The sequence below is a fragment of the Amblyomma mixtum genome, chromosome 7 (genome assembly GCF_055824585.1).
Source record: "Amblyomma mixtum isolate Tamu chromosome 7, ASM5582458v1, whole genome shotgun sequence".
NCBI classification, from domain to species: domain Eukaryota; kingdom Metazoa; phylum Arthropoda; class Arachnida; order Ixodida; family Ixodidae; genus Amblyomma; species Amblyomma mixtum.
Genome location: NC_143018.1, coordinates 114,812,739 through 114,956,917, shown reverse-complemented (window position 1 = coordinate 114,956,917; position 144,179 = coordinate 114,812,739). Strand labels below are relative to the sequence as shown.

Here is a 144,179-nt window from a genome sequence, read left to right as displayed (position 1 = left end):
CCGGCGCTTTATAGCGTCGCCGGGCGCTACAGGGCCCCCCGCCTAGACGGAACGGCGAAATGTACGCGCCGACGGGGTACGGATGGAGGTCACGCGATGGAGGGAGGGTCCGGTAAGTTCATGTCGGGGGCCGGGAAGAGCTGTCGGGTGGAGTGCACGGGCTCAGGTGGACGAGCCTGGCTGCTGCGCAACCGGCGAATGAGGCAGAGTGCCGAGCTGACAAAGCATATTAGGGCAATGGAGGCCATGGTGGGGCCGTCACCGACTGTAGTGCTGCCCGCTGGCACAAGTGTCATTGGTGCTGGACCGTTGCAGCTGATGTCGGCGGGAAGCTGGCACACAGAGTACGCCGTCACAAGCAAGGGAGCGGTCGAAACGGCTCGGTGGACAGATGTGGTCTTTAGCGTGGTGTCGTGTCGCTGCTGTAGCGCCAGCTTGAAGTCGTCCAAATAGGTGGAAATGGCTGGCTTACATGGCTCAGGTGCCCCTGATGTAGGGCGCGAGCAGTGCGGTCCGGCCACTAGGGTTGGCACAGGTGTGACCGACGAGACAACGGTGACAGCTGTGGTGATGACGGAGGAAGTTGCTGGGTTCAATTCCAGGTGCTGGGGTAAAGCGGGAGTGGCCGTCCGGAGCGACTGGCCAGTGCTGATGCGCGTGTGGGCATGGTCGGGCGTGAGAGCAAGCGCTGACACTGGGTCAGGAACTGTTTCAGGCAAAGTGGGGCTGGAGGCGATCGCCGTGCTTGTTACTGCTGTCATCGGGTTGGCTTTCTCATCCTGCTCCTGATGACGAGTAGTGCTCTGCGGACCTTCTGAGGGGCTGAGAGTGTGACAAGCAGGCTTGGTCGTTGTCGAGGGCTCTTTAGCATCAGCGGGCGACGGCTTCAACCTCACAGAAGAGGCCTGCAGAGCTGTTGGCGGTAGTGACGAGGTAGATGGAGATGCCGGAAGCCTCGGCACGGCTGCTGCCGCAGAGTCGTCCTTGGCTGCAGGAGGCTCTGGCGACAACGCCACTGAAGCGCAAAGAGGCAGAGCCAGAGACGCGGGTCGGATAGTAGTGGGAGCAGGGCGCGAGCCGGAGCTCGTGCGGATCCCACCTGGTGTGGCGTCGAGAGAGACAGCCGGGCTGGAGACGCTGGACGGGAGTGGCGGCGAGGCGGCGAGGGGCTGCTGAGGCGGGCCGGGTTCTGATGAAGGCTGCGTGGGCGCGAGCGAGGCCGGTGCAGGGCCAGAGGCTGGCGGCGGCGGAAACGGGTCCGCTGCGTCGTAGAGCGGCGGCGGAACGTAGTAGGCGCCGAAGTACGCCAAGACGGCCGCAAGCAGCTCATCGTATGGCCGGCCGCCGAAAGCAGAGTAGGTGAGCCGACGCAGGAGGTCGGCCGGGAGGATGTCACAAAGGACTTCGTGTTTGAACGGCTGGATGGTGATGCCGTTCAGGTACATCGAAGCCTCCAGTTGGGCGAACCACCCGCCGACGCCTGCAGACCGAAACGCCGGGAGCGGCGGGTCGAAACTTGGGTGCTGCCAGTACGCCATGCTGGAACGCCGCTGCGATAGAAGGCACGGTTCGCCAGGTCACCACTGTTGAGGATTTTGCGGGGTCGCAGCGGAGCACCAGACAGAGATGACCAGCGTGGCAGGCTTCTAGTTCCGGACTGCCCGTGCCGGGCGTGCGCCACGAGCACGCGCTGTCCGTCTTTATTTTCCTCTAGCGCGCGCTGTAACGCCGATCTCAGCGCCGGCGCTTTATAGCGTCGCCGGGCGCTACACGCTTTTTGCGTAAACCATGTTAGCCTCTGGATGCGTGAGAGGCATGGATGCTGGGGCAGGCGGCACGGTAACTGGAGGACCGTAGCTCAACAGGGCAGCAGCAGCGGTGGGCTGGATCGTAAGAAGACCGACCTGGGGAGTCAAGGGAGCTGGTTGCCGAAGACTAGGAGGTGCATCGGCGACCTCCTGCGTGATGGCGAGCCGGGTCTCAGGACTGAGGACAGACGGTAATGGGTGTTGGCTAGATAGGAGCGAGGGCTGCCGGGTGACCTCGTCCCGCACGAAGTCTTTGATGGTAGCGAGTAAGTCGTGGTTGATGGCCAGGCTGGAGATGGAGTGGGCAGGCGTGGAGGTCGACGAGCGCAAAGACATTGTTTGCGCAACTCTTCAAAATTTTGGCACGGGGTATACCTACACCGAGGCACCGATGGTGGGACTCTTCGCTAACAACATTTAAAAAGCGTTGTCCTCGAAACCTTTCCTGATATGCTTGATATTGTCAGCCTCAGACAAAGCCGGATCAACACGCTTGCAGAGGTCAACTACATCTTCCGCCCCCGGTGGCTCAGCGGTTATGGTGCTCGGCTGCTGACCCGAACGACGCGGGTTCGATCCCGGCCGTGGCGGCCGAATTTCGATAGAGGCAAAATTCTAGAGGCCCGTGTACTGTGCGATGTCCGTGAACGTCAAAGAACCCCAGGAGCACGAAATTTCCCGAGGCCTCCACTGCGGCGTCCCTCATAGCCTGATTCACTTTGGGATGTTAAACCCAATAAGCCAATAAACTAATCAACTACATATTCAATTTAGATGGTGAAAGTCTCTTCCGTGTGCTGAGCTCGTACACGCAGACTTTGCTCAGAGCGCAGTTTACGCACGGCAGGATGGCCGAAAACCTCGGCAACAGTGCTCTTTAGAACGGCCGAGATGGTAATGTCCGCCTCGTGATTTCGTAACCACAGGTTCGCTACACCGCTCAGGTAGAGTATAATATTGGTGAACTTAACGCGGTCGTCCCAGTTGTTATGGCGGCTCACCCGTTTGTACGATTCGAGCCAATCTTCGACATTTTGGTCCCTGTGGCCGCTGAAAACAGCGGGGTGTCGTTGCCGGCATCGGAGCAGGTGAGGGGCTTCGGCGGGGAGGCGGGCTGTTGACAGGCCTTGGCCGCAGACATCGGAGATGGTGCGGCTGCGAGGGTCCACGGTGATGAGGGAAAGGTGGACGCAGCAACCTCCGCCAAATGTAGAGCGGTTTATTGGCACGTTGAAGGCACCGCCGACGAAGACACTAGCGCAGGTAGTCTAAGAACCGACGAGGCGAGCAACCGGAACACAATGGGCAGTTCTCCAGCACAGTATATATGTAAATCACGAACTCGCACGCACATGAAAGATTGAATCAGGTAATTTTGTCACTGCATTAAGGATTATCAAAATCAACACATAGGAAGCGCCAAGAAATATTACCTAAGCTCAATGGCCAAATTTCTGCTACCATAATTTAACAAAAATTCTGTTTGGGCTAGGTGGTGAATAGAATTTTCTTAAAGGGGCACCGCGATGATTTCTTCAGTACCCGTTAATATCATTAAATAGATTCATCACGCTTTCCAGAGACCAGAGCAAAAAGAATTATTGAAATCGGAGCATGCAAACGAAAGTTATTCCACTATGAAAATTCGAAATGAAATGCTCAGACGAAAACGCATTTCACTCACCCATTTCACTCACCCAGTACCGAGATTGGGCGCTACCAATCAGAGCCGCGCCTAGCGCACACGCAGCGGAAGCGTGCATGCAGTTGTTGCTTTGTCGGGGCATGGCCGGGCTAGAGGGGTGACGCGCGCTCTGAGCGCGCGCGTCACCCCTCTAGCCCGGCCATGGTCGGGGCTGTAGACAGCCGCGCATTTTGACGGCGTCTTCCCCCCGTGTACGCGACGCCGTTGTCAGGGCAGGGGGACTAACGACAAAGGAAGCTCCCCGAAGTTTCTTTTTTAGTCGGGCTGGAAGGCTGTTAGCGGTAGCCCCCCCCCCCCCCCCCCCCCCCCCCCCCCAAACTCGACTCCCGTCTCCTGTACGGCCTTTCTCTTCACAATTTCGGGCAAGGTGTGTCGACTGGCTTTTTTTTCGCTGCCGTCTTGTTATGGTCACGGCCGGTCTCGACGCGCGCGCTTTCTGGCCTGAGCCAACGTTTTTTGAACAGCGCTGGCCGCCACGAAGGTTTGAAGCGGAATGGAAAGTGTCGCCCCTAGCTGAATTCTTGTTAGTTTTCGTTCGCTTTCCCTGCTTCTTTCCAGTTTTTTGTGGCATGCGAAAAGCTTTCAGTACTCAGACACATAATATTTTCGATCAATTTCGTAAGTATAAAGGAACAATATGCAAACTGGACGCCCAACCAATGAGAAAGGCAGCGCCCTATCTGGATGCCACCTCATTTCCGCTGCCGCAAATGGCCGCCGCGTTGCGACACCATCGGCTCGAAACAAGCATTTCTAGCGAAGATTAAAATATCAAATATTATTATTTAGGCGATCTCATTGCGCGTTCAGGACTCACAATATCCCTTACTCTGCATACAAATAATAAAGAACCCATGCATTATGTACGTCGCAGGGCACCTTTAAATGAATTTAAGCGCACAAGAACATGCACGCAAGAAGAGGGAACGCACAGGACAGGCGCAAACTTCATCTGATTTATTCGCAGGCAGAGAGGAAGTATATACATAAAAGGAGACATGCGCGGTAATGAACCACATCGTCACTTCACAATATATGCTCAACATACCTGTACTCTGCCTGCAAAAGATTAACAGACGTGTCACTCACACAGTCATGCCCCCTCTTCCTGATGTTAAAGGCTTCTAGTAGTTCACGTGCCGTCTTATCACCGCCCCTGCCAAGTACCTTTATCTCCTTCAGCCGCGGCTCGCACGCTCTGCAGTTCGCCCAATTCTCTGCTAAATGTGTGCCTCCATCCCTTAATAGCGCCTGTCCTGTGTGTTTCTTCTTCTTGTGTGCGTGTTCTTGCGCGCTTCAATTCATAAGAAAAAGAAATTGTGCTAAGATATTGCTTTTATGCGCGGCGGTGCTGCTAAGTGGGTCGTAAGGCCACCTACCCAACTAATCGCACGTACACCAAGACTTGCCTTGACTTCCTACGAAAAACTGAGCCAAATCACAGAAATCGCAATGGTGTCATTCTAAGCAGAACGTGCCACATGCTTTCGCGAATACTTCAGGTAGTCTTCAGAACGGCGGTTTTTCTTGCACTTTTTGCTGAGTCTCCATGAACCCCAGGTGCACCTATCTATTCCTGGAACTAATAAGAAATCTGATTTATCATTGCCTGCTCACAAGCAACTGACACTGCATCATTTGCATTTTAACCATAAACACCGCATACATGTCTACACAGATGGCTCAGTGACTTCAACAAGCTCTGCTGGGTCTGTGGTGATACCAACCAGGTCTATTTTAATGAAGGTGAGGACTACCTATCTCACCTCTTGAATTGGTGCAGAACTAGCTGCCCTACGGGCTGCAGTTCAGTTCATTAGTCAGGAATCTGCACATGACTGGACAGTTTTCACCGACTCTAAAGCAGCCCTTCAAGGCCTGCAAAGTGCACTACGCCGTGGGTCACACGAACAACTCGTTGCCGAAATCCGCAAGCTGTACCATGACGCCAAACCGAAAGGACATGACATAATTTTCCAGTGGCTGCCGGGCCACTGCGGCATTCATGGCAATCACCAGGCTCACGAAGCTGCCCGTTCTGCCCACAATGACGGAATCCCCGTTAATATCCCCGTAACGAGAGCCGACGCAGCGTGTGGGCTTCGTTCCTTGAGGCTGAAACTCACACTTTCAGCGTGCAACTCTGGAGAGTTGTGCAACCGTCGCCTCAGGACATTGGACCCTGGACTGCGCCTCCGTCTTCCGTGTAATGTAGCGCGTCGTGAAGCAATACTACTGTGTCGTCGTCTATGGCTCGGTGTTGCCTTCACGAATAAGTATGCTTTCCGGATCGCGATGGCCGACAGCCCTTCTTATGTGAACTGCGCCTGTGATGAGACAATCACCCATATCTTGTGTGAGTGCCCTGCCTTTGTAGCCGAAAGACATAAGCTGCGACGTGCTTTGGACCGCCTGGACCGTCGCCCTTTCACAGAGGCCAAGATCCTAGGTCCGTGGCCACAACAGTCAACTGCCATCAAGGCTTACAAGGCGCTCTTTCGCTTTTTGAGAGAGACTGCCTTGATTGACAGACTGTGATTATTTCCCTTTACTTCTCTCTTTCCTCTTTAATTCCCCTCATTCCCTTCCCCTGTGCAGGGTAGCCAGCCGGAATCCTTTCTGGTTAACATCCCTGCCTTTCCCTCTCTCTCTCTCTCTCTCTTTGCTGAGCCTTACCGAGGTGTTCAACATGAATAACAAACTGTAATCTGGCTATGCTTTGTATCTCCAAGGTGGTCATCCAAACAATGTCTGCTTAAAAACAAATTGATGGTGTTCATTTGTATTACGATAGGCTTTGGACTTGGGAGCTATGCACCCGACTTCAACTATGCAGTTCTAGTTGGAGAGTTGCCGCCGAGGTAGCCTGACGCTCAAGAGGAGAAGTACTTGTTTTCAACTAAAATCGTACAATTGGCGGAATGGTCTAAGACACACGCCAGAAGTTATCACGCGCACTCCGCCGCTTCTGCCTGAAATCGAGCTCATAGCGCTGTCAAACTTTCCCTTCTAAGCGTATGTCCTGACAGAAATTTTACCGCTATTTTTTATATTAGTTGTGGCTTTCGTTCTGGCTCGAGTGCCGCCTTTTTCTTTCAGTGTTAGAAAAACGAGAATTTTGCAGGAATTTTTAGATGGTATAAAAAGTAGGCTTCTGAGGATTTAACATACTTTCGATATGCTTCATTTATGTAACACTCGAGTGATTCGAAGGCGGCGGTGTTTTATGGACGGATTTTATTGGCACTCCTTTGAATCAGGGCAGGGGTGAGAATTGCCTTGACTAACAAATTGAAGTGCTTTGTGAAAGTGCTCGAATTTTGATCAGTTTTTAGACTTGTCCTGATTATTTGGAATTATAAGCTTTATTTTTCTCGTATTCTGTTCTAATAAATAACGGCTCCTCTGCTGATTTGAACAATGATTCAGTTTTGAATTTGCATCACCAGTTTTATTATCTTCTATTGCTCCTTTGTAGTACTAATGTGTTGTTCTGCTTTCACTATACTTAAAACCCAGAGCTTCTGGAAAGCTGACCATGACGACCTCCACATCCTTATATGTACTATCAGCGTCAATTGAAACGCGAACAAGCCAATTGAAACGCGAACAGTACAACTCGCAGATATTATACTAGGGAGGCAAAATGCATCAGCAGTTCATTTTCCCATCGAAGCCGGAAAGACCGCTCTTCTGAAATAATATTACCCCACGCCTGTATTTCATCTCCAGCCTCTAATATGCTTGATTTTTTTTGTGCTCGCGTTCCAGTTGTTTTGTTCGCGTTTCATTTGACGCTGATAGTACCTTTAGAGTCTAACAGGATGTGCGTAACGTTTTCTGCACTACTCTTACAACCTCCACAGACATCATTTCCCTACTAGTTCTTACTTCCACTTTGTCTCATTCTAAGAAAGCATTAACTCATCTCAAAAAGGGGGCAGTGCATGTTTAATTATCATGGAGCGCTTTGCAAATTTTTCTTTTTTCCGCCTTCGATTTCACGCAGTAACTTTTTATTCCTAGTTTACCCACACATTAGTTCGGTTTCGCGATTTTCGTTATAACAACTGGGCCGACACCGTCTTACACTCTGCCGTAACCTTCTCTCTGGCGGATCTTTCATTCCAGTGATTCTGGAACCATGAAGCGTTCCTTCCTATCTGATCGTAGTTCGAAACGAGTTTCGCGGCAGCATTTGGCCAAGCTGCTGTTCGCTAGCTTCGCGAGGAACAGAGTCCGTGATTGCGCTCAGCAAATCAGCAAGAGAATCACTCGTTACATCGAGAACGTTTGGGACCTTAGCAACTTCTCAACCCATCAATGTCCAAAGCCGACAAAATTCCCCGCAATATGAAGGTTATCGAGAACAACGCCTTCCAGATGCGGATGGACAAGAATCCTAAGACTGTTGCCCGGCGTGTTACTAACGCCAAGGACTAACTAGGTAATCTCTGGCATGTCGGTTGGTGGCCTCGACCAGACCTCTTTGCCCAATGAGCTCCCTGACATCATTCGCACAGAGGCTGCCCGCTAGTGACCTTTCTTGCGGTTCCCGTTCAGCGATCCACTGTTATGCCCAGTGCAGGCTTGCGCCGACTATGATGAGGGCAGTAATTCAGAATGCACAAGATCTGCCTACAGGACCACAGCTCGAATTATCTCGACGTCGTGATGCCACCGCCTTGAAGAATACCTTGCCGCTGCCTTTCAAGTCTTAACATAGTGCTTCTCAATACCCCTACAACCACTTCGCACGAAGCGCCGCTAAAGCGTTCATGCTTTGATTGCCGCACAGAAACTTTTGCGAAATATTTGTGGCCAAGCTTGAGAGCCTGTGCTACAACAATGTTTGTTAATGACATAAAGTTTGCTTTCCACTCAACGCCGGCTTGTGGTGCAGTAACCAGAGGCAGCCGTTGCTCCTGTTGCGTTTTCTAGCCGGAGCTAACCGTCCAGGCTTGGGGAACCGGCTTGCTGGAGGATCCAGATGCTGGTAGTTGTCGGCAATGCACATAAGTTCAAGGACATAGGTAGAACTCTAAGCTGGCAGAAATTTCACTGCTGAGCTCGGAGGCGTCCTTCGGGACAGGGGCACCTTGTTCGGCGGCATTCCAATGCGTCACCCTGCCCCTGTTTCTTCCCTCATGAGAAACCACTTTTACCCTCAAGAACGGTTCATTGCATAAATATGCGCCAACCCCTCCCGTTACCAGCTTCAGAACCACCTATGCACACTGCACACGGTGCGGACTTGACTCCTGATCTCTGCTCTATCACATCCTTTTCTATCACTAGAACTTGTCGGGCTAGTGGTCGGGGCCAGCTCAGTTTACGATTATTAACTTTTACGCGGTAGTTTTCCAGACAGGGAGAACATTTGCCTGGCCACTTGTTCACGTGCCCGCGTTTTTTCTCTTTGTTTGAAAGTGTCATGTTTAGACCCCTCGCATAAAAACCTTGCATTCCTTCATTTGGTAAAGTTGTTAGCGTGCGTCTGTGTGCGCATTTCCCTCATTGCTGCCCGTGTCTCATCCACGCGGTTGTTCGCATCTTTTTGAACACCTATAGCCTCTGCGGTGGCTCTGTGGTTATGGCGCTTGACTGCTGACCTGAAAGACGCTGGTTTAATCTCTGCCGGAATTCTAGTGGCTAGTATATTGTCAGATGTTACTTCAACTCTACAAACCCCGGGTGGTGGAAATTTCCGAAGCCCTTCACAACGGAGTCCATCATAGCCTGGGTTGCTTTGGGGTGTTATACGAAACTAAAACATTTTCTACACATGCTAACGTACACATCTCGGACCGCTGAATTTAACGGTTGCAGCGTGTTTGCCTCGAGCCGCAGTCATCGTTGTTCCTGCACTTCATGTCTCTCGAAACACAGTTCCCACGGCCTGAATGAGATCCGCCCTAAGAGCACTGAGCTAGTGCTGTGCGTGATGTATTGATACCTTGAGAACAGTTATGAGCTTTCGTTCGCACTTCTCTGATTTGTCAATCCAGTGTAAGCATATCACTTGTAGAAAGAAAAAAAATAGCTGCACGAGGCAAACTCGGCCTGCATGGTCTGCCCAGCCTCTTCCTAGGCTGTGCTGCGAGTTTGGCGTAGCGCAGCCCAACTCGCGACAGTTAATTTAAGTCCGCTGTCCGAAATAAGCGCTGCACTGTTGGTTTGACTGACTAAAGATTTTACGTTGTTAGCGCACAAGTGCATTTCGGAAAATTAGCAGCATCTAATACATCCGAAAACGAGCAGCAGCTACTTGTCAGCACTGCTTTAGAAAGCAAAGGCAGCATCGGCTAGCAGTGCGTTCACTCGCAACAGCCACTGCTTGCTTCGGTACAGGAACAAGGTGCGCTCGCAGTGAGCGCGGTACAGGTGGCACGGGCTTATCTGACTTTCGTCGCAGCTGTCGTCGTCGCTTCAGTGCAGGTGTCGGCGGCACAGATCCGTTGTGTGTCTCTGACCTGTTGGATCTTTCTACTCTCTTCTAACCGCGCCAGGTCCTGACAGCGGCCACTTTGATACCCGTTGACGGCTCATGCACTTTACACACGCCCTGTGCAACACACACACACACACACACACACACACACACACACACGCAGCCGCGCATTCATGCTGCAACACTGGCAGAATTACCACGTTGAAAAGAAGGAAATCGCGAGCATCGGAGCACTGCAGTTCCCCGTATCCTACGTCAGTACGCACAAAACTGTTGAAACCTGTCGAGCAAACGCTCCCGCCCGCCGGAGCGTGCAGCTATATATCACCTCTCCGGGTCGGAGGCGATGCATTGACCTCTACCGATACAAAGCAATCCGCGGCCTCGACGTCGCGCGCCGTACTACCCGCACTTTTTAATATCTGTGGCCGCTTTCCCTGGAATATGTTTTTATAGTATATTTGAGGCTTTAATATTGCGTTGGAGATTTCTGAAAACTGTAGGTTTTGTATCAAAAGGATCTTTTAGTTGTGTCAGAAACACCCCGTGCAATTCAGGCCAAGACAAGACTCAAGGTATAATTCAAGAAATGCGAAAAAAATCACTATGGCAGGTTTTACGAGCTGCAATGCCATCGGGACAGAATTGATCTGGGGGCTCGCACTTAGAAAATAAAGCTTCCTACTATAGAGGGCAACAGTCAGCAGCGAGCTGCTGGTTAATGGAATTATCAAGCGATTCCTCTGATGTTGTATTGAGATTGAGATGCTTTCTCAGTTTTTCTGCGGTTACAAGCTTGGTAAAATTGTGGGCATTTTTTCTCTCTCGTTTGTGCTAACTGTTGATCGCGGGGGAATAGCAAGTACTCGGGTCAAAATGAGATCTGAATTACGCTAGAGTCTAAACGCCCCGTAACCTTAACCAACATTATGTAAAAAAATACCGCTTTAGGAAGGGAAAAAATCAAGCCGTGTTGCGCATATCCACCTCAATTGCAATCGGGCCAACGACCAGTAAATGCACCGGTTTTATTCCCCAGTGACGGGATACGTGTCTTGGCACGGGAATCGACACGTCCTGCATCCTTTTGAAACAAGGATTTCAGTGTGTTAGCTTTTAGTATGTAGCGTGATTCAGTCAGTCAGCCATTTATTCAACAAAACATAAACTATACATCAGAATCTGTTGGGCCCATAGCCATAGGTAGTTTGGTCCCATAGTTACGCACACTTGACATCACAAGTACAAATAGTGGAAATGCATCCCAGACATAGTAGAAAAAGAAAAATAAACAAATATAAATTTGGAAACACTACATGTAATTACTACATACTGCTAAGAACAAATCGTTTTACTGAGTATTCAAAGTTCGTGGATATATTCGCCTCCAGCGAGTTATCATTCCAAATTTTTGCACCATAAAAGTACAGTAGTCGCTTGCCATAAATGTTGTGTGTTACAGGGAGATTGAAGTTGAGATGGCTAGCATTCCTGGTGTTACTGGTAGGCATAGTAAAAATATTGATTGTGAGTATGTAGTTGTTCGATATAATGTTGTGCACTGTACATAACACCTTAACCTGAAACACAAGCAGGAACGGAAGTATTTTATATCCTTGATAAAGCGGACGGCTTGGCTGGTGTAGGTAGGAGAGTGTCAAAATACGTATCGCCCGTTTTTGAAGGCGTATAACGGGATCCAAGTAGATTTTAAAGGTAGAGCCCCATGACATGCAACAATAAGCGTGGTGAGAATGAAATATGGAGTAGTAATGATTTTCAGGACAGTTTTGTCAAAGTGCACTCTACTTCAGAGCAGAGCATAACATGATGATGCTAATTTGGAACACACATGTGCAATGTGTGGCTTACAGTTCAGGTTGTAATCCAAAACGATGCCTACATTATTTATAGAGCCAACTTCTTCCAACAGAGAATTGTCGAAAGAAATTTTTAGCAAATGCGTGTCAATATGCCTGTAGGCAGAGCGAAACACTATGTACTTTGTTTTGGAGGTGTTTAGTGTTAAGATGTTTGCCCTTAGCCACACTGACAAGTTTACTAGCTCTTCGTTCACGAGGTTGCCTTTCTGTTCCAGTGTTTTCCCAGAAAAAACGAGTGCAGTATCATCAGCATACATGACTGTTTTAGATTCCCGTACAATTGAGGGTAACTCATTAACATAAATATATAACATGATTGGCCCTAGAATGGAACCCTGAGGTACTCCTGTTAGAACTGTTTGGTGTGAAGATGTAATTTTGTTTATACGAACGTACGGTTGACGGTTCTTTAAATAGCTAGTGAAAAAACCAACAGTTCTTCTTCTAAACTCGTACTGCTGTAATTTGTTTAAAAAAATTGAATGCGCTATGGTGTCAAAAGCCTTCTTAAGGTCCAAAAATATAACTACTGCTATGTTACCGTTGTGTAATGAAGAGCAAATAGCCTGTGTAAGTTCCATCACTGCAGTCGCCGTTGACCTTTGAGCTCTGAACCGATGTTGTGAAAACGTAATTATATTATTTTCATGTAGAAATTTTTGAAGCAGCACTGATATTACTTTCTCAATTACAGTGTTGACAATGCTGAACACCGATATGGGTCGGTAGCTGCATGGGTCGTTATGAACTCCATCTTTATAAAATGAGGTAACTTTTGCTAATTTTAAAACATCCTGGTATTCACCCTGTTGCATAGCGAAATTGATCAACTCCGCCACTATCGGGTCCAGAACGTCAACACTGTCTTTGAGAGCCTTTACGCTTATGCCATGAGATTCTGGAGCTTTATGATTCGCCAAGCCAGAAACTATTGTGGTGATCTCCACGGAACCTGTGGGCTCAAGCTCAAAATTTTATGTTACTGTATCAGTAAATGGGACTCCCCTATCTAAGACTAGAGGGCTAGCTAGTTGAGTTCCGATATTCACAAAGTAGCTGTTAAAATGCTCTACTGAACTAGCATTTCCCAAATCAGGAGCTAGGGTTTTCTGAACTGGTTTTCTTATTACTTTATTAACAACTTCCCACATTTTTTTTTTGTATATCCTTGGGCCTTCATTTTGGGCTTCCTTGGGACTCAGCACTCTTCAGGCGAAATCACGAGGTAATAAAACGCAGGAACCAATAGAGTCTCGCACAGCGCTGCCACAACCGTAAGCGTTCCTCTTAAAAAGTGCAGCACAGGCAGTGGGCGAACGCGAGGCATGTGGAGTTGTGTGAAGTGCCGCCATTGATTACTACGAGTTTGTTTGGTCAGCCCCGACACACATACGTGACTAAACCGCACGCATGTCGATATGGTTTGTTATGTAATAAAGCCCGTTAGAAATCGTTGCCTTTTCGACCTCATCAAACGACCATGTGACGCCGTCGGCTTACATAAGCCTATTAAACACGTCATTTTACGGCGCTTAGAAACTTAGTTTTATCTGAGTTTCAATTATCCCAAAATAATATGTTTGTATTAAAGTCAGAAAGCAAAGAAAGGTGTGGGAATTATTTGCACACGAAATTGTACTAAGTAAGATGCAGCACGTGATCATCGATAGGTCATTGGCCTGAGATCAGTTTCGGTCGCACTTCTCCGTCCAGTGTGGAGTATTTTCAGTTTCAGTTTCAGTTTTATTTCCAGAAAAAAAATCTGGTGGGACACCTGGGCTAAACGCTGCTTTTGTCAGCTTGACGAGGCCCAGGGCCCAGCCTATTACAAGGCAGGGCAAGTCATACCGATATTGAAAACAGCAAAATAAAGAAACATTAGCATATCAATACTTACATGGTTTCGTTTATATGAAGCCCACAACGCCGGATTAAGTCAGGGGAGCGAGTAAAGAAAGGTCAGCTAAACTCGACGCCTCTCCACTTACATGAGCTAGATACGAGTGACTCAACTCTCATGGCGCGCAGTGCGCACCTAGTGAACCAGTTCCCGCTTAGGTCCTTTCCTGCAAAAAATGCTTTCGAAAACCTGTGTGTGAATGATTATGTGTTATTTGCCCCTTGAGTGGAGTTGAGAGGTCGAGTCCAGTCCGACCCGACTTGCGGCATTTACACGAACTAGAGTAACCGGTTTTCAACCCGACAATTCGATTCAACCCGGACTTCCGGTTGCTCGCAACAGCACGCCGCTCTTTCTGTGTCGTGGCATCACTAAGCTGTGGTTTTCAGCGTGTTCTCCGCGTTTGCGTGCACGCCATGCCAACCATGTGCGTTGTGAGACAGTGCCGCATGACTTACCAGAGTGGAAGCAATGTTAGATTCCCCAAGCTGCCCGGGGACCCACAGCGAAGAGCGTGTGGCAATTAGCCGCGATGGTCCAAACGATATGGGTAGTCAGACCAGGTTCGTGTGCTCCGATCACTTTCTACCGGGCGACTGTGAAACGAACCTGGATGTCCTCCGAAGCCTCGGTATGGACATGAAGAGCGCTCACCTCAAGCGAGACGCCGTACCGACGCAAAACCTCTGGCCCGGCGCACCGCCAAAAAAGCAAAGAACATCCGAGGAAAGTAGGCGTGCTGATAATTATCAATTTTGTTGCAATTTTTTTGTCATTTCTCTCAGTTGCTAACAGCTTTGCATTTTTTTAGGACATACCCGAACCGCAGGATGTGGAGGTTGTCATGACAGCAGAAGAGACGCAAATTTCGCCTCGAATGGTTCACAGCTGCACAAAGACATCAAGGAATACCGGTACTGCTGCCTGCCAGACTGACGGCGTTGATGTGCAAACAAAATGTAAGATTTTTCACGCAGCAGCGGTGTGTTCGTTTTCCTCCAACATTCCACAAAAATAAATTGTGTTGCAATATTTTTGCCGTGTCTTAGAAAGGTGGAGAGGGAATTAAGGGGCACCACTTGGTTTTTTATTCAATGGTATCACTCAATGCTAGAGAAATTCTGGAGGAGGCATTCGTGTTGTGTCCGTTCCAATCTGGGGAATTGCTGGGAAGGTGTGTGTAAATCACTTTCTGGTCCTCCAAAGAAGGCCATCACGTATTTTACAGGCAGGTAGTGATAAGATAGCTGATATTGTTTGGTAGTCATGGCTATTAGGTGGTAATGAGGCGTCCATTACTATGCGATATTAATGTTGCATAAACAAAGAACACTTTTCATGGGAGGAGTTTTATTTTCTTCATTAATTTTGAAATACACACGTGAACGTTCACATTTCCCTGAGAAAGGATACGCACGTGCAGACAGATGCCGGTCAGTCGATGGCACATACTGCGAAACTGGAACCACTGCAAGTGCTGCTCCAGCCTACAAAGCACCACCCCGTCGTTCTCTACCACGTTCTCCCTCCCGAACAGTCCCCTCACTACCAACTGATGGTTCAGCACCGTCTCCTATACCCTTCAAGCACGACAGTCATCCAGTCCGATAGAATCTGATGCCTCAAACTGCGAAGAAGAGGATAACACTCGGCAGAGCTCGGAGGTTTTCCCATCACTTAACGAGACCTTCTTTGGGTAATAACTACAACTTAATGTGCACCCCTTTAGCATGTGCATTGCTTGTCATTTCATTATGGCGGCGTGACTAAAAATCAGATCAGTCATTTAGGAGATGGCAGAGTACCGTAAAGATGTCCTCCCTTTTCTTGGGTAGGGGCAAGAATGAGTATCATATTGTCTGCACTAGCATAATTGCCTTGCAGTGATGCACATGTCCCCTCAGCAGCTGGCCAACTTCACACTGTATGAATATTCATAAAGCAGATCTTGATCCTTCGAAATGTTTTTATAATATTCAGTGGCGCAAGGAGCTGCTCATGCTGCATCAATGAGACAAAAAAATTTGGAGCTTTTGAAATTTGACATTACTCACAAGGAAAAAAATGCGCAGCATGCGAAATTGCGCCCTAAAACACTCAGAACACAGTGTCAGTGTGGGCTGCCGTTACATTTACTGCTTTTTGTTGCTGTTAAATTGTAGCCTCCAGTTATCTCAGCAGCATGAGATGAGAATTTAACCGTTACAACTCACTTTATATTGTTTCGGACTTGACTCCATCACTGAAGAAGTCCTCCCGCAGGATGTAAGAAAATTCATCATATTTGAAAGTAGTCACACCGAACTATTTCAAGTGTGCCGCAAGTGCTTTGCCGCGTACAAAAGTGCGAGTCGTGTGTTTGCCACCTGGCTTGAAATACAGACACTTTGTTCAAAGCACCACACCCTAACCTGAACAAGCCAGCCCATGATAACGGCAAAGCAGCAGGCAACGTGCTGATGTCAGCAGCTATGTTGTTTGCTGGAACCAGCCTCACCTCAGTTCTCCGAATGGTCAAGTATGTAAACGTGCAGGTGTTCACGCCACGAACATTTTATAAGTACCAGCGAGGCTACCTGCTTCCTGCAATCTACAAGGTAGGAGAAAGGTTGTGCATTGTCAAACGAAGAATTACTGAACCAATATCTCATGGTCCGCACACATAAAAGGTTCATGAAATGATTTTCTGACGGCAGCTAGACTGACCTCAAAGGATTTTTAATTTCCACGAGACACAGCAATCATTTCTGATCCGAAAAGAGCTTCCGAAAAAAGTTCTCAAAATCGTTTAATGGTACACATTAAGGAAAAAAGCAAACGGGCAGTGTATTAGTGTTCTGCGTTTGATATGGTGTTTAAAGGCTGCAACTCTGTTGTACCAGCTCGGGCAGCAGCAACAGGAAGAGCTGTTTCGGCAGTTGAGAGGCTGCACTGTGGACCTGGCTGGTGATGGACGCTGCGATTCCTCAGGGTTTTTGGCAAAATTTTAACTTACTCTCTGCGCGTCGCCCAGCTCAACAAAATTCTTCATTTCGAGCAAGTGCAAGTTGGGGAGGTAGGTTAGAGCTTTTGAATAAAGTGTCTTTGTGATGTAACTTAGCTTTTTTTTTTCTCACAAGTGTGCAGATGTAAAATCAAGCGCCTCCATGGAAAAGCATGCACTTATGAAGAGCCTCAAAATGGTGAAGGAGCGGGGGCTCAAGGTGAAGACAGTGACAACTGACGAGCTCGTCGAAGTCACCAAGTACATGGGGATACATGAGCCCACCATCCAGCACTACTTTGGTTGTTGGCACATTTCAAAAGGTAGAGCCGAATGAAAATATCTGATTCTGACTGCCACGCTTCACAGATAAGACCGCTTCCTCCATGATGTTTTGCAGAATGCGGTTAAATTTTAGACTAAATTTCATTGGATCAAGCAGAGTTTACTACAAGGGGGCCGGACAGCAAAATTGTAACAAATAGTGAAGCAGTGGGAATGGTTGCTGAAGTTGAAGCGGCACAAAAAGGGGGGAAGGTTTTATCTGTTTTCTTTTCTTCCTGGCTGTTTTGATGTGAATGATGATGAGGGAAGGGCCTGCCATGCTTGTAGGCATTGCAGATACGCATTGTGGTGCGAAACCAGATTCCTCGGGTTCTGGAGGTGAGGGGAGAGAAAGCGGGTGTTTCGGCTCAAAAGTCAGATTAGCATAATATGAAGGCTTAATATTCATTAATAAACTATTACACCTGCTTTCGATGCATCAAGAAGAAGCTGGCTGAGCATGAAAAACTAGCTGGATGTAGTCTGCTAGAACTGTGAATCCCGCCAGCCAGCAATCACCCATATTGGTGCGCTGCCTTTAACGATGGCAACGTCGAGCACCTAACCGACATGTGGAAGAGCATGGAGCGACATGTTGCAAATACGAACATGGCACTTCCGGGGCTCTACACACATTGTGCACATGAGGACCTCGGAGCGGGGCAATGGCTAGTTCCTGGTGAGTAATGTAACTGTTTGAAAGCAAGATATGCATTCTGCAGAACCCTCTATTTACTTCCTGCATATTTATTTGCTTTCAAAGCTGGAATCATGTCCTTGTGATGAAGCATGGTTTGCGACATGTTGAAACTACAATGCTTCGTCAAACAGCCTAGCTGCAGGTATCCAGCTAGTTGCCAGCCTTTCCAATAAACAGTTTGTCGTTGTCAATGAATATAAGAGTTGCTTAGTCACCATTTTAAAAACATATCACACTACTCCCTAATGCCATTTGAAGAAGGCTTCTCTGAGAAATTGCTTTCTCAACGCAGGGACAACTGCACACAAGAAGTTTGTAGAGGGGCTGAAGTCACCTCGCCTCCTGAAAGACATCAGCCAACTGGCCCCGTGCGCACACACCTTCAGCTTGGAGGCCTTCCACATCGTACTCATAGTCTTTTCACCGAAGTATGTATGCTTATCACCTGATGGCATTCGTGCAAGGCAAACAGTGAATGAGATCAGGCGAAAATTTACACTTGATGAGCTGCTTGAATTGTTTGTCTGGTTTTTCAGAACACAACTGACAATACTGCATTTCAATGAGAATTCCAGCAAAGGAGAGGCCACCACTGCTGAAGGACTTTTCCGATAGAAAATAAAGCACCTAAAAGCAAGGAAAGGCAAATCTATTGCTTGTCCCGTGAAAGCAGATCATACATATGGTGAGTAGTTTAGTTAGCATTACAAAAACAATGTTTTGTAACCTTTTTAAGGTCAGAGGCCTCGAAGAGATTCAAAAAGCAATTTGGGCTATGAAAAGAAAATCACAAAAAACGAGTATAACTTGTCATACCTGCAACAAATTATTTTGTTTTCTTTTTCAGTCTATACACTCCAAATCAATGTGAAACTGATGTGAATAAGCACAGTGTGCCTCAGGATATCCATCATATCTGGGCATGAACGTTCTAAGCCACATGGTTGTGTCAGCGCAATGCAATATTGCAGGTAGATGTAGCCTAAGACCAGGCAGCCCACATTGCCATCAACCGTGACAATAGCCATTGGCCATGGCACTATGTGCGGTACATATCTACATTAGAATTTTGCTACAATATTTCACATGTGCACCAGCATCTTTCAATTTTTGTGTTTAGAAAGTGGGCTTCACTAGCATTTGGGTGGCATATTCAACCCAGCTATCAAAATATTCAATTTCATCTGCAAGTTATATTGTGGATATTTCCATGGCAATTAAAGCTATGGATGTGTATGGTCGTCAGCAAAGGAGTATTTTATACCTCTTTAGTATGCTCTTTTCTATCACTGGTTAGTGTCCCAAATGTTTGCAATGATAATGCTCATATTATATGCACGCCCATTGTTTTCCAGGTTATGTTGGCCTGCTTCTGAAGGAGACAATCCGCTGCTGTTAAGAGTGGTCATCATTCAAGTTGGCTTTTGCTGCAAACCTTTCGACTGTCGCACCCCCATGAGTCACTATTTCTCGAGACCCTCTACGGATGAACTCGTGGCAGCCTAGGTTTGCTAACCACCCCCATGAGTCACTCTTTCTCGAGACCCTCTATGGATGAACTCGTGGCAGCCTAGGTTTGCCAACAGCATGGAGTGAGCACCACTGATGAAGATGATCCGCATTTATTGAACGAGGCCCGGACTGTCCCACCCCCATGAGTCACTCTTTCTCGAGACCCTCTATGGATGAACTCGTGGCAGCCTAGGTTTGCCAACAGCATGGAGTGAGCACCACTGATGAAGATGATCCGCATTTATTGAACGAGGCCCGGTAGCCACTGCTGGTGAGCCAGCGGAGCGGGTGGTCGACGCTGCTGGTCAGGCCGGTGGCTGGATGTGTGGTTGGTTGGTTGGTTGGCCTCAAGTACAATGGCACATACCCACTACGGGGGAGTGGCCAAGACACAGGAGGTGAACTGTTGGAATGATTAGGAGCTTTAGAGGAAAAGGAGAATTAATAGGGTATAGGCTGACAGATTGGACGACGCAACGAAAGGGGTCCTGTTAGCTGGGAGATCGAAGATGGGACGACGGCTTTATGTGCAAATTTGAATGCATCATATGGAATGGTTCAATGTTGTATTGACTGAAAGAGAGACAGAAAAAAAATGAAATAAAATAAAAAATAAAAATATAATAATAATAATAAATGAACTGTTTGATAATCAGGAAAATGAAAACAAATAGAAAAATAAATAAGTAAAATTTACATTATCATGGGAGTCGCTGTGTTTCTAGAAGAAATTTTTGAACTGCACAGCGCGCACTCCTGTTGCTTCGTCCAAGCGAAGTAGCGCCAAAGGAAAAAACAACCTCAGTGGTCACAGGCAGACCCAGCTGGTGAAACGGAATTTCTAATAGGCGCCTCCTCAAAGAAGAGAATCGGCGGCAGAACAGCATGTAGTGATCCACTGTCTCAGGCTCGGCACAAAATGGGCACAGTGGAGAAACCGCCAAACCAGATCTGTGAAGGTAGAAATTTAGCAGAGGAACTCGGCATCGCAAACGCGTGAAAGAGACCTCCAGTCTGCGCGAACTCCAGTCTTTGCTGCTCCAAGGGTGCAGAAGGTGCTTATATTCGGGAGATGAAGTAAGCGCCGAGGCTGAAAATTCCTGAAATATTGTGTAACTGCGAAACCTCACCGCAGCTGTAAATGCGCAGGTTGGCAGGACAGCAAATATTGGGCCACAGAGAGAGGCCCTTGCTAATGAATCAGCAACGTCATTTAACTGAATGCCCACATGACCCGGTACCCAAAGCAACCTCACCGAATTTAGATGGAGCGGGATCAGCTGCTTAAAGAGGCGTAATGCCCGAGACTCAGAGGGTGATGATAATGAAAAGCAAATAGATAGAGAGCCCATCATAACCATGACTTGGGAAACGGCAGGATCTAATTTACGTAAGGCTAGAATGACAGCTAATAATTCGGCCAGATAAATTGGAGTGAAGTCAGGGAGACGGAGAGAAAAAGGACCATCCCAATGCAGGTGAAAAAATGCCCACACCTGCCTTTTCACTATCCTGCGAGGCATCGGTAGCAATGAGAATATGAAAAGGAAAGGACCTTAGGTGGTCCTGTATCAAACCGTGAAGGAGAGGAAAGGGCTGGAGCTTGGCATGCGATGGGAAAATGTTATCAAATGCAATCTCGACTGAAGGTGAGATGTTATGCAGTGGATGGGTATCTGTGAGCTTAATGTTTAAGGGATCAAGGAGAGACTGCACGAAACATATCTGCGGAGTATGCAAAGGAGACCAGGTGGCATTTAAAAAGACTGCGGGTTGACTAAGAAATATTACATTGGATGTGTGGAGAGGAGAGTCGCACAATTTTAAAAAGGTTTGGACTGTTAAAAGGCGAAATCTGGCTAATAAAGATGGAATTCGCGCCTCAAGGTGCAGGACAACATTAGCTACATACTTTGGAAGTCCCAAGCAGAGGCGCAACGCCTCACGCTCCAAGAGCACAAGCGGTCGAAGTTTATAGGCAGGAGCTCCTGAGAACAAAACACATCCGAACTCCAAAATTGGGCGGACATACATTTTATAGATCAGCAGAAGTGTGTGCCTTCTCATCCCTGACCTAGCGCTGCAAAGCCGACGCAGGATGCCAATGGCCCGAACTCCTTCTACAGAAACTTGCTCAATGTGAGCCCGCCAGGAAAGAGTAGAGTCATATATCACTCCAAGATACTTCACTGTTTGAAGCTGAGGAATTATATGATTTCTATAAGCAACGCAGATATGTACAGGATGAGAAACCGGGAAGACCAACAAGGCGCATTTGTTCCCATTGAGGGACAGATGAATACTTCCTAACCAGTTGTCAAGAATATTGAGGTAATCCTGCAAGATCTGATACAGAGAGTGAATATCTTTTGCAGAAGCAAAAACTGCGATGTCGTCAGCGTACCCGTAAGTTCTCACATTATGGATGCATGGAATGGAGTTTAGAAAAATGTTAAAAAGAACAGGGGAAAGAACTGAGCCTTGCGGTACACCTCTTGGCTGTCGAAATTTCCTTCAAGAAACGCCATTTCGGCAGCAATAAAATTCTCTGTTTTCCAGGAAAGCAAAGATCCAGGCTACGAAATAGTTTGGGAAATTAAGGACCTGTAATCTGTGTAACAGCATCGAGTACTCGACGCTGTCGTAGGCTTTACCGATATCCAGAGTGACAAGCACGGCAAACTGTTTAGTGCTGCGAGCTAATTTAATACGGCTCTCAAGGTCAGTATGAGCACACCAAATCGAACAGCCCGGCCTGAAACCAATTTGACAAGGATTCAAGATATCATTTGCAGAATTGAAATACATGATACGACGAAGCCGGACCCGTTCCACCAATTTCACTAAATTCGATGTTAATGAAATCGGGCGTATGTTGTCAGAAGTGAAACCCTCTCCTTGTTTTTTAAGTAGTGGAACTATTTCCGCAAGACGCCACTCATGGGGTTTTCATGGACCTTTAAGGGAATGGTTAACCGGAGCCAATAGATCTTCAGGAGATTCGGTAAACAAAATTTTAATCATAGATGTAGTGACCTTATCGGGGCCAGGAGCCGCTGGTGATAAGCGGAGAACGATTTGCGAAAGCTCAGGCATAGTGACCTCAATGAAATCACTTGAAATGTATGAGAATGTAGGTGGAGAATGAAGTGCAGATGTGAATCGACGTTCTAGGCCACCCGCAATTCCCTCTAAGGCCTTAGCGATGTCAGCAGGGGATTGAACGAGGGATTCAATATTGACAGCCGGTGGAATCACTTTCCTTCTCCTCATAAAATTAAACAAGGCCCGTTTATCCCTGACTGAGCAAGAAAATCATAATGACTTGTAATATACTCCTCCTCCCCGCGCGGGAGATAGTGCGCTTAAATGTTGCTGCGACATACTTATAATCTAACCAATGTTTTGGGCATTGATTTAGGAGGAGTTTCTTCCAGGCTGCTTTCCGCCGTCTATAGGCACGCGTGCACTCTGCATTCAACCAATTATTGGTGAATGCATCCTTGGATCCTGTGACAATGAATTGAGACTGTTGTCTTGCGCGTTCCAACACTGTGCATATATGTGTAGCTTTACATTCGGAATTTGTAGGGGTGTTTCGGTCCGAATCGATTGTGAGAGCTGATTTGAGAGTGTCTTTAAAGCGACTGTAATTTATGAAGGTGCGCTGTTGTCGTTCGGGAAGAGTTAAGTTACACGCAACCCTGAAACTAATCGGTAGATGATCACTGTTTGTCGCGCAGTCAACAGGCGCCCAAGACGTGACAGAGACTCCTGGGGAGGAAAAAGTTAAGTCTAACACAGACCGGCACAGACCACGTACAAATGTAGGCATTCCCGAGTTGTTGCAGACTATGTTGTTGTCGCAAACCCAATCAAATAGTCTAGAGCCGAAACAATCTGTTTTAAATCCCCACGTCACGTGGTGCGAATTAAAATCCCCAACTAATAAAACCAGAGATCTGCTGCTAGACATCAATGAGTCAAGGGGACGAGTGTCATGCACACCTGAAGGGAAATATGTGTTAGCTACAGTAAAGGGCTGTTGACCTGGGATATTGAGGTCAACCGCAAGTATTTCGCACTGACTGTCCACATACTGAAAAGAAATCAAGGCCCTGTGACAAAACTTTAAGGAAATCAGCAACAACAACCCTCCCCCTCGTGAAGACCTGTCTAGCCGGAACGAACGGTAATGTTTAAGATGATAATTAATATCTGTAGTAAGCCATGTTTCCTGTAACGCAATTACATCCGGTTGAAGTTGACTGCATAGGCATATTAAATCTGTTGAAGCTGAGGATATAGATCGGCAATTCCATTGGAGAACACTTAACGACCCTATCTTGGCGGGAGTGCTGCAGCGGAAACTGCCGTTTCGAGAATCCTGGTCTTAGGATTTTGATTTGCATGACTTTTCTTGGACTTGGACTGGTGACAAGATGGATCCGGGACACTCAAAGGAGACCCACTTCGTTTTTGGGCGCGGGTATCGAATTCCATCTCAACACATTCATCAGAGGATGCGTCCTTAACGCTGTTCGGGAGAGATTTTTCAGGAGTGATTTGTCGCTCATGCTGACTTTGGCCCTGTAGAGCGCTATTGATGTCCACAGATGGTGGAGGAGCAGCCGAAACCATAGAGGACAAGAGCGGAGCGGCGTGCGCTTGCAGCAGATTAGTCATCTGGGTAGCTACTACCTGTGAAATGCACGTGGATACAGTTTCCACTGCTTTTTCAACCGCAGCGGTAATGGCTTGTGTCCAAGAGGCGTCCATTGCAGGTGTGTTCTGCGTGAGCCAGGTCGCGCTCCAAGCTTCAACTTCTTCAGCGCCACTGGCGATGCCAGAACAGCTACAGGTCACCCCCCATAGCACGATGCGCTATCAGGAAAAAAACGAAGATAGTTATGTACACAGCCCGTGACGGGCCTGGAAATTTAGTAGAGCACAAAATGTCCAGGGAGAGGCAAAACCTGGGAACCAGGTGGGGACGCCGGCGTTGCGTTCACGCCTCAGGAGGGCTGACAAGGCTGAAGGGCAGTGGCCGAGCAATGGCCACGCGGCAGTAGGGCAAAATCAGAATGGGGGTGTCCCAGTAGGCAGGGGTGAAGGAAGCACTGCTCACGAAGAAAATGGCTCACTGGGTTGTGACACGAAATGAATCACTGCTGAGAACCGAAGGGTCTGAGTGGTAGGAGATGCTCGGAGACTGAAAGTAGACACTGTCGAGCGCGAAAGGTGCAGGTGAAAGTGGCAGCGCTGAGCTGGATGGTGGGCACAGGACGCGTGTGATGAGAGGCAGAGCGCGGATGATAACGTGGAAGTGTCTGGGCCTGCAGGAGCCTAAAGTGCGGAACAGTGCAACTGCTGCCGTTGAGGTGTCCAAGCGCAGGGAAGGTGGATGTGGGTCCAAGGGCGAAGGCACGCTGGGTGCCAAGTTCCGAAGGGGGCGGCAGTTCCTATCTTTCGCAGTGGTCCAAAGTGTGTACGACGCCTACGATTCCTTGCGTCGTGTCCTCAATGCAGAGCCGATACTGCGCCATTTCGACCCGACTGCACCTACCGATGTCTATACTGACGCCCGTGGTGTAGGCCTCGGCACCGACTCTCATAACGCAAATCTGGCTTCGTTTAATACGTCATTGCCTATGCCAGCCGCGCGATCACAAAGACTGAATCGAACTGCTCGGTCACTGAAAAAGAGTGTCCGGCGATACTTTGGGCCCTTACCAAGTTGTGTCCTTACCTCTACGGCCGCCCGTTTGAAGTCGTTACCGACCACCGCGTGCTTTTCTGGCTTCCCTCTCTTATAGACCCAACCGGTCACCTAGCCAGCGGGGCCCCTCGCCTACAGGAATACGATATCCTCGTCGTGTATCGTAGTGGCCGCCAACATCAAGACGCCGACGCTCTCTCCTGCTGCCCACTTCCAGCCAATATTTTCAGCCTTTCTACCTTCGACGCCTCCTCAGCGCTGCTTCACATCAACGCCATTGCTTCGGCATAGCGTGCCGACCCGAGGATCTCTTCTGTTATTGAATTACTCACGAACCCTACGGCTCCTTCCCTTTCGCGTGCTCTTCGCTGCCATGCTTCCCCTTTCTCAATTCTTGATAACCTCCTTTATTGCCGGAACTACAGCACAAATGCTTACTAGTTATCCCCGGTCATCTTCGCACGGAAGTCTGTGCCAATTTTCACGCTGACCCGGACTGTGGTCATGTCGGAGAGTTCAAAACCTACCATCGCGTGTGCCTACAATATTATTGGCGGGGCATGTACACGTTCATCCTCAAATACGTGCGGTCATGCCTTCCTTGCCAACATCGCAAGCCACCTCCTCATCATCTGCTGGAAAATTGCAGCCGCTACCTTCCCCGCCATACTCATTTGACCACTTCGGCATTTATCCGGCCCCCTTCTATACACTCCAACCGGCAACCGTAGGAATATTGTCGTGGTTGACCAGTTGGCAAGGTATGCCGAAACCGCCGCCCTTCCGACTGCCACAGCCTCAGAAGTTGCCTCGTTCATTTTAAAGAGATTCATGCTTCATCATGGCGCCCCTCACAAATTGCTGAGCGACAGAGACGGTGTCTTCTTGTCCGATATTGTGAAAGCACTGCTCGTCAAGTGCAATGTAATTAATCGCGCCACCTCCGCATATCATCCGCAAATCAATGGTCTCACAGAGGGCTTTAACCGTACCCTCGGTGGGATGTTGTAGTTTCCGTACTGTCTCCATTGCCGAACTTACCGTCATCCAACAGGATTTGGATAAGATGCCAGGCGAGGACATTATTGAGGCCTCCTTAGGTCCGTGGGCCTCTCCTATGTTCTTAGTTAAAAAGAAAAATCGTACCTAGCTTTTTTGCGCCTATTACACCCACCTCAACCGGATTACAAAAAAAAAACAAGTCTATCCATTACCCCGTATAGGCGATGCACTTGACTGCCTTCAAGGAGCCAATTAATTCTCATCTATCAATATTCGTTCCGGATATTGGGCGATCGCTGTGGACGACACGAACTGTGCAAAATGGCCTTCATAACTCCCGCTGGTCTGTATCAGTTTAAATAAATGTCGTTCGGTCTGCGTAGTGCACTGGCCACTTTCGGGAGGATGATAGACTCACTTCTTGGAGGATTGAAAGGGTCAATATGTCTGTGTTACCTCGACGATATTGTAGTCGTCTTGCCGTTCTTTGAAACTCATCCTGAGAGGCTTTCAGCGATCCTTGCCCTTTTCTTGACTTCAGGTCAACTCCTTGAAGTGCCATTTCAGCCTCCGCCAGCTCACAATCATCGGCTGTCTCGTCGATGCGTCGTGAATACGCCCGGACCCGACAAAGATCCGCGCCGTCAAATATTTCCCTTTTCCTCATTCTACAAACAATGTCCGCAGTTTTATATGCCTTTTTTTTATACTTCCGACGATTTGTTCGAAATTTCGCAGCTATTGCTCACAAACTCAGAGGCCTCCTGAAGAAGAACGTTCCGTTTACCTTGTGCCCCGTCGAAGAAGAAGCCTTTTCAACGGTCATCACCTTGAAGACAGCACCACCTATTTTAGCCCACTTTTGTTTCGTCAGGCCCTACTGAAGTTCACACCGATACCAGTGGACACGTAATCACTGCTCTGTTAGCACAGCGGCAGCAGGGCCACGACCTCGTCATTGCATACACCAGCTGTCTTCTTTCTGCCGCCGAGAGCAGCTACTCCATCACTGAGCGTGGAAGCCTGGCTCTCATTTTGGCAGTTGCTAAATTTCGCCCCTACCTCTTTGGCCATCTTTTCTCGGTCGTTACCGACCACCACGCCCTTTGTTGGCTATCTTTTCTTAAGGACCTCCCGGTACGCCCTGGTCGCTAGGCCTTCAGACTACAGGAGTACTCGTTCAGCGCAGTGTACAAGTATGGATCCCTGCACCAAAACGATCACTGCCCATCTCGTCACCCTGTGGATCCTCCTCACTCCCATGAAAACGACATTGCACCTTCTCTCTTCGCCATTTCCGACTTTCTGTACCTCGCTGCCGAACAGCAACGGGATCCTTGGTTACGCACGATCATTGAAGTACTCGGAAGTGACCGCCCCTATTCCTCTCTGCGGCTTTTCGTGCTTGAAGATGCCGGCGTAATCTCCACCTTGACGGGCCTGACCTGCAGCATAACGTGCCGCACCGCCTGCTCTCACCTGCCTTGTCCGAACTTCATGACCTGCCAACCACCGGACGTCTACGTGTGTCTCGAACATACGACCGCGTCCGCCACCATTTCTTTTGGCTCAAAATATATCATGCCGTCCGACGCTATGTCGCCACCCACGACGCGTGTCAACGCCGAAAACACCATGTGTTCTGCCTGCTGGTCACCTCCAGCCTATTGACGTACAGTCTTTGTCAAAAGTAACTAGGCTGCATGGTTTGATTATAGCTCGTACAGTGGAGCCCTTAAAGCTTCCCTGAAGCTGAAATGGTCGTTCAAGGTAAGAACTGGTGGTCTTCTTACCTTCCAACAACATTTGGTCTTTAGGAAAGCCACAAGGCCCCCACTATACAAGCTAGAAGCAATCCATGCAGCCTGGTTACTTTTGACTCAGACTGCACCTCCCGCTCCTTTCTATCACGTCGGTTTTCGATCTTCTTCGCCCTTTCGCGCTGACCCGATCTGGCAATAAGTAGATGGCTGTCGCCACCGACTATGCCGCAAGATATGCCAGCACGCGTCTGTTGCCAACGAATTGCGCTACAGCTGTTGAGGACTTTCTTCTGCACGGCATCATCCTTCACCATGGTGGACCACGTCAACTCCTTACCGATCACGGCCGCTATTTCTTGTATAAAGTCGTGGACGACATCCTTCGATCCTGTTCTACCCAACACAACCTCTCCACAGCCTACCAAACTCAGACTAATGATCGAACGCCTGAATCGGACACTCACAGATATGTTATCTATGTACGGCTCTCCCGATCATGGCGACTGGGACGAAGTTTTGCCTTACATCACATTCGCTTTTAATTCGTCCCGCCATGACACTTCAGGCTTTTGTCCCTTCTATCTGTCTCAAGTCAAGCAGAAGGCCATTTATGACCATCGACATCGGGCTGTCCAATTCACCCCGGAGCACGTCGCCCTCGTGTGGTGTCCCTCTCGCCGCGTTGGACTGTCTTAAAAGCTGCTGCCCCGCTACATCGGCCCTAATCCAGCCCTCCGCCAGGTGACCGACGTCACGTTCGAAATTAGTCCTGTCTCTTCTGCGACGATATCCATCCGCCCTGTGACTGATGTCGTTCAAGTGGCTCGGCTTAAACCATACCATGCCGCTGATACGTCTTTTCCTTAGCACCAGGACGGGGATTTTGCCGACTGAAATTATGTGACGCCCATAGGCTTGGACGAAGTAATCTGGTTGTGTGTGGCCTACGAGGAGGACGAAGTGCGTTCGGGCGCTGGCACTTAGTGCAGGCTGCACGGATGTCTCTCCCTGCGTATATCTGCAACCGCCTTTTGTGAATATGTATTTCTGCCGGTTACATTATGTATCACAAAACAACATTTGTGGACGTTCTAATGAGAGGGAGTTCTGTCCTGTGCAGACGAAATTATTTTAAGCAGCTTCTCCGCTTTTAAGAAAATGTGAAATACATGTCGCAAAAGTGATACAAAAGCAAGCATTCCTGTATAAATTCTAAATTCCGATAATTTGTCTTCCACATGCATATTTATTTTGGTAAACATGTTAAAGACATTTCAGGTGAGCACATTTTCAGCGCGATATTAGGCAGCACCGTAATACTCTTTTATAGTGACATGAAAAACTACATTTTTGCTATATCTCTGGGAACAGATCGTTTTGTTTCACCTGCGTTGTTAATATCGCGCTCAAGGTACGTTATAACTGATTACTCTATCACAAGCAGGAATTCGATCAGTTTGCCACAATGATAAAATTCATCAGAATAAGAGAAAAGCTGACGATAACCCTTACAAAAATTTTTAGTAACATTCTTTAGAAAGTCTTTCGACAATTGTTAATAGAACCTATCAACATTGAATAGAAAGTCTTTTAAACGCCTTTGTACATTGTAGTAACAACCTATCAACCGTCTTCCGACAATTGGCCACCGATATCCAAAAGACTCAAGTACATAGAAAGTCTTTATACTTCCTATCATCCCCTTATCGAGTTTGTATACACTTCCTACTGACCCCTTACCGACAATGTCTACCAACACCCTATTAACTGTCTTCCGACAATTGGCCACCGTTATCCAAAAGACTCAAGTACATAGAAAGTCTTTATACTTCCTATCATCCCCTTATCGAGTTTATATACACTTCCTACTGACCCCTTACCGACAATGTCTACCAACACCCTATTAACGGTCTTCCGACAATTGGCCACCGTTATCCAAAAGACTCAAGTACATAGAAAGTCTTTACACTTCTTATCAACCACATACAGACAATGTCTACCAACACCCTATTAACGGTCTTCCGACAATTGGCCACCGTTATCCGAAAGACTCAAGTACATAGAAAGTCTTTACACTTCTTATCAACCACATACCGACAATGTCTACCAACACCCTATCAACGGTCTTCCGACAATTGGCCACCGTTATTCAAAAGACTCAAGTACGAAGAAAGTATAATTCCTACATCAACTTTTGGAAAAGTGTATGTTAACTACACAGTACAACACTTTTACCAACATAGTTTTATCACTTCAAAATCATTTTGTGAACACTATCCTGGAGTGCTTAAAGAATAATAGAAGCAAAATGCAAATTATTACATTTATTGTGCACAAGTGTACATACGCGCTACAACACATGCACGATGCATCAAAATATTTTATGGAGAACAATAGAGGAACAGAATATTGCCTTCGGCACGCTTCCCCTCAGTTCCCTCTGAGTAACAATGACTGACACACAGCAATTGAAAAACATAACAGGTTTTAATTCACGATGTTTCGGCTGGAGGACCAGCCTTTTTCGAGTATAGTATAGCATTCGAAACAAAAGCTGTGCGCTTCAAATGCTGTAGTACACTTGAAAACGACTCGACCTCCAACCAAAACATCGTCAATTAAATCCCGTTAGGTTTTTCTTACATATATACGAGGTGTTTCAGGGAAGACTAAGTAATTTTCAAAAAACAGGTATTTTGAGATGAATGTATGGCTTTTTCAGCATAGTATTACCAGTGTTGGCAGGCACCAGAAAACTTGTGAAGAGTCTTACGTAATAAGCTGGTTAGCTAATTTTTATTAATGAACCTTTTCACTATCAGAAACTTTGTTAAAACATTAAGTTGGGCTAGTTGGTAACGGTTTGAAGGAATCATACTCTTAGCGGTAAGAACACACACAACACCAAGACACACACACACAGGACACCCGCTAGACTTCAACTATATTTACTGGACACTTGTACGACATAAATATGTATCACTGAGCACACGCAGGTGCCTCGTCATCGGCATCAGGTCTAACTACGCCCTCCCCTCTCCTCCAAGGCATACGGTTGCGCCGATAAACAATCCCTTTTTCTGCCAATGCCAGGGAGGGAGTGCTTACACACATGTCACCCGCCTCTTGAATACGAAAGGCCTGGGAGCCGAGAAAAAAGAAAGAAAAATTATCGAAGTCTTTCGTATTCAAGAGGCGGGTGACGTGTAAGCACTCCCTCCCTGGTGTTGGCAGAAAAAGAGATTGTTTATCGGCGCAACCGTATGCCTTGCAGGAGAGGGCAGGGAGTAGTTAGACCTGTTGCGGATGACGAGGCACCTGCGTGTGCTCAGTGATACATATTTATGTTGTACAAGTGTCCAGTAAAGATAGTTGAAGTCTAGCGGGTGTCCTGTGTGTGTGTGTGTCTTGGTGTTGTGTGTGTTTCTTACTGCTAAGAATATGATTCCTTCACTATCAGAGTTAGGCGTCTAGTTGCCATTAGAGATTTGTAGCAGTTACATGCACTGGAGGGGTTTCTTTCCCTGTGTGCTTTCAAAAGCGCATGTATTTTCGCACGATGCAGCGAAATTTTGTCGAGCCACAGCGGCGAAAGTAATCATGTTTTGTACATTCCAGAAACTGATATGGCTACTACGAACAACTGGCTAAAAGTCTCTAACTGCAACCAGTTGCAAACCTGTGTTAGTTAAAAAGTTAATTATCAGAAATTAGTTAACCAGCTTACTAAATACACCTCACCGGCTTTCTGGTGTCTGCTAACACTGGTAATATTATGCAGCAAATGCCATATTTTTGAAAACTACTTATTCTTCCCTGAAACACCTGGTGCATATAAATACTGCTCACTTTCCTGTACAACACAGAAACGAAATAATTTCTTCTGTAACATGAAAGTTCCATGAGCCACATAACAAACCCGTGGAAAAAAACTGCATGCATACACACACATCTCTCCAAAACAGCTAAAAAATCCCACACAGTGAAACAATGCTTACACTGTCTTAAGACCAACATTAAAGGCTGCAAACACTAGCGAATTAAAAGTCGAACAAATGCCAAACATATGCTAAATGTCCCCATGGATGTAGATATTAAGCTATGAGCTGATTTTAATAAAAATGCATCAGCACAGAAATGCTTAAGCGACTTTGTTGGTGCACTATCCTGACACTTGTCCTCAATATCAGGCAGCCTGCTTGTTGTTCATCATCATCATCAGCCTGACTATGCCCACTGCAGGGCAAAGGTCTCTCCCATGCCTCTCCAATTAACCCTGTCGTTACTTGTCTGCATCACCAGTGGAAGAGGTAGCGTCCTAGTGATGAGACGTGTGCACGAACAGGTAGCCTTCTCCATGGCAGAATGCAGCAGCAAGAGAACTGCACAAGAAAACATTCAAAGTATACAGTTAGAGTAACTTCTAATAGAATCAAACACGGAGCAGCAACAATCAGTTAAATGTGCACTAAAATGCAGCACTCCGAGTGAGTTTGGTAAGGCTGCTGAGTAATAGCATAAGCAGCAGTCACAAGACTAGAACTAAATGTAATGCGTCCTTGAACAAGAAAAAGCTATAACATGCTGTTGTGTTCAATTCTGCCCCCACATTCGAAGACTGAATGATATTCACAGGAACTGACATTAACGTGTTACACCTAATTAGGCAGGCTCGAGACAAGGCGGTAGGTGACTATGGCATAGGTTCTAGGAACAGTAGGGGAGAGTTATTAGTAGAGTTCGCAGATAGAAATAGTTTACGGATTATGAATACCTTCTTCCACAAACGAGCAAACAGGAAGTGGACGTGGAAGAGCCCCAATGGTGAGACTAAACATGAAATAGACTTCATACTGTGTGCACACCCTGGCATCGTAGAGGATGTGGAGGTCCTCGGTAAGGTCCATTGTAGCGACCACAGAATGGTAAGGTCTCGTGTTAGCTTAGATTTGAAGAGGGAACGGACGAAACTGGTGAAGCGGAAGGCTATTAACGAGTTAGCATTAAGAGGGAAGGTAGAGGAATTCAGACTGTCGCTGCAAAACAGATTTTCCGCTTTAACTGAAGAAGACAACCGCAGTGTTGAAACAATGAATGATAATCTTACAGCTATCGTTACAGAGTGCGCCGCAGAAGTAGGTGGTAGGATGGTTCGACAGGATACCAGCAAGCTATCTCAGGAGACTAAAGATCTGATTAAGAAACGCCAAAGCATGAGGACTTCTAACTCCACAGACAGGATAGAACTAGCAGATCTATCGAAGTTAATAAATAAGCGCAAGGTAGCCGACATAAGAAAGTTTAACGTGGAGAAAATCGAGCATGCTCTAAGGAACGGAGGTAGCCTAAAATCAGTGAGGAGAAAACTGGGCATAGGTAAAAACCAGATGTATGCGCTAAAAGACAAACAGGGCAATGTCATCAGCAATATGGATAAGATAGTTGAATTAGCCGAAGAATTCTACACAAATCTATATAGTAGCGAATGTAATCATCAAGTTACTGAGGGAGGCAGTCGAGCACAGCAATGGGACATCCTGCCAGTAACGAAGGAGGAAGTAAAGAAAGCCTTAGGAGCAATGCAAAGAGGGAAAGCAGCTGGTGAGGATCAGGTAACAGCAGATTTGTTGAAGTACGGAGGAGAGATTGTGCTACAAAAACTAGCCACCCTGTATACGCAGTGCCTTGTGACCTCGAGAGTACCAGAAGCTTGGAAGAACGCTAACATTATCTTAATTCATAAGAAAGGAGACGTCAAGGACTTGAAGAATTACAGACCAATCAGCTTATTGTCCGTTGCCTACAAGGTATTTACTAAGGTAATTGCTAATAGAGTCAGGACAACCTTGGACTTTAGTCAACCAAATGATCAGGCAGGCTTTCGTAAAGGATACTCGACAATAGACCACATTCACACTATCAATCAGGTGATAGAGAAATGCGCAGAATATAACCAACCCCTATATATAGCCTTCATTGATTACGAGAAAGCATTTGACTCAGTGGAAACCTCAGCTGTCATGCAGGCATTGCGGAATCAGGGTGTGGAAGAGTGTTATGTGAAAATATTGGAAGATATTTATAACGATTGCACAGCTACTATAGTTCTCCATAAAGTCAGCAATAAAATTCCAATACGGAAAGGTGTCAGGCAGGGAGACATGATCTCGCCAATGCTCTTCAATGCCTGCTTACAGGAGGTATTCCGGGGACTGGAATGGGAACAGTTAGGGATAAGAGTTAATGGAGAATACCTGAGTAATTTGCGATTCGCTGATGACATTGCCTTGCTAAGCCACTCAGGACAAGAACTGCAAAGCATGATCAACCAGTTAGACAGGCAGAGCAGAACAGTGGGGCTAAGAATTAACATGCAGAAAACCAAAGTAATGTTCAACAGCCTAGCAAGGGAACAGCAGTTCGCAATTGGTAGCGAGGTGCTGGAAGTAGTAAAAGAATATGTCTACTTAGGGCAGGTAGTGACCGCAGATCCGGATCATGAGAGGGAAATAACTCGAAGAATAAGAATGGGGTGGAGCGCATATAGCAGATTCTCTCAGATCATGATTGGTAGCTTACCAATATCCCTGAAGAGAAAAGTATACAACAGCTGTATCCTACCGGTACTCACCTATGGGGCAGAAACGTGAAGGCTAACAAAGAGGGTTCAGCTTTAGTTAAGAACAACGCAGCGAGCTATGGAAAGGAAAATGATAGGTGTAACGTTAAGAGATCGGAAGAGGGCGGAGTGGGTGAGGGAACAAACGTGGGTTAATGACATCTTAGTTGAAATCAAGAAGAAGAAATGGGCTTGGGCAGGGCATGTAATGCGAAGGCAAGATAACCGCTGGTCCTTAAGGGTAACGGAGTGGATTCCAAGAGAAAGCAAACGCAGCAGGGGACGGCAGAAAGTTAGGTGGTCAGATGAGATTAAGAAGTTTGCGGGGATACAGTGGCGGCAAGTTGTCAGACAAAGGACAGGGTTAATTGGAGAGACATGGGAGAGGCCTTTGCCCTGCAGTGGGTGTAGTCAGGCTGATGATGATGATGACCAAATTAGGCTACCACGAAGAGATATTTAGCCATTCCAGTCATATGAAGATAACATGCAGGCCATAAAATATAAAAATTATGTTGTGTTTCTGATTTGTCTGCACAAAAATTCAGGCAGCTTTTGTTTTCAAAAGTGATGGCACAAAGACATTGCAATATAATGCACATGTTGCTGTAGATAATGTATCATTTGGAGCTGTACCAGGTGTTAGGGGAAAATGTATGAACAAAGAGTACAAAGGTGAGCAAGTTCGTCAGGGCAAGAGTGGCACACTCTAAAGCAAATGAATCAAAATATTAAGGCACACACTGCGTCAGATACAATACTTGTAAGTAAAGCTGCACAGAACTACAAGCGATAAAAGCCTCAGAAACGTGCCCCTAAGGGAGCAGCTGGACTGGTAGTTTTTTATTTGTCCCACAGCACATCCCTCTAGTGCTGAGGCCTGCTCATATCTGTTTAAGTTAAGAATACAAGGGAAACAAGCAAACAAGTGTTCCAAAGAAGATAAAAATGTGCACTTAGGTTGTTCTTTAGGAAATTACCTGTCACTAATTGCAGCAATAAATACCTCGAGAAAGAAAGTAAGTTATTTACACAGCTTATTACAAACCTTGATGGCACGGGAGAAAGGCAACATCAAATGCATCGGTTCAAGTAAAGCCAGGGGTCTTGTTAAGGTCACAGCAATATTTGTTGACTTAGGCTCAGCTAGTGTAATGCAATCAGTAACTGAACGTCGGCATGAATAAAAGAAACAATGCACCAATACTCAATTCCAAATGCATTTCAACTGTACAGTGCAGTCAGTTGTGACAAAGGGAGTGTGAAAGAAAACCTCAGCAATGCGCATGACATCGAATAAGCACCTTTCTTCTGTACAGCTAAAATATAAGCTTTGCAGGGTTTCATGTAATGCAAGGATAACCTGGTAAGGTATCAATTATTGATGCTAGCAACAAATATGCTTCTAAAGCAGAGTGCTCCACTTGAACGCCAATATTCAATTATGCATTGCCCATTAGGCCATGCCTATCACATCACTGGTTCACTTCAAACATGCCATACCTTGTAAGAGGTAGGTACTGCTGAAGTAAACCTATAAAATTTATTTGCTGCTTTTAGACTGCTGTATAAAGGTCATGAAGCAGATAATTGTTTTAATTTGGTCTATACAGTGGTCAAGATTTCCAAGCACAAGAGGCATGAGGGAAAAAACTATAGAAAGCATTTCACACTATAACACAATGCACTTGACTAGGGGAGTGCTTTCATGACGCCCGCAATATCTTTTCCCTTTCTCTTGGTCCTCTTTTAAAAGAAAAAAAAACGAAAGAGAGAGGGAGCCTGGACCAGATGATTTTTGGCAGGCTAAAAAAGACAAGGAAAATATACCCACTTGTCTACCTATCCTTTTACAAGTGGCACATGCTTGATATCCAGTGTCAATGGCTGATAGGCTGAACCAGCAGGTCTTGATGTCATTTGCCTCTGGTTGAGGTAGCATTGGCTCGGTGACAGATGAAAGCTGGTGCAAAAGTAGCGTGATGATACCGGTGGAGCAGCTGTACAGGGCTTGACTGCGGGTGCATTTGAAGAAAGGCTGCATTAGAGCCATGCTTTCATAAACATCACAGAAGCCACATCCCATTAAAACCTCTAGCTGTTCAGTCCAATGTGTTCATGAGTGGAGGCTAATTATTAATTACCTATGCCTCCAATAGTTAGCAAAAAAATGGTTTACAAAGCTTGTCATACTTTTCTTAAAGCTATTATTCGCGAATCACGTTATACTTTTATCGCTTCAGACTGAAAATGGGGGAATGACATAAATGTAGTAAACGTAAAAAAATAAAATGACAACAAACCTTCCATTGTGCGATTACCTCAGCTGCACTGCAATGGAATGGTTCTGCTATTTTTAATAGTCGTTTCGTTGACCAGAACTATCAAGAAACACAGCACTTGATGTGACTGCGACGTAGAACGGGCAATGCTCCTTATCCAGGAAACACTCAGGCAGCAGAATCAAAAGACGCACGCCGCTACAAGCACTTTTCGTTCTTATGGTCTCCTTTTCACGCGCTGCTCCTGTTCAGTCGGAATAACGAATCAAGCAGCACCCCATAGTTCTCGGCGTGCAACCAAATTCTATCACATAACTCCTGCGCCGAGGAGCTGACGCAAACAGCGTGAGGCGGCGGGTTAAAAGTTGCATAGTTGGCAAGCGAGCGTGTCAGAACACCTTCTCTCTGCAAACGATCGCGTGGTGCCCGCATTTTGCACCTCACTGCGAACAAGACGTGAAGACCAACCCAAATGCATTCGCAGCCCTCAATCATACCCCCAACACATCGCAGAAGTCATTTTCCAGTTCTGTACTTACATTTGTCAACGTTCACGGCAAGCCGTTTCTTCTATCGGGCATCGGGCGCCGGCCGCTCTCGGCGTGGTTGCGTGCAGTACGTCAGAGCAGTTTTTGAGCACTGCGTGCGCGTAAGAACGTCTTCCGCAGCACTGGAGCCATCTGTCACCTTCCGAGTTCAGTCACACTACCACAACACTAACGAGGCCGCACATTTAACACAAACAAACTGAAGAAACGCACCCACATCACAACCGTCGCACCCCGCCAACAAAGAGTCGTTTCAGCGTCCTAAAAAAGATAGTGTAGCGCGCGGCCAACATGAGACTCGCAATCCGCCGCCAGCGAACGGAAAGGTGGCGCTAATGTCGCCTAACTTTACACGCGTTAAAGAAAGAATTGATAAAGCCCTTTTTGCCACAAACTTGTTGCATTAAACGACAAAATATTTTGTTTCAATTACAAAATCAGCAAATTTGAATGATTGCGGTGAAAAAATGCGACTACTCACAACCATCTGTTTCTGGCGGCGCTGCGAACGAAAGCTTGGAAAACCGGGCAGCATGCCGGGCAGCTACAGGCGACGCATCTGGGGCCAGGAAAGCCGCAGCCGCTGCACGGCTGCACTGTCTGCCTAGTTCTAAGGCTATAACTCAGCTCCCCGTAACTGCGTTATGGTGGCTAGCCACCATAACTGCGTCGCAGAATAAGGAATGATGATGATGTTGCCAAACGCTACTGGTTTCGGTTTTTATTTTCGCATATTGTGTGGCTTAGCGTACTCTACACAGCTTGGCTCATGCGATTTAGTGTACGTGTGTGTACCTAGGGAACACGAGCGTTCGCACGCCGCTCTAGCGTGACGCGCGAAACTTTCAATGCTGCGCTGCAGCATCGCCTCTGTTTTGTGTGTGTTTATATCACGTCATTGGACACCTTGCACGCTCTTTGCTCGAGCGAGCCCCGCCGACAGTCGCGCTACCGTAGTCTTTTTGTGTGCTTCCTTGATTGCTTTTTGCCTCTGCCTTATGCGGTCCTCGGCTCGGCCTCATGTCCGCTGATGGCTGTAAGAAAAGGCGAAGAATGAACACATGCTTTCGTGCGTCTACTCCGTATGACTACGTTAAAACCCAACACTTTATTCCAGGATTCCTTAGTCATTGCATTACGGGAAGATAGAAAATACAGCTCTCACCACGTTTTCCCTCGCCACAGCTTCGTACTGTGTTTGCGTTGAAGGAGATGCAAGTGAAGATGCGGAAGAGGCACTGCGCCTGTGCTTTAGCGGTGCTCAAAGTGGGGGCTGCTCTCACCCTAGCTTTTTCCATACTGGAAGCTCCTCTGTGGCTCAGTACTACCGAAAAATGTAACAAGTCAAGAATGAGGGCTTATAGTGCTCCAATTGCCGTGCACCTTCCTCATGCAAAGCCCTTGTTACCGCAGTTGAGTACAGCGGGCCGCTGTTACCTGTTTTGTTTCTCTATACTTCTCTTTATAGTATCGGCCGCCGAACATGAATAAAAATTAATATTTCCTTGCCTGAAATTTCGCATGTACAGTCGCTGAGGAACGAAGCAACTTGAGTTCTCGAAGCTGTAAGCCTGCACACGTTACACAGAATTTACTCAGAGCGCGAAGCGGTGCGGCCCTTTTCGCGCGGGGTTTTTCAGTCCCGTGCGATCAGCCATTGCTGGTCGCTCGAGGAGGAGGGTAGTGCGAGGGTTTAAATTGGGCGCTCCCACGGGGAGTGGCATAGTGTACCGGGCACTTTTGCATGGCGGGCAGTGTGCAGGGAAAGTGTGCTTGCGGTGCAGGTTCAGGAAGCTGGTGATATAATTTGGGCGCCATTTGGGCTAGCGAGAACGTGTCATTCAATGAGTGTGGAAACACATCGGTGCAATGCTAAACTTGAATTTTTTTGTAGCTCGCAACAATAATCCCTCTGAAACCTCAGAGCGAAACGCTCTTAATGCTAGTGTGTTTAGCACCGTCGTACGGTACATCACTGCTCAACTGCATGTTAAAATATGACCTATCAAGAATTACAACAATAGCAACACCAACGTGTTTCGAATTGGCAGAGTTGTTGTACAGCTCTGCTGAAATTCTTTGTTAGTTCTGAAATGTTAAATCTGTTTAATGACTGCCTGAGTACATAATTTAAGGACGAATACGCAGCAGAAAGCATTGTTTTCGTGTAGAATGAGCCATCAGCGAAACTGATTCGCTGTAACGAAGTCATCATTGCGCTTATGTAACATAATATGTCACTAGCTCCTATTTTTTCTTAAAGTTCTTTTAATTTCCTTGAAGTGCGAGGCAATAATACTTGAGTATTCTATGAATTCATTCACTTTGTACCAAAATTATTTCGTTTGCTGGTAACTTTTTTCGTAGACTTTATACAATCAAAAATTGTCACTAAATGTCTTCAATTCAAGGCACGTTTCTGAATTTCGGGATAAATGTTCTGTTATGAACTTTGCCCTTTTCCCCGCACTCGAAAATGCGAAAGCAGTGAATCTAGTATTGAGAAAATTGAACTGAAATTTCTAAAAATCCACAGAGTGCTCGGCTATGGGAATGTGATTGCAAATTTTTGTTTCGTCTTCAAGGTTAGTTAAGTTGCCGGTTTGAAGTTGTCGGCTACAGTACTTGTTTATTTTAGGCTTTTATTTGTTTATTCGCATCACCAAAATGCTTTCTCGGTTCGTAGTATATTTCTATTGACAGCAGTATATAAGCAGTAAGAAAATTGTATGAACTTTCTATCAACAAATGTTGATAAAATATGCCCTAAGAAAATGTGACTGCAAATGTTTGTTTCGTGTTCAAGGTTGCTTTAGTTGCATTGACATGTTAGGCTAGAGTACTTAATTAATTTAGGCATTTATTCTCATTATAAAACGTTCTGTCGGTGTCTATAGTATGTTTCTACTGACAGCAGTACATAGAAAGCAGTAAGGAAATTGTATGAACTTCCTATCAACGAATGTTAATAGAATATGCTTGGCTAAGGGAATGTGAGTGTAATGTTTGTTTCGTGTTCAAGGTTGTTTTCATAGCTTTGAAGTGTTCGCCTACAGTACATGATTTGAGGCATCTATTCGCATGACCAAAAATGTTTTGTCACTTTCTAGAGTATTTCTGCTCACAGCAGTCCGTAAAGAACATAAAGTATTAAAATGAAATATATCTTCTGTTTTAAAACGTTTTCCCATATCCTGATTACATTCCAAACGCATTTGCTGCGAATAATGTTGGTCGCTTTTCGATATAGTGAAATTGTTGACTAGCTGCAACAGATTCCACCATGCAATCAGGTAAGATGTCGTCATGATTATGCGAACAAGATAGTGTTAATCACCTCGAACACCATGCAGTTTGTTCATTTACTCCTCTCAACGTGTCAAACTGCACCCAGCTTTTCTAGTAACTTTCTATTGACAGGAGTAAATACAAAGAAGTAACAGTCTACCAACTTTGTATTGACAAAGGTACATAGAATGTAAAAATTATTTTCTAGTAACTTTCTATTGACAGGAGTACATACAAAGAAGTAACTTCTATCAACGTTGTATGAACAATTGTTGATAGAATGTAAAAGTTACTACAAGGTTACTAGGGTCAATAGAATGTTAATACAAATTCTAAAGAAAGTTGATATCCATTTTTGTAAGGGAATTTAGTGTAAAGAACGGGTTTTTTACGCAAGAAAAGCCAAGCATTTATTTTTGTTGAATTATGGTATCTCAAAACCATCACTAACGCAAGTCACTGATGAATTTGCATCCTAGAATAAATTTCAATAAATTACATATGGCGTTTAACGCCAGATTGGCAGGCACTGCCAAAAATGAACTGAGAATTTTTACGCTATCTTTCGCATCAGCGCTTAGAGGCGCAATTTCTAGGCCTAGGTTCCACATTCTTGGCTGTTTGTAAGATGAGTTATTTCCCCAGTGCACATTTGCAATGGCTAGGCAGAGCGGATGGAATGAGTGGCAGGTATTGTAAATCAGCTATGGAACGAGATGAGCCTTCATGAGCGCTCCGCGCCGATTCGAGAACGTTCGGCGCTAGAATAGCTAAGACACCTGGCAATAAATAAAACGGCGCTGCTGTGAGGCAACCATTCTCACCAGTAGAAAGAGAGCATCTCGGCGTTATCGGCGCAATTTTGGGTTGCAACCAAGAGAGCCATTTTATAGCGTATACCCTTGTTCAAGGAGCAGGCATCCGGGTTAAGCTCACTGGTATCTTCGAAGCCATGGCACTGGAAATGATCAACTCTAACCTGGAACTCAGCACCAAACAATTTGAGGAAATGACGGCCATGCGTACCCAGAAGGGATACCACGTCTATTACCAGGCAAGTGTAAAAAGCGGCGGCGCCTGCCACTCTCCACTGTCGGAAAAATTTTCGCTTTGTTGGCTTTTTCTTTCTTGATAAGTGTTTGCCGGAGAAGCACTGTCAGAAAAGCGAGAAAAACTTCAGGAGACACTTAAGCGGAGCTTTAAAAGTACGATATGATAACGTTAACGACTCTGTTCAGCAATTCTAGGGATTCCTTTGCGCATAACTTTGCGCATCTGTGGCCGTCGCACAAAGCTTAACGTTCCTTTAAAAATAGAATGCTACAGCAATAGTGATCCGTCCCAAGCAGGTACTCTTTCTCTGCCACCTTATTCCCTACCTACACACCTACAATAAGCCTACCTGCCTGCCTGTATCCTTACCTGCCTGCTAGCTTGTCTGTCTGTCTGTCTCCGTCCGTCCGTCCGTCCCTGCGTCCATCCGCCCGTCCGTCCGTCTAATCATCTCCGTCTAACTACCTAGTAGTCCGCCAAGAAGTATTTATCTAGCGATCTCTCAGTCCACCCAATCATCTTTAGGTACCCCTCTTCGCGGTGGATCAGTGGTTATCGCGCTAAGCTGCTGACGCAAAGGACGCGGGTTCGATACCGGCCGTAGGGTTTTCATTTCGAAGGAGGCGAAATGTAGAGGCCCGTGTACTCTGCGATCCCAGCGCACTTTCAAGAACGTCCGGTGGTAGAAATTCCTGGAGCCGTCTACTACGCCGCCCCTCATAGCCTGAGTCGCTTTGTGGCGTTAAACCCCATAGAACCAGCCATGTTTTGCTATATGTGTGTATATCTACAGTATAAGTTGGAAGGATACTGAAGAGGTAATTATACGTTAACAGATATATATTAATTATGTTGATCATGATGTCTGCCTATATAAAATTTTCTTATCTTGTCATACACTCGGTCATTTTACTTATGTAATCGCTCACGCTTTCTTAACGGCCTCTAGTGATCTATCTGTATACTGGGTATTTTTCTAACTCTCTCCAGATCGTAATTCTAAATCCTGCTAGAGATATGTCGCTGCGGTCTGTGCAAATGGATGGTACAGCAGGGCGGATATTATATACGCGATAAACCTAGGTGATTAAACGATCAACTAAAGTTAACTAATCAGCTTTTTTCCCTTTCATTTTAAGCGGCAGCGTTATAAAAAGGAATTCAAGGCCGTCAACATAAAGCTGTGTCTAATTCTTAAATTTTGTTCATCAGCAATGCATTTTGAAATCGTCAACGTCTAAAACACGCATTTTTTAGGTCGTAAAGTTGCCTTTCTGCAACGAAAAATATTTAAAATGCCGTCCCTCGCATTTTTAATTGAGAAAGTAGGGAGGCCGTTTGCCTATTTTATGCCGTAGAAGCAGTTAACGTAATTTCCGCGGCAAAATTACGCCCAGCGTGCCTGTTTAAAATGTGCTCAGCCGGAAGCAATGTTTACGAGCTCAAAAACGCGGGTTTTTGACGTTAAATATTTTGAAACACATTGCCAATAAAGAAAATGTTAAAACTGGTCTAAGCTTGTACGTTTACAGCCTTCAATTTACTGGTATAATGTTGGCCCTTGAAATAAAGAGTAAAGAAGTTGATTAGGCAACTTTAGTTAAATAATTGTCTCTTCACTGAGCTCAATAAGCGTTCGGGCCCAATAGACCTGCACAGACGAAACCGATGTACCTCTCAGATAGTTTAAAATAACGAGCTCTAAATGCTTAAAAAACCCGGTATGTGCCTCTTCATTAACATATCGATGTCAGTCTTTGTAATCAAACAGTTAGTGAACTATGTGAACCTTCTGCGCCTACGTATATATAATTCCGTCGGACTGTAACCCATGTATTTATTTCATTTCTTCTCAAGAAATATATGAAAAAGCAATGAAAGAATTTCAAGAGTTGCGGTGTTGGTTTTCTATAAAACATTCAATATCTATTTTTTTTTAATGGCTCCAAAGAGCCTTCAGTGTTATTGCCGGAAAAGGATATAATACAGCAGGGGTATCCATATATCATGTATTTCATGGAAACTCGCGTCTAAATTGCTAAAATACGCTGTTAGAGACATCCATAGGGCTCTTGCGACATTGAATGACGTGCACTGGCCGCATTTCATTTGCGCGCCGGGATCTCAAAACATCGTGCTGTTGGAGCGGTATCGTCAAATTTTCTTTAGTCATAGTGCTAAGGGTAGTCGCACTTCCGAAAGTGCCCTCAACTGCTTTGGCTAATATTTATGGCCGGCTGCAAAATTTCGAATTTTACCCTTGCACCCTACTATAATAATTTTTTTTTCATTCGAGGCAAATGCATGTAGATGAATCAGGAGCCATAACAAATGCGCGCAAAGAGCCTGAAGTGGCTATGCAACCCTTTTCAATTACACACGTAGATATCATAAATTATAGTTACACCTCTTACTAGGTAACGTTAATCACCTCTTTTCTAATATACCACAAAGATATTTGCGCCGTAGAAACTGCCTTTTTATATCAGAAAGCATAATTATACAAAAAAATTCGGGGGCTTCCTTGAAACAGCTGACTTTTATAAAGTGAAAGTTTTATTAGCCCTATTAGACGAAATTTCGTCAACGAGCGTGATGGTTTAGACCGTTGCATTGTCCCAAAAAGATAGCGTCGCAAATGCCATCGTCTAACTCACGAAGCGGCGAGCGCGACGAGAGCATGCACTACAGATACCCACAGCAGACCCCCTCCCTCCGTCATCGCCTCAAGTGCGCCATTTGCTCGTATTAAACAACTGGCAGATCTCAAGCGACACCAGTTCTCCCGACTTTTGTATAAAAATTGTGACGCAGCCGTTCGTCGTACAACGTTCCGGGCGATATTATTCTCCGTGTTGCACATGGAGAACTTCTGCTAGTCAACTTGGAGGCTTGCGACAGGGATTGCAAAAAATTACATAAAACTCACGATTTATAGTTTTCAAAAATACCCGGCCAGCGGATCCGGTGGCAAGAGCGGCTGTGGGGTCGCAGCGTGGCGATGCTATCTCTATTGCACTAGAGTTACTGTATATACTACCAAATGTAGCAGAGTTGTGCGTATCTTTTCAAAACGCCGCTCGCGACTCCATTGGTAGAGCGCGATCACGTGGTGTCCAGACAATCATGTACTGCGAAGAAGGCAACGCTCGGGACACTTTTTGTAGTTCCCGACGCCGCCGCTAGTAGCGAACTGGATTGACAGCCGGCCAAGTTCGAAGCGTATACGCTATCCAACCGCTGTTTACGTTAGCTGCTGCAGGCTGTCCAGCGTGCGTAGCTCTCGCGTTTTTTTTTTGTTGCTAAAAGTTGCATTGAGGTTCTTTTACATAAAACAAGCTGGACTTGTGGCTCTGCGCTTTTTCGTGTATGCTATTGAAACGCTAAATTAGAGCTCTGCCCGTGTACTGTGCGATATCAGTGCACGTTAAAGAACCCCAGGCGGTCGAAATTTCCGGAGCCCTCCACTACGGTGTCTCTCATAGCCTTAGTCGCTTTGGGACGTTAAACCCCATAAACCAACCAACCAGCTCTGCGTTGCGTATTTATCCCTGTTGGCATAAAACCTGAATGGCAAACAATTTTTAAGCGATGGAAAACATGTTTAGGCATCTGATTGTTTACTTCAGATGCTAACATTCATCCAGTTTCGAGTAAACCGTATTATGGATTTTATAGTGTCCTTTAGTTCGGCTCATAACTTTCTGCAGGAGTTTCGGATTCAGCAAAGGGTACTACAAACAGGTTGTTAACGCAGGTCCGGCGATTAACGGTTGCCGCAAAGATGAAAGAATGCTGCATTTGTACGGCGCATTTAGAATACTGAGTCTGCCCTTAATTTATCATGTAAACAGTTCGGGGAAAGCGACTGTGGGAATCGTCTGCTGCCGCAGCTCACGGCGCGCGCTAGAAAGAGCAGCGCTTTTTCTTGACTATATTTTTGATTCTGTTAAGCAGTCAGCTGTTTCGATCAAGCGAAAAAGTGGTTTAAAAACCTCGGATAAGCGCCCTCAGTCGATCGGTGATGCGCTAGGGATGCCGCCTGCACATAACTTTGGTTGCTTGACAGGCAAGACTGCGGACCGACGCGAAACTCTGCTACCGCTGGTAGAATATGCAGTAGCTCTATATTGGACTAGAGTTACTGTATAAGTGCCTAGTTTTGCACTTTTGCGAGTTTGCGTTTTCTACACAGCTGGAGCGTTTAGTTCTAAAAGCGATCACATGGTTGAAAAGCATCCATGCATTTCGGAGGAACTAACTACGCATCGTGTAAAGCTAGACTGTTCCTGACAGTCCATTCGTACGGCTACTGTTCTCGTGCTTTGTGGGGTTTTCCGAGTGCACATGTTCACTGAAAAGGACGTTTTTTATCCATAGCAGGCACTTTTATCACAAGCGTTGCCCGATTGTGAAGAAAAAAAAAACCTTCGTTATTCGTGGCGTTTACATCATATGGCGGCACCGATCGACCAGACAGGGAGTATTTTGTTCGTAACTTACTCAGATAGGCCTTGGTGTAGCCGACGCATAAATGGCAAGCTCTGTCCTTTATGCAACACTAATATGCCGTGAATAAAGCAAGTTCGCGCGCCAGAACCAGGCGGATCATGCTCCCGCTTGCTCTAACCACATCACCAAGTCCGATTCCTGCATGCACCTGTTGCAGCTTTCTCTCATAATTTGGATGTTTGCGAGAGCACTATGGCGGACCTATGTGCAATTTTAGAAGCTATGTAGTAGCTCTATGTTGGAGCTGTGCTGCGAGTCTGCGCCCAGTGACGACAAACTACGCCCTCATTCTCGAGCGGGCACATAAGGCGCTTGATAAATTCTGCATGCGGCGCTCATACTTTAGTCCCCTGACACTCGCTACAATGGAGGTTCGGCTGGGTGCACGCGCGTCTTTATGCGCGCCGTGGAAGGCGCACGGCACGCAGCACCGAAGCGCGCAAAAAATGAGCCGGAACAAGGTACGGTCCCTGTGTGGCTTCTAGGAATCACAGGGCCGTGTATAGCGGATCCAGAAGTCTGTGAGGTGGTAAAGGCCTTTTCTTATGCTTTGATACGGCGACGTAAGCCTCGTTTGAGAAAAAGCGCGGTTTTATTTCCTGCTTTCACTGCTCAACAAGCGCGCGCTGCATCCCACTGTGTCTGTGTTTCAAAGCGCAATATATGAAACATGAAAACCAGCAAAACAGCTGAATAACATGTTACAAAAAAAAGACGAATGTGCTGTGTTTTACGAAGAATCAGCTGAAGGTGAAGAACAGCGTTTACGAGCTCCTGCACACGAATGGGTTGAGCAAAGAGCATTGGGCTGAACTGGACAATATTCACCTGTGCACTGCAGCCGTATGTCAAACAATAACCACCCCAAATGAAATTCAGCACGCCGTTTCTTACACGGAAGAAACGCTGCAAGAGCGCCGTTCAACGTGGTTCACCTTCACTGCCGCGGAAAAAATCCTCTTAGTAAAAAAGAAAAAAAATCAGCTCAGTGCATGTGCTTGTAGATAAAACCTTTGTTTCTGTTCAAAAAAAATTACCAGACACACTTAAGACCATTTACTTGTGAGAAGGCGAAACCATTAAAGTGCTGATAGCTGCTACATTCCAGAATAGAATAAATAAGTCATGAGTACTGACTAGGACTGCGTTGTATGAGTATGCATACTTGGTACAAACTCAATATACCTTACTTTACAATACTCAAAAATTGTTAAGCCCTGCTCCATTGCAAAATGAAAATGAGCCATGACCACGACTAGGACGCATGAACATGCATAATATTTGTACAAAATGTGCACAAGTTATATTACGTTGCTCGAAAAGTGCTTAGTCATGCTACGTTGCAGAATGGCTGTGCGTTATAGGTCATGGCTATGTACATGATGCATCAATATGCATAATTTTAACTCAACCATATGCACCTTACATTACGTTACTTGTGAAATAAGTAGTAAAGTGGCTGCTTATTGCGCATTCACACTGGCATGGTGCAGGATATAGAGGTCTTCGGAATGCTACGCTGTAGCGACCACAGGACGGTAAGATCTCGTATTAGCTTCGACAGGAAGTGGGAACGGAAGAAACTAGTGAGGCACACACCCATCAAGGAGTTAGTGGCAAGAGGGAAATTAGAGAAATTCAGGATATCACCTCAGAACAGATTATTCGGCTAAAACTGATGAAGCCGAGACTTATGTCGAAGCAATCAGCAGTATTCTCATAACTGTTATTACGGAGTGCGCAATAGAAGTAGGCGCTAGGATACCTTGAAGCTGTCTCAGAAGCAAAAACACCTGATTTAGAAATGTCAAAGCATGAAAGCATCAAGACCCACAAACTGAATAGAACTGTCGTATCTATCAAAGTTAAACAACAATCACAAGGTAACGGACGCAAGGAAGTTGATTTCGGATAGAATGAAACATGATCTAAAAAACGGAGGTTGCCTTAAAGCGGTGAAGAGGAAACTAAACAGGCAAAATTCATATCTATGCATTAAGAGAAAAAGAGGGCAATGTCTCTATCTATAATGATAAGATAGTTAAAGTAGCCGTAGTTTCTACACAACTTTATACAGTAGCCAAAACAATTGGAATGTAAATCAGATAGGGAGTACGACTCAGCAATGAGATACGCGGCCAGTAACGAAAACGGAAGTAAAGAAACCTTGTAGCAACATAGCATAGTGGGCGAGTTGGTATTGCACCTTCAGGACCAATGCAAAATGGGGAAAGAAATTGGTGAAGATCGGTGAGCAACAAATCTGTTGAAGGATGTAGGAGAAAATGAGCTAGCAAAACTAGCCAGCCTTTATACGCAATGCCTTATGACATCGAGCATGCCAGAAGCTTGGGAGAACGCTGACGTAATATTAATCTATAACGAGCTTAGTCATGCTGTGTTGTAGAAGTAAGGTGCTGAGTCGAGCTATGCTGCAGAGTGATTATGAGTCATGAATAATGAGTATAAATACGCTTATCACTACGCATACTTTGTACAAACTGTATACGCTTTAGATTATGTTGCTTGTAAAGTGCTGATTGATGTTATGTTCCAAAATGACAGAATCATGATTATGACTACAAATCATGATTGCTAGGACACAGCATGCAACGATTCACAATTCATGGCTATACGTTTTGGTATACACGTTATGACATCACGCAAGGGCGTTCTGACCTCCTCCAAATTTCGCCCCTTACAAGGCAGACGACAGATGTCCGCTTTTGTGCTAATGGTATATATTATCGCGAATTTTTCATGGCAGGCAATCGGGGGCAATGTATGCACAAAACGCAGCTAATTCTATAGCAGCTCCATTTGAAAGCGATGGTGCCTCAGCACTGCGCATCATATATTCCGTCTCGGCAGCAGTCCAACGGATTCAAGGGGATTACTTCGGAAAAGGACCAAGTAGGTGCTTTCTCACTTGTATGACAGTAGCCTTCGCAGGCGCTCTGTGGTGGAGAAATCCGCCAAGTTTAATCGTCGAGACATACAGCGTTGGCAGTCGCAACAGGTTTTAACGTACGTCCACACTGGTGGAGGGATTCTGGGCCAATAGCACCTGTGGCGAATCTTTACTAAGGTAGTACGGCTCACTCTCAGAAGGGCGGCAGATGGCTCGTCGTGCCACGCGCTGAAGATATTGGGTCGCAACTGGAATAGGAAGACGAAGAGGTGCGTCTCTTGTAGAGAACGCCACTTCGCAGAGTGAAGGGTTGCAGGCTACAAAGGGAAACACGTGGAATAGGAACATTGCAGCATTCCAGGTACGCCATGAGCGGCGCTAACCAAGGGATCGCCCTTAGAATCCCCATTATATCGATTGTAAAAACAGCCCTAATGAAAGGAAAATCCCCCGATTTCCTGGGCGAGCGTGATAAGAAATCCATATTTGCTGCTTCCGCCTCGATTTGTACACGACCAATACCTCGTAATCCTGTAAACGGGGGCTCTATTTCGCCAACTGGCCGGTCGAGTATTTTGAGGCCGACCAGCCAAAATAACGGATAGTGGCATTTGACAACGCTAAAGTGCCTTCCGTAGAAGTTTGGTCGAAACTTGCTGAAGAACCACAGTACTGAAGGCGGTTATCAGTCGTTGTGTGGTTACATTCCGATCGTGAAAATTCTCGGATCACGTAAGCGTTCTCTCGTTTGGCACCGTCGTGCCATCGTATCCGGGCCGCTTCAAGGCCGATGTTCCTGGCCTCATTATGTATGCCGCTTTCAGCTGCTTCATAGAAACGGGCGAGTATGGTAGCCTTTTCAGGCGGTTGGAGAGCCCTTCGAAAGCTTTTCTCTTGGCCCCTTCACGGCGTGAAGTGTGTCGTCTCTAGTCAGCGTTGTTAAATGTTAAGCTACACTGAAGAGATCTTGGATAAAGCGTCGGTAGTCAGAGCAGAGGCCAAGAGTACAGCACAGGGCCTTCTTTTAAGTTGGTCCTTGGAAGTCGGAGGTGGCACCGGTCTTTTCTGGATACGGAAGAACGCAGTGCGCACTGATAACATGTCCGATGAAACGATGTTCGTCAAAGCTGAAATGGCATTTTAGAGCGCAGCTCTTTGGCACCCCTTTCTGAGTTTCACGGCATCGCCGTTGTCAGTGGTAGCCAGCAGTGGACACCCTTTAAGCTGCGAAAGGAACGGAGCGGGAGCATGGAAAAGAGATGGTAAAAGCGCAACCTCCTCGCCTACTCAGCAACCGGCACGCCGGTGGGCGCGTAGCTGTGCATAGCAACCATGACGTCACAGAGTACCGGTAGATGAAGCGCACGCGCGTCAGCGGTAGCAGCTGCACCGACGCTCCATCGTCAGATGTCTCACTCTAGGCGAGTGAGTGAGACGCATGGCTCCGGAGCGGCTCAGTGTTTCCGCGCCAACCGGCTCGGGGAAGTGGCAGTGGGTTGACCACAAGGCCAAGCACACTTTAGAATTTCCAAAGCGCCGTTGGTTTTTTTCTGAGGAAACGGAATGCGCAGTATGGGTCTTCCAGCGCTATTAAACCAATAGAGCGGGGCCTTGGAAAGCAGAAGAGAAAATTGGTAATTGGATTTTGAGGAAAGCAAATGCGCACTATCTGTCGTACACATCTAGGTGGACACCTGAACCAGAGGGAAGGCGCATAATTGCCCTCTTGGAACAGTGGACATCTCAATCGTGCTTTAAGCCACGTGACGGTAGTGACAGACGTGCGCTGCATGCTTTGGCATTGACAACGTTGTGCCAGAACCGCTGCCACCTGCCACGGTGGGTGCGGACTTTAATGTAGATATAAATATAAGCGGGAATTTCTTACCACTTATGCGGGAGAACGTCCCGTTACTCTCGCTCGTAACGGCTTTCAATGATGTGACAACCTCACGTAATACTTGCGCAGACATCGTTTTTGAGAGCCAGGCATTAGTGCTGCAAGTCCAGCATGTATCCATCTATTTCTCCGTCCACAAAGCTTCCTTCATGGCAATCGAGAACTGTTAGTGGAGTGTGATCATCACGCGATGTGACCGGGCTGACCACAGGGTTAACGCACAAGAGAGAGATTGGGAGCATGCTACACCGGCAAGTAACAACCGTTCGAAGTATTGGGTTCAGCGTTCTCGTCATATGCGATCGGCGTATGCTAGCGCCGGTGCCAGGCCGGTGTTCGGAGGGCGATCGTAGTATGTTGATCAGCCAGAACCTCCGAGACACCCAGTCTTCCTCAAAGTCCGCCGTGTTAACGGTGCCTAGCAGAGGCGGGACTGTGGGATACGCGGCAGGGAGCACCAAGTGAGTTCGAGCGACCTGTTTAATTTTTCCCTAACGATCTCGTCGTTCGTGGATGGCAGGTTACATTACAATATTGTGCCAATACCTGGCATCGTCGTCGCTCTGGCCAAACGTCCGAATTTCGTGTAATGCGACGCATCTTCAACGTCTCAAACGTGCGGCAGTGCTGGACAACGTTAGACAAAGGCTACAGGCTTTCTTTGCCGATAAAAAAACTGTAGATGCCTTCGGCAAATCATTTAAGCAAGGGTCTAACTTTGTCCTTTCAGCCACACAAGGAAGGCAACCACGCATAATTTCAATATTTTCGCAATTTATTTATTAAATTTCTCATAAGGAAGTTGAACACTGTGCGAAAGCGAATGTTCAGCTCGCTTCTGTTTCGAAATAGAGTGAGAAAGCCGATTCGTCTAAAGGTGGTCCCATGATGTGAAAAACTCTAAGTGGCTGCATAGGAATTTAGGGCCGGGTCGGTAAGTGAGAAGACGTTGGTAAACAGGGCGGAGAAGTCCCACTTTTTGTAGTGGCTCACTCGCTGATAGCGTGTAGGCCATCATCCACGTCATCGATTTTTGAGCCCACGAATGGCTCCCGGTAAGGCTGCAACCAACCGCTGGGCACGGACCTCGGCGAGTTGCCGTCCATTGAATCATGGGCACAGAAAGCGGCAGACCAGCACGGCGACAACTCCGGCGAAGTTGCGGTGTAGACGCCTTGGCGATCCGTCTTCAAGGGACCTATATACCCGGCACCCACCGCCAAGATGTTGCCAGCGGGGTTTATGCATACCGAAACGGGCGACTGAAGTCAGCTGGGATCGCTAGCTGAGCACGGGGCACATCTACCTCATTCTCTCTATCTTCCGCGTACTCGGCGATGCCAGCCACGCAGAAGACCCATCGCTTCTTTGTTATGGGCGCCACACACTATTGCGCAGATATATCAAGCCTTCCCCCTATGTATGACAAATTTATAGAAACAACGGATAATCCTCGTAAACTTAAACCAACTGAAAGCTGTTATCTCTCTTGTGGCCATGCGGCAGTACGCGTTCTCCCTCTACCAAATTAATGAAATAGTAAAGAAAATAATTATATTTTTATATTACTTTCCGAAAAAAGTGCACATTCGGATGCTGTAGATTGTGTTTAAAAAAAGCGGGCTGAAACGTCTGGAGTAAAGTGCCGTTTTTATGTATTTTCAGCGGCCCTTTAAGAAAGCCCGAAAAGTCGTGTATCTTGAAACCACTGCAGCCGCAAAGCTTGGTAAGGAACTGCGCTGCGGAGGCGAGCGGATATTCGGTTCAGAGAACACAACTTAGAGCGGTTAAAATACACCGTCATTACGAGCATGTGCTGTATTTATCGAACTTTTTTTCAGTCCCATAGAAAGATGTAGGTAAATGGTACTTTAATGTAACCCTTTCAGACAAAACCGTTTGTAACTTTTCTCAGCGGAAATATTACATATAGATATCAAACATCTCCCAAGTAAGTAACTTAGTTTTCAGGAAGAAAATAATGTTGCAGACTGGGAGACACCATTTTGTTGGTTAAACAGTGTTGGTTTAAAAGAACTGGGCTATTTGTTGACAGCTATTGCGGTAGGTTCAGAAAATGATAATAAATATCTCATATTTGTAAAGCCCATGGCGGAAATCCTGCCGCAGCCTTATGGCCGTCATGACGACCAGCTCATTTCATCTACCGTTTACAGCAGGCATACTACATATGATGCATGACCATTTGCTCTAGGTTCTGGGCGAGAGCAAGTCTGTTGATAAAAAGGCACCTTTGAGTCAGTTCTTTAGGTCATTACGCATTCATTCACAGTCGCTACACTTTCTGTAATATGTCATGGGGGACACCTACCACACGCAGTTATCACAGTTACAGCAGTTGGACGGGTTTATTGAATCGAAAGGGGACTTGTTCATTGCCAATCAAAATTAAGGATTCAGCAGATAAGTACATACTTAATATCAAGCTATCAAAACTAATACCATCATAATGTATCATAACTATATCAACAGTAACATCAATCCGTTGTCAAACAGGAAAAACCTTATGTACAAACTTGTGAAACATTCTTCTATCAGCAATTCATATAGTATTCGCTGACCACTGCTCAATACTCAGGGAAATATGTGGTTCCTACATACTAATGCTTCAATCCGACCCCGCCTCCATTTCAACCTGGTGTAAATCTTGGCTAGTGGACCTTAATATTACTAAGTGAATTTTCATGCGCGTGTTTTCGGTGACTAATAACTTGTCTTCTCATTATTTCAATTTCTTGTCTTTAGACTCTGTACACTCTGTACATCTTTCACATTACTAATGACCTTACCTGGACTGCTCATGTTGCACATGCCGTTAACAACGCTATCAAGAATCTTTGATTTCTTCGCCGTAACTTTGTTAAAGCACCTTCATCTCTGAAGCTTTTGCGCTGCAAAACACTCAATTCGCCTAAATTCGAATACGCAGAATCAATATGGAATGCTTATCACCAGAGCTTAACGCCCTCATTTCAGATGGTCCAAAATACAGCTGCCCCATTCGTTCTAACAACAAGAGAACTGCAAGCACCATCAGCATGAAAGCTAGTTTCGGTCTGCCATCCCTTCCGTCTCGTTGAAGAATACTGTCTTCGCTTTTTTCATAAACTCTTTGATCATTCTTACCTGCGCAAAGAACTTATCTCATCCCCACAGTGCGTGTCACCACGGATGGATAGCGGCCACAAGGTTGGAACACCATTCTGAGGAACGAAAACCTACTTTCATTTGCGTTTACCCGGACCTCCGACGAGTGGAATCACCTTGCCGCATCTCTGGCACTGATGAATGACCACCGTGTATTCAAGAATGCATTTGCTAACATTGTATGGCTAAGCACATTCTGTAATATTATGCTTATATTTCGATGTTTTGTTACTTTGCAATAGCCATACCCCTCTATAATGCCGGATGACCCTGAGAGTATTTTAAATAAATAAATATTCAATGTCAAATCATACGTATTATAACCTTCAGCTCATATCGATGTCATGACTTTTTGCTCCATCATGATCATCACAGTATACCCGTTGTTCACCTAGTTAGCTATCACCTAGCGATACTCTTACGAATCCGTGAATGACCTAATCCCCAAATTATCTTCTAAACGGTTCTATTGTCTTGCCCCGCAATTCCATTAAGTATCTTGGTGTTTACATCTCGAGTACCCTTAACTGGTCTATCCATATAACGCGGATAATTAACAATGCTCATAAAACTCTCGGCTACCTTCGTCGTAATTTACGACTAGCTTTACCAGCAGTTAAACTACTAGCTTGCCACGTATCATTGTCGTGTCCGTTCGTTCGCGCAAGGCCGCAGAAAAGGGGTGTTGTCATTTTTGTTCGTGACGCGAGAAGCGATCGGACTTATCTCGATTGTTCACAGCCATGAACAGCTGCATCTACGTGTTTCCAGATTACTCTAGATGATCTCGACCTGTTATCTCGAAGTTTCCTTGCCCGCTTTAAATTGAACGATGCCGCGAGCAGCGGGCATTCATAGTTCGACGACCGCCGAGCACGCTAGTTGCTGCCCGAGCTCGTCCAGACCCAGCGAAGATTTTTTCAGCGCTGGCTTGCTGAGAAGTTTTGAGAAGTGCAGGCGGGCCTCGGATCCACTGCGACCCCGAGGTTCCGCAACCAGCCTCCCAGCCCAGGCGCCGTGCCTTTGCCGGTGCTCGGGCAACTTCGAGACCTTCAAGCAGCAGCCCAGTCGGCCACCCGTGACGTAATGGGAGGCCCGGGACCTGCTGCCCCTCCGGTGTACCGTGCGCCGCCCCCAAAGGCGCACTGTTTCCAGTTTTCAGTTACTTCCGACGCGACTGCTGACGACATCGTCGACGGCATCGAGTCGGTTGTCGGCCCGAAAGGGCTAGAGAGCCTCCAGTACCATGGAGGCATGAAGTTCTGCGTCGCCATGGCCTCGGCTGCGGCGGCGGAGAAGATGCTCGTGGAAGGCGCCTTCAATGTGAACGGCACTTCCGTCCCAGTAGCCTGCGTGGGTCCTGCCGTGGTCCACGTGACGGCTTTTCGTGTGCCGCTGTTCGTGGGAGACGCGGCGCTGGCGGCGGCACTGAGCTCCTACGGCAAGGTGCTTGACATCACCCATCCCGTCCTCAAGGGCCGTCGTCACGTCGGCAACGGGACGCGCGTGGTCCGGATCGAGATGAAGCAGGCGGTGCCGAACTTCTTGACCGTCCAGGGCCACCGCGTCATGTTTGACTACCGAGGCGTCCGGAAGGTCTGTTCCCGCAGCGGGCAGGACGGCCACATCGGCGCGTCGTGTCGAACGCCGCGGTGCGCTCGCTGCGAGGTGTTCGGCCACGACACGGCCGGATGCGGAGCGGCCTGCAGGCCCTGCGGTGGAAGCCACGCCACAGCGGACTGCCTGCGGCCACGGTCCTATGCGGCGGCCGCCGCCTCGAGGAAGAAACCGAGTAAGGACAACGTGGCCGCAGGAACGCGGAGCCCACCAACCGTCCGTACGCCTGTTGCCGACGCAGGCCCAAAGACCAGCCGCCCGAGCGAGACCGAGCCCGCCCCCGCGACGGAGGTGCCCGTGAAGGAGCAGCGCGAGGGGACGCCTTCAAACGAGGTGGAGCCGTTCGCTGCAGTTTTCACCGAGCCCTTGCCGCCGCTTCCCGGCACAGACACCTACGACACCGTGAGCAGCGGCGACGAGTCGAGCGTGGCGTCGGGCGACCTGGTGGACGTACCAGACAAAGTCACGCCGCTTCGCCTGACAGGCGACTTGACGTGCGGGCAGCTGTCAGGGCCGACGACTCCTCGAGGTGCGGACGACGCGCGCTTCCCGTCACCAGCCAGCCACACCCTCCCATCGGCGACCCTGGCGTCGGCATCAGCTTCAGCTGCGAGCGTCGCCAAAACCCCGCAGCAACCGGTGAGCAAGGCCACAAGCGCTGACGACCCCGAAAATATGGACTTCTCAAGACCCTACTCCAAGCGTGCCCACCCCCAATCATCGGAATCCGAGGAGAATCTTTAGGTTGTATGCTATGCCGTCGGTACTCTTGGCAGTCATGGCGGTTGTGCATCTCCTCTCCCTAAATGTTCGGGGATTTCAATCCGTAGACAGACAGAGAGCGGTGATGCACTTTTCCAGGGCTAGGGGCGTCGACATCCTGTTTTTACAGGAATGCAACTTCCGTACTTCACTTGGTGTGCTGAATTTCACCACCCGGTTTTCTGTTTTTGCTTATTTTTCGTTGACTGATTTTCATATGTGCGGTGTTGGTGTCGTTTTTGTAAACCCCTGCCTGCGCGCGGGTGCTCATTGCACTTTCGGGCTGGACGGCCGCACTCTTGCGCTCGACTTCACACTAAACCAGCGGCGGGTACGTGCGTTGGTTGTATACGCGCCAGCACGGCAGACTAGCAGTTCTGATTTTTTTTGAGCGCCTCGACTCATTCCTCTTTTATCCCTACCCCACTTTCTTCGTCGGTGACTTCAATTGTGTACTTAACATCGACCGTGACGTCCGCGGACAGGGTCACGGTCGCCGTTATTGCGGTTCCCCCGTGCTCCGCGATCTCGTGACTCAGTTCCGCTTGTCTGACGCGTGGGTGCAGCTTCATGGGGATGCCTTTGGAGCGACGTGGGAGAGAGCACAGTCAGCGAGTCGGCTAGATAAATTCTATTTTCCACCAGAGCTCGCTTCTTTTGTCGTCAGCTGCGAAGTTCGCGCGTTCCCTGCAGGCACGCCGGTGATTTCCGATCACCACCCCTTGTCAGTCAGGCTCGACTTTGGTGAGGACACCCCACGTACTGTTACGTGGCGCATGGACACGAGCCTACTGGCGGACCCGGAAAGCGTGGCGTCGCTGCGTACGGCGTTGGCCGCATCGTGCAAAAGCTTCGTTGCGACTGATTCATGGGACACACTCAAGGCTCGTTGGCAGGCAACTCTGGTGGCAGCCGGTCAAGACCGCAGACGCCGGGTAACTCATGCACTGAATGACACCCTCAAGCGCATCCGTATAGCGCAAAGGGGAGCACCCTTAACTTTTGCCATGAGCGATTACCTGAGCCTACTCAAAGCACGTTACCACGTGGTACTCTGCCAGTCATCACGGGCAGCTAGTCGCGCACACCAGCTCGGGCGGCCTATATAAGACCCGGTTGTGCTACGACACGTACGCGCAGGCACGGCAGAGGAATTCGCTCCCGCTTCTGTGCCTTTCATGACACTCCCAGACGGCACCCAAAGCAAAACCGCGTCCGATATCTGCACAATCTTTGCAAGTCACTTCTCGAACCTGTTCTCTACGGACAGTTGGCTAAATCTTCAAGATGGTTATGACAGGCTTCTACAAAGCTTTTTTGGAAACTTGGCACGAGTAGCTGAAGAGTTGCATGAAAACCTTTGCGCACCAGCCACAAGCCAAGAGCTGCACGCCATCCTGCAGAGTATGAATGCAGCCTCTGCCCCCGATCTAGACGGCATTCCAACAAGTTTTTATTCAGTTTTTTTACGAGATCCAAGGAGCGCTCCTGAAGATGGTCAACGGCTTCCTCGTGGATGGGTTACGTCCAAACTCTTTCCGCGAATGTCGCATCATACTCATTCCGAAAGCGGGCGGTGACCCTCCGACCCGCAAGCATGGCGGCCCATAAGCCTCCTAAACGCAGACTACAAAATCGTCGCATCTTTACTAAACAAAAGAATGCGGACGATTCTGCCTCACCTAATTCACCGGGCTCAAAACAGCAGCGTGCCTGACCGCTCTGTGTTTGATGCACTGACACTCACAAGAGACCTGTTCACATTTGCCAGCAGGACGGGCTTCAGCGGGTGCTTTGTTTCGCTTGATCAGGCGAAAGCATTCGATCGGGTGAAACACTCGTATCTGTTCGGAGTCCTCGAAGCCTTCGGATTCCCACCGCAAATTGTCAGCAGGCTGCGCTTACTTTACGCAGACCTGAATGCTCGTCTCTCCGTTAACGGCCACCAGAGCGCTCCCTTCTCAGTCACCCGGGGCATAAGGCAAGGATGCCATCTCTCCCCAACGTTCTTCGTGTTATGCCTGGATCCACTCATCCGGCGCATTAGCAACAGCCCTTCCATACGCGACTTACCTCTGCCTGGCCAGGGTCAAATCAAGGTTTCAGCCTACGCCGACGACGTGTTGCTTTTCTTCAAGGACGAGGATAGCTACGCAGCCTTTTCGCGGCTGTTTCTCGAGTACAGCGAGATATCGGTGGCCCTATTGAACAGGATAAAAAGCAAGGCGCTAAGGTTTGGCACCTTCACACCGAACCTTGCGGGCGAAGTGGAGTGGGTGCAGGGAGTGAAAGTCCTGGGAGTGGTATTCCTCGTCAGCGGAGAAGTAGCCCGCGAAACCTGGACAAACCTCCGCACGAATGCTGAGAAACGCCTCTCGGTGGCGTCAACTTTCCGCCTTTCAATGGCAGAGCGCTGCTATATAGTTAAGTCTACAATCCTAGCCGCATGTGTTTTTGTCGCCCGCGTCGCAGACCCACCGCGCACGTTTGCTCGCAGGCTAACCTCGGCCTGTGGTTCTTTCGTTTGGGCGGGCAAAACCGAACTTGTGTCACGAATGTTCATGCGCCTTCCATCGTACATGGGTGGGTTTAGTATACCTTGCATCCTCACCATGTGTAATGTGCTAGCCTTGCGAGGAGTACGCGATCTTGTGCGCAACCCAGACTATCCCGGGAGAACACTCATCGCATACTTTCTGGGTACAGCGCGTAATGTGTTTTTACACAACACGTGGTTGGCCCAACAGCCGAGCAGCCGCCGGCATTCTTCGTTAATGTGCGTCGCACACTGGCGTCGTTGTCTGCCAGCGTGCCCGATCTGGATGTTGATGAAACCCCGCCCTCCAGGGTGTGTGAGGCACTAACGGTAGCAGAGCTCACCCGCGAACAACTCCAGAAAACGAGACGGGCGCGCTGGCGCCAACTGACCTCACCTGCACTTCCTGCAGATATCAGGGACTTCGGCTGGTTGCGAGGCTGGCGGGTCCTGCCCACTAGAGACCGCCTTGCGGCTTGGGGCGTGGCGCCCTCCGCCCGATGCCCGCAATGCGGTCTCTTAGAAACATTGCGGCACGCTATGTTTGAGTGTGTAGTTGCGCGCACCTTTTGGATACTGGTGTCACGCATGTTTTTAACCTGCCTCAAAGCGCGCACTAGTTCACGCGAACTGTTCACAAATATGCTCTTGTGTGTCGGCATGTTCGTTATGTGGCGGCAGCGTGGAGCGGCTTCCTTAAATGGGCGTCCGCAAAGAGCAGTGTTTCCAATGTTGCAGCGCCTCCGCACGCGGCTCTTTGAGCAAGCATGCGTGGACGCACTGTCAATGAGTGAGGCAGAGTTCTTGCGCAAATGGTCGACATATTTCATCGTCCTGCGCGGCGGTCGAGTGTCGGCTTTCTTACTGCCTTATTGACGTGCTCAGTGCTTCGTCACTGCGCATGTGCTTGACTGATCAGAGCATTGAGTACAGCCGTTTTGTTTTGTACTTTTGTTGACATTAGAAAAAATAAACTTCTCTTTCTATGCCCGAGCTCGTCCAGAACCAGCGAAGTTTTTTTTCGGCGCTGGCTTCCTGAGAAGTTTCAACGACAAGTGCAGGCGGGCCCCGGATCCACTGCGACCCGGAGGTTCCGCAACCAGCCTCCCCGCCCAGGCGCCGTGCCTTTGCCGGTGCTTGGGCAACTTCGTGAGCTTCAAGCAGCAGCCCAGTCGGCCGCCCGTGACGTCATGGGAAGCCCGGGACCTGCTGCCCCTCCGGTGTTCCGTGCGCCGCCCCCAAAGCCGCACTGTTTTCAGTTTCAAGTTACTTCCGACGCGACGGCTGACGACATCGTCGACGGCATCGAGTCGGTTGTCGGCCCGAAAGGGCTAGAGAGCCTCCAGCACCATGGAGGCATGAAGTTCTGCGTCGCCTTGGCCTCGGCTGCGGCGGCGGAGAAGATGCTAGTGGAAGGCGCCTTCAACGTGAACGGCACTTCCGTCCCAGTAGCCTGCGTGGGTCCCGCCGTGGTCCACGTGACGGCTTTTCGTGTGCCGCTGTACGTGGGAGATGCGGCGCTGGCGGCGGCACTGAGCTCCTACGGGAAGGTGCTGGACATCACCCACCCCGTTCTCAAGGGCCGTCGTCACGTCGGCAACGGGACGCGCGTGGTCCGGATCGAGATGAAGCAGGCGGTGCCGAACTTTCTGAACGTCCAGGGCCACCGCATCATGTTTGACTACCGAGGCGTCCGGAAGGTGTGTTCCCGCTGCGGGCAGGACGGCCACATCGGCGCGGCGTGTCGAACGCCGCGGTGCGCTCGCTGCGAGGTGTTCGGCCACGACACGGCCGGATGCGGAGCGGCTTACAGGCGCTGCGGCGGAAGCCACGCCACAGCGGATTGCCTGCGACCACGGTCCTATGCGGCGGCCGCCGCCTCGAGGAAGGAACCGAGCAAGGACAACGTGGCCGCAGAAACGCGGAGCACACCAACCGTCCGGACGCCTGTTGCCGACGCGGACCCTACGACCAGCAGCCCGAGGGAGCCTGAGCACGCCCCCGCGACGGAGGTGCCCGTGAAGGAGCAGCGCGAGGTAACGCCTTCAAACGAGGTGGAGCCGTTCGCTGCAGTTTTTGCCGAACCCTTGGCGCCGCTTCCCGGCACTGGCACCTACGACACCGTGAGCAGCAGCGACGAGTCGAGCATGGCGTCGGGCGACCTGGTGGACGTACCGAACAAAGTCACGCCGCTTCGCCTGACAGGCGACTTGAAGTGCGGGCAGGTGTAACGGAGACGACTCCTCGATGTGCGGACGACGCGCGCTTCCCGTCACCAGCCAGCCACACCCTCCCATCGGCGACCCTGGCGTCGGCATCGGCTTCAGCTGCGAGCGTCGCCAAGATCGCGCAGCAACCGGTGAGCGAGGCCAAAAGCGCCGACGATCCCGAAAATATGGACTTCTCAAGACCCGACTACAAACGTGCCCACCCCCAATAATCGGAATCCGAAGGGACTGTTAACGAACGTTCTAGCAAAAAAGTGCCGCGCGCGCCAAGCGCCGCCCATGGCAGCGCTCTTTAGGTTGTATGCTATGCCGTCGGTGCTCTTGGCAGTCATTGCGGTTGTGCATCTCCTCTCCCTGAATGTTCGGGGATTTCAATCCGTAGACAGTCAGAGAGAAGTGATTTCATTTCATTTCATTTTATTACCTTAAAGACCCACGAGGGGTATTACATAAGGGGTGGGTACATATAATTTGGTGAGCAAGTGTTAACACAAAGAAACATGACTGGTAACATTATTAGCAAAGTTGGATGAGCACATGATGGCTGCGATTTCGTTGGGTAGGTCGTTCCAGTGATGCACTTTGCCAGGGCTAGGGGCGTCGACATCCTGTTTTTACAGGAATGCAACTTCCGTACTTCACTTGATGTGCTGAATTTCACCACCCGGTTTTCTGTTTTTGCTTACTTTTCGTTGACTGATTCTCATATGTGCGGTGTTGGTGTCGTTTTTGTAAACCCCTGCCTGCGCGCGGGTGCTCATTGCACTTTCGGGCTGGACGACCGCACTCTTGCGGTCGACTTCACACTAAACCAGCGGCGGGTACGTGCGTTGGTTGTATATGCGCCAGCACGGCAGACTAGTAGTTCCGATTTTTTTGAGCGCCTCGACTCATTTCTCCTTGATCCCTACCCCACTTTCTTCGTCGGCGACTTCAATTGTGTACTTAACATCGACCGTGACGTCCGCGGACAGGGTCACGGTCGCCGTTATTCCGGTGCCCCCGCGCTCCGCGATCTCGTGACTCAGTTCCGCTTGTCTGACGCGTGGGTGCAGCTTCTCGGGAATGACTTTGGAGCGACGTGGGAGAGAGCACAGTCAGCGAGTCGGATAGACAAATTCTATTTTCCACCAGAGCTCGCTTCTTTTGTCGTCAGCTGCGAAGTTCTCGCGTGCCCTGCAGGCACGCCGGTGATTTCCGATCACCACCCCTTGTCAGTCAGGCTCGACTTTGGTGAGACACCCCACGTACTGTTACGTGGCGCATGTACACGAGCCTACTGGCGGACCCGGAAAGCGTGGCGTCGCTGCGTACGGCTTTGGCAGCATCGTGCAAAAGCTTCGTTGCGACTGATTCATGGGACACACTCAAGGCTCGTTGGCAGGCAACTCTGGTGGCGGCCGGTCAAGACCGCAGACGCCGGGTAACTCATGCACTGAATGACACCCTCAAGCGCATCCGTATAGTGCAAAGGGGAGCACCCTTAATCTTTGCCATGAGCGATTACCTGAACCTACTTAAAGCACGTTACCGCGTGTTGCTCTGCCAGTCATCACGGGCAGCAAGTCGCGCACACCAGCTCGGGCGGCCTATATCAGACCAGGCTGTGCTGCGACACGTACGCGCAGGCACGGCAGAGGAAATCGCGCCCGCTACTGTGCCTTTCGTGACCCTCCCAGACGGCACACAAAGCAGAATCACGTCCGACATCTGCGCGATTTTCGCAAGCCACTTCTCGGACCTGTTCCCAACGGGCAATTGGCTACATCTTCAAGATGGGTATGACGGGCTTCTACCAAGGTTCTTTGGAAACTTGCCACGAGTAGCTGAAGAGCTGCACGAAAACCTTTGCGGACCAGCCACAAGCCAAGAGCTGCATGCCATCCTGCAGACTATGAATGCAGCCTCTGCCCCCGGTCCAGACGGCATTCCAACAATTTTTCATTCAACGTTTTTTTACCAGATCCAAGCAGCACTGGTGAAGATGGTCAACGGCTTTCTCGCGGATGGGTTACGTCCAAACTCTTTCCGCGAATGTCGCATCATACTCATTCCGAAAGCGGGCGGTGACCCCTCCGACCCGCAAGCATGGCGTCCCATAAGGCTCCTAAATTCAGACTACAAAATCGTCGCATCTTTACTAAACAAAAGAATGCGGACGATTCTGCCTCACCTAATTCACCGGGCTCAAACCAGCAGCGTGCCTGACCGCTCTGTGTTTGATTCACTGACACTCACAAAAGACCTGTTCACATTTGCCAGCAGGACGGGCTTCAGCGGGTGCATTGTTTCGCTTGATCAGGCGAAAGCATTCGATCGGGTGGAACACTCGTATCTGTTCGGAGTCCTCGAAGCCTTCGGATTCCCACCGCAAATTGTCAGCAGGCTGCGCTTACTTTACACAGACCTGAATGCTCGTCTCTCCGTTAACGGCCACCAGAGCGCTCCCTTCTCAGTCACCCGGGGCATAAGCCAAGGATGCCCTCTCTCCCCAACGTTCTTCGTGTTATGCCTGGATCCACTCATCCGGCGCATTAACAACAGCCCTTCCATACGCGGCTTCCCTCTGCCTGGCCAGGGTCAAATCAAGGTTTTAGCCTACGCCGACGACGCGTAGCTTTTCCTCAAGGACGAGGATAGCTACTCCGCTTTTTCGCGGCTGTTTCTCGAGTACAGCGAGATATCGGGGGCCCTATTGAACAGGTTAAAGCAAGGCACTAAGGTTTGGCACCTTCACACCGAACCTTGCGGGCAAGTTGGAGTGGGTGCAGGGAGTGAAAGTCCTGGGAGCAGTATTCCTCGCCAGCGGAGAAGTAGCCCGAGAAACCTGGACTAACCTCTGCACGAAGGCTGAGAAACGCCTCTCGGTGGCGTCAACCTTCCGCCTTTCAATGGCAGAGCGCTGCTATATAGTTAAGTCTACAATCCTAGCCGCATGTTTTTTTGTCGCCCCCGTCGCAAACCCACCGCGCACGTTTGCTCGCAGGCTAACCTCGGCCTGTGGCTCTTTCGCTTGGGCGGGCAAAACCGAACTTGTGTCACGAATGTTCATGCGCCTTCCATCGTTCATGGGTGGGTTTGGTATAACTTGTATCCGCACCATGTGCAATGTGCTCGCCTTGCGAGGAGTACGAGATCTTGTACGCAACCCAGACTATCCCGGGAGAACACTCCTCACATACTTTCTGGGTACAGCGCGTAACGTGTTTTTTACACAACACGTGGTTGGCCCTACAGCCGAGCAGCCGCCGGCATTTTTCGTTAACGTGCGTCGCACACTGGCGTCGTTGACTGCCAACGTGCCCGATCTGGAAGTTGATGAAACCCCGCCCTCCAGGATGTGTGAAGCACTAAAGGTCGCTGAGCTGACCCGCGAACTCCAGAAAACGAGACGGGCACGCTGACGCCAACTGACCTCAGCTGCGCTTCCTGCAGATCTCAGGGACCTCGGCTGGCTGCGAGGCTGGCGGCTCCTGCCCACATGAGACCGCCTTGCGGCGTGGGGCGTGGCGCCGTCCGCCCGATGCCCGCAATGCGGTCTTTTAGAAACGTTGCGGCACGCTATGTTCTACTGTGTAGTGGCGCGCACCTTTTGGGTACTAGTGTCATGGATGTTTTTAACCCGCCTCGAAGCGCGCACTAGTTCTCGCGAACTGTTTACAAATACGCTGTTGTGTGTCGGCGTGTTCGTTTTGTGGCGGCAGCGTGGAGCGGCTTCCTTAAATGGGCGTCCGCAAAGAGCAATATTTCCAATGTTGCAGCGCCTCCGCACGCGCCTCTTTGAGCAAGCATGCGTGGACGCACTGTCAATGAGTGAGGCTGAGTTCTTGCGCAAATGGTCGACATATTTCATCGTCCTTCGCGGCGGTCGAGTGTCGGCTTTCTTACTGCCTTACTGACGTGCTCAGTGCTGCGTCACTGCGCATGTGCTTGACTAATCAGAGCATTGAGTTCAGCGGTTTTGCTTTCTATTTTTTGTTGACATTAGAAAAAAATAAACTTCTCTTTCTACGCCCGAGCTCGTCCAGACCCAGCGAAGATTTTTCGGCGCTGGCTTGCTGAGATGTTTTGACAAGTGCAGGCGGGCCTCGGATCCACTGCGACCTCGAGGTTCAGCAACCAGCCTCCCAGCCCAGGCGCCGTGCCTTTGCCGGTGCTCGGGCAACTTCCAGACCTTCAAGCAGCAGCCCAGTCGGCCGCCCGTGACGTCATGGGAGGCCCGTGACCTGCTGCCCCTCCGGTGTTCCGTGCGCCGCCCCCAAAGGCGCACTGTTTTTCGTTCACAGTTACTTCCGACGCGACAGCTGACGACATCGTCGACGGCATCGAGTCGGTTGTCGGCCCGAAAGGGCTAGAGAGCCTCCAGCACCATGGAGGCATGAAGTTCTGCGTTGCCATGGCCTCGGCTGCGGCGGCGGAGAAGATGCTCGTGGAAGGCGCCTTCAACCTGAAAGACACTTCCGTCCCAGTAGCCTGCGTGGGACCCGCCGCGGTCCACGTGACAGCTTTTCGTGTGCCGCTGTTCGTGGGAGACGCGGCGCTGGCGGCGGCACTGAGCTCTTACGGGAAGGTGCTGGACATCACCCATCCCGTCCTCAAGGGCCGTTGTCACGTCGGCAACGGGACGCGCGTGGTCCGGATCGAGATGAAGCAGGCGGTGCCGAACTTCCTGACCGTCCAGGGCCACCGCGTCATGTTTGACTACCGAGGCGTCCGGAAGGTGTGTTCCCGCTGCGGGCAGGACGGCCACATCGGTGCTGCGTGTCGAACACCGCGGTGCGCTCGCTGCGAGGTGTTCGGCCACGACACGGCCGGATGCGGAGCGGCTTGCATGCGCTGCGGCGGAAGCCACGCCACAGCAGACTGCCTGTGACCACGGTCCTATTTGGCTGCCGCCGCTTCGAGGAATGAACCGGGCAAGGACAACGAGGTCGCAGAAACGCGGAGCACACACACCGTCCGGACGTCGGTTGCCGACGTGGACCCTACGACCAGCAGCCCGAGGGAGGCCGAGCTCGCCCCCGCGACGGAGGTGCCCGTGAAGGAGCAGCGCGAGGGGACGCCTTCAAACGAGGTGGAGCCGTTCGCTGCTGTTTTTGCGGAACCCTTGCCGCCGCCACCTGGCACAGACACCTATGACACCGTGAGCAGCAGCGACGACCTGGAGGAGGTGGCGGACAAAGTCACGCCGCTTCACCTGACAGGCGACTTGACGTGCGGCCAGGTGTCAGGACCGACGACTCCTGGAGGTGCGGACGACGCGCGCTTCCCGTCACCAGCCAGCCACACCCTCCCATCAGCGACCCTGGCGTCGGCATCGGCTTCAGCTGCGAGCGTCGCCAAGACCACGCAGCAACCGGTGAGCGAGGCCACAAGCGCCGACGACCCCGAAAATATGGACTTTTCCAGACCTGACTTCAAACGTGCCCACCCCCAATCATTGGAATCCTAAGGGACTGTTAACGAACGTTGCAGCAAAAAAGTGCCGCGCGCGTCAAGTGCCGCCATGGCAGCGCTCTTTAGGTTGTATGTTATGCCGTCGGTGCTCTTGGCAGTCATGGCGGTTGTGCATCTCCTCTCCCTGATTGTTCGGGGATTTCAATCCGTAGACAAAAAGAGAGAGGTGATGGACTTTGCCAGGGCTAGGGCCGTCGACATCCTGTTTTTACAGGAATGCAATTTTCGTACTTCCCTTCATGTGCTGAATTTCACCACCCGGTTTTCTGTTTTTGCTTATTTTTCGTTGACTGACTCTCATATGTGCGGTGTTGGTGTCGTGTTTGTAAACCCCTGCCTACGCGCGGGTGCTCATTGCACTTTCGGGCTGGACGGCCGCACTCTTGCGGTCGACCTCACTCTAAACCAGCGGCGGGTACGTGCGTTGGTTGTATACGCGCCAGCACGGCAGTCTAGTAGTTCCGATTTTTGTGAGCGCCTCGACTCATTCCTCCTTGATCCCTACCCCACTTTTATAGTCGGTGACTTCAATTGTGTTCTTAACATCGACCGTGACGTCCGCGGACAGGGTCACGGTCACCGTTATTCCGGTGCCCCCGCGCTCCGCGATCTCGTGACTCAGTTCCGCTTGTCTGACGCGTGGGTGCAGCTTCACGGGGATGCCTTTGGACCGACGTGGGAGAGAGCACAGTCAGCGAGTCGGATAGACAAATTCTATTTTCCACCAGAGCTCGCTTTTTTTGTCGTTAGCTGCGAAGTTCTCGCGTTTCCTGTAGGCACGCCGGTGAGTTCCGATCACCACCCCTTGTCAGTCAGGCTCGGCTTTGGTGAGGACACCCCACGTACTGTTACGTGGCGCATGGACACGAGCCTGCTCTCAGACCCGGAAAGCATGGCGTCACTGCGTACGGCGTTGGCCGCATCGTGCAAGAGCTTCGTTGCGGCTGATTCATGGGACACACTCAAGGCTCGTTGGCAGGCAACTCTGGTGGCGGCCGGTCAAGACCGCAGACGCCGGGTAACTCATGCATTGAATGACAACCTCAAGCGCATCCGTATAGTGCAGAGGGGAGCACCTTTAACCTTTGCCATGAGCGATTACCTGAGTCTACTTAAAGCCCGTTACCACGTGTTGCTCTGCCAGTCATCACGGGCAGCTAGTCGTGCACACCAGCTCGGACGGCCGATATCAGACCCGGCTGTGCTACGACACGTACGCGCAGGGACGGCAGAGGAATTCGCTCCCGCTACTGTGCCTTCCGTGACACTCCCAGACGGCACCCAAAAGCAAAACCACGTCCGATATCTGCACGATCTTCGCAAGCCACTTTTCGAACCTGTTTTCTACGGACAGTTGGCTACATCTTCAAGATGGATATGACGGGCTTCTACAAAGTTTTTTTGGAAACTTGTCACGAGTAGCTGAAGAGTTGCATGAAAACCTTTGCGCACCAGCCACAAGCCAAGAGCTGCACGTCATCCTGCAGAGTATAAATGCAGCCTCTGCCCCCGGTCGAGACGGCATTCCAAAAAGTTTTTATTCGAAGTTTTTTTGCGAGGTGCAAGGAGCGCTGCTGAAGATGGTCAACGGCTTCCTCGCGGATGGGTTGCGTCCAAACTCTTTCCGCGAATGTCGCATCATACTCGTTCCGAAAACGGGCGGTGACCCCTCCGACCCGCAAGCATGGCGGCCCATAAGCCTCTTAAACGCAGACTACAAAATAGTCGCATCTTTACTGAACACAAGAATGCGGACGATCCTGCCTCACCTAATCCACTAGGCTCAAACCAGCAGCGTGCCTGACCGCTCTGTGTTTGATGCACTGACACTCACAAGAGACCTGTTCACATTTGCCAGCAGGACGGGCTTCAGCGGGTGCTTTGTTTCGCTTGATCAGGCGAAAGCATTCGATCGGGTGGAACACTCGTATTTGTTCGGAGTCCTCGAAGCCTTCGGATTCCCTCCGCAAATTGTTAGCAGGCTGCGCTTACTTTACGCAGACCTGAATGCTCGTCTCTCCGTAAACGGCCACCAGAGCGCTCCCTTCTCAGTCACCCGCGGCATAAGGCAAGGATGCCCTCTCTCTCCCCAACGTTCTTCGTGTTATGCCTGCATCCACTCATCCGGCGCATTAACAGCAGCCCATCCATACGCGGCTTCCCTCTGCCTGGCCAGGGCCAAATCAAGGTTTCGGCCTACGCCGACGACGTGTCGCTTTTCCTCAAGAACGAGGATAGCTACGCCGCTTTTTCGCGGCTGTTCCTCGAGTACAGCGAGATATCGGGGGCCCTATTGAACAGGATAAAGAGCAAGGCACTAAGGTTTGGCACCATCACACCGAACCTTGCGGGCGAGGTGAAGTGGGTGCAGGGAGTGAAAGTCCTGGGAGTAGTATTCCTCGCCAGCAGAGAAGTAGCCCGCTAAACCTGGACTAACCTCCGCACGAACGCTAAAAAACGCCTCTCGGTGGCGTTAACTTGCCGCCTTTCAATGGCAGAGCGCTGCTATATAGCTAAGTCTACAATCCTAGCCGCATGTTTTTTTTTGTCGCCCGCATCGCAAACCCACCGCGCGCGTTTGCTCGCAGGCTAACCTCGGCCTGTGGCTCTTTCGTTTGGGCGTGCAAAACCGAACTTGTGTCACGAATGTTCATGCGCCTTCCATCGTACATTTGTGGGTTTGGTATACCTTGCATCCGCACCATGTGCAATGTCCTCGCCTTGCGAGGAGTACACGATCTTGTGCGCAACCCAGACTATCCCGGGAGAATACTCATCGCATACTTTCTGGGTACAGCGCGTAACGTGTTTTTTGCACAACATGTGGTGTGCCCTACAGCCGAGCAGCCGCCGGCATTTTTTGTTAACGTACGTCGCACACAGGCGTCGTTGTCTGCCAGCGTGCCCGATCTGGATGTGGATGAAACCCCGCCCTGCAGGATGTTTATTTTTTTATTTATTTCCTCAAAGGTCTCGGTTGAGACATTACATGAGGGAGTGGACGGTATCTGGCAAACAATGGTAATAAATGTTAAGATGGAAGGCTGGCGACGCTCCGCTTGAATTCTAGTGGGTTGATGATAATGGCAACTTCGGTGGGGAGGTCATTCCAGTCTCGTGCAGTACGCTGAAAAAATGACTGCTGAAATGTCACAGTATGGGCTTGTAGGGGATACACTGCGTTACTATGGCTGAACCGGGCGATGCGGTGGGCTCTTTTTATGTAGGGGTTATCAAGAGGCAAAGAATGGAAAAATTTATGAAAAAGGTTAAGACGTGCTATCTTACGGCGCGAGGCTAGGGGGGGGGGGGCAAGTTGATTCGAGCTTTTAGTGCTGAGATGCTTGAGTGGTAGGAATAATTAGATAGAATGAATCGTGTTGCGCGGTTCTGAACCAATTCGAGGGCGTTAGTAAGATTATTGTGGTGCGGATCAAAAATAGCGTTAGCGTACTCAAGCTTGGGACGCACGAAGGTTTGAAAAGCAAGCTGTTTAATAGGGGGAGGAGCGAGTGAAAGGTTGCGGCGTAAATAACCTAGAGCACAATTAGCAGAATTTATTATGTGATTAATATGACAGGTCCAAGTTAGGTCACGCGAGATATGCACACCAAGATATTTGAATGATTTGGATGTTCCAATCTGCAGGTTATTAATATTATAATTAGGCGCTACGTAATTACGACGACGGTGAATGGACATTAACACGGTTTTAGAAATGTTTAATGACATGAGCCATGTTTTACACCAGTCCTGTATGCGAATAAGGTCAGTTTGTAATGCGAGATGGTCGGTGGAGTTAGTAATGCTTCGGTAAACGACACAGTCATCGGCAAAGAGTCGGATATGAGAAGAAATGTTACACGGTAGGTCATTAATATATATCAAGAAAAGGAGGGGCCCGAGTACCGTTCCTTGAGGTACCCCGGAGAGCACAGGTGTTAAGGATGAAGAGTGTGAATTGGCATATACGAACTGCTGACGGTTAGATAAAAACCCTCGAATGCAGTTCAGAACACATGGATGAAAATTAAGGCGCGATAACTTTAGTAAGAGACGACCATGGGGGACCTTATCGAAGGCTTTTTCGAAGTCTAAAAACACTGCATCAGTCGGGATATTACGATCAAGGTTTGAATGTAAGTCGTGCAGGAAGAGTGCCAGTTGGGTGTCACAGGAATGATTCTTGCGAAAACCATGCTGGCTTGAGTGAAAAAAATAAACGGACGATAGGAAATTAGCAATATGCGAGTATAAAACATGCTCCATTATTTTGCAAGAAACGCTTGTTATGGAAATCTGGCGGTAGTTACTCGGCGATGATCGGCTTCCTTTCTTGAAGACTGGGATGACCTTGCCCACCTGCCAGTCACGTGGAATCGAACCGGTGTTCAGGGATTCCTGGAATATGAGCGATAAGAACAGGCTACACGTATGTTTAGTATTTTTCAGCACTTTGGCGTTGATACCGTCCACTTCGAAGCACTGTGAAGCACTAACGGTCGCTGAGCTGAGCCGCGAACAACTCCAGAAAACCAGACGGGCACGCTGGCGCCAACTGACCTCAGCTGCGCTTCCTGCAGATGTCAGGGACTTCGGCTGGCTGCGAGGCTGGCGGGTCCTGTCCACAAGAGACCGCCTTGCGGCGTGGGGCGTGGCGCCCTCCGCCCGATGCCCGCAATGCGGTCTTTTAGAAACGTTGCGGCACGCTATGTTCGACTGTGTAGTGGCGCGCACCTTTTGGGTACTAGTGTCACGGATGTTTTTAACCCGCCTCGAACCGCGCACTAGTTCACGCGAACTGTTCACAAATATGCTCTTGTGTGTCGGCATGTTCGTTTTGCGGCGGCAGCGTGGAGCGGCTTCCTTAAATGGGCGTCCGCAAAGAGCAATGTTTCCAATGTTGCAGCGCCTACGCACGCGCCTCTTTGAGGAAGCATGCGTGGACGCACTGTCAATGAGTGAGGCTGAGTTCTTGCGCAAATGGTCGACATATTTGATCGTCCTGCGCGGCGGTCGAGTGTCGGCTCTCTTACTGCCTTATTGACGTGCTCAGTGCTGCGTCACTGCGTATGTGCGTGACTGATCAGAGCATTGAGTTCAGCAGTTTTGCTTTGTATTTTTGTTGACATTAGAAAAAAATAAACTTCTCTTTCTATGCCGCCACCGAGTGATTCAGATCTTTTGCGGGCGCAAGTCAGCCCTAATAAAGAGCTTCGTTTGCAAGTATTTCTGGTGTCTTCCTGACCGCTAGACTGCCGTCACTAAAACGTGACATCTGGTGGAGGTGCGGGGTAGCCTTCCATGTTCCGGACACCCCCTACAAGCCGTGACGCCAGCCCTCTGAGTCATCAACCGCAGGACCTGAGTCCAGTCCACCGCGCAAGCCGACGCCTGCAAGGGGACGCACCAGAGTTCAGGAATCTGCCGGACCCTACCCGGAAGCGGAAGCCAGCCGCAACGTTCACCATGAGCTTGCCCCAGACGACGACTCCAATCATTCTTCAGCAGTCCCGGGTGCCACCAACCCCGACCCGGCCAGCGACCAGCCGAAATCGAGGAATTTTTGCGTCGGGAATGATGCTCATCGCCGAGCCGCCTATCACGTTCCCCGTCGCCATCGTCACCGCGCTTTGTATCTCCTAGCCGAGGCTAGGCAGTGCGCGGACGCTCCCCCAGGTCCCGAAGGTTAAACTGAATAAAGCAGCCTCTGGAGGTGAGGTTGCTTATGAGCGCAAGAACTAAGGTCCTTCATCAAGGAAAACACAGGACTATGCCTCAGCTACGACGACCCCTACGATGACGACGACGACTGCTACGACGACGACGACTGCTACGACGACGACGACTGCTACGACGACTACGACTGCTACGACGACGGCGACAACTACGACGACGACGACAACTACGATGACGAGGACAACTACGACAACAACTACGACGACAACTACGACGACGAAATCTACGACAACACCGACGACGACACGGCCCGACTGGAAGTTTTTATAGCTGCCCTTAAATCTTATTAAGAACGCTAAAGGACTCGAAGTTAGCATTCTCTGTGTTTATTTTCATTTTAAAGAATCGAGGCGATGCTTCTTTGGGAGGGGGGTAATGCCACGTATCATTGTCGTGTCCGTTCGTTCGCGCAAGGCTGCAGAAAAGGGGTGTTATCATTTTTGTTCGTGACGCGAGAAGCGACCGGACTTATCTCGATTGTTCACAGCCATGAACAGCTGCATCTACGTGTTTCCAGATTACTCTAGATGATCTCGACCTGTTATCTCGAAGTTTCCTTGCCGGCTTTAAATTGAACGATGCCGCGAGCAGCGGGCATTCATAGTTCGACGATTGACGAGCACGCTTGTTGCTTACGCCGCCACCGAGTGATTCAGATCTTTTGCGGGCGCAAGTCAGCCCTAATAAAGAGCTTCGTTTGCAAGTGTTTCTGGTGTCTTCCTGACCGCTGGATTGCCGTCACTAAAACGTGACAAGCTTATAAAACATTAATTCGGCCAAAGTTAGAATACGCATTTGCCATCTGCGACCCCGCTCAACTTAACCTAAGTAACTGTATTGAACTAGCCCAAAATTGTGCCGTTCGATTCATCTACTGAAACTACTCATACTACACCAGTGTTACTTCCCTCAAAAATAATGCATGCTTACTTAACCTCAAGCAACGTCGCACAGTTGCAAGGCTGTACTTGTACCACATAATGTATCATAACTTTTCTTACAACTGTCCTATCCAGCCTGCTCATCGTTCTTCAGCCCGCACAAGCCACCAAAATGCCGTTTACCCACCCCCTGCTCGCACCGTGACCCATCTTCATTCCTTCTTCACCCAAACAGCGCGTGACTGGAACAGTCTTCCCTCAAGTACCATGCTTCATACAAACCCGGACCATTTTAAGAAAGCCATCGAAAAAATGTTATTAACACCAGGTTACTAGCCCACCCCTCATGTAAAGCCCTCACCCGAGGGCCCTTGAGGTATGTGTAATAAATAAATAAATAATAAATAAATCCCACCGCTCGTATTTACCAGAGATGCTCAGTTTAGTTCACACTTAACAATGTCCTCCACACACAGATTTCTACTGCGAGCTGATCGCACAAATTACGGTAATTAAACCGCAACTTTCGCTTCACTGTCGCTGTGTAGCGGTTCAGCAACTATCATTAAACAATTTTCACCTTTGCAAATATTTAAAAAACGAATAACAAGTTCATTACTTGAAGCATTAAAGTTGTTTAATACCTTAAATTTTATAGTTACAGAGGTACTTGCGGCGTTTGTATGCATTTGTTGTTTTGCACACGACTCAGTGTTTGCTTGCAATTATTCGACTTTATGCTTCATACTTATTGTAACGTGGCTGCTTGTACATATACATTATATGCAAACAAAATTGTGCCACTTATTTCAAATATCAGGCAATCCATATTTATGCAACTGGAAGTTTTTGATGAATAATATACGCAGCACCGCTCTTCAACCTGGTCATGATCGGCCTAGCAGAAAAGCTACAAGAACTGAAAGACGTCCGGCACACAATATACGCCGACGATATAACCCTTTGGGTGCACAAAGGCAGCGACGGTCACATCGAAACGGCACTGCAACTAGCAATCGAGACAATAGAGGAATACCTAGAGGGTACGGGTTTACGATGTTCGCCGAAAAAGTCAGAACTCCTACTCTACCGCCCCACGCAGAGGGGCAGACCACCCGGGAGTGGTCGGAATGCGGCAACGACAAAGCGCGAGTACGAAGAGATCAGACTACGTACGAGAAACGGAGCAACCATCCCGATAGTACATACAATTAGGGTCCTCGGCATGATAATCGAGGCCAACGGCGTCAACGGCGAAACGATCACTAAATTAAAGCACAAGACAGCTAACGCCATGCGAATCCTCAAGAGGGTCACTAGCAGAAGAAACGGAATGAGGGAGGAGAGTCTCACACGACTCATACACTCTTTCGTCATTACCCATATTGCGTACGTTGCGGCATTCCACAACTGGTACAAGGGAGAAGAAGCCAAGATCAATGTCCTCATTCGCAGGGTGTACAAGATAGCACTGGGTCTACCCGAGTCTACCAGCACGCATCGCTTGCTCCAGCTCGGACTTCACAACACGCTTAGCGAAATCGCCGAGGCGCAGCGCACTTCACAACTGGAAAGATTAACGGGAACGACAGCAGGCCGCCAGATCATGGAAAGTCTCGGCATCCGTTACCACGTACAACAAGGCCAGAAAGTCGCCATTCCAAACGCGATCAGACAAACGCTAAGAGTCGACCCGATTCCACGAAACGTCCACCCGGAACACAACCGGGGAAGAAGAGTGGCCAGGGACAGAGCTCTCCTGCACAGCCATGGAGACGATACGGGGACAAGGTTCGTTGACGCCGCGGAATACGCAGAACGCTCGCGATTCGCGGTTACGGTCGTCGATTCGTGCGGCAAAACGCGCATAACGTCAAGTGTAGCGTGCGAACGCGCAGAAGAGGCGGAGGAAGCGGCGGTGGCACTCGCCCTCACGGATCCGACGTGCACCGTGGTTCTCTGCGACTCGCGTCAGACGGTTAGAAACTTTGCCAAAGGATGGATCTCACAGAGAGCGGCCCAAGTCGTGAGGAACCGGCAAGTCCAGCAGGAGGTAGAATTCCAAACCAGAATTCAATGGTTCCCGGCGCACATGGGAGAAATATCGAGGACGTATCGCAACCGCAACGAGACGGCACACGCCAAGGCGCGCGAGCTCGCGAACCGCGCCGGCGACCGTCGTCCGTGGAATAGCACCAAAGACTGCTTGACCAGCTGCAACGAAATTACCAAGGCCCTCTGCCTGGCCCGCCGAACCTTCCCTCCGCCCAGCGACAAGCTGGACAGGGCGCACGCGGTGACCCTCAGACAACTGCAGACGCTCACGTACCCCAACCCGGAACTATACCACAGGCTTTACCCCGGTACATACCCGACAAATATATGCAAGGTCTGCAACGCCAATGTAGCCACTTTAACTCACATGCTCTGGGACTGTAACAAAAACCTTCACGGTGCTAATTCCGGAACCCTCCCGCCGCGGTTGGCCGCTGCCTTGCGCAGCCCCAGCCTCGGGGACCAACTCTGGGCCGTCCAGCAGGCCCGCGAGGCGACGGCGAGGCAGCGCCTCGACGTCCCCACGTGGGAGACCTAAGGCCCCGTCGGCGAAAGCTCTGCAGGACTATGAATAAAGTTGTTACCAACCAACCAACCAATGAAGCACCCATGTATCTTAACTGTTATTAAGGCGAAAGCCTTTAATGTCTCATCGTTGTAAGCAGCAGTTGTCGACAGAAATGTCACGCTTTTCAGTTGGTCGAAATGGTCGTGACGTCACAGTGCGCGAATTTCAAACGGGGCCAATGGTACTTTGGCTAGTAACCTGGCAACCAATCGAAGGGATCGTATAGTAATGCACCAAGTAAGTGGGACTGAGCTTAGTTAATTGCTGAATTACTCAATTAGCCTAATTAACTTTTCTACTCAGGCCATATAAATAAATAAAACCGAGTAAGAAACTGGTCGAGCTCGGGAATCGAACCCCGGTCTTCGGAGTGTGAGACGAGCATGCTATCCACTCAGCGACTCGCTTAGGGGAACTCTAGGCACGGCCAGAACCTGGAATCTCTTAAGAGCACTAATCGATCCGACCAAAATAAAATCAGAAAACAATAAAGCCATCCACAGGTTCATCCACTCCTTCGAGGGATCAGACATCACCCTACTGGAGAAGGCACGAGAAAAATGTTTCGGCGATCACAACCCCCCGCGATACCAAGGAACGTATCGAGGAGCCGAAAACGAGAAACTCGACCGCCCCATAACTGTGGAAGAGGTTTACGCGGCCATAAGAAACACCACCAGAAACACGGCAGCCGGAGCGGACAGAATCGACAACGCCCTAATCCGCAACCTGAGCGACGACCTCATACAAGAGCTCGTCAGCTTTCTTAACAAACATTGGGAGGCGGAGACGGTTCCCGAAGATTGGAAACACGCCGAAGTAATAATGATACCTAAACCTGGTAAAAAGCTACAAATTGAAAACCTCAGGCCCATATCACTCACGTCGTGCCTTGGCAAACTTTACGAACGGGTGGTAACTTTAAGACTGCAAAATTACATGGAAGACAACGACTGTGTACCACATACCATGTTCGGCTTCAGAGCGAAGCTCTCGACGCAGGACGTTCTCCTCCAAATACAAGAAGATGTCCTGCGAAACGTACCTCGGACGGGAGAAAATGTCATAATGGCCCTGGACATCAAAGGGGCATTCGATAACGTCAGCCACGAAGCGATCCTTACGGGCCTAGACAAGCTGGATTGCGGGCGCAGAATCCACGGCTTCGTCAAAGCCTTCCTGTCCGACAGAACTGCCACCATCGGCATAGGAGACCTTCGATCGGACAAAATTCGCACTCCAAATAAGGGAACACCCCAAGGGTCAGTTATCTCCCCCTTACTTTTCAACATAGCTATGATAGGCCTAGCTCGAAAACTAGAGAACATCGAAGGCATCAGGCATGCAATGTATGCTGACGATATAACAGTCTGGACAAACACGGGTTGTCTCGGAGAGAAGGAAGAAAGGCTACAGCAAGCGGCCTCTTGTGTAGAGCAATACCTCGCAGAAAGAGGACTCGCATGCTCGACCGAGAAATCGGAACTGCTGAGAGTCTGGAGAGGCAAGCAAAACCGGACCGTCCCAACCAACGAGGACCTAAAACTCAACGTCTACCTTGACGGGACACCCATACCCGAAAAGACAACAATAAGAATTTTAGGCATGTGGGTTCAATCCAACCAGCGCAGTACTCACACTTTTACCCTGCTCAAAGCAACAACACTACAAGTCTCACGCATGATCACCCGCATCACCAACAGGCGACATGGCATGCGTGAAGAGGACACACTCAAACTAGTCAGAAGCCTTGTAGTTAGTAGAATCACGTACAGCCTACCCTACCAGTGCCTCAACAAAAACGAAATACAACAAGCGGATGCCCTGCTACGCAAAGCGTATAAGACAGCGCTCCGACTTCCGCGCAACACGTCAACCGAAAAACTCATGGCCCTGGGATTACATAACACCTTTGAGGAGCTACGAGAGGCGCAGCTTGAGTCGCAAAAATTCAGGCTGTTGCAGACAACGACTGGAAGAGCGCTCCTGCAGAGGCTCGGATACCGCGAGCAGATGCGAGAAATGACGAGGACGGCAACGATCCCCGACGAGCTTCGCAAGACCCTCAAGGTAGCGCCAATACCAAAAAACATGGATCCCAACCTCCATCGAGGCAGAAGAGAAGCGAGGGCCGACTTCATCGAAAGAACATACGCTCCTCAAGCCACGACCGTGTATGCAGACGCGTCTTGGAGAGGAGGAGACACCAAAATCGCTGTGGCGGCGGTGGTCGATTCGTCTTTACGCGAAATGACCAGCGCGTCTCTCCGAGGCTGCACAGCTGCAGAGTCCGAGGAAGTAGCCGTTGCTCTAGCGGTGGCGGAGGGCTATAGAACCGGGCGGTCGCTAACAATACTCACCGACTCTCAAACAGCCTGCCGAAATTACATGAATGGCAGGATAGGTCGTCACGCGCTCCGTATACTCCTCGCAGCGAGCGACAGAATTAAAAACCAGGAAGAACAAAGCGACAAGATCCCACACAAAATTGTGTGGGTACCGGGGCACACGGGGGTGGCAGGGAACCAAGAGGCCGACAGGATAGCTCGAGGATACATTACTTTCCGAGCATCCGATGAGCCCGCGGAACTCGCGCCAGCACCCAGGGATTACTCGGCCATACTACAAAACTACAGAGGCAGAAGATTGCGGTATCCCCCACCGCACAAATCTCTCAGCAGAGAGGAAGCTGTCACTTGGAGACAATTACAAACAGGCTCTTTCCCAAACCTACATATACTAAACAAAATGCACCCTACCATATACGCGGACAAATGTCCCTGGTGCGACGGAAAACCTACTCTCTATCACATCACATGGGCCTGCCAAAAGATAGACGTGGTCCCCAAAATACAAAACCCGAGTGCGGAGCAGTGGGAGACTCTGCTGTCCAGCGACCGCTGTGAAGACCAAGAAGGTCTGGTACAGCGAGCTCAACGGGCGGCAGTGGCCAGCGGAGCCCTGGACTGAGGGCAACCGACCACTGATTAGAGGCGGACGACTTCGACAGAGAAGACTCCTGGGGGTAAAATCAAGGAGAAAACGTCTCTGAAGATGCTCCCAAACCGCAGGAAAAAGGACTAGAGTAAAATAAAGTTTTTCCTTCCTTCCTTCCTTATCCACTCCGGCATGCTAGCTCGGTGGTTTTGGAAGAACAAAGGTGCGTCTAGTGAATACGATGTCTTCGCTCACTCCCATCCTCCTCCCTTCTCTTCCTGCGAGGTTTAGGTGTCCACCGAGATATGAGATACAGATACATTTCCTTTCCTCAAAAAACAATTTACCGACGAGCGAGGCATAGAACCGAATGGGCGATGGCGTTCTATGGACTCCCTGGCAGCGTTGCAAGACGCTGTCGCGTTCCACTCTTAGAGGCGAAGCTTAACATCCTAACCACACATCAGTGACCGCACTTTAGGTCAAAAAAGTGCCCCCCTGAATTTTGACGGGTGTCCACCGAGATATGTGAGACAGTACTGCGTAATTTCCTTTCCTCAAATACAATTTTCATTTTCTTCACTACGGGCCATCTTTGTCTTTCTTCTTCCACTCCCACTTCCTCCCTTCTTCTACGGTGTGGTTGAGGTGTCCACCGAGATGACAGAGAATTACTGCGCCCTTTCCTTTCCTCAAAAAGCGTTCAAAGGGCAAGGCATCGCGCCGAACGCGAACGGGTGGTGGCGTTCCGTGGACTCCCTGGGCAACGCTACAGCACGCTGTCGCGTTCCACTCCTAAAGGCGAAGCTTAAGCGTCATTAATTAGCAGTTATTTAGTATTCAGGCACAAATCAGTAATTAACCATTAATTAGTGATTTGTCGTCACTTAGTAATTGGTACTCAATTACATGTGACGCCACCAGTGCCACAGAAGCAGTCAAAGTGGTGCGTAAAACGCTTTCGCCTCTACGCACTTTAGACAGTCAAAGTGCCCCCTGAAATATTGCTGTGCTTTTCACTGTTTTGTTTTCTCAATCACACCAACAGGAGGTCCCACAGCAGCCATGAGCTACAGGGCCTCCTTATGTATTTTCATTTTTGTAATAAGTTTCGGTTTACTAAGTAGCATTTGATTTGTTTTGATTGCGTTATTATTTTAATTGCAGGGAACTGGCTACGTAGAGAATGCCTTCAAATTTAACGTAAGCGCACCCACGGATATTGGCGAGGTGACGGGCGCCATCGTTGTTTATTTTTTTGACAATATGAAAAAGTAAGTTTTTCCTAAATTTATAATCTTAATTGCTTGCTCTTTAGTTTACACTTTTATGTAATGGCGGGCTACATGAGGCTGTTGCAAGAAATCTTAAACAATGTGCTATCCATTCGTAACAGTCCGCTGCATATTACACATCAAAGCACACAAAAACTAGAGTAAGAAAACACCGGCTACGAACTGCACATCTAAAAAGCCTTTTAAATCAAAGGCAGGGCATGGTATGGAACAGGAGGGAACTCCAAGTGTTTAACGGGCGAGGGAACTGCACTGCTTCTTAAGAAGGCAGTGCAAGGAGTAAAATTCGAAATGTTTACCTCACGATAGCACAGTAATGTTGGCAGATTAGCAAAGGTTAAACAGTATCCCAACGACCAGCATCACCGAGAGTTATTTGACGTGTGCAAGAGCCTTCTGTATTTAAGAGAACGGCGGGACAAAAGTGGCGTAAGCCTAAGATCAGACATTTGCGAAGATGACGAAACATTCCTCTCACATTCATAAAATAAATCGCGAAGACATTTTTTTTAAACAAATTCCAATTTATATGCATGAACAAGCTTACGGAAATTCAAACGCCACCGCCGTGTTTTAGGATTGGCTGGTTCTCAGTTTTGCATATGTTTAACTCTGGGTTCAGAGGAGGAAGTAGTTCACTTCGGCGCAAGTGAGCAACATTTTAAGAGTTTTGTTTGAGGTGAAACCAATGCACTCAAACAATGCCAAGTGGCTAATTGGCCCTCGGCCATAGAAAGGCGTCCGCCTCGTTCGCCATGGAACACGCTGCATATAGACTTCACAGGCTCATTACTAGCTACACGTACCATGTTTTGTAGTGAGAGCTACACTGCGACAGCTCTTCCAGCCTTCAACTTGGCACTCGTTGAGGTCCGTGGTGGCGCCGTTGGTCAGGTGCCTGATCACGTGGGTTGGTCACGTGGGGCGGAGCAGCTGCTGCTGCCCGCGGCACGGCGTGCCGGGGAAACCGAGCTGCAACAGCTTTGCCCATACGCCGTGACGAGTGGAGGGGAGGGGGGGTGGATGGAGAGAGGGAGAGGTGTCGCCGCTGTGTAAATTGGCGGCTCGGATGAGCCGCCGGGGAAAAGACGGAGAGTGGTGGACAGGAGGAGCTGGCTCTGAAAGAAATCGGGGCTCGGCGTTGGAGCGAAACAGAAGCCAAGAGGAGGCGGCGAGCCGAGGACGCGGAGGAGGAGCGTAAAGCGTGCAATACTCCTCGATAAACGGCGTAAGAACGACAGGCTTCGGAAGGCGTGCCTAGCCGCCAATAGTCAAACGACTACAGCTCTCGCGTCACTCCAGGTTTAACCAGAGCTAAACCACGGCAAGTTTTTAGAGCGCAGCTCTTTGGCGTCCGTTCCTGGGTTTCGAGTCGTCGTCGGCGTTGTCGTCGGCCTCGTAACCAGCTCCGCCCCCCTTTCATCCCCCCAGCGCTAGCAGCGACCGACTGATACCGCTGGATGCCGCTGACGCCGTTAGAGAGTCAAGATAACATGACTGCATAGAACACCGTCGCCGCCATGCAGAAAGAGGAGGAAAGGGTCCCCCCCCCCTGTTCTTGTGTGGCGGATAGGGTGCTCTTCAGTTGCCGACGCGCCGGTTATTTCACGTAGGCCCCGGCACGTCGACGAATACGTGACCACCTTCCCACGGCTAGACCTGGTTCTTAGCGCTGCGGAAGCGAGGGTATCATATTGTTTGTGTCGGCATCGGCGGCGTTGTCCCTGAAACCAACTCCGCAGCTGGGGTTGACTCACTATCGGCGTCAGCGGCATCAGTCAGTCGCTGCTATCTCTTCCCTCCTCCCTTTATCGTGTTGTCCGCTTGCTGCGCGCGCTTCTGCCCCCATCGTTTGCCGCTGGGTGTACACGCCGCCCCCCTCCCCCTCTTCCTGCGAAAAATAAAAAAAAAATTCTGTGATAGCGCATACATGTGTTGCTCGATTTCTTTGCCTCAATCTATCGAAGAGGTGAAACAGCTTATTTGCTGCGCTCAAATTTCGCATTAGGAAGTAACGTAATCGTCGGTAATTTTTTTCCAGGCGCTTTCACGAAATAGGTTAAGGCACCCGTCTTGTCAAATGTTACATCAACCGTAACATCGACCGTAGTCATCAACGTATTACGAAGTCTACGCCAAATTAGGAATACCACTGATTGCTGCATTGCATGACGGGACAAGCTTCACTTTAAAAGGTGTGCACGATCTCTACACATTTAATTGCAAGCGCGTCAACCCTTCGATGTCCGAGACAGACAAAGTTAACAACATTCTTAAGTGGATCGCCGATGACGCTTTTCAAATGGACCTGGCGAAGAACCCCACCTCCGACAGTGCCGTCATCGAGCTGCGCTAAATCTTTGACAGGTTCGCAAACAACGCGCTCCTACCCGGCAGTCTGGTGCGCCTACCGAGAGTCTTGCTGGCTTGGCCCTTGGTCCCTCGTCTAAGGAGCAATCCCTGCTCATGAAGCGCGTCAAAGATTTTATACGCGAAGAAGTCGCCCGCCAGCTTTCTCTTCTCGATCACGTTCCAGACCCTGTCGGCCCTACTGCCGACCTAGCGCCCCCTCTTGCGCCTTCTATCTGCCGTGTTGTTCAGGAGCAGGTCGCTGAACTCCTGCCATCCAGCCCACCGCCTCCTCCAGTCGCAGCACCACTCACCTAAGCTGAAGCCGTTATCCGGACATCGGGCTCCCTTGCCCCTTCCACGTACCGCAGCAGTCCTGCCTATTATGCTCCAGCCCCTTCCATGCCACTTCCGCCAGCCACGACACCCTACGGACCCTTGTCCCGCCGCCGATAATTTATTTATTTATTCAGGTACCTACAGCGCCCATTGAGGGCATTTTTGTAGGGGGGATACAGTTGCAAAGTATACATTGTCATGCAGATGACACTGTGCACAAAACAAACAAACAAACAATAAAGATACAACGCATTCCAATGCTGAGCAAACTGATAACAAAAGAATCACGAAAGCAAGAAAGACAAAAAGAAAAGCATCGCGTTCAGTGACAATACATTCGGGTAGTGAATTCCATTCATTAATGGCAAGAGGCAGAAATGACTTGTTAAATGCGTTTGAGGAGCCATGGAGTCTTAGGATGCTCATGGAGTTGAAAAGACGGCGTGATGTTCCGAGGGGAGGGAGCAGAAGGGAGTGTCAAAGTGAGGGAAAACAATAGTACAATTTATGCAATAATGATAAACGGGCAATTATACGCCTATGCGCGAGAGGCTCGATGTCGGAAGATAATTTTATTTTGGTAATGCTAGAGCGGGTGTCATAGCTGGAGGAAATAAAGCGGGCTGCATGGTTTCGGACGGCTTCTAGGCTGGCTATTAAGTAGGCTTGATGTGGGATCCATATTGGGGATGCAAATTCAAGTTTGCTACGGACGAAAGTTTTGTAGGCTAGGCTGCGAATGGAAGAAGGGGAGAATCTGAGGTTGCGTATGATAAAGCCGAGTGTTTTCGATGCATCAGCAGCAATCTTCGTGATGTGCTCGGACCAAGTGAGTTTGCTCGTGATATGGATGCCAGGATACCGGTATGATTCGGCTTTAGTGAGGATGGTTGAAATGAGTGAATACGCGTAGTCGATATTAGTGCGCTTGCGTGATACCTGCATGTATTTGCATTTTGTTACATTGAGCGTCATTAGCCATGTGGAACACAAGCTTTGAATCCTTTCAATTGCTTTCAAGCTTTCAATTGCTTTGGAGCAATTCCTGATCATTGTTGGTAGTTATGCGGCGGTACAGGACGCAGTCATCTGCGGAAAGACGAAGTGTCGATGAAATATCGGAAGGACGATCATTGATGAAGATTAAAAATAAAAGTGGGCCGAGCACCGAGCCCTGAGGCACACCAGAGAAGACTTTTGTTGTGGGAGAATTGTCATTATCGATAACAGTGAATTGAGAGCGATCAGTTAGGAAGCAGCGAATCCATTTTGATATCAGGGGATCGAGGCATAAGCATGAAAGTTTAGCTAAAAGGCGTTGGTGGGGTACACAATCAAATGCTTTTGAAAAATCAAGGTATATGACGTCTGTCTCGAATGAAGAATCTAAGTTTAGGCTAAGGTCGGTAGTCAATTCGAATAGTTGGGTTTCGCATGAGTAACCGGATCGGAAGCCGTGCTGATTTGAAAAAAAGAAAGAGTTAGAATCATGGTGAGATGCGGTTTGTGAATATATAATATGCCCTAATAGTTTGCATGCAATGCAGGTTAAAGAAATTGGACGGTAGTTGGACGGATCATGACGGTAGCCTGCTTTAAAAACTGGAACTACTCGACTTCGTTTTCAGTCGTCCGGAATTAAGCTGGCACCAATAGATTGATCAAACATTATTTGCAAAATTTGACTGGAGATTTCCTTGGTGCATTTCAGTATCTTTAGGCGACAGGGTAAGCAAAAAATCAGAAAAATATCAATTTTTAGTTTTTTCCTAAATATGAAATTACATTCTTTTCTGCATCGTTTGATGTATCACACTTCATCCTGGGCAGTTTATATCAACCTGAAAAGGCTATCTGAAAGCAAAGCGGTCAGCGACACACCCCTTTACCAGCGATGTGTTTTTTCCGTTTTTACTAAAAACTAAAAAAAATTCGAAATGTTACGGAATTTAGCTGCAAGAGAAAGCTCTCTGGCAACCATCCAAGTTCTCTGGCTACCATTCAAGCTCTCTGGCAACCATCCAGAACCAAAACGAGTCCTTCAACAGCGTCGTATGGGAGTGTGCTAAAAAAATGTCTTTGCGGGCCTACAGACAATGAAGATTGCTACATTAGATGCTGTTCTGACCTTCAATGATGGCGCCATCGCAAGAACTGAAGTTCTTGAGGCATGTGGACTAAGTCCGGGCAGCAACACTGTCCGCTGGCTGAAGCAAGTCGATCGGCGTCGAGTTTACTTTGCTGATCGAGCTACGCAGCAAGTGACAAAACAGGCACGAGAAGCTAAACGGCAGGAAAAGAAGCACCAAGCTGACCTAGATGATAACTATGCAGCTGGTGCCTACTGAATAAATGGGTCAAAAGGAGTTGGCTAAGTCGAAATCTTGGGATTGAAGGTTTTGTTTTCTTTAAACTCAGTTTTCTCAAAACAAGATTTTTTGTTACGTCGGTACCATTATTTTCTAAATGACAGCAGATATCAATCTGATTTTTTCTGTGTATACAGTACATATATGTGGCAATTTACTGTAGCAAAATTATCAGCGTGCAAATAATATTGTTTGTTTTAAAATAAAAATATATACAAAATTTGGTCAAAATTAGGGTGTAGAAAGTAAAAAAATCACTAATAATTTCATTTTTCGTATACTAAAATATGTTTGGTACAGCAGCTAGAAGATGAAATTCTGAACAAAAGGACTTAAATATCTTGCTGCTATCTTTATTAGTTGCTGAGAAACTTGTACCACAATATGCCCCAAAATACATGGGAAAGATGGGGCTTACCCTGTCCCTTAACTGGTATATTATCTGGTCCCGGGCCACTTTTGCGACAATTGTCAGAAATTCGGAAACAAGAGTTTCTTGAACGCTTTATGAAAGTCGTATATTCGACCCTGTTTTCTGCTCACATCTCCGTCACCGGGGTGCCGATTATTTTTATGTGAAACATTGACCACTGTAAACGTGTTGACATCAATTTTTGTTCTCAAGCTCCCTGCAGTGTAATTACTACATGGTGTGCCCACTGTATAAGGCGAATGTGTGTCACTGAGCATCAAAAGGAGCAGATAATCTCTCTGACTGTTTACCTACACCAGTTAGTGTAACAACTATTTCGCAGAATTTGTGGCCGCGCACCACCGCAATTATGAATGTTCTGAGTTTTGGTTGCCTGAAAACAGTTGTTTACTGCCCCGCATATGTCATAGCGTACTATTCAAACTTTAGGGATTCAGTGTATGGGTGCAGTGGGAAGTTTCTCAAAGGGTAACACAAATGAGGCTCAGCGTGTAGCCGCCGACTACAACGTGCTTCGTCGTCATCTCCCTTACTTTGAGGCACGTGAGGCCCACTTGCGTGCTTAATTCTTTTTTAGTTGGCATTTTGTTGCCTTGGACACTGCGTACATCTGCATGCAACCGTTTTATCAGCACGCTTAAAAATTTGGTCGCCTTCCACAGGTGCATTGAAGAAATATGGGGCGACTGCGACAAGCTAGGATAATCCGCCGCAAATAGACGTTTTTAATAACCACGAAGAAATACCTGTTGTATATAGAAGCACTGCTTGTTGTATGGGCAACATGAAGCTGTGGTAGAAGACGCGTGTTCTATTAAGAACATTTTTCCTTGCCGTAGGTTTTCGAAACTAGTACCGCAATTTGTGAAGAAGCTTACCTGGACCAAGCTTGCACCCGTGTATTCGATAGAATAAGGAAAATGAGATCACTCAAGAAAACTACCTCACACATTACTGTTGCCTTATTTTTCAGGCTCAACGTCGCCTTCCGTGGCAGACTGAATAAGAAAACTGATGCGCTGGTCTACGAGTCTAGTCTTTCAGGAAGCAATTGGACCAGGACTGCGTACCACGTTGATAACAGTAATAAGCGCTCCCGGGTAACCACCGCCGACTACACACCCACAACAGGCGTCCACATCCTGCGTGCATTGAAGAAGAAGAAGAACATGCAGGTAGGCCACTATAAAACGCCTTGGCGCGCTGAGAAATTACACTGGCTTATTATCTGTCCTCGCTTCGGCGAGCGCGGCTTCGGCTGCTTATCTTTTTTTTTAGTAGTGTCCGCTCCGGCGGACGCAGTTGTTGCTGCGACGCGCGTCTTTTCTTTCCTTTTTCTCTTTCCTGTGATCTTTTAACTCTCCTCTATCTGCACGTGGCAGCGGTGGTGGCTTGGATCGAGCCAGTAGGCAGGCCCGTGCAATTTCCTTTTCATCCTTCTCTCAGTCACAACAACAACAACACAACGAAATTACAAGCACTGGGAGTGCAGCCCGATACTCGCAGCGATCGCTGCACTTTACACGTTTTTTTGGGTCGCAATGGTGAAGGTGAAATGACAGTAAAGGGGCGCAACTACAGAAAATCACGCGCTGAAAGCACACAGCGAATATTACTTGTAATATTAGTAGCGCGTTCTTCGTTTCCCTAGCGGCGGCTCTGCAGTTAAGTGACAGGGCTCGCGTGCTCAAAACCATAAGTGCAAACTCTGGTTTGATACCGCGATCTAATAAGATGCAAAAGTTTGTCCAATTGGCTTTTCTTTACTCCCTGCTATATTTCTACACTGCTTAAGCCTCGCAACAGGAACCCGCATTGTGCCGGTACTATACGCACACGTTCATTGTTACTTGCACTGTGGTGAACAAAAATGACAGAATTTTTACCAAAATTATGTAAAATTAAAAATAATTTATAGGTCCTTCTTTGGAACCTTTCTTCTGTAGCCGAAATTGCTTCGATTTCAGGCTGGTGCGTGGTGACTCTTTGTGAGCTTAATAAAAACATAGTAGGCATTTCAACGCGGCTGCCAAACGAAATGGTTGTTGTGTGGCTTAGAGAGCTCATGATAACAAGCGTCATCTTGACACTGCATATGAGGCCTAGCCAGTCCTGTCCCATATACGGTGTTTAACCTATTTAGATGCTGAAGCAATCTTGTCCAAGAACAAGTCCCGAGTAAACACAATAATATTGATTTAAAACGTGTGTCCAAATCTTTGATTGCGCAAATTGATGTGTTACGAAATATTAATATAAGCTCGGCTAACGCTCAGGTTTATCAAAAGCTTTAATTTGCTGACCTTTTGTATCAATGCACCATTGCAGCTCTTCGCAGCATAAGTAGAGGCATCGCGTACTCAGCGTATCAGGATCAATGCCTTAATCTCAAATGGTTGCTGAAAGGCGTGACGATATTACTGCGATGCGACTAACGAAAAAAGTGCATCGGTGTCTGAGATCGCCAATTTTAGGCTATCAGCTTAATGTCGAACTTTAGAGGATGTTATTAGAAAGCTATCAATATCTAATGATTAAACTAAGCTCTAACATTTTAGTGTGAAAGCATTTTAGGCTATATCGGCGGGGTCGTGTCACCATAACCTGTCCGCAAAACGTGTCCGCAGCATTTGTGACACTCTCAGAAGAGGCATCTTTAAACGAGGGGTCGTAATCGAAGGACGATGATGTGAGGTTGCAGCGCAAAAGCATTATGTCGAGACAATGATTAGTGAATTAATTAGAGCCAAAAATGTTGCAAAAGATTGAAATAGCGCGGAGGACGATATAGTGAGTGGAAGAGAAAACTGCCGTGGACGGTAATATAGTGCAAATTTAGGGAAGGAGCGAATACAAAGTTTGAAATTAGTAGAAATGTGTTTGATGTATGATAACTAATCGAAGAGAAAGTTTCATTGACATCGATCAGTTATTTATTAATTATCAGCAAAAACCATTGGACGGTTGAATAAGCAGGACGGGGATATAGTAAGTGGACTGAAAAGCATCCACGGCACCAAATTTTCAAAACCAAAATCGTTGATCGAGATGAAAGAAAATATAGTAAGAGTAAATAAATTGATATTTAATTAAAGCACAATATATTTACTCTAATTCAGTAGTTAAATTAACAAACAAAAAGAAAATTATAAACAGAGGCAAAGAGAGGCGACGAGTGACAAAAAGGCGTCAATGTTTTCCATTCTCCCAATTTGGGCCGCCGCAGGGCTCTGTAATTTTCTAATGTATAAGGAAGGGGGCGTCAAGGATATCAAAACTACACATCGATAGAGAAACGTGCAGATTGTAACGAACCTCTACCTACAGTGGTCGTACATTATGACAAACCATTTGACTCTGTCGAAGTCTGAACACTCATGCTGGCGTTAAGGAATCAGGTTGTAAAGGGGTGTACGCTAAAGTTTATTGTTTATTGGTCTTTCATTACATATAATGGAGGAGATAAGGCAAAAAGCTGCGTACGCAGCTTGACTAAGGCCTTATCCCCTCAAAGGCAAAACAGCAGTGAACACAGAACGAACACCGATCAGAAACTAGTAACAAGGAATAATGAAGACAACAGTTACAAATGTACAATAGATTAGAGTATCTGCGCAAAAGAAAAACAAATTTCGGTTAGGAGCAAACACAAAATGCAGTGATAGGCCAAGTCGACAATGTACACAATGAAGAAATTATGGGTACGGAAGGAGCATGAGTAGCACAGCCTATTATGACGTGAAGCAATGAAGGCACATAAAAGTGTCTAGCACATCATTTGACATAGAAAACCAACGAAAAAACGGTTAGGTTCTTATTCGCTGAGCATTGAATATAGCGATAAAGACACAAAAGTATGGTACAGCTGCACATTGCTTAAGATATAAAACTAATAAGGACATTACAAAAATAGTGTCGTGAATTATCATGAAGGAAAAAAAAGTTGTTTTAAATGTTTGAGGTGAATGTTAAGAATATCTATATTTTCTTGAAGAAAATTGTTGAGAAGAGATGGTATCTGATATTTTAGAGATTGTGCTGCATAATTAGTTCGATAATGCTCTACTTTCCAGTATAAGGGATTTCGCGTATTATAACCCGTTGGCTCTTTGATTTCCAACTCACCAAGGAGAATATTAAAATAAAGTATAGATTAAAGTACAAAATAAAGAATAAAGAATTGGGGAATTTCTGTGGCCGCTGCAAGCTATGCCTTGTACTCCAGAGACAAAAAAAACATATGCCCGATCAAGAAGCAGCGGGGAGACGCGACCAGTTTTTACTCCCCAGATCATTATTTACTGGAGCCATTCAGAGATTTGCATGCGGAATAGTCTTTCGATAAAATTTGCTAATGGCATTGTTTCGCTAAGTAACTCAGTAGACGAATTAGAAACTGTTGTGTCCACTTATTGCTTTTGTGTGTGTGCGCCCCCGCATCCTCCTCCTGTTTTGGGAAGCAACTCCCTCCCGTGGACGCTTCTCCGCTCCCTCCTTTCTTCGGGCGGCCAGTTCGGCTCCTGCCTCGGTCGACGCTGGTCGCACCCTCATCGGCTTTAAATAAACGAAGTCTTAAAGTACCGTGTGCGTCTTTCGCTGCATTCAACACAGCGACCGGACACGACAGTGGCGACGAGAAAGTGGATTCGACCCGCGCTACGCAACGCTATTGACAAGCCATGGCTACGCGAGGGTTTCCCAATCAGATACCAGAGTTCAACGGCTCATCGTGGTCATCGTGGGTTGGACGCCTTCAGTTCTACTTTGAAGCTAACAACATCACAGACCCAGCCTTGAAGAGGGCCAACCTGCTGACGCTGTGCGGGGAGCAGACCTACGATACTGTCTGCGCCCTTATTCAGCCAAGCACACCAGCGGCAGTGTCTTACGACGACATCGTATCAGCACTGCAAAAGCACTACGACCCAAGGCCATCCGAGGTCTACAGCCGGGCTCGCTTCCAACGACGAGATCAACTGGGAGGAGAAACTGTGAGCGCCTACGTAGCCGCGCTCAAGAAGCTCGCTGCCGACTGCAATTTTGGAACGCTGTCGACAACAGCTACCGGGCAGGAGGGAGACGCAGCTTCTTCTGCTAACACCACCATGCTTCCCTTGGACGTGATGTTACGCGACAGATTTGTGTGCGGACTGAGTGACGAGTCACTGCAGCAGCGCCTGTTCGCTGAGAAGGACCTCACATTCAGCAAAGCTTACGACATCGCCGTTCGAGCGGAGAGCGCCGGTCACCAGCAGAGAGGGATTCGCCGGAACACCGAGCCGGTACACCAGACAAGCAACCAGGTGCGCAAGCCTTCTGTTGTTGTAAAATCGGTCAAAAAGGCACAACGCTGCTGGCGGTGTGACGACCAACACAACCCCCAGGGATGTCGATTCCAGTCAGCCACGTGTAATTTTTGCCACAAGCGAGGGCATATCGAAAGAGCATGCATTACGAAACGGAGACTTGCCAAGATAAAGTCACCTTCCCAGCCTAATCACAGCGTCAACGCCTCAGAGAATACGCCGCTATCTGATCTCCATGGAACAACATCAGCAACACCATCTGTGTTGTACGACCTGAACACCATGAATCTCGGCACGCGACCGAAGATTTTTACAGAAGTAAGCGTACATCACCAGCTGATTAAGTTCGAGGTGGACTCCGGCGCAGCCTGTACTCTGATCAGTGAGGACACGTTCCGAACTTCATGGCCATCTGACGCACCCGCCCTGCAACAAGACGACACGCACCTGCGAACGTGGTCAGGACAGAATCTGCCACTATTGGGCTCTGCCAACGTGCAGGTTAACTACAACGGCCAGACCCATACGCTACCTCTGCTTGTTGTGAAGGGCACAGGATCAAGCCTTCTAGGGAGAAACTGGTTTTCTCCACTAGGCGTGATGATATGCGGCATACACCAGACGCCGAGCCAGAACATGGTTGAGCAACTGCAAGAGAAATACGAAAGAGTATTCTCGGAAGAGATTCCAGGAAACGAAGGGCCCCCGGTCACACTGGAGTTGTTGGACAACGCGCAACCCAAATTTCTGAAGGCCAGGCCGGTGCCGTTTGCTCTCCGAGATTCAGTTGAAAAAGAGTTGGACAAACTGGAGCAGCAAGGTGTCATCGAGCCGACGCAGCATTCAGAATGGGCCACACCACTTGTCGTAGTTCGCAAGAAGAACGGAACCATACGCCTCTGCGGAGACTACCGGAGCAGCGTCAATCTTGCGACTAAAGCGTCCTCTTACCCGCTACCGACACCTGAAGAAGTATTCAGTGTACTACGTGGCGCAAGAGTCTTCAGCACATTGGACCTCACCCAGGCGTATCAGCAGCTGAAGGTGAGCGAGTCAACTGCTGAATTATTGGCAATTAACACACTGAAAGGCTTGTACAAAGTCAAGCGACTGCCTTTTGGCGTAGCTGCAGCCCCGGCCATATTTCAAAAATTCATGGAGACAGTGCTTCAGGGCATCCCAGGAGTTTGTGTCTACCTTGACGATGTCATCATCAGGGGCACTTCCACTGAAGAGCATGCAGTGCGCCTAGAGCTCGTTCTCGAAAGGCTATCAAACGCAAATTTGCGCATAAGCAAAGTGAAATGCTGTTTTGCGGTGCCAGAGGTGCAATTTCTGGGACACCGAATTGATGCGGAAGGCATTCACCCTACCGAGGACAAAGTGCGAGCGATCACAGAAGCACGAGCTCCAACAAACAAGCAGGAGCTACAGGCTTTTCTCGGACTCTTGACGTTCTACGACCGGTTCTTGGAACAAAGAGCTACCGTGGCCAACGACTTATACCAACTCCTTCGGAAAGATGTGACATGGACATGGTCGCCACGCCATCAGCAGTCATTCGATGCCCTGAAAGACCTGATTCGAAGATGTACAGTCCTCCGCCACTACGACGAAAGGAAGCCTCTGCTTTTGGCTTGCGACGCATCACCGTACGGAGTCGGCGCGGTTCTATCGCAAACTGACGAGCAAGGAAGGGAAGCTCCCATCGCCTTCGCCTCACGTACGTTGTCGCAAGCAGAACGCAACTACGCGCAACTTGACAAAGAAGGGCTAGCCATCGTCTACGCGGCGACACATTTTCACCAGTACATTGCCGGCCGGAAGGTGACCTTTATAACCGATCACCGACCGCTATTGGGCATTCTGGGACCACAAAGGCCTATGCCACCAACTTTGTCTCCGCGAATGACACGTTGGTGCATCAAACTCTCAGCGTACGACTACGCTCTGGTCTACCGCAATGGGAGTAAACATCAAAACGCCGATGCGCTAAGCCGTCTGCCACTAGACGCAACTGTTGACGAACCATTTCCACCAGGAGACGTTCTGATGTTCGAAGCACTGCCAGAACCTCCGCTTACAGCAGGCACAGTTGCAGCATCTACGCAGAAGTGCGCAGCTCTCCGGCTAGTTTACACAGCTGTTCAACAAGGCAACGTGCATAAACTCAAAGGGGACAACTTCGACGCTTACCGCAGGCGAGCTACAGAGTTGAGCACCCATCGCGGCTGCATCATATTTGGGTCCCGAGTTGTGATGCCGAGAGAACTACGCGCACAAGCTATGTCTCTCATCCACGCCGGACATCGGGGCATCGTTGCAATGAAAAAGTGTGCCAGAAGCTACATGTGGTGGCCTGGCATTGACAACGACATCGAAACAGTGGTGCGAGAATGCAAGCCTTGCCAGAGCAGCCGGAGCGCCCCGCCGAAAGCTCCTGTCCCAGAATGGGAAAAGCCAGACACACCATGGCACACACTGCACATTGATTTTGCAGGACCAATTGAGGGCTGCACTTTCCTTGTGGTCGTAGATGCCTACACAAAGTGGCTTGAGATAAGGCAAATGGGACAGACGACTTCGGCAGCAGTCATTGACAACCTCCGATCACTATTTGCAACGTTCGGCCTGCCACGCAAGGTAGTATCTGACAACGGAACACCGTTTGTGTCTGCGGAGATCCTCAAGTTTTATCGCGACAACGGGATCTCATCAGTTACATCGGCCCCCTACCACCCAGCGACAAACGGACAAGCCGAGCGCTACGTAGCCGAGCTAAAACGCGCCCTTGAAAGAGATCAGACAGGCTCGCTGCAGCGCCGCCTTGCGCGCTTTCTCTTCAAGCAGCACACGACGGTTCAGAGCACAACAGGCGAGACCCCCTCGAAAATGATGTTCGAGCGTGAAATGCGAATCCAGCTCACAGCCATCCTCCCCGAGCCAAAGGCAGAGACGTTCCGGGAAGAAAAAGCAATTCCGCGCTGCGGCACGCTTAATGAGGGGCAGCGCGTCCTCGCCCGACAGTTTCTGAAAAAGCCACGCTGGGAGGAAGCTACAATTGTCAGACGCATAGGCCTGCGCTCTTGGCTCGTCAACATACATGGCACAGTAGCACGCCGACATCTCAACCAGCTGCGTAGATTTACGACGCCGTCTGAGAGCTGTCCGCCAGCGGAGAGAACACGTGCACCATCTTCCCACATAGCCTGGCACCTCTTCCCGGAAGAAGAGACTTCGCCCAGGACAGACCTAGGAGACACAGCGAACAACAGCCAGCCTACAAGTGTTTCTCCCCCGAGCGCACAAAGCCAGCGCGCCTCCACGCGTGAGCGCCGACCCCCTGCACGATACCAGGCAACTTTCTAAGGGGGAAGGAAGTGTTGTGTCCACTTATTGCTTTTGTGTGTGTGCGCCCCCGCATCCTCCTCCTGTTTTGGGAAGCCACTCCCTCCCGTGGACGCTTCTCCGCTCCCTCCTTTCTTCGGGCGGCCAGTTCGGCTCCTGCCTCGGTCGACGCTGGTCGCACCCTCATCGGCTTTAAATAAACGAAGTCTTAAAGTACCGTGTGCGTCTTTCGCTGCATTCAACACAGCGACCGGACACGACAGAAACCAAGATATAGGACCAAGAAAGGCAAATCAGAGTGGTGGGTATAATCATTTATATTAAAAACTCTAAATTAATACTCAATAGTTCCGAGACGGCCCAACAGTATACGATAGACCACGGAGCATTGCATTTGAGTGAAAATATCTACTTGGAGAAGGTAGGAATCAGTGACATGTAACAGGGCAGTATAATACGTTGGGGCTTAAGAATGGTGCAGTGTATTTGGCTGGTACTCTAGGTTAAGAACAGAAGCTCAGCTGTACCCTTCACAATAAAAGGTGCAACACAAGGATGTTGCCAGTGTACCATTATTGTGCTAAAACTTCGAGGAAAACGAAGAGGGTAGAAAGATAGCTGAGAACGGCACGTCGAGCATTGAAAATAATAAGCGAGCATAGTGGGCCCATGAACAAGTACGAGTTAACGGTATCCTTGTTCAGAAAAAGAAAAGTAAAGAAATGAGCTTCGGCCGGACACCTCATCCTGGAGGAAGATCACTGACGATGTCTTGAATTAATGGAATATTTTCTAAGAGAAGGCAAGCGTAGCAGGCGACTGCAGAAAGCCATGTATGTGGATGAGCCTCTGAAGTTCGTGGTTTTAACTGGTACAGTTCAGCGGATGTAGTTCAGTTACTAGGAACCGTTGCATGCACTGGAAGTTTTTTAAATCCCGTGCCTAAGTCAAAACACAATTGTTATTTATTGATACGCTAAACATTCTTAACAGATGAGTGATTTAAAATCCTGCATATATATTCAGCGTAGCTAGATGCCTCTTTCCAGTCTGTGTATAAACGTGAATGAATACTTGTACAATTTCCTGGGTAAGTCTGCAGAAGACAAGGACGGAAGGAAGGAACTGGCTGTTAAAGCTCTACGCTATTGAACTTTTTTGTTCATTTCGTTCCTTTTTTCAAATGGACACTAGCTTTAAATGTAAAGGGGGAAAGCAGATGGTAAAGATCAGGCAAAAGCAGATATGTTGACGGACGCAGGAGAGGTCATGCTAGAAAAGTAGCCATCCTCTATGCGCATTGCTTTATTACCTAGAGCATGTGGCAATCTAGGATAAACGCTAGCATCAAGTGAATCGGTAGGGAACAAGGCTTCTCAATCTGAAAAAATACTGAGCAATCTGCTGGGTCTTGGTTGCCTCCACGGTGATTACTAAGGCAGTCTCTAATCGAATTATGACAATTTTAGGCTTCAGTGAACCAAACAACCAGGCAGGTTTTCGCCTGCAGGTGATCCCCTTACCATCGAAAAAATTGATAGGTAGTGCAGCCTGCGAATGCAAGAAATCCCAGACCGGTTATGCTTATTTTTTTTTTAATCTGCGCGGCAAACCAAGAAGCATGTTGAACATTGGGGGAAAAAATTGACTGCAAAAGGAACAATTGTTGGGCCATGTGGTGTATAATACTGGAACGAAACAGCCGAAGACACGGCACTACAGAAAGAAAGAACACACACACAGCGCTCATTTACAATTGGGTGTATTTCATGAGAGAAAGTACTAAATACAGAAAGCATGCATTAAATACAAAAATTGTTGCGTACTCTTACGAAAATATTCATGGTAATGGACCAATATTCTGATGTGTAGGAAAATCTTTCTTTTACAGTGTTTCCATGGCTGGCATCAAGCACTTAAGACTGCCGTAGAAAACCAATTGCAAATGCTTTTGAAGACTAAAAATTTTAATAACAACAGAATGACTAACCAACCATCAGCAGCTTATTCTACCCATGTAGTGCTCAGTATAAGTGATCACAGCTGTCTTTTAGCGGAAATGAACTTTCAGTATTTTAAACTTGAATAACTGTGGCAATCGGCGCATTTACAGTTATCGAAAAGCAAATTTCCTCGAGATAGCCCGGGCACTTGAATCCTGCGTCGATGTGAACAAAACATTGTCTGATTCAATCCGCGGTGATGAACTGTGGCGCACACTGAAAGACAAATATTTTTTATTTCCGTGAGCAATATGTGCCGTCATGGGTGATGAAATGTCGCAGCAAAAGCAAGCCATGGTTTACAAAAGCAGTGCGCAGAGTCGTTGAAAATAGGCAACAACTATATGCGCGCTTCAAAAGAAATCCGTCGTAAGATAACATGCATCAGTTTAAAAAATACTTAGGTCAAAGAGGCTAAATTTACCTACTTTCAGTCTTTCGACGTGCGTATCCAAGGTCGCCGTAAAGAATTTTGACAGTACATTAAAAGAAACAACAGAAAAGATCAATTGTCTATCACACCACTCGATCACAACGGAAGTATCGTTCATGATAATCTGGAGAAAGCCAAGTGCTTTAACACGTTTTTCAGCTCACTGTATTCTGCTGAGGAAGCAATAGTCCTGTCGATTTTCGCCCGGTCTTGAACTGTACCAAACCTATAAAGAAAATTGAATTTGATCAGAGAGGAATTGTGTCGATCTTAGAACGCTTAAACGATAACAGTGCCACCTGTCCGGACGGCTTACTCACGCTCCTGCTCTCTTCTTGCGCTTTTGCGCTGTAAAGGTACCTTCAAATTCTTTTCACAAAGTCGTTACAGGACGGCTCTTCGCCTGAGGATTGCAGGCTTGCTAATATTGTACCTATACATAAATAGCGACCTAGGAATGTTGTTTCAAATTATCGATGATGTCCTTGACCAGTGTATTATGTAAAATTTTAGCGCACGTGTTCTATACTTTTATTGTGAGTCATCGTAGTATACATTCATTATTAAATACTCATCAGTATTGTTTTCGCAGTGATTACTCGTGTGTCACCCAGCTTACCGAATTGGTACTTGACCTGTCAAGTGCTTTGAATAAGGGATATTCTGTCGACTGCATATTTCTAGATTTTAGGAATGCCACTGACGTTCTATCACACTCATTATTGATACAAAAATTATACTGGCACAACGTAAGTGAGAACGTTATTATATGGATAAAGGAATAGTTGAGCTTCAGGCTTCAATGGTTTGTTGTCAACGGGAAACAGTCGCATGAGGTGGTTGTAACATCCGGGGTGCTTCAGGGATCCGTCTTGGGCCCATTACTGTTCATAATTTAGATGAATGACATCTTTTAAGGTATTTCTTCATACATGCGTCTCTTTGCGTATGATTCTGTATTGTATAGAATTATTAACGATCGAAGTGACTGCGATGCATTACAACAGGATTTGTGTAAAGTAGCCCAGTGGTGTGAGAACTGGGGAATGCATGTTAATTTACAAAAATGTCTGCATATGTGTTCCACTAAAAAGAAGGTTCCCCATAATTTCACATATAACATAAGTAATAGCACACTGCTTTCAGTGTTGGAATTTAAATATCTTCGTGTATGTTTAACCAGTTAAATGTCTTGGCACCGTCACGTGGATTTCGTTACTGCCAAAGCCTGTCGGGTTTTGGGCTTTCTGCGACGTAACGCTAAACTTTTCCCTTTAAAGACTAAAGAACTGCTGTATAATACAAATGTTAGAACCACACTTGATTTGGCTTATGGGGTTTAACGTCCCAAAGCGACTCAGGCTATGAGAGACGCCGTAGTGAAGGGCTCCGGAAATTTCGACCACCTGGGGTTCTTTAACGTGCACTGACATCGCACAGTACACGGGCCTCTAGAATTTCTCCTCCAAAGAAATTCTGCCGCCGCGGCTGGGATCGAACCCGCGTCTTTCGGGTCAAGAGCCGAGCACCATAACCACTGAGCCACCGCGGCGGCAGAACCATACTTGAGTATGATTGCACAGTAAAGGAACCGAAATCCTTTCTTGAGATTGAAAAGCTATAAAGAGTTCAGAATTTGGCCGTTCGTTTTGTTTTCAGTAACTATGGGTGATATGTTACGACCAAGAAAAAAGTTTTGGGTTAGGACACACTTCAAAAACGTAGGAAAGTTCGGCGTTTAAAATTATTTCATAATATATTTCATTCAAGAACTGGAATAGACAGAACCAAATATATAGTCAAGCCTGATTATGTGTATTTACGGAGAGATCACTCACTTAAAGTTAAAGAATAGAGATGCCGGACTGACCTTTTCAAAATGACTTTTTTCCCCAAAACGATTTCGGAATGGAACAAGCTGCCTGAGGAAGTAGTGTCCATATTATCAAGTTATTCATTTTCTTACATGCTGTGACATTTTGTATTTTTAATTATTCCGTGTTGTTTCTATCTCAATGTTCTCTCTTTTTTTTTTAACCACCTGCACGCGGTGACATTACTATACTTTTTTTCGTTTTCAACCCCCCCAATGTAATGCCAGACATAGCGCTGTGGGTATGATGAAAATAAATAAATAAATAAATAAATAAATAAATGAATGCCTGTCCACGGGAGTCTTCAGTATATATATAGACTGTTTTAGTGGAATTTTGCAATATATTAAAAAATTCGTTTCATAAACTAGTTCCTGTTCAAAACTGGATTTATCCGGGATTGTTGCGTATGAGAGGAGGAATAACCGCGAACTTGACAGGACTGCAGAACGAGAAGAACCGCTCGTCCTGTCCTCTTCTCGTTCTTCAGTCCTATCAAGTTTGCGGTTATTCCTCCTCTCCAACATGTCAGACCAACTGGCCCAAAGCTTCCCCTTGTTGTGTATGACTACTCTACAGGTAATTACACAAAGCAAAAGGGATCGGAATATTTTGTCAGTGAAGAATACGGCACCAGTGTAGTGGCAAAGAAGGTAGTTCTGGAAAGCTGCGAGGGATTACAAAGACAGAGCAGACAAAGTTCCTGTTGTCTTGGATAGGTTAAGCGCTATCGTTGAGCTGTTTTATTGAGGTGATGGATAGAACTGTACAATGCCAGTGGAAACTATGGTCAGTACTATTAACTTTCCAAAAAAATAAAATTAATGAATAACATTAAGGTGACGACCTTCCCACCAGAAGCACCGATAATATTTGCCCTCATGAAAGCTCGCAGCGTTCTAAGCAAACGTGACATCTTAGAATTCTTACTTATGGTTAGAAAACCAGGTTTAACGTCCGCGACAAAAACATGCTTTATGACGCATGTCAAAATTTAATCTGCATCCGGAAATTGAAGTCGTAGAGACTATCTTTCGAGACATATTCGCGACTTCTTGCGTCAGGACAGGCTGTGTTTAACGCGGCCACTGAAGTTATCAGGGCCTCATGCTTGCCGTTGTATTGTAACCGTCATATTGTCACGGAACCAAGGAACGGAACACCTTTCACCAGCAGCGTTTACAGAAAAGCTCTTGGAGCGCGTGGGTCAGCCTTCACCGCCTTATCTTTTTGACGCTACCTGGGGCCACCTGATGGCATTATTATCCCCTCCTGAAACAAACAAAAAAATAAAAAACCATTAGGCCGCTACGAGCTAATCAGAGGGGGGTAACTCAACAACAAACAAAGGTGTAAAATGACAGAAGGAAACGGCTCTGTGCGAGAGAAGAAAAGAAAAACAACTGTGGAAGCGCATACTTAGTACCTGCAGGACTTCAGGCTGGGTTCGACGGCGCGAACTCTGCACAGAAGAGTCTGCCAGGACTTCATGGCTAATCTGTGATGCTGCTCCACACTCTGTAGGGTCGAAAGTAGCGGCATAGTAATTTTTCCAACAAGCCAGGGTGACGTGCAGGGGTCCACACAGACACTTGGTCGTCGGGTGGACACTTAGCGTTTCGGTGTCGCTGGTTATAGCGGCGTGCACCGGTCCCTGTTGCCTCCTGACGGGCATGAGTGCGAGTTGGCGGGTGTCCTCCGTGTTTTCGACAAATTCCTCGGCGTGTTTCGTGTGCGCCCGGTCATCGGCAGTGCATGGAAACATAGCATCCATCATTTTGTTCACATCACCCACACTAACAAGATGAAATGGTGCGAAGTGAGCTGTTTCTCGTACGGTCGTTTTGTACGCGAAAGTCACGTATAGGACGATCTCGTTCCAAGCGTTATGCTGGACGTCTACGTACATTGCGAGCATATCCGTTATAGAATTGTTGAGTCGCTTGGTGAGGCCATTAGGCTACGGGTGGTAGGCAATAGTAGCCTTGCGATGGCTGGCGGGACTCAACTTCAATACTTTGTTCATGAGCAGCGCTGTGAAAGCCGTTCCTCAATAGGGAATTACTTAGGACGGGGCGCCGTTTTGTAAAACAATGTCGTGCATGAAGCACTAGGGCTTTTAGGCGATGTGCCACGCGGCACCATCTTAGTTTCTGCACAGCGTGTCAGGTAGTCTGTCACGAAAATTATTCACTTATTGCCGTCCGGTGATACAGGCAATGGGCTCAGAATATCCATGCCGACTTGGCCAAAGGGTGTCCGAGGTGGTGCAGCTGGTTGGAGAAACCCGCGGGCTTAAGTTGAGGTGACTTGCGGCGCTGGCATTCACAACTTTGGAAGTAGCGGCGCATGGTGGCCGCAAGTTTTGGCCAATAATAGGCCTCGCATGCTCCAGCAAGGGTGCGTGTAAATCCCATGTGACCAGAGGTGGGCTCGCCGTGATAGGCAAAAAGGATGTCGGCACGGAGGTCTGTCGGCACGACGAGAAGGTGGGTGTGGTCACTGTGGCTCAAGTTTTTCTTGAACCGGATGCCAGTGATTAACGACAAATCGTAAGTTCATGTCAGCTCGCTGCCTCGCCATTGCGTCGGAATCGCTAACCACTGCTCAGAAACGACTGTCATCCTCTGTGCTATCAGCTAGCTCGACCGGTGCGCGGGAGAGCGTGTCGCCATCTTCGTGCTTGCATGGAGATTTATACGCAATTGTTTAACAATATTCTCGGAGGCGGAGGCTCCACCTTGCCAGGCGGCCTGATGGATCGCGTAGATTGGCCAGCAAGCACAAGCAGTGGTGGACTGTCAAGACTTTGAAATGGTGGCCGCGCAGGTAAGGTCGAAACTTCATCGGGCCCCACACAATCGCGAGTAACTTCTTTTTTTGAGGAAGAGTAGTTAATTTCGGCGTGAGACAGAACACAACTCGCATATGCAAAAACGCGTTCCACGCCATGTTGAGGCTGGACTAGGAGAGAACCCAAACCGATGTTGCTGGCGTCGGTGTGGATCTCGGCGGCAACCTCCTTGCCAACGTGAGCAAGAACAGGGCTTGTGTGCAGGCGTCCGCCTAGCTGTGTGAAAGCCGCCTGTTAGTCGGTAGTCCACACGAACGGCGTATCGTCACGCGTCAAACCGGTCAGGGATTCGGCAATCGGGGAGAGGTCGGTGATAAAGCGACAATAGTAGGCGCACAGACCAAGAAAACGCTTCAGCGTTTTCTTTGTGGTGGAAACCGCAAAATAAGCTACGGCGGCATTTGTGTTGGGATCGGGTTGGACCCTGTCGGCGATCACAACATGGCCGAAAAACGAGTTGTTCGTTGTTTAAGTGGTGTATTTCGGGATGAGCGTTAAAATGGCCTTCCACAGAGCATTTAATACAATCTGCGGGCGTTCAAGATGTTGTTCAAAGGTTTTAGAGAGCGTGACCACGTAATCCAGGTAAACTAAACACGAATGCCATATGAGGCCAGGGAGGTCTGTATCCAAGATTCCCTGAAACGTCGCCGGCGCTGAACAGTGATCGAAGGGGAACTCTTTAAATTCATTTACCCCATCGGGTGTAATGAAGGCAGTTTTTTCTCGTCCCGTTCATCAACCTCACTCTGCTTGTACCCGCTGTTTAAATCAATCGAGAAAAAATAATTGGCGATGCAAAGTTGGGCGAGCGAGTCGTCTATGCTGGGTAGTGGGTATACATCCTTATTATGGTTTTAAATTTCCTGTCATCGATGCAAAAGTGCAGAATTCCACCCTTCTTCTTAAACACAATGGCAGGCGACGACTACAAACTCTGAGATGGCTCAACAAATCCGTCATTGAGCACCTCCTTGATATATGTTTGGATAGCCTCACGTTCTTTAGGCGAAATACGGTACAGCTGTTGTCGTCTTGCGCGGGCATCATCGCACGTGATGATGCGGTGCTTCGTAATGGCTGTCCTTTGAACTTTCCAAGACGCGAAGCAGGCAGAGTATGATGTAGTAAAGTACGTAGAGCGCGGTGTTGAACCTGTGACAGGCCTGAGCTGATGTCGATGCGATAGAGAGACATGTTCTGCGATCCCACGGCTGCTCACGTAAAGCATTAAGAAACGTCATCTAATTGGTCGGCGAACGCGATCACTGTGGCGCGGAAGAGGTGGCAAGGTTCGCGTGTGAAATTGGTAACCAGTAGGTGGGACCTACCATTACGTAGGTGGACGAGCATTCCGTCCTCGTCCTCATCGGTCCTGATGTTCAAAAGCTGTGGTCGTCGATGCCAACACGTTCCTGCCAGTCAATGTCTCCGTCGTTATGGGGAAATGTATCGTGTCGAGTTCCAGCGACCCCGCCCCCGGAGGTCGCTGTCGCTAGTTTTCCCGGCGAGGGCTCCGTGACCGTCCTTCGGCAAGTCGTGAGAAGTGTTGGCTTGCCGGTGATGGCGACAATCCCTTAGGTGACGGTGTTTTAAGGCGAAAGCCTGCAATTCCTCATACTGTCGTCAGAAAGCTGTGTTATCAAGTGTTACCGCTATTCGGCGTCATCACTTTAAGAAAAAAAACCTGTGCAAGGCTCGGAATCCAACCAGACCCTTTAGCATTTGAAGCGGAGGCGCTACCACTCAGCCACGAAGGCACAGGGTTTCAGCGTGAGTAAAGGCGCATGTAGTGAATGCATGGGCTTCCTATATAAAATTAAAAATAAAAATAATAAAAGAAACAAAATAGAACGTAAAATAAAATAAAATATGAAAATAAAAAAGGAAAGAAACTGCGCGCCAGGAAAGGCTTTCGCCTTGCAGCATTTTAGAGAGCCAAAGTGCTCTCTGAATTTTAATACTACCGTCGCTCAGAGGATGGTAGACGTTGCAGGGCCACGTACTTTTCAATTCCGCCCAATCGCTGAACAAATGGACGTCTTCAGGAAGCCGTGCAGTTCGAGCATGCAATATAGTAACTAGCGGAAGAGATGATCAGGCTCTCCACAGTGGAAGCACAAACGCGGTTTGTCTGGGTCATGCCAGACGACCGCCATAAGGAGAGGTGGTCGATCATTCGGCAAGTACCGCGCACGCTGCACTGTAGGTAGCGGGACATTACGGCCGGGAACAAATGACGCAGACGCCGGGGCAGGGCATCGTGCTTGTGTAGATCTGGAGTAATCAACGGCGGAACTCACGCCATGATGTCAAAACGTCTTAACGATCCTCTTACGTGAAATTTTGGAGGCATACCGCATAAGGAGATTTCAAAATATACGCATCAGTGAGCCCTCTGTTACCGCGGCAGAGTGTAAACTTCATTTTTTAGTCCCCGCTTTGCATTGACAGGAGCATTTCTGCCACCACCATAACAACCGGCCCAGCAAAAGCTTGAGGCTCCAATCCTAGGCAATTAATGTTTGAAACTATCTTGCACATCATGCGCACATGATTTTCTTAGTTCCGATTGCAAGCAGAGTTGCGCGATCCCTCTTTTTACTATTTTTGAATGGGACGAAGTATACATTTGAAGTTCTATTTAAAGAACTCCTACCGTATACTGAGGAACTGCCATAGTCGTTCGGCGATTTTCCTTCGAGACAGAGAGCGCAAGACGCTGGAGAAAATGGCTGAAGCAGCAAACTTTGTAGAGGTCCAGAAGCAGAGAAACTTGTCTTCGTTCAAAGAGTCGTTCGAGGTAGGTATTCCCAAAAGAGAAGGATCTTCCATCAAATGAACAGTCAGGAATCCACCTGATTCGTAATCGACCAGGATATAAGGCTGCCGGTTGTCGCTGAAAGCCAAAACAGCTTTATTGCGTTTAGTGCCGGAAAACAGCTCATGAAGTTATTTCCTTCTCAAGAAAGCAAGAAAACCAGGAGCAGTCGTCCAGTTCTGTCCAGCCAGAGATCGCAGCGCCTGAAACGGTGCCCACAACAGAAGGTAGGCTTGAACCAGCTGGGGATAAGGTGGTGGTCGTACTTGTCCGAAAATAGCCTGCAGACGTACAACACATGCATGTTTTTGAGAGAGGCCTGCGAGGCCTACCCGTACGTGTTTTACGGGACAGAATGAGCAATACGGTGGTTGCGTCGAGGGCCCCAGTTCCTGACTCAGCTCTCATCAGCTCGAGATTTACGGTGTTCCTTGTTGATGGCAGTAGTCTAGAGGTTCCCGAGGCAGACGTCTAAATTGCTTCCCGTTATTTCACTGGCATGGCCCTGGTGAACCGCATGGCCCTGGTGATCAAATCCAGATATTGGAAGGAATCGTAGAGCGTTATTATGCTCTTATGCTCTGCCATAGTCAATGACGAAGTTGCCAGTGAAAATGGCGAGGGCCGAAAATTCTTGGCTCGCACTATTGTGCGATGCCATAATTGGAATTATACCAGAGGCGAGTGAGTGATCAAATCCAGATATTGGAAGGAATCGTAGAGCGTTATTATGCTCTTATGCTCTGCCATAGTCAATGACGAAGTTGCCAGTGAAAATGGCGAGGGCAGAAAATTCTTGGCTCGAAAGGAAGGCTCAGGATGACGTAGGGAAAATACTGCTTTAAGCGTCAGTCCCATGCGGTTCACCAAGGAGGTGCTAGAAAAAGAGCAAAGAGAGGATGAGTCATTAAAGGCTTTTTCGGTGAAAGGAGGAAAGCTGTTCCACAGGGAGCACGGCACTTCGCACTCGTACTCTATCCAAAAGGGTTTTCTGTACAGCCTCTTCCATCTCGCCCCTGGCAGAGAGGTTCGAAAGGTACTACTTCCAAAGTCTTGCAGATCGCAGGTGTTAAGGCTTCCCACGATAGCCTGCTGGCGTGGCATCATGGCATTAAGAAGACTGCGGGTGAAATTCTCGAAGAAATTTAATGGCTAGGAGTGCAAGGGGAGATTAAAGAGTATGTCAGGTCGCGACAAACCAGCCGAAATGTGTGCCAGAAAAGCAAACTAAGGAAAGCTGAGTTGGGACGCATGCCTTTTCTCGACAATGCATTTGATCAGGTCGCTGCTGATATTATAGGTCCGCTGTCGCCCGCATCAAAAAGGGAATAGTTATATTCTTACTCTCGTCGATTTGCGGGGTGGCTGCTGGGTGAGCTGCTATGAGCAGCAGTAGTGCGAGGCAATAAGTAAAGGATAAATATAGCACACTGTACTAATGGGTGGCATCAGTGCCAATGTCTAGAAGAAGCAGGCTTTAGACCAAGCAGAAAGCGACTATGTACGAGGGGCAAGCAATAGCAATCAGGAGTTGTTAGTATAGTTCGCAGTGGCAAATAGTTTACGGATCATGAATACCTTATTCCGCAAACAAGAAAACAGCAAATAGACGTGAAGATCGATGCCATTGGTGGAAATAAAAATCAGACTTCATACACTGCTCTCATTCTGGCATCGTGCAGGATTTGGTGGTCATTCGCAATGTTGCGTTGCTACTACTGGAGGATGCAAACTTCTCCAGTTAGAGTAGACATGAAAAAAAATGTAAGAAATTTGTGAAGAGGAAGCCTCTTTAGGAGTCAGCGGTCAGTGGGACAGTAGAAGGATTCATGATATTTTTGGAGAACAGACATTCCGCATTTTACTGACGACGACGACTTTAATATTTAAGAAATTAACAATAATATTGCACCTATCATTAAGCAATGCGCAGTACAAGTCGCCGGTGTGCAGGCTCGACAGGATTCCAGCAAGCTATCCCTTGCGACGAAAGATCTGAATAAGAAAAGTCAAAGTATGAAGGCGTCTAACTCCACAGACAGAATAAAGCTGGAGTACAATCAAAATTATCAATACTCTATAGGTATTGGTTCTCTCCATATTGAACTCTAAAGAAGTTCAATATGGAGAGAATCGAGCTTGCTTTAAGGAACGGAGTTAGTCTGAAAGTGATCAAGAGGAAAATGTATTCATTAAGAGACGAAGAGGCAAAATCATTAGCAGTGTGGATAAGCTAGCTAAAGTAGCCAGAGTTGTGAACAAATCTATACGGTAGCCTAATGTAATCATGAGGTTAATGACAGAGGCAGTAGCGAACAGCTCTGAACCATACCGCTAGCAATGAAATAAGTAAATAGAGCTCTAGGAGCACTGAACAGGGGGAATACAGCTGGTGAGGATCAGGTAATTGTAGATCCGCTGAATGATAAAGCGGTGATAAACCGGTGCTGGAAAACTGGCGACCCTGTATATGCAATGCCTATGGTCTCTAGCGTGCCAGTAGCTTAAAAAGACACTAATATCATCTTAATTAATTAGGAAAAGAGACAAGGACTTGAAAAATTACTGCTCGATCAGCTAAATCTCCGTTCCCTATAAGCTATTAAAAGTTGTCGCTAATAGAGTGAAAACAGCCTTCGAGTTCAATCCACCGAATGACCAAGCAGGCTTTCCTGAAAGATCATTCTCTCTTTCGTCTACTCCACTATAGAGCATTATAATAATTCCAATCAGGTGATATAAAAAAGCGCAGAACTTAACCACCCCTTATAGAAGACCGCAATGATTTCGAGAAATCATTTCACTCAGTAGAGGTAAGCTTAACGATCATGCACAAAATGCGGAATCAGTGTGTAGAAGAGCCTTATGCAAAAAAAAAAAAAATATGGAGAATATCGATAACGGCTGCAGGATATCAATAACGGCTGACTCATTCATGAAGTCAGCACTAAATTTCCGATAAGGAAGAGTGTCAGGCAGGGAGGCACAATCATGGCAATTCTATTGACCGCGTCTTTATAAGAGCTATTTAGAAGCTTCAACTGGGAAGACTTGGAGGTTACATTGAACGGAGACGATCTTAGTAATCTACAATTACCTGATGACATTGCCTTGCTAAAACACTGGAGAAATGAGCTGCAAAACATGATCCACGACATAGACAGGCAGACCAATAGTGCGGATCTAAAATTTAGTACGCACCTAAGCAAAGTAATATTCAACAGTCTAGGAGAAATAATGTGCTGAAAACTAAAATATTGTTGAATAGTCTCGCAAGGAAACAGCAGTTTTCAAATAGTAGCGAGTTGCTGGAAGTGGTCAAAGAATACATCCACTTAGCGCAAGTAGTGACCGCTGATCCGGATCATAAGGGGAGAATAACTACAAAAACAATAATGGAGTGGAGCGCATATCGCACGTGCTCTGAGATTATGAATGAGAGTTCATCCATATGCCTCTATAGAAAAATACCAAAACCAAAGCCAAAACAGTTCAACTTAAGATGAGGACAGCGCAGAGGGGTCTGCAAAGAAAAATGACAGGTACAATGTTAAAGGAAAAAGAAGGAAGAGTGGATCAGGAATCAAACGGGCGTAAATTATGTCCTAGTGGAAATCAAAAATATTAATGGGGAGTGTATGCAATCCGAAGGCAAGGTAACGGCTCGTTCTTAAGGACAACAGAGTGGATTGCAAAAGAAAAGATGCCTAGAAGGGGAAGGTACAAAGCCGGGCGGATGAGGTTAAAAAGTCTGCTGGAATAGGGTCGCAGCAGCTTGCATAGCACAGTGGTAATTGGAGATTTATGGAAGCGGCCTTTGTCCTGCAGTAGGCGTAGTCAGGGTGATGATGATGATAGTGATGACCACATCTGTCTAATAGATTTCAGGCCGGCGCATTCCTGACCGCAATCGGAGTGCGGTCTTTTGTGCACGCTGTTGAGAAGACTTCGTTAATTTATTTGCGCGAGCATGTAAGCAATACCGCAATTCTTTCGTCACCCACGCTACCTAAAACAGATTCTGCGGAAAATCAAATGTCTCTGGACGTCACTGTGCGACTGTCGCGGGCGCTTACGCCTGTGTATTTGTGCGGCCGCTTTCGACTAACATCTTCAGTCTTCAATGGCAGCTTTAATGCCTTTCCAGTGCATGAAAAAAAATAAGAATTTGTGTACCTCCTGTTTCTGTAGGCGAAAAGAACTATAATGAATAAATGTAATGATTCATATACTATTAGCACAATCCTACATTCGCATCTGCATCGTTTGTTCTTTGTTTCAAAATCTTTTCGGTGTTCGATGGCTATTTGAACACATGTTGCACAAAAGGTGGAGGGAGGAAGCGGCACTTGCTCTATAAAATCAGAACGCATAGCGTACTTCGTGTGCTGCTGGGCGTTGGTCTTACTTTAATAATTCTGTCTGCATGTGCCAGTTTGCTGGGTGTGACAGGCGCGATGGCGAACAATTTAAGACTCGTAACTGCTGGCGCTTTATGCCGGGGCAATTTGTGTAAACTTCAGTGGACCGTTGAGAGGCGACTGGCGCTTGCTTTCTGAGTGAACTCATATTTATCCCTGCAGCACTTTTGCAAAACTGGGATAGCGCGGTAATTCGCAGCAAAGCATTATGGGTGCCCATTTGGAATTACAGCTTGCTAGCAAATTATTCTATTTTGATTTACGCAAGTAATGCTCCCCACAGCTGTGTACCAATCGGTGCTTACGACAAAATGTTGCAGTAAACGTTTCAGTACAATAGGCGGTGGCCGAATGTCTACTCAGTTCTGTCAGCCATTTGTTCTTCACCCCCGTTGGGCGTGCCTCAGGGAATGGCGGCAGGTCCCAGCCGGTCCCGGAGGCCTTGTTACAGTGCGCTGTGCGGGCAAGCTGTGCGTGTGTGGCAACACAGTTTTTACCCAGCGCGGTAGCGGCCATAGCTACTCCCATATCGCATCTGTGCATAGTTCTCCTGTTTCTACATCCGCTCCGAATGTGGCATTCTTGTTTCGCAGTGAAGAAACGAACGCCAAGAGATAATGCTCGCGAGCGCCATAAACGATAGTACCCGGGACAATGCACACGCTAAACAAACGCCGTGCCCTCATAGAGGCACTTGTAATAATGCGACCACATTACTAAGATGTTGCATAGAATGAGAAGGTACTAGTAACTGTTATTTCGTTCCAAAAAAGCAGTAATACTGCATAGGAAATAGCGTAATTTCAATACAATGGCCTGCACCCGGTGCATCGTCCGCAGGAGCAAATTTCGGCTAAAAATAAAATTTTCTTGCTTAGATAATTCGCACCGGGTGTTTAGTCCCAGGGATGGATTTCGGCTGAATATAAGTTTTTTTAGATTGTGCGCAAGCACTATACAAAGGGTCAGTAAGCATTTTATCGTCAAAAAGAAATCTGCGCGTTTTATTAGACTGCGTTGAGTTCAAACCTCCATAAACTTCACTGTTACAGAATGCTCCTGACAAGGTTCTTCGTCTTTTCAGTGCTATCTGAACGGTTCCGGCTGCACCAGCCCTGGTGTTGCATCGGCACTTATGCGTCCACGTATTTATTATTTGTGCATATAAATGATGTTTTGCGTACGTGATCACAAATACAAACCCTTTAAAGCAGGTACTCTGCGCTACCGGGACAAAATTTGCCTGCATATCGATGTTGATTGCATACCAGAGCTGAATTCGCTATGTTATTCCGCACGGCAACATGTACCAAGCGCCCGCTCGGGGCTCGTTTTTGTTTCTTTGACAGCCCCCGGAAGGCCTGTCCGGCTGTGGCAAATGATCTGAAACAATGAAGTTATGCGTAGTCCGCACACCTAGATAGTCCTCATGACGTCAATTTTAAGCCTTTAAACATAGTCCGTAGGCTATTGCCGCGGCTGCAATAGTACGTGCGGATATTACGGTGCATGCGCTGTATCTTATTTGGTTCTCTACTCCGCGAGTTGCCGAAGATGTGGTCAATCGAAAGCAAGACTGCTCGAGTGCTATTACTTCTCGTGGCTTCCATTCCATCTCCGTATATGGCGGAGCTATGAAACTGCTTTGTTAAAGCAACGTCGAGTGGAACAGCCGTTGAACTGTTCCGGAACCCACTCTCATATCGCTTGCCGAAGGTTTCACGCCGACGTTAATTTTTTTTTTTCATTCAATATGTCTTTGGTGTAAAACATAGTTATAAAACAATGCTGTCAAAAAGAAAACAAAATGCCCATCAGTCCGGAATCATGTAACACTTGCAACACAAGAACAGTTGACCTCCTCTCAGAAGAATTTCGGGTGCAGTAACGTTATACTGACGCAAAACAGATTTCGCCGTCTTGGGGTGAGGTGCGCGCTCCCTTGTCGCCAAAGGCTTAAAAAAGTCTCTGAGGCACCTGGCTGCATAGCTTGGTTCTCAATCGTATAGTGTAGCTCGTACAAAAGCTCAATTCTGCAAGGTAAGAGTATGCCTTGCCCTCACCTTTCAAGAACCTTTGATGTTTAGGAAAGCCGTAAGAACTCAACAATACGCGTTAGGAACAAACCATGCCGCTTGGTTACTTTTGGTAAAGCTGGTATATTTTTGCCTAGGGGTGCAAAGTATACCATGTTGTGCACCTAGACGTATTGTAGGCAGGGCCTGAAAGCGTTGAGTGAGTCAAAACAAAGTTTTTGAGGATCCGTTTTTTTTTTTGCCTTGAAAGTGGAGAAGGTGCCTAGGAACCTTAAAAATGAGCTCCAAACGCATGTGAGCAGCGTTAATAATTTATCACGAAAAAATTTTACCGGCAGCTTCGGCGACGGTCGATGCCAGCTGTGAGTGCACATTTCCGTTACGGTTACTCACCAAACTGGGTTACCACCATGCTGACGCGGTCGTCGTAGCCGGCAAGCACTGGATGTTCCTGAGAATAACCGCTGAGTTCGATGACCTTGCAATACTTAACGCAAGTGCACATTGGCGTCGCTCTGCACGCGCGGAAATGCTGAACTGCCGTTCAGAAGACATTCAAAATTAAATATTAAACTCATTTCCACTGCGACTGAAAATTGCTAGAAGGCATCTTCAAACGTACATGAAACAAATCAAACAAAGTTTTTTGCGCTCAAAATTTTGTCTGCAACCATTTAAGTGATATATTGCTAATTGAGATATATGTGACAAAAATTTATTTACTAATTGGCATATATCTTACACTCCTGAACAGAGCCAAAGGTTAGGTGCGGAAAGTACACAATTTTGATCAAAGCAGGCTAGAAATCAAAACAATACTGGTTTTTACACATTTTGTGGTTGGTTTCAAGAAAGTAATGAAGTGCCCTAACTTCTTTATAGCGCAAATTATTCCCCTCCTATCCTGTAAGTTGGGTTGTGTCTTACAATTAATGTTCGGTCTGCGTTAGGCAAAACACATTTCCAGGAATGTTTTTTGGCCGACCTGCTTTTAAACCCAGCATAATAATGTTTCCTTAGAATTGGTGCTCAGATGAATGTGATATTTTCAGTCGAGAAGGGTATAAATTTTTTTTTAGCAGCGTGCGATGCAGAGGGGTTGAAGTCGCTTTTTATGTTGAAACTGGTCAGGGTTGCTAGTTGCTTTCACAATCATGTATAAGAAATTACGTATAAGATTCATGTATAAGAAAAGATGAATGTGAAATTCTGCCAATGAAACTACGCTGGAAAATTTTGTCGGTTGTATACAGATCCCAAAATGAAAACTTTCCTTTCTTCCTGAATTTTTGGAAATGTATTTAAATATGCTCACGAAAACAAATTTTGACTATTGTGCGAAGGTGGTTTGAACATCCAGGCTCCGTTGAGCAGGTTTCATAAATGTAATGAGGACCCCTAATCGTTTTACATTACCGTTATCATTAGCTTTAGATCTTTTTAATATGAACGGAGAAACTTAAGTATCTGATGCCGGATCAATAGCATGCCATATGAGTGGTCATTGCCCTGTTTTTATGTTCGATTACCCATTGGAACATGTTAAGACTTTCGGAGATCAAATGGGTACAGTGAAATGCGTGACTGATGCGGCAGTTTCTGCGCTCAGGCATGACGTCAGCGTATATAACTGCTCATTTGTCCAAAAAATACACAATGTAAATGGCGCATGTCAGAAATTCCTTGAGGTATTTTCTTTCCTTTCCTACCAATGTGAGAAAACTACTCTCCTAGCAACGTGAGAAAGTCACCAAGAAAAGCTCGTGAACCCCGATGAAACGCACATCACGTTATCATGATTGGAACCAAAAACGGATATTTTTGTTTTCCTTAGTTCTAGAAGCGAAGCTGCAATAAAAGCATTCAAGGCTTTTCAGAATAAGGTAAATTCCGACAGGCAGAGTGGCAACAAAATTTATCTTAAAAAGGCATTTTCAGACATCAATAAGAAGCACGCTCTGGCTGCCTGGCCTGGAAAATATTAAGAAATTTACTGAAAAGAAGAGACGTTGTACCCGTACACATAACACACAATACTCAATTAATATCTAGCCCAGAAGTCACAAATTATTTTAATACGACATAGCAAAGCCGGACAATCTTAATCTTTTGGTTTGGGTTATTGGGGTTTAACGTCCCGAAGCAACTCAGGCTTCGAGGGACGCCGTAGTGAAGGGCTCCGGAAATATCGACCACCTGGGGTTCTTTAACGTACACTGACATCGCACAGCACACGGGCCTCTAGAATTTCGCATCCATCAAAATTCGACCGCCGCGGCCGGGATCGAACCCCCGACTTTCGGGTCAGCAGCCGACTGCCGTAACCACTGAGCCACCGCGGCGGGGCAGTCTTACTCTTTTAGAAGCTAAAACCACTGTTTGAACTTGTAGAGAGTGTATTTCTTACCCCGATGGATGAAACATAAGTGCTTCGAACGTTCCTCTCACTAAAATACTGTAAAGCATTTGATATAGATAAGCTGCAAGTCAGGCCAATAAAATAAGTTACGTCATTCATTGCTCCAGCACTTACGTATATTTTCAAACTTGCCATCGATGTTGGGTAATTCCCAACTGCGATGAAGAGAGCTAAGGTGTTGGTTTCGTATAAATGAGGAGAAGTAAATGTGCCTGGAAATTATCGGCCTATATCTGTTCTGCCCGTTCTCGAAAGGCTTTGAAAAAACTGAAAATAAATAGTTTTTGCCCGACAGGACAAGGCCTATTTCTGGTGCGTCGTATGGTTTCAGAAAGGGAAGATCAACTGAATAAGCTCTCGTAGGCCTCAAACAGCACATTATCCAAATTGTTCAAAAAATTGGCTTATAACCCTTAAATTATACACAAATTTTAGCAAGGCTTCCTCTTCTCTAAATCACGCATTTTAACAGAAAAAACTATCATGAATTTGTGTTCAAGGTAATGTTCTTCAGTTATTGCAATGTTATCATGTATATAGGCCGTAGCGCGGGAGTATTACATATCACATGTCGCCCCACTGCGATGACTAAGCGGCGTACCGCAAGGAAGCCGGTTAATGCCTCTCTTGCTACGAGACCATTGACATCGTGACCATTGACCAAACGGTAAAATTCTTTATATACTCTGATCACTGCACCATTCTTCTATCAGGGTCTGATGCAAATAGTTTAGAAATCAAATGCAATAAAATGGTTGAAAAACTAGACCATTGTTCAATAGCACGCCAGCTGAAGATTATTCTCCAAAAAACTAAGGTTGTGTTTTTTTGAGCTCACAATTTTGTATTCACTATAGGGCACGCAATTAAACGTGCCGGACAGGAAACGGAAGTAGCTGAGCACTGCACCATTTTTGGCGTTGCATTTTCCTCAGAGCCGCCACGGTGGCTCAGTGGTTTTGGTGCTCAGCTCCTGATCCGAAAGGCGTTTTGATCCCGGCCGCGGCGGTCGCATTTGAGTGGAGGCGGAATGCCAGAGGCTCGTGTACTGGTGATGTCAGTGCACTATAAAGAACCCCAAGTGGTCGATGTTTCCGGAGCCTTCCACTACGGCGTCCCTCATTTACTGAGTTGTTTTGGGACGTTTAACCCATAAAACTAAACCATACTGACATTATACTCATATTTAAATTGAGATTTACGTTTTGAATAACATGGAAGAAACTTTCATTGGCAACTGGAGCAATATCGGGCATTCGCGCGTTTCTTGCATTGAAAATAAAACTTCGGATATATCACGTTTTGTTGGTTTTGTTGACAAATTATTGCAGTGACAAATTATTGCAGTATGGCTGATAACAACCAAACAAAATTTAAGCAAATTTCTAATTGTGCAGAGCAAGGCTATTCGACAGATATTTAGTCTAGACTACTTATCTTCTGCATTGCATTCGTTTCAGATCCATAATATTCTATGTGCAGACCACCAGTATGAACACAATGTTTATTGCTTATATCACCTCTCTTCCGCCAGCTTTCGGCTACTTATAGAAATAACTGGTCCATTGCAACGCCATGCTAGCGTTTTAAACACAGGAAACAAAGGAAAATGGTTAATTCCTTATTTCCGCTCCGATTGCAAGTTCAAGTCGTTGCGCCACAACCTGCCTTCCATCTTAAAAGAGTGCTCAGCCATAAACTGCCAAAAACGGATTCAAATGCTACAGCTTTTCTCCAGTTTGGCGCTCTCATATTCTTGCTGCACCCCGAACCTCCACCAGTGTCACGCAGCAGTTGTTCCTGCCTAGACGGCAGAGATACGCCAACATTGAAGGAACTGCTACAGCACAGAGAGTAGGCCGGAGTGGAACGTCAGTTTCTTCACCCAAGACACAAGCCTGGTGCACGAGCTGCGTGCCGAGCAGCCGCCTAGTGGCTGTTGTTGCAGAAGCGGCTTTACATTTTTCTGATGGTTGTCCCCGTTTCTCTGGATGAGATGCCGGTTCATTATTTCATGCAATTTGTGTCTATCGTATTATTTTGTTTTTGTTTGTTATTGTTGCCGCGTTTGTACTGTCTTGCGATGGTTGCCTGGGCTTCGTAAACTGCTTGATTTCCGCTTTCAGCCCAGGTTACCCTCCAGAATGGCTGGTAAATAAAGTTCATTGTCAGTGTCAATGTGCACAAAAAAAGAACCAAACCTAATGAGCTCAAGTTACAGGTTATGTCCACACGCAATAAGCGATATAAAGTGCAGGGCTACTGTGCGTAACTGAAAAAATAGTGAAAACGCAGAAAGGCTCATTCATATCAAAACAGGATGCAGGGGTTTACGGGCAACATAATGATGTTGCCCGTGAACAATACGCCTTTACTTGCTTCGTCGGTTTGTGTTTTCGTGTGTATGTGCCTTTTAGCGCGATTTGATCAGTATAATAATTATGTGGCGCAGAAATTTAGTCACTGACCGTTTATTGACCTTGCAATGAGGTAACTTCAGCTTCATACTTTTAAGGCGGAAGCCTTTAATGCCTCATCGTTGTAAGCTGGAGTTGCCGACAGAAATAGCACGCTTTTCAATTGGTCGAAACGGTCATGACGTCACAGTGCGCGAATTTCAAACGGGGCCAATGGTACTTTGGCTTGTAACCATGCAACCAATGAAAGGGATCGTATATAGTGATGCTCCAAATAAGTGGAACTGAGTTTAGTTAATTGCTTCATTACCCAATTAGTCTAATTAACGTTTCTAGTCGGGCCAGATAAATAAAACCGAGTAGTAAATTGGTCGAGTTCGGGAATCGAACCCCGGTCTTCGGAGTGCGAGACGGGCATGCTAACCACTCCGCCATGCCAGCTCGATGGTTTGGAATGAACCAAAGCGCGTCTAGTGAATATGGTGTCTTCGTTCACTCCCATCTTCCTCCCTTCCCGTTACGGCGATGTTCATGGGTCCACCGAGATATGCGAGACAGATACATTTTCTTTCCTAAATACCGATTTACCGACAAGTAAGGCGTAAAACCGAACGGGCGATGGAGTTCTATGTACTCCCTGGCAGCGTTGCGAGACGCTGTCGCGTTTCACTCATAGAGGCGAAGCACAACATCTTAACAACCCTTCAGTAATACAAGCAGAAACATCGCGCTTGAGGCTTTCGCCTCACCGCACTTTAGGTGAACAAAGTTAACCCCTGAATTTTTTATGATCAGGGTACGTCTGTGAATTCGACAGAAAACGCAGACGGGCGATGGCGTTCTCTGCACTCCCTGGCAGCGTTGCGAGACGCTGTCGCGTTTCACTCATAGAGGCGAAGCACAACATCTTAAGAACCCTTCAGTGACACAAGCAGAAACATCGCGCTTGACGCTTTCGCCTCATCGCACTTTAGGTGAACAAAGTTAACCCCTGAATTTTTTATGATCAGGGTACGTCTGTGAATTCGACAGAAAACGCAGGTATTGTCGCAGGTATGCAGGAAAACACAGGTATGAAGCTGAAATTCATATTCATTGAAGTGCATGGTTGGTGTGCTAGGTACTTTATTTTTATATACATGAATTTTAGCGAATTAAGATACCCGGTGAGGCCATTAGCGGTTGAACCTTCATACCGTGTCCCGGCTTCGTTAATTATTTACCTGGCAATAAATATTTTAAAATGCGATTCACACATTACCGGCTTCTTAACGTTGTCGTAATTCCCCTTGCTTTCCTAACACGCAGTTCTACGTGGACGATAAGAAACTGCTCAAAAATCATGCACGCGGCGTTAATCTCGACACGATGATCGTGGAAACAGAGCGGATGGTGGTCTACGAGGCACACTACGTTGAAAAGAATGAAGTTCGTGCCGCCATTTTCAGACTGGTAAGTGGGCGGCGTTCGTTCTCTATACTTCAACTGTCTCACCCACTAGGCTCACAATGGTGGCTCCCTAGCACCTTCGGCCTTACCACACAGCGCCACCGACGCTGTGCTGATGGCGTGCGAACGGCGGTTCTGGGTGCCCATTGGTGAAGGGGGGCGACCGGAAGAGAGACTAGCCCTTCGTTTTCGGCTAAACCCTGGTTTTAACACGCCAGCACTAAAGGGGCTCGCCACGCAGAAAATTCAGAGTCGGCGTTTTTGGCGTTGTGAGCGATAAATAGGTTTGCGGAGAATGGCTCAGCCAGCCATCCCCGCAGAAGCAACCTTGGTGGGCAAGTGACGTCACGTGAGCTTGTGGAGTTTTTACTACGTACCCACCGGATTGTGAGCAAACTAACCACTCTGGCAGACGGCAGTTAAATTAATGGTTGATCTCTGGAGGTTGTTCGGGAAGAGCAACTTGGGTCGCACTACACCCACCGGTTGCAGCACTCGCCATCGCAAGGCAGTGGCGAGGCCTTGAACCGCCGCACCATTTTACAAGGAGTGGTATGAGACCACCCAGGGTCTCATGATTATAAAGCTGAGAATGGCCGCTTCCGCATACAGGGGCACTAAACGGCAGCTCCATAGGTTTTAGAAATCAACTAGCTTAAGGAGGTGGAATGTGTGAGACTCGAAGGTAAAGCATGGGAAGTCCCTTTTGGCTAGCATTTTAAGTGGTGACGAAATCGCCAACAAAAATTGCGATGGTCGCCAAGCTTCTGCGAACCGCACAGCGCCAAATGAATGGCGCACGATGACGTCATCGAAAGTGCCGTATATTTCCAATGTGTAAACGATCCCTTAGACGGAAAAAAGGAAACGCCACCGAAGGCAGTGCCCGCCGAGCGCTGTTTTGCAGCATCAACTAGGCATGACAGGATGTGGTTCATGGCAGCGGTGATTTGAAAGCTTACCTTCAATGACGTCCCACCACGTTTCCCGGCACTACTGTGGAGCTATGAAAAGAAGACTAACGTTCTTCAGCATTGGAGCGTCTTAAATGATAGCGGAAAAGCAATTGGCGTGCTTTACCTATAGCCTGAGTAGATTCCGATCCTAAAATACCACGGAATGCTCAAAAAATGGTGCATTTGGCCTTTAACTGACTAATTATAGCGCGCGATATCCATTATGGCGGAGGTAAAGTGTCCCTTACAATTTTTATAGCGAAACTAATTTATGGCGAAACCAATACTACAGCTGGTCTAACCGCTCGTCGTGTAGACCGTAGACTCTCTGGCTTTCAAAAACGAATTGGGCAACATGGTTGGCACATTCGCTACGGCTGGCTGTGATAGAAACTGCCTCCGGCCAGTGCAGTGGTGCATCATTTAACCGCTGCGCCACTGGGATGGTAGTGGTATGAGGACTCGCCGCATCTATGAGTGTTAAGTGGAGAATGAGCAATTCTGCATTTATGGAAATTAACCCACTACAGCTGTCGCGTCATACCCATGAGGCGAAGCTGAAGTGTCCCCTCCAATTGAAGAGTGAACACCTACTTTCGCACATCTGCTCGGTGTAACTACGTTAAATCCCGTACCAATTTTTACCCTATTCTAGCCCCGGGCTAGAACAGCCCTTTACAGGAGACACAGCAGGCCAAGCATAGGTAAGATGCGCTTTTATATGAAAGGTACTGGTTAACGCACGTTTTCCTGAACAAAGAACAATACATTGGACGAAAATTAGCGGTTATACGGTGCATATCCCACAGGAGTAATGTCTTTCAAAAGTAACCTGAAACCTCTTTCAACGCTTGTTATTAATGACGCCGCTTAATTCGAGAATATATTCGAAAAGTGTCTTCTAGAAACCCGAACACGGGTTCTGAGCAGGCATTTACAGGGCACCTTGAATCCAGCGCTGTCCGCGCTAACGACGTCTTGCTTAACGCCTCTTGCAGGTTTAAAATAGCATCTGTAGTGTTTAATGAGTGTTTTCAAACTTTAGGCACTTAAAGGCTAAGGCGTTTTTGTGCAAGGAATCCTCCAGCAGTTTAACGGATTTACACAGCGCAGGACATTGTCTAGGTGATGGTTCCACGCTTTTCCAATCTATAATTTCATGTAAAAAAAAATCATTTTTAAACCAATCTGAAATACATTAAAATTCATACAAAACATAAGAAAAGAGTTTTTATCTGCAACAGCGACGCACTTTGATGTGCGTTTGATGTGTTCACACATAGAAATTACACGGGATAGTATGACTCCTTTTTCAAGTCTTAGCATGCCAGTTTCTTTAAGGTGAGTTCGCGAGTAAATCAGTATATATTTTTTAACGCGTATATAATCGCCATTGTTTGTATATCTTTTGTTTTTTTTTTATTTTTGTTTAGTTGCCGGGAACCGCATGATGTTTGCAAATTCTATTCGTGACGTCATGAAGGCACATAATATGGCATTTTGGTTTCGGGCAGTAATACATAAAGTCTTAATTCTGAGGAAACATGACTTTCGCGTAGCGGCTGCTCTGATATCATTTACTTCATCATCATCATCAGCCTGATTACGCTCACTGCAGGGCAGAGGCCTCTCTACATCTCTTCAGTTAGCCCCGTTCCGTGCAGATGCGGACACCCTATCCGCAGAATTTAATCCGTCCACCCGACTTTCCGCCGCCGCCTCCTGCGCTTGTCTTCTCTTGGAGTCTGTTGTGTTGCCCTTAAGTACCATCGGTTATCTTGCCTCTGCATTATATGCCCTGCCCACGCCCATTTCTTCCCCTTGATTTCTACCACGATGTCATTATGCCGTGTTTGTTCCCTCACTCATTCCATCCCCATTTAAGTCCTATCTCAGGTTAAGCGTTAGAATAAAGGAAAGTTATTTATGTTCACTTACTGGGTATAGTAAAATATTGCTTATGCTGTAAACAAAGTTTAGGCGCTGTTTATTCTACACACTTTGGAATACACTTCCATAAAAGTGTATTTGTTAGCATAGAGTGACATTTACCACTGTCTATACAACTTTTGAACAGTTTCCGGTGCGCTATATATGGCGGCATGATCTTCCAGGAATTAAGGTACTTTAGAGACTGAATTCTAGTTGCGCGATTTCTTCTTTCAAATGATGCGTTAGACACTAGAATCCATAGATTACCGCGTAGTATTTGCATAGGACCCCTAAATGATATGCTGTTACGACTAGGGGGTGTATTAAGACCACGACGGAAGACCGAGAACCAGCTGGGTGCGCTTTCCGAGCACAAGCCACACACACTCACACCTCGTCCTCCTCATCTTCTGCGCAGTCAGCGATGCCGACCAAATAGAATAGGCATCGCCTCGTCATGGGCGTCACACTTCCCCCTACGCAGCCGAAGCCCGCTGGGCGAGTTCAAAAGCACCGCGTGAACGGTAGGGCTTCAGGCGGGCAACATGAGTCACTTCAGTTCGTGCAGAACGACGTCCGCTTGCAGTGAGACCGGCTATGCGGTAATTGAGGTCGCTAATTTTCTCAATAATGACATATGGTCCATCGTAGTGGCACAGCAGCTTCTGGGACAATCGGCGCTTCCGGACAGGCCGCCACAACCAGACTAAATCACCAGGGGTGTAAGTGACGTGACGGTGGTGGGCACCATAGCGCGCTTTGGACCGATCTAGGGAGGCGAGAATACGAAGGCGGGCAAGGCGCCCGGCCTCTTCGGCGAGACAAAGTGTATCGGCGATGAAGGGCTCTTCATGAGGCTCAGCAGAAAATGGTAGTATGGTGCCCAGGGTGTAGCGTGGGGGGCGAGCATATAGTAAAAAGAAGTGGCCAGTAGACTCATGGAGCGCGGTGTTAAAAGCGTAGGTGATGAACGGCAGCACGGTGTCCCAGTTCAGTGTCTCGTCATGGGCGTCACAATATAATTGAGTTTCTTCTCTCGTGCTGTGTCGCTTTCAGTTTCATCGTCCGAACGATAGCTGCAACGTATAGTGGACAGTTTGGTCACGTGAGGCACACAAACCGGCAATATAAACGCTGATGCGTAGTTTCAATTCACAACCGCTAAAGCGGCCTGATTCAAAAGTTTGAAATAAACAAAGGACGTATCAGCAGTTATATTGTCTTTTTTTCGCTCCTAGCATGACCTAAGTGTCAACGACCCGTCCCAGCCATCTTTTACCTGATGCAACCAATAATGAAACACACTTAAGAAATTCAATTAAAAATTATTTAGTGGTCATAGACGAATACGCCACAATCATCGATATGTTTTAATGTCTAACGCTGCATTTTACAGCAGAAAGCACGCAAGAAAAATTTGTGGTCTGTAGTCTGTTAAGTTCGCGATAAATATATGCAGTCATCCGCTGAATGCCTGAGATTTGCATGCATATTGGTCGGAAGATAATTTAAAGCGATGAAAAGAAACATTGGCTCTAATACCCGAGATTTGGGGACTCCTGCGGTCACAGGTTCTGTTGGTAAGTTTTTGTTATTTACTTGCACGGACTGATAGCACTTTATTAGGCAGCCATGAATTCAGTAGAGCAGAATGTTGGGCCAGTTGCTGTAGCGACATATTCAAGAAAACTTTGCGCAGAAAACTTTGCGCTCGTGTGTGTGTACGTGTTTCTCCCTTCCGTCTTGTGTTATTCAGCGCAAAGTTTTCTTGACCATGAATTCAATCTAGAATGAGGTCATCACCAAATGTCAATATTATTTATTGATTAATTTGTCTTAAGAATGGGGATAGAAGTCTCCTGTCTCCAGTCTCCAGAAAAATGTAAGAAGACGACCCCCATTTGCTTGTGTTTATCAATGCCAAAGTATTTCGTGTATTAGCTCCTGTAGTGGCGTGAGAGTTTATAGCACTTTCCAGAAAACGTTATGAAAAGTTCATAAAAAATGTTAGCCTACAAGATACGTGTTAAAATATTGGAATATTATATGTTTTTTTAAGGTTCTGGTGAGTGAAAAGTAGTGATTTCAGGCTAAGGGTATCGTTGTGTGTTGTGTTGGGTTTAATGGCACATGGGTAGCTAAGGCATCATGCGCCAAGTACAAGGCATAGGAAATGTTTTTTTTTTTAGAGATTTAACACAAATGTTGAAAGTGATCGGTGGTGTAAAGAGCCTAAAATGTCTAAGCACCTAGAAATAACAGAGAAAAAGAGTTTTAGGAATGGCCAGGTAGCCTCAGCGGCCATCCTTGTCTGGGCAAAGATTTCGAGGCTCCAAAGCAATCAAATAAAACCCTCGGCCTTTTTTTCAACGAATCCATCCGGCAGTAAAGATGGATGCACACTGTGGAAGCCTTACTATTTCAGTCCGGTTCCCTTGTACCACTACGCTTCCAATGTAAAGATCTGTTTTTGAACCATCTGTATAAAAAGCTTTGAAAAGACTGTAGTTTTCCTGAAGTGCAAGAAATTCTTGCATTATATTTGTTGTGGAGTTTGATTTTTACGGAATTGTGTAAGTGTGAGATCGCAGATTGCAGGAATATTGTACCATGGTGGAAATGGATCTGGTCTTTGAACATTACCAGGCAATCTATTTAGTATGCCAATATTCTGGCATATCTCTTCAAATCGCAAGAGCAGTGGCCTGGTAGCCTGCGGTAGCCCGCGGTCGGATACGCGCCCTCAAGGCATCGATTGTTATGTAGGTAGTCACTGCATTCTCGTGGCCGATGAGTACTGTTGCGGCGTAGCCGCTCATTTTGGCAGTCCTAGGCGCGTCCGGAGAGCTTGAGCTGGAACGCTTGGTAGACACCGCATGTTCGTTCTTCTCAAGTTTACATGTGCAGGGGGCAGCTACTGAATCGACTACACTGATGCGCTCCACGACTTTCCTCCGAGAAAGGAGAAAACGCATGACAGATTGCAATCGAAGATTGCTCCAAAGAAGCAATGAATTCTTGCGTAGGGTATTGTTGAGCCACTTATACTTAACTATACTTGCGGGGTAAAGAGACATGCTCTTGCCTGTAAACGAAACAAGGAAACGCTTTTCAATAGAAATCTTCAAGCATTGCAGGTGGAGGTAATCCGTAAGAATGCCTGCCGCCTTTTGCAGCCTTGCTCTAACTTTAGGTCGCGTAACTGCTGATGCCGAGATACAAATATCGTCGAAATGGCGATTGGCCTTTCCTGGTAGACTCTACCGCAGACCATTAATATGATCCATATTCAAACCAGAATTGTATCAGAAATTATTTCTCTTTGGCTGTTGAAACTGCTTTTCTCTTTTTTCTGCAGAGCGCTTTTGAAGTGGATGAGACGCCTGCGCTCCACCCCGGTTCATACGTGCAATTCAGCGGTACAACCTACGATACAACCCGGTAGGCCGCCATTTGTACCGCAGAGTTGAAAGAGTGCACATTAATCCACCTTTAACAATCCACTTTATGCGCAGTGGACTGTCACTTAATGCTCTCGACCAATGTTAACCTTATAACGCCTTCGTCTGTCACTGTCAACAGTTCTGGGCAAAGGATTTTTGAACGGGAAATAGTTTATAAATGCAATTTTTTCATATATTTTAAGATTTCACTCTGAGAGTCAATACACCCGCAGATCTCCCGTCGGCAAGCTTGCATTTTTTTTCTATAACGTTTTTGCCGTCGTCAAAAAATCGATCCTGTTTGTTTTTTGTGGCAGGCCTAACTGCTTGATCCGAGCGGTGGAAAAATTTTGCAAAAAACAATTTTGCCTCACACCAGAAGAATGTGCATTTAAATTCAAAGTTTGCATCCCCGCAACGAACAATTTTCTATTATTGAAAAGTTTTCTACACGGATGCTCCACATGAGCGTTGTTCTGAGCCTTGGACCTATGCGGACTCGTATGAGATTTGTAATGCCCTGTTCTCCGAGAAGTGTATATTGGTCTTAACAACCACTTGCCCGTCTTCTGACGCTTTACGACATACTGGCTTCAGACTGGTCGGCATAGCTCTCACCTCTACGCAGTATGACGGCTGCAGTAATGTAGTAACGCTTATAGCCCTAAAATAAGAGGTTAGGAAATTAATTTGGGGACTGAATCTAGTCTCCATAGATGGTGCGTATTTTGTACACAGGGCAAAGGAATACCGAAGGAAAGGTCAAAGAATCCTATTCGCGGATGGCCTCAAATAAAAGCAAGTAAAAAAGCAAAGGCTAATGCGCGAAATATTATAATCGGAACAGGGCCAAAGAACCATACTTGTCCAATAATGGTGCCAAAAAGCGTAAATCACGGCTGGGCGGGTACGCTGGATTCCCCGAGTTCCGCACTCGCTCCTGTTTTACCACAGTTTTACGCGACGATAATAAATGAACAAATATAAAACGGAGAGAGCGAAAGCAGCAGCCGGTAAAATGTGGAGAAAACGCCGCGTATTTCAACACGAGCGCCCCCCTCGCGTCCCGCTTTAATAAGCACGTCGGGCTTCACAGATGTCAAGTTAGGTAATGGTCCAGCATTGTCCCGTAGTAACATTTTCTACAAAATTTGCCATTTTAGTTTAACCCATCGTTAAAGACGCCGAAAGGAGGTCGCGCTTCATATATTAACCAAGACTGGCGTTAACTTTGGGATGCGCATGTAAACTGACTACTAGTTCTTTATGGGGCTCTTTTTTACCACTGGGAGACCTCCTGCAATAATACTGGACCCTTTAATAAGCCGGCCTCATTCCCAATGGTACCCCCATTATTACGCCCCTTCTCTGTTCCCAGATAACCTACGAATCTAAACGGTTCAAAACACGTAGTGGCCAATTCGAAGCAAGGCAGAAGCGTTCCTCGTGTTACCCATCACACTCATACACTTTGTTTCACCATTTCCTGCAGAGACGCCTCATGAGACCAGGTCGGAAGGGCTGCTTACTCCATGGCCCGTGACATACGCCCTACCTAGTTACACTGATCCGTATCCTACAGCTACGCGATAATCACTAGTATTAGAGACCTCTCCCAAGCTCCCTCAAACAACTCGGCTTCGCTATACACATGCGGTGCAAGCTGTCGGCGCAAATCACATGGATCGCATTCCTGCACAACTTAGAGATGATGTACAAAAGGCTCTCGGCCACTCCCCCCCCCTCTCCCCCACCAAAGTCACACTGAGGTAGACTCTTGGAAATACTGAAAGCCAGGTAGCAGTCATGTGGTGTATCGCCTTGCTCGCGAACTTCATTAGCAGGCGCCGGAGATGCCCCGGGTCTTATATTCACCAATGTCGGACACTCCTTTTCGTTGGAAACCTAAAATGCATCTTCATTGTGACTACATTAGAGGCGTCATTCGAGTCATTCCTGTGATCTGACGAACTTCTATCTCGCCACAACTACTTATTCTGCGGCGCGTCCATTTCACTGCACTCCTCACCCCTGCTCGTTCTTTACCGTCTCAGGCCGGGGGCACTATGCAGGATGCCCCGAGTTTCGCGACACTCGGGGTCTACCCAAACCTTGTCGACGGCCGCTGATAAATGAAATAATTGTATCAATACATAAAATTTCTTCCTCTCCGCTCCAGCAGTCCATTTGATGATCCAGATTCAGTCAGTGTTCATCACCGCTTGGCTCTAACCTCAAAGGCCTCCTGGGTGGTCGACTAAGTACGGTTGATGCAATCTCATTGTCGGAGCCTTCCTCCAGCTATTTACCGCACCACCGACTGCTTTATCTGCACGTATACGTTCTGAAAGATTTTTGTTAGTTCCTTTTTAAAGCGCCCTTTGTGGTGTTTCGTAAGCATAGTATACTTAATGCACTTCAAATATTCTCTTAATCATAACATTTTTCTTCCTGCCGCCAGGGTAAGCTACGATCGCGTTATCAGGTATGATGACTTTCATTTTATTTAAAAATTGTACTGGGACGGAGCTTCTTCTCGTCACATTCCATCGCAGAGGACCAGCGTTGTTTATATAAAGTGATGCTTCTGCAGATTACCTTTGAGCATTGATGCGTAAACAAAGGGAGTGCAGCATCTATGGCCGCGGTGGTAGAGCGGAAAAAAGTTGGCTCCGGATGTGCACAACTTTGTGGTACATTCTTTCTGCTCCGCGCCAGCTACGTTCAAGTTCGGTATTTTATCAACAAGAGCCCCTTTGTGCCTTCCATGTGTGTGAAATTAATACATCAATCGAAAATCATTAGTTCATTTGCCACATAGCGCTAAAATACACGGACACAAGGAAGACACACAGGACGGGCGCTGTGTGTCTCCCTTGTGTCCGTGTCTTTTTAGCGCTATGTGGCAAGTGAAGCATCATCAACTCGCCCAAGCTTCTACTTTTTCATTAGTTCAGCTTCATGAAGTAGGCATTCAAATAATAATTCGCTATTCAAATTAGAAATGTCCCATTACATCTTCTATTCTGTGGGAATACCATTTTTCGCCTCGTTGCACTTCTGGAGGATGATCTTCAATCTCTTACACTTGAATAGTTTTTAGACTACATCTAGAGAAATAGGGTTACTGAAGATTAATTACACCTTGACACTTTCCCATTTAGTAATGTGGAACTGGCGGCAGTTATACCGAAGCTCTAGGTCACTTTTCAACATTTTTTTAAATCTTTATTCTGAAAGCTGATTTGCTTCCACATTTTCAAAAGACAACACACGTACCGACGGGCAGCCCTCCCTTGGGCCCCGAATGTATTTCACAAAATAACTCTGCTGAAAACTCAGCCCACTCCATAATCACAAAATAATGGTCTTGCACAGCAAAGCTAGCGACTCTGCCCAAAATGAACCAGAGTGTAATTATTGCCTACACTCGCCTTCAGGGTTAAAAATTTTTTCTTGGTAAAGATGACCTACTGCTATGTTTATTCCGTGTATATGCATATCTAAAACTTTTAAATGAGTGAACGAATCTGGTCTCTCCTTTTGCCACTGTCTTCCTGCCTCACGCAAGACAAGCTAGTGGATTCCTTGGTCACGTCTTGTTTAGACTTTGAAGGAGCCTTTATTTCAAGGTATGTGCCGTCGACACATTCAAAGATGTGCGCGTTACTGCCACGAAGAAAGAGATTCCTTAATGAAAGCAAGCTCAGCCGCTATCGTCTTAAAAGCGCGCCACCACTTCACCACAGCGATTCGGACGTGTCCGTTACCCAGCGACTGAGACTGGTATGGCGACGTCCAATGTTCCTTCTGCGCTGGGCGGAAGTGGTGGTATGCTTTTCCTGGGACTGCGGCCAAGCTTGCTCATATTAAGAAACGATTTCTCGTTCACGGCAGCGTTACAAACGTCGCTGGTGGATGTGTTGACGGCACGTACAGTCTTTGTCAAAAGTATACAGCCCAAGGGGTTTCCTTCCGAGTCCTGCAGCATGGCTAGTTTTGCATTTCCAGCCACGCTAATCTCACAAAGCCGGGGGCAACTCGCGTTCGCGATCCTCCAAAATTCAGGTCTGCCAAATGTGCTTGAGAGCCCTTGCAAACCCCATGGGCTTTATATTTTTGACAAAGGCGATACATTGCAAAATCCGCCACTCAAACGTGGCAGGAGGAGACCGTTATAATATGACAGCATTGCAAGCACCGCCGCAATGGCTCGGTGCTTATTGTGCTCCGCTGATAACCCGAAAGACGTGGGTTCAATCCCGGCCGCGGCAGACGAATTTTGATGGAGGCGAAATCCTAGAGCCTCGTTTACAGTGATGACAGTGCACGTTAAAGAATTTAAGGTGGTCGACATTTCCGGAGCCCTTCGCTGTGGCTTCCCTCATAGACTGAACCGCTTTAGGACGTTAAACCCCCCATAAACCATAAGCCAAAAAAAAGTAGCGTTGCAAGCGGCGAGCAGTACCATGGCCATAGCACGTGTGAAGCGAACAAAGGGAGGGTCATAAACACATGTGAAATGCGTTCTATACCGTGGCTCTCTACTAACCGCCGTCGACAGGAAGAATGCCAACAAACCAAACAGTATTGATGCAACTTCTGCTGCTATGAAGTCTACTTATTTTTCTTACTTTGTAAATGGAGCTCTCTATCGGTTATCGAGCACTGCTGTTTTACGACAAGGGACGGCCTTGCTATCCGACGAAGGGAAGCGGACATTGTCAATGCGATTTCCTCAAAAAGCGCACCTTTCAGTACATGGAAGCCTCTCAAATCTGAATTCTATTCTATATTGGGTAGTGTTGGGCTGAAAGAACGTATTAGGCTGAGAAAATTTTGCGAGAATTCTGAACCATTGCACGACAATTTAAAGGGAAGGAGCAGTTGCGATAATTATTTGCATAAAGAGGAAACTTTTTTTCTTCAAAAGATCTGACAAAATTCAGGGGTAGGGCATGGGTGATTATGGAAATTACGTGCCTAAGGACATTTAGGAAAGAATCGAAGTTTGAAAAATGGGACAAAAAATCCGCAGCTGGAATAAATACTTCTTTGGGCATGACTAACCTCACTCATAAGGAAAACCTACTCTTCAGCGCGATTTACATGTTCGAGGGCATTGAAAACAACTTTCATCTTAAATCAGCACCTGTAACATAGGTAGCCACTAATTATGCTTTCCAAACAGAGCCCAACTTAGAATAGAATAGAATACAATGGAAGAGAATTCGATGTACAGATGGCAAAACACATGCCTAGAACAACCAAACTGTGTCTTCCGCCACTTCCAAAGCCACTGCGACCAAGAAAGCAATAATTAACGACTAAATTCTATGAGTTTAACTGCACACGTTTAAACCCACACCATTTTTAACCAAATATTATCGCTAGCTATCGCGTGTTGAGCCCGGAACATGCTCAGAACGTGTTCTAGCCCTTTCGGCCCTGGCGGTGTCAATTGACACCACAACACAAATATTACGCTCACGTCTCAGTAACAGAAGAAAATACTATTAATTTTTAATGCCGTAGTTCCTTAGGGATCCCTGCTGCTATCGACATCACTGTTCACGGACTACCATTGAGCTGTGTGGTCTAAGGAAGAATAAGTAGCAGTATGGGAGGCATGGAGTGAAGAAGCCGAGGTGTAGCAAATTTGTTCATTTTTATCTCACTAACTATTCGTTCTTCTGCGTTCAGATTTTTATATTTTGTGTGAAACGCCTATCCACGCTCACATCCCCGTCGTAAATATTACTGAATGCGTAGAAGCTGCGTTTGAACACATTTTTGACATGTGCGATTTTGACACCATCAGGGCTCAACGGTTGCCAGCGGTGGCCATTGAGTGATGATAGGACATCTTTGTAGAATAGAATCTGCTAGTATTTTAGCAGATGCACCTGTACTAACGGCCTTTTTGACTGCTGACATGAATGTTCATTACAGAAAATGGACAAAATCTTAAAATTTGCTTTTTGATGAATTGGAAAATGGAAATTTTCGCTATCATACATGGTGAGTATTCGGATTGAGCCTGGAAATGATCATGCGGATGTCGGCGAACAGCAACCGGACCAAAGGAATAGCGAGAACAAATGCACGCCTCCTGTGAGCTGTGAGCATCGACACTGAGCTGCAAGAAGCGAGCGGAGTATTTACACTGAAACTCGCGCTCCGCCGCTCGTGCAGCACGTGTGGCTCGCCCTCGAAGCTCGGATCAATGCAGTGTGTTTGGCTGTGTTTTCGTGAGAAAGCTTATTTGGTGTGCTGATGATCAGCTTCTGCTTTCTGCCCGCGGCCGAGATATGTCCCCAACTCATAAGCTTATGGATGAGAGGGAATTTCCTGTCACCTGTAAGGAACAGCATTCGGTCAAGAAACAGACACGACGAGATTGTGTTCCATTTTATGAATTCTTCTATAGCAAACAGCTGGTTTGAAAACAAACGCAAGCGAGATGCAGTGTGCCGCGCTCAAGCTTAGAACTTAGATTTGCCGACCTTCGATCTTGGCGCCACGGAAGTGCTTCGTGAAGCTCGATAGAGGAGGGCGTTACAGATTCGAGGAAAGCCTTTATCTTGACCACAGTCGCCTTTCAGGAAGGCTGCGGAAGTTTTGAACATATGAGCTGTTGACGTGACGTACACAAGCTGGAACACAAACCTGGCAGGAACAAGAACGCGGAGGTATGATACAAAACGCAAGTTAAACAGGAGAGAGCGAAGTTTTTTGTAGAAACTGCGAGATTACCTATCCCTTACAAAGTAAAAAAAGCTTCTTTATAGGTCTCCACACTGCAAAATAAGAAATTTTTTCGTTAATTTCTTTCTTCTCGGTTGCGGTTACCAAACGGTCCCACTAGCATTTTACACCCATTGAGCCCTGATGTCCGATTTTGACACCATACCTGTAAATCGATTAATACTCGCACTACAAGCTTTGCATTTTAATTGCGTGGTTATGGGTCCTTAGGCATTGTAAAAACGCGGAGCAAAAAAATCTACGGCCAAAATAAAAAATCCAGGGCTGAAAGAGCTAGACATGCGTTTTGCCCTCTGTACGTGCACTGCAGGAAGGACGTTAAAACCCACAATGCATGACAAGGGCTTACCTCAAGTGGTAGGCATGATACGTTAAGCAAGACACAAAGAGAAAAATATACATGCTGAGTGACAAACACTTCAAAGCTAACTCGCAAAATAACACAAAATTGAATTCATGTTCCCAGAACGATTGTGCTAAAGGAAGAGAACAATACCTGGTATAAGAATAACTTGCATGCAGCGAAAGAAAACAAACACCGCATATCTGAAGTAAGAACAGCATGACTAGGTAAATGTAACAAATAAAAACGAAGAATTCCGTAACCGAGGTTACAAGAGACTAGTTTAACTTTATTAAATTACAACATGCTATAGTTACACAAGGCAGCCATTATTTTGACATACAAAAAGAATAACGGCGCAACGGCGCCACGCCAAAGAAGACACAGAGAAGGAAGGGCGGAAAGGACGAACACAACGCTGTGCTCGTCCATAAGCAAAATATAATCTGCGTTAGTGACACAGTACGCGTTGACTTCCGAAATTATTGGCGTGAAAGAGAACGAAGTACTCAACGACAAGCGCAGTAAAGTTCGCACTCGCACAGCTCGTACCATTGCGCGAAACGTGCCTCAACAAGTTGCTACAATCCTTAGCATGCCTGATTGAAGGAAGAACCAGGCGTAGCTTCTGTTGGTTTTCAGATTCCACGCGGAATATATTTATTGGCTGTTCGTCTCATCGGCTAAGGTATATGAGATTTCACATCCGATAGAAGCGTGGTTCTTTCCCTGCGCGAAAGAACGGGCACCTGCTTTCATTCACTGTCATCATCAGCAGACTGCACGAAAAATACGTGGGGTGATTACCAGGCGAGGAAGACCTAAATTGTACTTTTTGAGGGCAAAGTGAGGGTCGTGGTCATTACGCAAGCGCGTTCATTGCGCGAGAAAATTTGGTAACTCCTCTATGTCGACTCTCACTTCAACAAGAAGCGAGGAAATCAAATGTCTCAAGCAAGACAACAGTTGCAGAAAAATCATTTCTCTTGCGGTGGAGACCGAAAGACTTCCGCTATCGGTTTCATTTATTAAATATTTGACTAACTTAGAGAGAGGAAGATACCTTAATGAATAAAGGAGAGGTGAGTAAAAAACAGTGAATAACAGAGAGGTACGAGAGGTGACTGAATGCTTATTTGAAATAACGTGACCATGTCGAAACAAATTCAGTGATATTTTATCGGCGCCACTCATCAGCTGTTACAGCTTTTCGGTAGATTGAGGCAGATAATTCGAGCAAGTCATGTAAGTGCAATTACAGACAACGTGTTATTTTTTCACATTTTCCTTCTTCAAGAAACAGTGCGCTAACAGTTCTTGACTGTCATGAAGGAAGCTTTGTGGTCGGACAAATAGATATATGCTCGACTTGCTGCACGAATGCCTGGTTCTCAAAGACGAGTTCTCTGCAAGTATTTAGTGATGTTGACACACCCGTGGCAGGCGTTACGAGCGCGAGAAACGGTATGTTCTGCCGCATAAGTGGTAAGAAATTCCTATTTGTCTTCATATCTACATTTAAGTCCCCCTCTATTAAAATTAGTGTGGATCGATGGGCGGTTAATGCGAGTCACAGGAAGTGCACGATTTTTGCGGTGAGCGCCGTAGGGGTGAAGTAGATAGCCACTACCGGCAAGCCGTTGGCCAATTTTGCGGCGCACAGTACACTAACTTCATGTGACGTGCCAAACATTTTGATCGTTATTGCAGAGAGACCCGTGCGCAACTAGATAGCTACTCCCGCCAGTCTGTTGTGGCCCCTGCGGTACTGGTGGTCTGTGATTTCGAAATAGCTCTTGGGATCCCTCCAGGTTTCCGCATGCAGCCCACATCTCTCTCTCATCACCCCACATAATTAGAAGCGCTATTCAGTCGTCCACTGACCCAGTCAGCCAATTATGCACACTTCCTTTCCTTACACCGATCTTAGTGTAAAACGTTGTCATGCCAACGCTGTTGACCACAATGAACGCCGAAGGCCTATGGCTTCAGGGCCGCATTTCTGGCAGAACGTTGTCAACGCATGCAGCGCACATCGGTAACTACTGCCAAGTAACTTAAAGCACGATTGAGGTGTCCACTGTTTCAAGCGGGCAGTTATGGGCCTTCCCTCTGCTTTCCAAGCTCCCGCTCTATTGGTTTCGCAGCTTAAATCGCGACTAATGCCCGTTTCACATGATGCGATTCTTGCCACGGCGCACTGCGATTTCAGCCGCACTGCGACAGAAGGGCACGCCGCTCCCGTCGCAGAGCGGCTGCGGCAGGCTTCCAACCAGTTTGTCGCACGCCGCACAGTCGCAGCGATCGTTGCGAACGAAGCGGCCGTCAGCCAATAGAATTCAGAGGTGTGACATCACAGGAAACGACGTAGCGGAAGCCGTCGAAACTGCACCAGAGGTATTTTCACTTTAGCGCTGCCGGGTCTGTTGATTTCTCAAAATGCCACGTGCACGTGCAAAAGCAAAAACTTAAGAATACCTTCTTTGCATAAAGTACTTGATATTTTAGTAAAAATACATTAATTCAATCAAAAAAGTAAAACTTAAGCATGTTCTACGTTTATTATTGGTAAATTATGCCGGTGCCGCTCGTGCCGCACCAACAGAAATCGCAGGCGCCGCAAGCATGTGAAAGGGCTATGCGACTGGCGCCGCTGCGACACTGCGACTGGACCGAAGTTTTTCGTGCGCGCCGCATCATGTGAAACGGCCATAAGGCGTCCGCTGGTGGTTACAAGGAACAACGGCCACGCCGCGGAACGCAGAAACGGGCGCCAAAGAGCTGGGCTCTAAAATACGTTTTTTTTTTTCAAACCCGGGTGGCAACGTAGGAGATAAGGGTTGGCGCTCGAAAATAAAAGTAAAATACTAGTCTCAGGCCAAGTTAGTTCCTCAATACTTGTAACACTGCGGCGCAAGACGCTCACAAAAACCAGACATAAGCGGCGTTAGTGTGTTTGACGGTGAATTGGGTCTTCTGTGTCCTGGGCTGCATAGATCGAATTCAGATGCACTCTCCCTGTGTAACTGGCTTTGCAGAACATATATCCAGATACGCTACCACTTTGACCAGCTTGATCCCACCGAGACTCACTACATCCGCACGAAGATTGGACGTGTCACCGAGCCGATCAACGTGGTTCTGAAGTTTTACGAAGAGCACATCTCCATTTGGACCGACGAGGGCTTCCAGGCCATCGTCCCCACGGTGTTTCGAACACCGCGTTGTTTAGCTATATACGAGCTCATCATCGAAGACCTGACTATGGTATGCACAACCCGATGCTCATCCTCCACCTCTCTTGCAGTTAAACATGAGAGTCGAAGCGCAGCTGCTGCGCTGACCCACAGAAAACGCAATAACTCTCTTTACATCGAATTGGAGTGCTCGGTTCTTGGACGCGGTAATCGCGCTTGGATGTGGGGAAGACGGGGGCACTACAAACTGCCGATATTACTCTTTGTGGCACAGAGTCCGAAGTAGAAATATCTTGGACTCCTCTAGCATTGTGTTTTACCTTCAGGGCGCCTACCGAAAGCAACAGTTCAGTTCACTGGTTTCTGTCTGCAGAGACAAAGCGGTGCTTTGTTGCCACAGTGACGTTGCAGAGAGAAGGCTTATTCGTTTTCTCATTAGGGCACGACGTCCCGGCCTAAGCGGTAACGTACTCTATGAAGCTTTGTTGAAATACTCGGTTCGTAAAGCAAGAACATATATGGGCTCGACGGTGACTATGTCTCTTGTTCTATTCTTTCAGTTCCGTCCTCTGAAATCAGCCGACGTTTATGTCAATATATTAATAAAATCGAAGATGTGGGACGCTATCACGCTACTACTTCGTCTGCTTAGATATATAGGGCGTTTTACTTAAGAGTTTACACATTTATTAAACAGAGGTATTTTGAGTTATAAGAGCGCTTTTTTCGGCATAGCATTATCAGCGGTGTAGTACATCACAGTACAGCTAAGACACGCTAACTAGCAGGCTGGTCAACTAATACTGAATAGTCAACTTCCGAATTATTGAGATGCGTCTAGAACACCGTAAGTAATATCCATATATATATATATATATATATATATATATATATATATATATATATATATATATATATATATATATATATATATATATATATATTTAGAATTTTGAAAATGGAATTATCCTCCGCGCTGCAGGGCTACAAATTTGAGCTGTTTTGACGATTTACGTACACTGAAAAAATTCCTTTGCCGGCAAGATTGACGAAAGCGCATGTAATCTGGGCGCGTCTTTTCTGTTTACAGTGGGTTTTCATTGTCGTCCACTCAGTGACCAAAAAGTCGCACAGAACTGCACCACTCAAAATCATAAATCTTGTTCTGTTACAAGATCTGCCAAGCATCTGTATGTAACACAGCACCGCCTAATCGGATTCAGGTCACAATATTGAGCATTAAGAATGAGATTTCTGGCATCTGGAAACTGGGCATCAGTTGGTATCACAGTGAATGTTGCTTTCGCCCACACTGATTTAAGATAATGGCGAAATTTGAAGATAAGTTGCCCAGAAAGATCGCATCAGTATCGAGCATTGAAGAAAGGCACGCGAGCGATAGAATGGTATCTCCTTAGCACTGTGATCGCCTGTCGCATACGTAAGTGGTAAGGTGCCGTAAATAAACAAAAAAAAAATTAAGGTTTTCTTCCGATATTATCGAACTACTATTTCCTGCCCCATTAATTTCTGTTGAGTTTTATTTGAGACACACAACTATTTAGTCCGATTTTCTTAGTGACACAAAACAAACGAAACAATTGTGCGCCATTATCCGACAGTCGCTGACGAGTTATCCCTCTCATTGCGCACGCGAAGCGGCGGAGTGCACTAACTTCCGGCTATTCTCGCACCGTTCTCCACAATGATTTTTATGAAAGCATCTCATAATATTACCTAGAACGACTGCCCATCCTGAAGAGAACGAAACATTATTTCTGTGTTAGTAACATGTTAGGAAAGAAATTAATGAGTGAAATCGATTTCGAGGGGGGGTATAAAAAGTGGGTATAAAGTGGGTATAAGTTGGTAAAAGGGGGTATGAAAAGCATCTAATAATGCGACTCTCAAGACAGGTTCACCGCTAACAATTGGGTTTACTTCCGCTCTTACTAACTCTCATAATAAGCCTCTTTCGCTCATGCACATTGCAGAAGATCGCGTGCCGGCAATCGTGCATGGTGATGCTTATGGCTAATTTATGTCGATGATCCCAGCAATGCTTGTGTTGTAACAACGATGTTGTGAGTTGCGTTGGAACAACAATGCGGCCATTAGTAGCTGCCGCAGACGATTGTGCCTGCAGAAACTGCCCATTAATGGCAGAGCATTAGAAGCTCCATCGGGAACAAACATCCGCGTCTGCGTGTATAACAATAAGCAGAGGAATCGAAAGCAGCACATCCGTGAGTGCGATTGGAACCCGCGGCGCTGCGAACACATCAGTGTCGCATGCTGCTGCATTAGGCTACTACGCCATTGAGACAGCCTAAAATTTATCTCGTGAACTCTTTCCTTAGCACGCATAATCAAATCTTTAAGCTTGAATCATGGCTCAAACTGCCATATTCGAAGCAATTCGGACTGCTCATGCACGCCATTAAGCATGCTGCAGAAAGACAGTACTTCAGTTTTGGAATCGGTTTCATCACAGATATTCAGGGGGTATGTTAACAAACGAACCTCTTGCGCCTTGTTATGCATGTCGGAGTCTGCATCAATTTATATAATTGGTGAAGTCACTGGAAATCCTGAACCGTCGGGAGCCCTGGTATTGAACTTGGTGTGAGCCCAAGTTAAAACGCGTGGCGTGTCTAGCTGAAATAAACAAAACACGCATGGAAGTGCGCCATCCAACTACCATGCAGAAAATTACAGAAAACAGCAGGCGATTTAAACAAAGAACTTCAGGTGTCATTGGTGTGGGGCAACACAATTAAAACATCTTATGGTGTCGGATTGTCAACGGTTAATCTTAATTAAGCAAGCTTGAACTGCAGTTGCGAGCCAGAGTATTGTGTGGCAAAGGAACGTTTGGCGTGACACATTACACCTGCCTACCTCATGTTTTTTCAACTAATGTGAGCAGATTTTTTTCTTTTCTATTTCAGTGCGTACAAAGCAGCTAATGTCAACAGCTTCGAATACACAACTATTGCTACTGTTACACGCATATCACATCAACAAGGATAAGTGCGTATGAAAAGAACAAAAGTGTGAAAAATAAACCTATGAAATAAACCTTGTCTTCGAACTGCTCCAAGTATATACGAGGAGTTCCTTGCGAACTTGACCATAGGTGACTAATATACGCGCGCAGATTAAGAGGAAGCAACTCCTTCCATTTTGACCATAATTCAATGGATCAAGAAAGAATATCTTTTTTTAGCGTATAGTTCATTTGTTTGCAATTTGCCAGAATCGCAGTCATTGCAAAATCTTCGCCTTCAAACTCTGCAGCAAAGCAGAGGTTCTTTTCGATTGGTTCGATTGGTTCTTTTGCAATTTAAGCCAACCCTACCGCATAGTTTCCCGCGTATAGAAAAAAAAGAACTCTTGACACAATACGACTTCGTGTGGCCACGCGCTCACCTGTTCAAGGACTCCAACAGCTACCTGTTACTTAACCTAACTTCGTTTTCTCTTCCATAGTCCTGAGGTTCTCATTAGCTACAACTTAATAACGCTAGCAGCCGCAGCAGTTTCTTAAATTCTATTCTTCAAGTTTCATTTCAAATACCGTACATAGTCGGATATTGCTCGAAACGTGGTTAGAAGCAGGGCCCAACTACAGGAACCAGAAAAAGAAAGTTTTAGTCTGACATGGGGAAATATGAGCATGTAAATTCTGAGAGGCCTCCTAGAGACAGCGAGTGATTTGTCGGACGGCAATGGCGTCGAGCGGAACGGGCGATGGCGTTCTATGGACTCCTCGGCAGCGCTGCAACGCGCTGTGGCGTTCCACTATTAAAGGCGAAGCTTAAGCGTCCTCAATTTTTTTTCTGTTTAACTTCTACATAGACGGTCAGCGTTCGCAGTGCCACTGATGTGTGTCAGGCAGTAACACTGCAAGGACGCATCAAATGTTAAGTGTCGTTTTCGCAAAGAGGCACTTTCCTATTTTACTCAGTATCTGATGCACTGTTCGGCTTTATCAGGGTGATGCACTGACTCTCAATTTTAGGGCGAGAGTAGTTCTGCGGAGCCCGCCTTGATTCCAACTTCAGTGCAATAAGACGTCACAGCTGGCACGAATCCTGAGCCATAGGGTGGCAGCAGCTGGAACTATGTAGCAGATGGCCAAGATAAAAAATTCAGGGGGCACTTTGACTGTCGAAAGTGCGTAGCGGCGAAAGCGTTTTCCGCACCACTTTCGCTCTCCTGTGGCACTGGTGGCGTCACACATAATTGAGTACTAATTACTAAGTGAGGAGAAATCACTAATTAATGTTTAATTACTGATTAATGCCTGAATACTAATTAGCTGCTAATTAATGACGCATAAGCTTCGCCGTTAGGAGTGGAACGCGACAGCGTGTTGTAGCGCTGCCAGGGACTCCACGGAACGCCACCACCCGTTCGGCGCGATGCCTTGCCCTTTGAACGCAACGCTTTTTGAGGAAAGGATATGGCGCAGTAATTCTCTGTCATCTCGGTGGACACCTGAACCGCACCGTTGTTGTTGTTGTTGTGGCTGAGAGAAGGATCAAAAGGAAATTGCATGGGCCTGCCAACTGTCTCCAACCGAGCCACCACCACTGCCACGTGCAGATAGGGGATAGTAAAAAGATCAGAGGAAAGAGAAAAAACAAAGAAAAGACGCGGTTCGCAGCAACAACTGCGTCCGCCCGAGCGGACGCTGATGAAAAAAAAAATGCCCAGGCTTAGCTTGGCTAAGCCAAGAATGCGTTGCATATTGCGCGGTCTTTTTGTGCGAGGTATAACTTGGCAGCACTCGATTTTCTCAGCAGCTTTTCTTCCGTGACGTATGGATGGATGGATGGATGGATGGATGGATGGATAGGAGCGCCCCCTTTGAAACGGGGCGGTGGCAACCGCCACCATGCTCAGCCGTCCTTTTTTTTCTTCTTTTTCTGTTTTTTTTCCTGTTTACTGTGTTTGCAATTCTCACCAAGAATCGCCATCATCTTTACCTACGGTTTTTCCTCCGGCTGTCGTGACGTCAAGTCACGTGGTTTGGTGGCTGCCGGCCGCGCCCAAGGGCTGCACTGAGTGATTGGAATATGCTACGCATTAAAACAGATAAGCGGCCGAAGCCGCGCTCGCCGAAGCGAGAACAGATACCCGTAGAGGAAGGGAGGAAGTGGGATTGAAAGGAGACCTAAGAAGGCCCATAATAAAGAAAATGAAAATTGTATTTTAGGAAAGGAAATTACGCAGTAAATGTCACATATCTCGATGGACAGCCGTGACAGCGTGACGTCACGAGCAGAGGAGAACAGGGGCCCCAACTCGTCTCTTCAGCCTTAGTCGTTCCTTCGCTCGGCGCTGCGGCTACGACGTGACGGCCTCCTCGGCCCGCCGCGCGAGGGCGCTCGCTAGGAGAGTATAAACGGGGCGCCGCAGGCGCGCTCCGCTTAGTCATGTCTGAGCCTTGTACAACTCCTCAAGGCGTCGCTGGAGCGGCGTGCTGCGCGCAAACACCGGCGCCGTGCCGAGGAAACAGATGAAGAAAGGCAAGAGCGGTTGGCTAAGCAATGCGCCTATGCCGCAGAATGGCGAGCCCGGCGGCGTTTTACAAGTTCAGTGAGCGAGAGCAGTATGCCAAACCACCAGCAGAGCCAAGCGCAGCGAGGGAGCTATTGCTTTCGCAATCCCTCAGGCTTAACCAGAGCTAAGCCACAGCTAATTTTTTATCTGGCCTGACTATAAAGGTTAATTAGGCTAATTGGGTAATTGTGCAATTAACTAAACTCAATCCCACTTACTTGGAGCATCACTATACGATCTCTTTAATTGGTTGCATGGTGACTAGTCAAAGTAGAATTGGCCCCGCTTGAAATTCCTGCACTGTGACGTCACGACCGCTTCGACCAACTGAAAAGCGTGACATTTCTGTCGACAGCTCCTGCTTACAACGACGAGGCATTAAAGGCTTCCGCCTTAAAATATCAGCACAATGATGTCACACGGGCGGCAGAAATCACACCGTGTGTGTGACGCCGCGCCATGCTTTGCGAATACACCGGGAACTTTGGTTACCAGCGCGTTCTTAGTCGCGTCATCGAGCGTGCTGTTTGCCGCTCAGGTGGCACGTCATTAGTGCTAATCTCTTTTTCTCGTGACTGTACTTCAACGGCAGCTTTTCTGCCATATTTAAGCAAAAAAAAAGCATCGTGCAGTAAACCAGCTCTCGCTGAAAATTTTCGCGCTGAGCAGCGAAGCTTAGGCAACAGGATTTTTTTTTAATGTAGAATTCCATTCAGCAGCGAAGTGTTTACCTCCATTGTAGGGAATCTCTTAAAGGGGCAACAACTGGTCATCTCAACATATTGGGTTTTTGGGCTCTATCCCGTATTAAAAACGTTCCTCTACCTATTCCAAAGAAAATTAAGCGTGCTATACGCATAATTTGAAGCAAATTATTGGATATCAATTAGGGCCTCCAAGCTGCGCCCGCCAGCGGCCACCGCCATTTTGAAATGCATTGAGTGACGTCACAAGGGCAAAGTCGCGGCTGCTAGATCGCGATCGCCGAAAATTTTGCACACCCCGTCTGGTTGTATCGCACGCAGGTAGACAATACAAAAGACGATAACTGTAAGACCTGCGGAGCGAGGGGCTCTCGATCACATAATTTGGAAATGCCCTGGATTCCTGAGCAGTGGAGACAATATTGAAATAGAGAGGCCTGTGATACCCTACTGTGGAGTGAGGTCTCCACTGGCCAGGAACGAGCTGCCCGCCTCGCGGGTGAAGCCGGGAAGAACCAATGTAACTTTGTCAGTTTTTAGTCACGCAGGTCACGGCTCCGGTCCCCTAGCCCAGGACCTCCTACAGGGGGCCCTATACATCGATGAAAATAAAGTATCTATGATCATCATCATCAACGGGGCGTCGTCGTCTGCTACAAGTTTGCTGTCGCCGATTGCAAAACATGTGAGGACGGAGCGTCGTCATGGAATAAAAGAATCACTATGTCACCGTCCGACCACTCTGTCGGACGGTGACATACAAGACGCGCGCCACATTTCTGCTTCGAACCAAGTGTGTCGGCATCAAGCGAAAATAACCACGACCAATATGACAGCGATGCAGACAGTGATGTTCCTAGGCTATGGTGAGTGTGATGACCACAACATACATCACAGCGCGATCATAAGTTCTGTCACTCGCCCTTTACAGAATTACTAGAAACCCCTCGTGTGTTTAAAACGATTGTTTATCATAGTCTGAAAAATGCCGGACCATGTTCGCCTCGCGGATAGTTGCCGCCCTCTGGAGATCCTTGTTCGATTATCAGCATATCTTACTAACACGGCCAGGCACACAGAGCCACCCTACTTTAACCAGTCTATAGTGATGTCAGGTTTTTTGCGCGTCACATCCAGTTTTCGCAAGATCCACGCTACCCCGGTTGCAATTTGGTGTGCGCTTCGCACATAAGACCATGCCTTCGCACGTCCGTGCGTAGTGCATGCCAACCGCATGCAATTGAGCATCGAAGAGCGGAGTTTGCTTCAGTTTGCAGACAAACCTAACCTCTCGCTCATTTATGTTTCTACAGGGGAACTGAATATGCCGTCGGAGGCCGGTCTATGGGAAGCAAGTCTGCGTGAAAAAAACGTGGTTGCAAAGTCGCCAAATCAACGCTGTAAGTGCAGGTGTCGTAAGCGTATATGCAAAGACGGCGCCGCACAACACACGCACACCCGCTTTCCGCAATCTTTCGAACTCGATAGTTCATCATATATACGGTTGAAATGATACCGTCCTTTGCTGCTTGGGTTCCTACACATCATGCACTGCATTACACGTGCCTCCCTGATAAGTTCCGTTCAATGAAAATTGCTGTTGAAAATGTTTTATACCACAACGTACCCAAAATGAGCGGAGAGCTGTAGGGCAGGCGTTACATCACCAGTCATCTCACGTTTCTTGTAGCATCGGCATGCATGCACTGGTGTTTATATACCAAAATGAAATGCTCCTGAATAGTGTGTTCATTTATGTAGCATATATGTTCTGGTAAATCATGCAAGGGATGCATAAATTCCCTGCATAACTACCTATGTTTGTTTTGTGTTGCCTATTCTTTGAGAAAGAGCGCGTACTACCTGTTAGCCATCTTGATATATCATATGCTGGGAAGGAGGAACAGGAGACCCTTATTAAGATGCGTGGTGCTCAAAATTCGAAGTTCACTGCCATCGCAGCATTACACAGGCTTTACATATAGAGAATACTAGAAGGAAATAAAGGAAGCTGCAGCCTCAGAAGCAGTGAATTGTGCTATGTATGTATTTTGGCAAGGTAGCAGGTACTGACCAATACACGTAGTGCCGTACAGTGAAAACAAACTACGAAAAATATTTCCAATGAGGGTACATAACATACCACGAGATGGCCGCTGCCGCCAGGTACCAGACTGCTTGAGAAAAGCACAAAAATACAGTTATTCACTGATAACTACCTGTTCACAAATGAGATTTCACACATGCAAAAACACCACAATCTGAGCGCAAATATTAACACGCCGCAAGAGGTCACTTATCATTGAATAAACCACCACAAGATAAAAACTGTCCCTCCGCAGCCCACAAAAGCACTGCGGCCTGAAATGCGCTGATCTGTTTTCAACACCGCGAGAAGAAAAAGCTTGCAAAGAACTTTTAAACAATGACAGTGGTTTAGTTGGCAATGTTTCGAAGAATGATCACCCTGTGGTAAAAGCTTGTAGAAAAACTGCACTCCTACTGAATCTAAATACAAGAAGGCATGATCACAGATTCAACGGAAGTCAATATTGATTATCTGCTTCATTAAATCGGAGCGAACAGGCATACACAGGTGGATAAGATACATGATGAAAGCACTGCACGCTTCTCACAGATATCTTCAACACAGAATGCTTCTGATCAAGTGAGAGACTTCTGATTATTTGGTCAGAAGAAGAGACATAACTTGCGAATAGAAGGAAATGCAAAAACAATAGTAGGCTGTTTTCTTAGGACAAAACAGTATCCTGCTGCAAGCTTTGTTTCATATCTAATGCCATGTTGGTGATGCTGCCTGACGAATGGGGACCCCCAATGAGGTTTTGGTTTGGTTTGGTTTGGTTTATGGGGTTTAACGTCCCAAAAGAAACTAAGGCTATGAGAGACGCCGTAGTGGAGGGCTCCGGAAATTTCGACCACCTGGGGTTGTTTAACATGCACTAACATCGCACAATACACGGGCCTCTAGAACTTCTCCTCCAAAGAAAGTCAACCGCCACGGCCGGGATCGAACCCGCGTCTTTTGGGTCAGCAGCCGAGCACCATAACCACTGAGCCACCGCGGCGGCTTCCATTGAGGTTTTGCTATTGCATTAAAGTGATGCTTCGTTTAATATCAAACACTAAGGAGGTAAGGTTAGAAGAGTGTTAGCACTTAGTTAGAAGTAGTATATATATATATATATATATATATATATATAGGAGATGTCATATGCACAGTAGGCCTCGCATGCCAAGAAAATTGTGTTAAATAACAGCCCTTTAGTTGAGTGTTCTTTGGAAACCCCTCTAGCGAGGAAAATTCTCCAAGTCAAGAAACAAACACCCGAAGAAAAAAAAAACAACGGCCTTTAGGCACCGCTCCAGTTGCCTTGTTCACAATCAGACAGAAACCGATGAGCCGTTGCTTATAAAAAAAAATGTCGTTAGCAGTACTTATGTATTTCTTGGGTAGATTGACACGCATCCTGTTTATCGCTTCGCTTCTCATTGGAATGTGAAGGGACTTGAGCACGGGCAAGGATAATAATTTATAATTTTCTGGTATGCGCGCAGGATCACAGTCATTCAAATGCCCATTGTTTTGATATCTGCGAGGGCGCTGGAAGCCACTTTTCTGTTCTTGAGCTCACGCTGATGTTCTTTGAACCGCCTTCCGAAATGCCCTGTCTTGCCTACGGAATTTGCGTTGCATGCTCTACAAGAAATTTTGTACACTACGCCGGAGTAACTTGTCTTCTCTAGCGGGTCATTCACACATACCAGTTGTTTTTTTAGCTTTGTGGAAGGCACGTGGGCCACTTCGACGCAGTTGGCAGCTAATATCCTCGATAATGTTTCGCTGACACAATGGGCGCAGGGAAAGGCTGACAGCTTCTTTTGTGTTCAAGCTTCGCCTGGAGGGACTGCAGCGCGTCCTTCTTGAGAATGGAGCACTGGGTGTTTAGAGCCGTTTTCTGTGGGGTCCTTTTGATGCGGCTAATTTTCAGGGTTCTCTTTTCTTGGTTTGGGTAAGCTTGAAACAAGGGAGTAATTACTCATTGACATCCACCCGAGCGCATCCAAACGGCTACAAAGTAACGTTATATGGCTTACTCAGAAACTTCATAGTTAAAAAAAAATCGTCCTGGTCCGAGGTTCGAACCCGGAACCGGAGCCGGAGCAGTCGCTATACCAGTTGAGCTAACTGGGACGGCAAGCTTATGGTAGGGCGAGAGCGAATTGATCAATAACTTGAAGTGGGAACTGTGTTGGTCAAATATTT

The 144,179-nt window shown here is 47.4% G+C and overlaps 1 protein-coding gene, 1 long non-coding RNA gene and 2 pseudogenes across 2 annotated transcripts; 3 read left to right on the top strand and 1 right to left on the bottom strand.

Annotated features, from left to right (window-relative positions):
• Positions 1 to 14,163: 14,163 nt before the first annotated feature.
• On the top strand, positions 14,164 to 15,447 carry LOC149337268 (uncharacterized; annotated as a pseudogene).
• A 93-nt stretch (positions 15,448 to 15,540) lies between these two features.
• LOC149337267 (uncharacterized) lies at positions 15,541 to 17,067 on the top strand (annotated as a pseudogene).
• A 14,049-nt stretch (positions 17,068 to 31,116) lies between these two features.
• On the bottom strand, positions 31,117 to 37,546 carry LOC149337266 (uncharacterized). The gene is made up of 3 exons (XR_016284613.1): positions 37,191 to 37,546; positions 36,204 to 36,384; positions 31,117 to 32,132 (listed from the first exon to the last, which is right to left on the bottom strand). It is a non-coding gene; the product is annotated as an uncharacterized LOC149337266 (long non-coding RNA).
• A 3,893-nt stretch (positions 37,547 to 41,439) lies between these two features.
• On the top strand, positions 41,440 to 136,685 carry LOC149337265 (uncharacterized). The gene is made up of 7 exons (XM_089554850.1): positions 41,440 to 41,541; positions 79,979 to 80,085; positions 86,570 to 86,771; positions 116,837 to 116,980; positions 123,224 to 123,306; positions 133,458 to 133,686; positions 136,568 to 136,685. Exons 1-7 carry the CDS (start codon positions 41,440 to 41,442, stop codon positions 136,583 to 136,585), a joined length of 885 nt encoding a protein of 294 aa, XP_089410976.1. The 3' UTR covers positions 136,586 to 136,685.
• The last annotated feature ends 7,494 nt before the right edge of the window (positions 136,686 to 144,179 follow it).

Excerpts from the sequence above, each read along its gene's own strand:
- LOC149337265 (XM_089554850.1), top strand. The coding sequence starts at position 41,440 with ATGGCACTGGAAATGATCAACTCTAACCTGGAACTCAGCACCAAACAA. Across the intron at positions 86,772-116,836 it reads AGAAGAAGAAGAACATGCAG|TTCTACGTGGACGATAAGAA; the intron begins GTAGGCCACTAT and ends CCTAACACGCAG. Across the intron at positions 116,981-123,223 it reads GTGCCGCCATTTTCAGACTG|AGCGCTTTTGAAGTGGATGA; the intron begins GTAAGTGGGCGG and ends TTTTTTCTGCAG.